General features: G+C 45.0%; 1 protein-coding gene across 1 annotated transcript; it reads left to right on the top strand.

Annotated features, from left to right (window-relative positions):
- Positions 1–294: 294 nt before the first annotated feature.
- Positions 295–60,963, top strand: LOC142591566 (glutathione hydrolase-like YwrD proenzyme). The gene is made up of 7 exons (XM_075703878.1): positions 295–417; positions 32,529–32,732; positions 34,529–34,784; positions 47,231–47,368; positions 48,675–48,787; positions 56,817–56,911; positions 60,723–60,963. Exons 1-7 carry the CDS (start codon positions 295–297, stop codon positions 60,961–60,963), a joined length of 1,170 nt encoding a protein of 389 aa, XP_075559993.1.
- Positions 60,964–121,896: the final 60,933 nt, after the last annotated feature.

The following is a 121,896-nucleotide window of genomic DNA, read 5'->3' as shown; positions in this document are numbered from 1 at the left end:
AGGTCAATCACGTTAGTAACAGCTTTTCCCGCTATCGCTGATTTTTGCCACTAAAGCAGGGCTCAGGCAGACATATATTGGAATGCCCCATAACCGAGTTAGAACTGCGACCTGGTTTACTCAGTCGCTAAAGCTGTCTGCAACCAGATTTTCATTAACGCTATATCAATTCCACCTTCCAGTCGACAGCGTTTGTGCGGTACTTTCTGCGCTTGAGAATGGTTGTCATGCTATGGTACATAACAGACGTACAAAACACGCAGCGGCAGGAGCCCAGCCGCGCTTACGCTGGAGATGGTGGAGTCCAAGAGCAGCTATGACTGGACAAGTGAGAGGTACATGTACGGCTTGCAGGCGACTGTTCCCGGTGCAGCAAAGGCCTGGTTCCACATCGCTACTCGTTTCGGCTCTGGAAAGGTGAGTCTCGCTGCGTGAGTGCTGTCAGCGTAGTCACACCTATAATGAAACTGGTTTTAAAATGCTGGAGTAGGGAGTGAATCAAATCATTTCCCGGTCCTCAGTGAAAGTACTCTAGAAGTTTGAGAAAACTACCAAAAGAATGAGGTATAACTCTATGCCAATTGTATTCGATTATTGAGGCAGTTCCTGAGAAATTTGCATCGAACAAGTGATAACAATATAGCCGCTGTTTGTTTTTGCTAAATCATTGGGAAAAAGGTCATATTTTTGATTCCCTGTGCGCAATTCAGTAGTAGAACAAATAGTTATCGTTTGTTGTGTGAATTACACTACACACTCATTACTAACCTGTAAACTTGCACTGCTAGGTGCCTACGTTGGCCATCTAAAACTACATGTGTGGCTGGTGAAAAAAGGGGCTAATTTTTGACCAATGTTTTATTTTCAGCTTCAATTTCCAATAATTGTGATAAGTTGTAATTAGAAGATCACTGTTTTTCGTCACAGCAGTAGAGGATGCATACGTCGAAGCTAGAAAAACCAGTATACCTGCTGACTGGATATCACTTCATTGCTGCTCACATTTCTAGTTCACAAGTGAGACACCTGGCTTAGAGGGAAGTGCAAAATTTATACTTACAGTTTGATAATATGTGGGATCAAAATTCGATTGCTCGTATAGGCAATATTCGACTGCACCACCTAATAATGTTGATTTTGGCAAAGTCGCGATATCTACAAAAGAAAATTTTTCATAAATGTATATTAACTCGTACACCCTTTCAAAGACCTAGCAAACAGCAAGTGATATTGCTGAAGCCAGTAATACCACCGATGGTTATTTGGTGATTGCATATTTTACATTGCGAGGAACACGCCCCTGAGCTCCAGTATAAATCGGATAACGCACATCAAAGGAGCTCTATTGAGATCAGAGTTTCCACAAAAATTAAAATTACTTGCACACTGATGCCAATGAGAAACATGGGCATCATCATCATCATCATTTTTCAGCCTTGTCACGCCCACTGCAAGGCAAAGGCCCCTCCCATACTTCTCCAACTACCCCGGTCATGTACTAATTGTGGCCATGTTGTCCCTCCAGACTTCGTAATTTAATCCGCCCACCTAACTTTCTGCCCCTCCCTGCTACGCTTCCCTTCCCTTGGAATCCAGTCCGTAACCCTTAATGACCATCGGTTATCTTCCCTCCTCATTACATGTCCTCCCGATGCCCATTTCTTTTTCTTGATTTCAACTAAGATGTCATTACCTCGCATTTGTTTTCTCAACCAATCGGCTCTCTTCTTATCCCCTCCCCCTTAACGTTACACCTATCATGCTTCTTTCCAAGGCTCGTTGCGTCGTCCTCAATTTAAGTAGAACCCTTTTCGCAAGCCTCCAGGTATCTGCCCCGTACGTGAGTTCTGGTAAGACACAGCTGTTTTAAACTTTTCTCTTGAGGGATAATGGTAACCTGCTGTTCATGATCTGAGAATGCCTGCCAAATGCGCCCCAGCCCATTCTTATTTTTCTGGTTATTTCAGTCTCATGATCCGGATACGCGATCACCACCTGCCCTATGTATTCCCTTACCCCTTCCATTGACTCGCTACTTATTGTAAACTGCGGTTCTCTTCCGAGACTGCTAAACATTATTTTAGTTCTCTGCAGATTAATTTTTAGACCCACCCTTCTGCTTTGCCTCTCCAGGTCAGTGAGGATGCATTGCAATTTGTCCCCTGAGTTACTAAGCAAGGCAATCTCATCAACGAATTGCAAGTTGCTAAGGTATTCTCCATTAACTCTTATCCGCAGTTCTTCCCAATACAGGCCTGTGAATACCTCCTGTAAACACGTTGTGAATAGCATTAGAGAGATCGTATCTCCGTGCCTGACGCCTTTGTTTATTGGGATTTTGTTGCTTTCTTTATGGAGATCTATGGTGGCTATGGTTTTCGCGAAATGCGAAAACACCCGTGTACTTAGAATTAGGTGCACGTTAAAGAACCTCAGGTGGTCGAAATTTTCGGAGTCCTCCACTACGGCGTGCATAATCAGAAAGTGGTTTTTGTCACGCAAAACACCATAATTCAATTTTTAATTTAACTCCTACGGGGACAGTAGAGTATCCGTCTCCAGTGCAAGAGGACCGTGATTCACATCCCGGTGCCGCGCAATTCTCCACCGAAAAAAAAACCATGTGTTGAGAAAATTGCACAAACAGGCCTGGAGTGCGGCCTGATCCCGGTGACCAGAACCGGTAACGCACTCTCTCACCAGAGCAGGATTGGCCACCCTGGTGCAGTACTTGGCCACAACCTCCTATATCAGTCCCCAGCAGCCGCGAAGCAACTGACCACGGCGGCGGTCAGATCTGTAACGCTGCAGAGGGTGCTAAGAATACCTGGTTCCGGACAGGCCACCATTGGAATCTGAACCTGGCAACGTTTAACCCTAGAACGCTATCTAGTGAGGCGAGTCTAGCAGTGTTATTGGAGGAATTAGACGGTAGTAAATGGAATATAATAGGGCTCAGTGAGGTTAGGAGGACAAAAGAAGCATATACAGTGCTAAATAGCGGGCATGTACTGTGTTACCGGGGCTTAGCGGAGAGACCAGAACTAGGAGTCGGATTCCTGATTAATAAGGAAATAGCTGGTAACATACAAGAATTCTATAGCATTAATGAGAGGGTGGCAGGTCTTGTTGTGAAACTTAATAAGAGGTACAAATTGAAGGTGGTACAAGTCTATGCCCCTACATGCAGTCATGATGATCATGAAGTCGAAAGCTTTTATGAAGACGTGGAATCGGCGATGGATAAAGTCAAAACAAAATACACTATACTGATGGGCGACTTCAATGCCAGGGTAGGCAAGAAGCAGGCTGGAGACAAGTCAGTGGGGGAATATGGCATAGGCTCTAGGAATAGCAGAGGAGAATTATTAGTAGAGTTTGCAGAACAGAATAATATGCGGATAATGAACACCTTTTTCCGCAAGCGGGTTAGTCGAAAGTGGACGTGGAGGGGCCCGAATGGTGAGACTAGAAATGAAATCGACTTCATACTCTGCGCGAACCCTGGCATCATACAAGATGTAGACGTGCTCGGCAAGGTACGCTGCAGTGACCATAGGATGGTAAGAACTCGAATTAGCCTAGACTTGAGGAGGGAACGGAAGAAACTGGTACACAAGAAGCCAATCAATGAGTTAGCGGTAAGAGGGAAACTAGAGGAATTCCGGATCAAGCTACAGAACAGGTATTCGGCTTTAACTCAGGAAGAGGACCTTAGTGTTGAAGCAATGAACGACTATCTCATGGGAACCATTAAGGAGTGCGCAATAGAAGTCGGTGGTAACTCCGTTAGACAGGAAACCAGTAAGCTATCGCAGGAGACGAAAGATCTGAACAAGAAACGCCAATGTATGAAAGCCTCTAACCCTACAGCTAGAATAGAACTGGCAGAACTTTCTAAGTTAATCAACAAGCGTAAGACAGCGGACATCAGGAACTATAATATGGATAGAATTGAACAGGCTCTCAGGAACGGAGGAAGCCTAAAAACAGTGAAGAAGAAACTAGGAATAGGCAAGAATCAGATGTGTGCGTTAAGAGAGAAAGCCGGCAATATCGTTACTAATATGGATGAGATAGTTCAAGTGGCTGAGGAGTTCTATAGAGATTTATACAGTACCAGTGGCACCCACGACGATAGTGGAAGAGAGAATAGCCTAGAGGAATTGGAAATCCCACAGGTAACGCCAGAAGAAGCAAAGAAAGCCTTCGGAGCTATGCAAAGGGGGAAGGCAGCTGGGGAGGATCAGGTAACAGCAGATTTGTTGAAGGATGGTGGTCAGATTGTTCTAGAGAAACTGGCCACCCTGTATACGCAATGCCTCATAACCTCGAGCGTACCGGAATCTTGGAAGAACGCTAACATAATCCTAATCCATAAGAAAGGGGACGCCAAAGACTTGAAAAATTACAGACCGATCAGCTTGCTGTCCGTTGCCTACAAAGTATTAACTAAGGTAATCGCAAATAGAATCAGGAACACCTTAGACTTCTGTCAAGCAAAGGACCAGGCAGGATTCCGTAAAGGCTACTCAACAATAGACCATATTCACACTATCAATCAAGTGGTAGAGAAATGTGCAGAATATAACCAACCCTTATATATAGCTTTCATTGATTACGAGAAAGCGTTTGATTCAGTCGAAACCTCAGCAGTCATGGAGGCATTACGGAATCAGGGTGTAGATGAGCCATATGTAAAGATACTGGAAGATATCTATAGCGGCTCCACAGCCACCGTAGTCCTCCACAAAGAAAGCAACAAAATCCCTATAAAGAAAGGCGTCAGACAGGGAGATACGATATCTCCAATGCTATTCACAGCATGTTTACAGGAGGTATTCAGAGGTCTGGAGTGGGAAGAATTGGGGATAAAAGTTGATGGAGATTACCTTAGCAACTTGCGATTCGCTGATGATATTGCCTTGCTTAGTAACTCAGGAGACCAATTGCAATGCATGCTCACTGACCTGCAGAGGCAAAGCAGAAGGGTGGGTCTGAAAATTAATCTGCAGAAAACTAAAGTAATGTTTAACAGGCTCGGAAGAGAACAGCAGTTTACGATAGGTAGCGAAGCACTGTAAGGGGTAAGGGAATACATCTACTTAGGGCAGGTAGTGACCACGGATCCGGATCATGAGACTGAAATAACCAGAAGAATAAGAATGGGCTGGGGTGCGTTTGGCAGGCATTCTCAAATCATGAACAGCAGGTTGCCACTATCCCTCAAAAGGAAAGTGGATAACAGCTGTGTGTTACCAGTACTCACATATGGGGCAGAAACCTGGAGGCTTACGAAAAGGGTTCTGCTGAAATTGAGGAAGACGCAACGAGCTATGGAAAGAAGAATGATGGGTGTGACGTTAAGGGATAAGAAAAGAGCAGATTGGGTGAGGCAACAAACGCGGGTAAACGACATCTTAGTTGAAATCAAGAAAAAGAAATGGGCATGGGCCGGACATGTAATGAGGAGGGAAGATAACCGATGGTCACTAAGGGTTACGGACTGGATTCCAAGGGAAGGGATGCGTAGCAGGGGGCGGCAGAAAGTTAGGTGGGCGGATGACATTAAGACGTTTGCAGGGACAACATGGCCACAATTAGTACATGACCGGGGTAGTTGGAGAAGTATGGGAGAGGCCTTTGCCCTGCAGTGGGCGTAACTAGGCTGATGATGATGATGATGATGATGATGATGGTGGCTGTGGAGGCGCTATATATACCTTTCATTATTTTTACATACGGCACGTCTACACCCTGATCTCACAATGCCTTCATGACTGCTGAGGTTTCGACTGAATAAAACGCTTTCTCGTAATCAATGAAAGCTATATATAAGGGTTGGTTATTTTCCGAACATTTCTCTATCACCTGATTGATAGTGTGAATATGGTCTATTGTTGAGTAGCCTTTATGGAATGCTGCCTGGTCCTTTGGTTGACAGAAGGACCATGCAGGATTCCGTAATGGCTACTGAACAATAGACAATAGACAAACATCGTAAATTCTATCCAGTTTGTCGCCGGACAGGAGCGGCGAGCTCCGTTTATGATTTGCATTACCAGCGCAAACGTAGCGAAAATGTCATAATTACACACAGATCCTGTCTTTTACTATGGTAATTACGAGTAGTACACATGTATGCTTGTTGAAATTGCTGAAACGGCTCGGGCAAATGCTATGACTCAGTAAATGTATTCCTGCAGTTGCTAATGTAGACACGTCTCAGCCGCTCTATTATTCAAGTCTACTGCAGGGGGCAGTGCTCAGTCTCCGAGACAATGAAATGTGCTCGGGACACGAATTATTTCTATTAAATGCGTTTATCACCGGCATTGTGTATAGCAGCAAGGATTTAGAATACACACATTGTCATCCCTCCTTGCTAGCAATGGCCTCGGCCGTTGGACACTCGTCATGGCATTCTGAAGATTGTTTTCGCGAGGTCGTCTGCCGTGAAACAGATTTTTGCACGTGCATTAAGGTAACTCTTTCTTTTTAGAAAATTGTATTGATCCAATGAAAAAAATTCACAAGGTACACTTGCACAATAATTTCAGTTCTTATCACCATAGCTGAGAGGTTGGGCAAAGGGGTATGTTCACTGTGCCGTTCTTTGGGGTGACCTGGCGCCCCGTTCCAGAAAAGCAAGCTAAATGCGCATAGCAAGATACGGCGGCAACACCGCTATGCTACCGCGTGTAAATATCGGTAGTAACAGGAGAGTAATACAGCTGGAACCGTGCTACTTGGAAACATCTCCGGGCAGAGGGGCAGATGAGGTAGTGGGGGCAACGGAGGTGGCATAGTATATCAATGTAGTCGTGGCCTGAAGCACTCGGTGTGAGGCTTAGTACAGAGAGAGGATATTTACTGATACCACAACATGACGGGACGAGACAACAGTACTACCAGAGTTCCTGGAAGAAAGAGGGCGTCCAGGTGTGGTTCATCTTGTGAACGTTTATCTCAAACGCGGTCAAGTAATTCCTGTTTTCAAAAAAGGTGATCGCAAGCTTCTACAGAATTAGAGACCCATTTGCGTTCTTCCATTTTTTAATAAAGTTATTGCAAAACATATAGAAAAGCCTCTAACAAAATATTTAGCCAGATTTACTATTCCTTTCCCTTCTCAGTATGGTTTTTTTTTGCTTTTCAACTTATCTAGCACTCATAAATCTTACTGATTACCTCAAAAATTGATTGATGAAGATACATTTGAAGCCTGGGTATTTATTGGCATATCCAAGGCCTTCTACACAATTAATCAGACAATTCTCTGTGCAAAAGTTGAAGCCATTGGAATAACGTGTGCGCCTCTACTTCTAATCCACCGTTACAACATAGAAAACAAGTCGGTAACATTTATGGGTACTACATTAAAGAAGCTACTACTAACATTGGCGAACCAGATAGGTCCATATTACGTCCCCTACTTTTCTTCATTTGTATTAACGATCTGCATAATTGTATTTCTTCATCGAAGGGCGTTCTGCACGCTTACCGCCCTACTGTATTTAGTGCTAGCAATTGTGTAACCACGAAGATGTCGCCTAAATTTCCACATGGTGCCAACTTAATAAGCTCCAGATTAACCATATTGAGACCAGTTTTGTCTTTGCCTCGCTTCAGCGGTCGCCTTAGCTCCTTCAGTCTATCTCCATCAACAATCACGTAACCACTACAATTGATCATTGCACATATTTACGCATGGAATTTGATCGCCACCTTCAATTTCACTTTCAGATAACTAATGTGAAAAAATATGGCATAAGGAATACGCGTTTTGATGACAGCACGAATAAATATTTTTTATTTTCTACTTTCACGTCGCTTTATTATGCCTTTGTTCATTCTCATATAACTACAACATTGAATCATGGGGCAACACTTACAACGGTTACATAACTTCGTTGCAAGTCGTTCACAATTGAGCTATTTGCCTAATAACATATCCACCTCGTAATATAAGGTCAAATCAGCTTTTACACGCGCATGTTTTGATTGTGACATGTCTTGTCAAATATCACCTGGCTATATTTATTTTTACGGCATTAAACAATGAAAGTCCTGTAATCATCATACCAAAACCATACCAATCCGCCCACATAACATTCGGCCGCCCCCTGCTACGCTTCTCTTCTCTTGAAATCCAGTCCGTAACACTTAAGAACCATTGGTTATCTTCCCTCCTCATTACATGCCCCGGCCCACGCCCGTTTCTTTTTCTTTATTTCAACTAAGATGTCGTTAACTCGCGTTCGTTTTCTCACCGAATCTGCTCTCTTATCCCCCCATCTTAAACCTTAGACGCAGCATTCTTCTTTCCATAGCTCGTTGCGTCGTCCTCAATTTAAGTAGAACCCTTTTCATAAGCCTCCAGGTTTCTGCCCCGTAGGTGAGTACTGGTAAGACACAGCTGTTATACATTTTTCTCTTGGGGGATAATGGCAACCTGCTGTTCATGATCTGAGAATGCCTGCCAAATGTGCCCCAGCCCCTTCTTATTGTTCCGATTATTTCAGCCTCATGATCCGAATCCGCCGTCACTACCTTCCCTAAATAGATGTATTTTGTTACCACTTCCAGTGCCTCGCTACCTATCGTGAACTGCTGTTCTCCTCCGAGACTATTAAACATTACTTTAGTTTTCTGCAGATTAATTTTTAGACCCACCCTACCGCTTTGCCTGTCCAGGTCAGTGAGCATGTACTGCAGTTGGTCCCCTGAGTTACTAAGCAAGGCAATATCATCAGCTAATCGCAAGTTACTAATGTATTCTCCATTAACTCTTATCCCCTATTCTTCCTGATCCAGGTCTCTGAATACTTCGTGGAAACACGTTGTGAATATCATTGGTGAGATCATATCTCCCTGCCGGACGCCTTTATGTATTGGAATTTTCTTGCTTTCTTTATGGAGGGCTACGGCGGCTGTGGAGACGCTTAGATATATTTCAGTATTTTTACATACGCCTCGTGTACACCCTGATTCCGTAATGCCTGCATGACTGCTGAGGAATCGACTGAATCAACCGCTTCCTCGTAATCATTGAAAGCTATACATAAAGGTTGGTTATATTCCGCACATTTCTCTATGACCCGATTGATAGTGCGAGTATCGTCTATTGTTGAGTAGCCTTTATGAAATCCTGCCTGGTCCTTTGGTTTACAGAAGTCTAGGGTGTTCCTGATTCTATTTGCGATTACTTTAGTAAATACTTTCTAGGCAACAGACTGTAAGCCGATCGGTATGTAATTTTTCAAGTCTCTGGCGTGCCCTTTCTCATGGATGTGATACCTGATAAGAAAAGTAGTTAATGTCAACCGGTAGGAAGTGTTGATGGTGTTTTTTGGCGTTGGAAGTACCTATAAGCAGCAAAGCATCTTCGGGTGGAGCGGACAAGAAGGGGCGCAGAGAAGTATCAGCGTATTCAGTTCAAATCTTCAGGGAACGGTTTCTTGATTCTCATGTTTTTTTCAAACATATCATATACACAACGTCTTTTCATGTACACTATTCTACAGCCCAACTTTCTTCGCCCACTTTGCAGGCTTTGGCCTGGGTACTGGATGGCTTGCTCAGTATGTCGAACGAAGTGTTCTTGTGTTTTCCTCTACAAAGGTAAATTTGCGCCTAATGTAAGTACGAGCGAATCGGCCCACATAAAGTTCAAGTTTGCGAACTTCGATAAGCTTCGCAGCAAATCTGTTTCTACATATGTTTATACATATAACGTAGCCTATCATTTAGCTATAAAACATGCATAACTATTAACAGAATGACGACTTATGTTGTCACTGTGCACAAAACATACGTGAAAAGGACACGTATTACAAAAAAAATCTGCAAGTCCGACGCGGAGGTTGGAATTGATGTGAAACGACGCTTGCGTGAAGCGGTTCCTCAATGGCTACCAAGTTTCCGCTTTAATTTTTGCATCTTTGGGGTAAAGGAAAATGGCGCACACATGTGCTCTTGCGTAGCCGTGCTAGACGATGTAACGCATGTTATATAGGCTTGTGTTTATTCAGTCCTTCCAACTTATTTTAAATCTGCGAGCGGCTTCTTGGTTGATCCCCTGTTGCGGGGACCTGCCATAGGGTTGAAATCAGAATCATCACCAACACGGGGCAATGATCGCAAAGCACAAGACGACCCTAGCATGATGCGCCATCCGTTTCTTGGCGAACCCCCGTTGTGCTTAGATAAGTGTCATAGTATGATAGTCATCCTCATGCTAACGAACGGACGCATTACTTGGCCAAATTCTCGCTTTGGGTATGTCCCATAGTATGCGAATCATAACTATAAACATGCAGCCGTCGTCGAAAAATGATAGCGTTGAGCACCCCAGAATTGCACATGCGGTTGTGGTACACAAAGCAGGCGAGCATAAGCATGGATTCAGAAACTCCACCTATTCTTGCTGTTGCTCAGCATTATAAGCGTCGTCGTCGTCGTCGGTGGTGGCGGCGGCGCCGCGCACTCACAGAGTGCAGAGATAGGGCAGCTTTGCGTGGGAGGGGGGAGGTCATCGCGTCTTCTTTTATCTAGGCTGCTAATGGCGATGGCGATGCCACAGGTGCAGGAAACGGCGGAGGACTCCGCGCATGGCGGGCCGCTACGGGCACCATCTGTCCGCCGCACCGTATAACGGTCATGCGCACGCTCTGCTCTACGCAGTCCCCTGAGGACGACGGGCACTTCTGGAATGGTCACCGTTCGATGGGACGTCGGGACGTTGCGTGATGGCCGCACCGTCGCTTGCTCCGCGTCTGCTGCATCATATAAATGCTTCCGCCGCGAAATTCACGATACCATTGGTGGTTCTGAACGCCGTTGGGTTAAACGTGGCAACGGGGATATAGATGCGTGCCTCTGTCTCGGCGGCGGCGGCGGCGGCAGCGGCAGCAGAATAACAAGCAGCGTAGAATAACAAGTGGCACAGCTCAAGACGACAAGTGTATAGTGCTTGTCCCAGTCGTGTGATCCATTATTTTCTGCTCTTTAAATCTACGTCCTATGCACTGCTAACTGGCCAGAAAGCCGACTTCGTTTATATTTCCATATATTCCCTATATATTCCCTTCTGTCAACTAGCGCACGAAGATCGTTTGTGCTGTGTACCTCGGTGAGCAAGCAACGATTTAATAGTGTTTATAAGAACGACGTGCATTTCTGCCTAAAGCCGAAAGCTGTACTAGTGGAAATATAAATTAGGGTTTCGACGTGTTCACAGCATTGATGGAAAAAAAGTTAAGTACAGCAACAGCCAGAACACAGGAAACTGCACTGTGTTCTGTTAACGTTCAAAGACGAGTAACGCAAATTTATAGGTGAAGTTCATTGCATTTCAAAAGTTGAGGAAAAATACAGACCTTTTTATCATAATTCATTACCATTTTCTGAAGCTAATGAGTTTTCCCAAATATGTTCACTCATTTTTTAACTCAATTTATTCTCACCCTAACATACAGGATGGCCTATTTTCTAGGTTGTTTTATAGTAACCAAAGGAGTTTCATCATCATCATAATCATCAGCCTGGTTACGCCCACTGCAGGGCAAAGGCCTCTCCCATACTTCTCCAGCAACCCCGGTCATGTACTAATTGTGGCCATGTCGTCCCTGCAAACTTCTTAATCTCATCCGCCCACCTAACTTTCTTCCGCCCCCTGCTACGCTTTCCTTACCTTGGAATCCAGTCCTTAACCCTTAATGACCGTCGATTATCTTCCCTCCTCATTGCATGTCCTGCCCATGCCCATTTCTTTTTCTTGATTTCAACTAAGATGTCATTAACTCGCGTTTGTTCCCTCACCCAATCTGCTCTTTTCTTATCCCTTAACGTTACACCTATCATTCTTCTTTGCATAGCTCGTTGCGTCGTCCCCGATTTGAGTAGAACCCTTTTCATAAGCCTCCAGGTTTCTGCCCCGTAGGTGAGTACTGCTAAGACACAGCTATTATACACTTTTCTCTTGAGGGATAATGGCAATCTGCTGTTCGTGATCTGAGAATGCCTGCCAAACGCATCCCAGCCCATTCTTATTCTTCTGATCATTTCCGTCTCATGATCCGGATCCGCCGTCACTACCTGCCCTAAGTAGATGTATTCCCTTACCACTTCCAGTGCCTCGCTACCTATTGTAAATTGCTGTTCTCTTCCGAGACTGTTGAACATTACTTAAGTTTTCTGGAGATTAATTTTTAGACCCACTCTTCTGCTTTGCCTCTCCACATCAGTGAGCATGCATTGCAAATGGTCCCCTGAGTTACAAACACGCAATATCATCAGGAAATCGCAAGTAACTAAGGTATTCTCCATTAACTTTTATCCCTAATTCTTCCCAATCCCATAGGAGTTTATCGACCCCAAATTCAACTACAGACAGCTACGGGTTACTCCAACACAGAGGCAATATGCTAAGGTAAATGAATTTATTTTGGAAAATTGTGCTCGCGCTATGTTTCTTCACCACTTTTCTTCCTCATCTTGTTGACTGTGTTTCTCTTGCATTTTGACGATATCTAATAATTTTTTATTTTAAGGAATAAAAGCTCTGGCTGAATGCATAAATGGTCACTTGAAGTACAGCGCCCTTCAGTATAAAAGATACACGTTCAGTTGCAGCAGGACAACCTTTTTTTAGAAGCGGTTCTTTGTCAGTTTTCAGAATAACAGAGTATACGTATACGTGCACAGGCTGTCATATCAAGCTATTACAGAGAGGAAGAGAAAGCGAGCAAAAGAAAGGCAGGCAGGTACCACAGAAAAAAAGATCCGTTTGATACCCGACACAGTAGGTGAGCAAAATGGCGAAAAATTTTCGTGTGCGCTTTCAGAGGACGCGTCCCCAGTCACTCCATAGCATTTAGTCAACAAAATTTATTCAGGATCACAAGTAAAAAAATGAATAGAAATGTGAAGATATGACGCACACACTAAAGTCAGCGTGAATCGTAGATTTAGTTGAGTGGTTATTTAGTGTTATACAAATGAATGTTGTCCATGAGGTTGCATACATTCTTTTATGTAAAGCGGAATGTTATGTAATGTTTATGTTTAGGTACCACAATGGTCACGACTTGTTCTCAATTTCTATGTTTATGCAATGCATGGTTAAGAAGTTGAGGCAAAATGCAAAGGCTAAATTACCAAATTATGTATTTAGGCTGCCGGTATATCAATGACATATTGTAGATGGCGGTAACGCTTTTAGAGAAATCGCGAGAACATTCAATTGTGCTTTCAAGACAATTTTTCACTTAGTTAATTATTAGAAGATATTGGGCTAACCACGCCATGCGGTTGTACAGGGGCGTTCAAGGGTCACTGAGCCGCATGCTCTAAGGCTTATGGCATTTTGGACGTCCTTCGACATTGATGGAGAATACTGCTGCCGCGAAGCTGTGCAGGAATGCTGTATAGGATGCTGTTATTCCTCGCTTGCCTAAGTTTGCTCGATGGCAGTCAGAGAACACAGCGCAAAAGGAGCAGGCAATAAAAACTGGAGGACGCTTAAGCTTCACCTTCAAGAGTGGAACGCGAAAGCGTTATCGCACCCCGTTCGCACTGCCTAATCAAACGCGCTACGCCAGCCAAACGTCGCGATCGGCACAGATATCCGGGCCCCGACGCGCCATGAAAGCGGGCGCGATCATGGGGCGAGTGGCGCGACACGTGTCGGGGCAGCGCCGTACATTGCGGGGAGGGGTTCTTCTGTGTTTGCCGCAAGATGGCTCTGCGTGTGCGCAGAGCGCAGAAGAAATGAAACGGAAACGTACTTCGCTACTCGTGAAACTGCGACTTCTGTAAGTTACATGGTCATAATTACCGATATACACGCAGTGTAACTTTCTACGGCCGTTTCTAAGGCAACACCGCATTCACTAGAGGCGATTTTGTCCCGTTTAGAAGGAACGAACTCATGGCTGAGTGGTAGCGTCTCGGTCTCGCACTCCGGAGACCCTGGTTCGACTCCAAGATGCAAGATATTCCTTTGTTTATGAAGTGCCTTCTGGGATTTATCGCTCATGGCCAACGCCGCTGACGCCGACACCGGCTTTTCTGCGACACGAGCTCCTTAACGCTGTCACGTTAAAATACCTACATAAAGCAACGTATTTCAACACGACCGCATCCTCCGCGTACCGCTTCCTCGTTTCAAACGCAGAGGGCTAGGCAATGTTCGGCGGCAGCGCCACCTGTTATTATCAGCGCAGCCTCGTATTGTCGCAGTATCGTGACTGTACCGTTGTATATCTACACCTTCAGCACAAATCACTTCCCACGCCCTACTGGAGTGCCTCACGGACGTGTCTCTTCTTTTGGAAATGATGTGTCTACCGTTGCCTCCCGCTACAGCGCTATATGTAATGAATTCCAGATTGTTTTAAAGTACAGCCTGTGCACGTCTTGCACATTTTATATGCCTATAGCCTATCCTAGAGCACGTAATACAATGCATTACAAAATATTTTCGGTCACAAATTACTTACAAGCTAATGCATTCGATGGAAAGATAAACAAATGAAGGAAGGGACCGACTGTCTGGCCACATGACGTTTTGTGTTTCGGCCGCCCGTGAAGTAACGCCCGGATAATGATAACCCAAGGGTAACTAGAGACCACCACCATCATCATCACCATCATCATCATCACCCTGTTTTATGCCCACTGTAGGACGAAGGCACAGGACAAACTAGCGCCCGCGAATTTCCTGGTTTCATCGATGCACCTAGTCTTCTGCAGTCCTCCACTGCATTTCTCTTCTCATGGTAGCCATTCTGTAACCCTAATAGTCCTACGGTTAAATAACCGACGCATTACATGATCTTCCCACCTCCATTTTTTTCTATTGATGTCAATTAGAATATTGTCTATACCCGTTTGCTCTCTGACCCAAACCACTCTCTTTCTGTCTCTTAAAGGCATGCCTAGCAATCTTCGTTCCATCGCTATTTATGCGGTAAGCAACTTGTTGTCAAGCTTCTTTGTCACTCTCTGTGATGCAAGGTTCTTGTACTCAATGGTTTTAACGGTTCTCTTAGGCGGAGCCTCCGAGAACCTAATTAAGGACAAAGCCATTGGTCTCGAAAACACATACAAACCTTTAATGGAGCTAGAAAGAGGCCTCAAATAAATAGAAGGAAATAAAAAAAACAACACAAACACTCAAACAGACATCCCGGCAGTAAGAAACACACTTGGGGCTAGTATGCCGGTAAATGGTGCGCGTGTCCGGGCTTGCCACGACGGCAGGGACACATAACAGTCTCGACGCCTAGACGCGGCGACAAGCTGACGAAAGGAGTTGCGCCGGTCTCACCAGAGGTCGGGGTATAGGATGGTTGACCGGACAACCAGAGCGTCCTTCCTCTGGCTTGCAGTTAGAAGGCAGGCGGCTTGGCGGCACGAGCACACGGCTTCGGCGTTCTGGCTGTGCAGCTAGGCATAGAACTCGGGCTTGTAGCCCGACTGCTCTCGTCCTGCGCACGGGCACAGAAGCTCCAACGCCGGCCTCGGGCTGCAGACGGTACGACAGACGGCGGCGGCGTTCTGGCCGGGCAGCTTCGCGTAGAACTCGGGCCCGTAACCCGACTGCTCTCGTCCTGCCCATGGGCGCAGAAGCTCGCCGGCCTTGAGCAGCTGGCGGCACGCTCGGGTAGACTGGCGACGCACAGGAACGGGTTGACAGGAGGCCGCGGTCGGGTCAAGCTTCCTGTAAGTCTTTCGCCGTCTCCACCCTTCTGCCAGCGCACCACGCTTTTTCGTCTGGTCTGGCCGATTAGTCATTTTCCGATTGACTGCCTGATGCCCCGTGGTCTTTTTTAATTGGTTGGCTTTTCTTCTTTTAGTTCCTTTTCTTGCGCCGCGCGTTCACGTGCCGGACGCTCTTCGGCGTTGTCGTTTTCTCCTTCCAGCACGGAATTCACCTCGGTGCGCGCACTCTTTGTCTGCTTCTGTCCGTCCCGATCACCGCACCATGTCGCGCACCACACACATCACATAATCCTCTTTTTCTAACAAGGTTTCGTGAAGAAAAACTGCCGCTCAGTGCGCGACATAGTTCACGTATGCTCGGAACACTACAGTGATGGTCCGTTCACGAGAACGCACTGTATGGTTCCATGGCACAGTTCACTGAGCACACTGATAAGAACATTAACGGAATATACTAATATAAAGAAAGCAAACGCGAAAAAAATGGTAGCATCAAACGCTATCACAACACACTATTGAAGAAGATAATCAAGAGGAAGGTCACCATGTCCGAGGTCAGAAGTCCGAGTAAAAGCCATAAGTGGAACATTACAGTTCCCTTAGGTTACCCTTTCCCACATCAACCGAACTAGACATTTATCTTCTCAGTCAGAGTACAATGGCCAGTCCGCGATAACATCGCTCCAAGCATTAATGTCTCTGCATGGTGTCGACCAAGTCACTGCTTGCGTTCTAAGGTAGTCGACGTTGTAATGTGTTATTGCATAATCAGTGTGAATGGTCGAACCACACACGAGTGCATGAGCACACAAAGGATGTTCTGAATCCTCAAAGTCATGTGTTGATTCGGTACACAGGCATGAGCCCTCCCAAGTGCACATAGCAGCTGCTTCTGTCGGATTCGAGGAACGCAGTAATGACAACTCAATACTCTGTAGAAACCAAACACAGTTTCTCAGAAGCCCTGATATGTTTAAGTTCATCTTGACCATGGTGCGAACCCGCCGACGTGCTATCTTTAGCCTGTAGGAGGTGCTCAGTTCTAACTTTCTCAACCAGGCCCATGCACGGCAGCTCTGAACCCTGCACGAGCTAGTCATCGCCTACACTGGGCTGGCGCCGCACTGGTTGAGGTACGGAAGCAATATCCTCTTTGCCTTGTGACCAAACATACCCTTTGAAAAAATAGTATCTTTGCCTACAATGGCATGATTACAAGTTGTTTTTCCTTGAGACACTTTTTGCTCGCCAAGGCCTGACGCCATGTCGGAGAGAGCCCTCGGTTCGCCCTTGCACTGCTGTGCTGCAGCCTCAACAGTGGAACTCGTCCTTTCGGAGCAAGCATCCGTGAGTGCCTTGATGCGAACTCACACCCTGCGAACCTCTTCCTCCAGGCATTCCCTCTCAGCTGCCTGCTTTGCCGCTCGCCTGTCGTGCTCCCTCCGAGATTTCCCGCATATGATCAACCATCTGTCTTGCAGCCAGCTGTTCAAGTCTGCCCCATGCAAAGTCAACCGCTGGGCCACGGTGACCAAGTCCATCAAACCAACCTCTGGCTGTTTCTTGTCCAAATATGCGCCCTCAGCCTCTGCTACTATTAGCTGCAATTGTAAATTTCTCTCCCCAAACGCAAGTTTCCTTCCTAGCATCGCGTTCGGCTGCGCGCTCTTCTCGCGCCCGCGCTTCCTGCTCATCTAACCATTCCCTCAACTCCGCAACTTCCAGCTCCATGCGTTCGACTAAGTCTAACAGGTCTCGAGGTCTCATGCGTTAGCCATAGTTCCTAGCAGTTAGAAAAAAAAGAAAATCCAAACGAACGGCTTTGTCCTGTCGCGGACGCCAATCTGTGATGCAAGGTTCTTGTACTCAAACGTTCTGACGGTTCTCTTAGCCAGAGTCTCCGAGAATCCCATTGAGGACAAAGCCGTTGGTTTCAAAAAACAAACAAACATTTAATAAAACTAGAATGAGGCTTTAAAATAAATACAAGGAAATAGAAATCATAAAATAAACACTCAAACAGACATCATGGTAGTAGGAAACACACTTGGGGCTAGTATGACGTTAACTATTTCGCGTGTCCGGGCTTGCCACGACGGCAGGTACACATAACAGTCTCGGCGCGGAGACTTGGCGACAAGCTGACGAAAGGAGTTGCGCCGGCCTCACCAAAGGTCGGGGCATAGGATGGTTGGCCGGACAACGGGAGCGCCCTTCCGCTGGCTTGCAGTTAGAAGGAAGGCGGCTTGGCGGCACGGGCAGCCCGGCTGCTCTCGCTCTGCCCACGGGCACAGAAGCTCGCCGGCCTTGAAGAGCTGGCAGGACGCTCGGATAGACTGGCGACGCGCAGGAACGGGTTGACAGGAGGCCTCGGTCGGGTGAAGTCCTGGTGGCTCGGGTCCGGAACCCGACGGCCCGTCTTGAACTTCCGGCCCGGTGGCTGACCTTCTCCTGGCGTCGCTTCCTGCAAGTCTCTCGGCGTCTCCCCCCTTCTGCCAGCGCACCACGCTTTTTCTTCTGCTCTGGCCGATTAGTCATTTTCCGATTGGTTGCCTGACGCCCCGTGGTCTTTCCTAATTGCTTGGCTTTCCTTCTTTTAGTTCCTTTTCTTGCGCCGCGCGTTCACGTGCCGGACGCTCTTCGACGTTGTCGTTTTCTCCTTCCAGCACGGAATTCTCCTGGGCGCGCGCACTCCTTGTCTGTACGTCCCGACCACCGCACCATGTCGCGCACCACACACACCACACCCTCCAAGTCTTTGCCCCGTATGTCAGCACTGGTAAAATCCACTGGCTGTACAAATTCCTTTTCAATGATAATGGTAAGCTTCCAGACAGGAGCTCACAATTTCTGCCGCATGCGACCAACCCATTTTTATTCTTCTATGAATTTCCTTCTCATAATCAGGGTTCCCTGTGAATAATTGGCTTAGGGAAACGTACTCCTTCACACCCTCTAGAGGCTGACTGTCGACCCTGAACTCTTGTTCCTTTGCCGGGCTATTCACTGTTTTTGTCTTCTGCATATTAATCTTCAATGCCACTCTTACACTCTCTCTGTTAAGGTCCTCAATCATTTGTTGTAACTCGTCTGGACTGTTGCTGAATAGAACAATCTCATCGGCAAACCGAGGGTTGCTGAGATACTTGCAGTCGATCATTACTCCTTAGCCTTCCCGGTTTATCAGGCTTGAATACTTCTTCCAAACATGCAGTGAATAACAGTGGAGAGATTGTGTCTGCCTGTCTGACCCCTTTGTTTGTTGGTATCTTCCTGCTTTTCTTGTGTAGAATTAGGGTAGCTGTAGAACCTCTGTAGATATTTTCCAAGGTATTTACGTAAGCGTTCTGTACTCATTAATTACGTAATATCTCTATGACGGCTGGTACGTCTACTGAATCAAATGTCTTTTCATTATCTATGAATGCCATATAGAGAGGCTTATTGTACTCTGAGGATTTCTCGATAACCTGATTAATTACACGGATGTGATTCATTGTAAAGCATCTCTTCCTGAAGCCAGCCTGCTCCCTTGGTGGACTAAAGCCCAGTGTTGCCCTTATTCTTTTGGAGATTATTTTGGTAAATATTTATATAATATCAGGAGTAAGCTAATGGGCCTATAATTTTTCTGTTATTTAACGTCAGCCTTTTTGTTGATTAGTGTAAACCTTGCATTATTCCAGTTTCTGGGACCCTTGCAGTCGATAGACAATTCGTATAAAGAGCCGCCACTTTTCCACGCATTATGTCTAGTCCATCTTTGATTAAATCGACTCTTAGTAAATCTTCTTCTGCTACTCTTCCTGTGTTTCATGTCTTGCAAGGCCCTTCTGACCACATCGGTAGTTATACGGCGAGTTTCTATGTCCTGTTCATTACTGTTTCTAATGGAGGTATCCTGACCCCTCTGCGTGGTGTACAGGTCAGAAGAGAATTCTTCCGCTGCTTTTATTGTATCTTCGATAGTCGCGATGATATTGCCCTGCTTATCTGTCAGTGCATACATCTATGCCTGTCTTGTGCCAAGTTTCCTTCTCACTGATTTTAGGCTGAGTCAATTTTTTACGGCTTCTTCAGTCTTTCGCGCGTTATAATTTCGAATATCACTTATTTTCGCTGTGTTCATCAGTTCTGACAGTTCCGCGAATTCTACCTTTTCTGTTGAGCTGCACACTTTCATTCTTTGTCGTTTCTTTATTAGCTCACTTGTTACTTACAGGTTGCCTTGGTGCCTTGCCACCCACTTTTATTGTTGCCTCTGAAGCCAGCCTAGTTAAGGTTTCATTCATTAGCTCTACGTCGTCATCATCTCGCTGTTCTAAGGCTGCATATATGTTTGCAAGTACCAGCCTGAATTTGTCTGTTCTCATCCTTACTACATGTAGGTTGACCTGTTTCTTCTTCACCAATTTTGTTCTTTCTCTCTTTAAATTGAGGCGGACCCTAGCCCTCATTAACCTGTGATCACTGCACTTTACCCTACCTGTCACTTCTGCAACCTGCACTATGCTGGGTAGAGCAGAAATGAAGAAGTCAATTTAATTTCTTGTTTCACCGTTAGGGCTTTTCCAGGTCCACTTTCTGTTGCTACGCTTCCTGAAAAAGGTGTTCATTATTCGAACCTTATACCTTTCTGCGAATTCTACCAGCATCTCTTTTTTAGCGTTCTTAGAATAGACACCGTAGTTGCGAATTGTTTGTTCATCAGCCTGCTTTTTCCTCCTTTTGCATTGGTGTCGCCCATTACTACAGCATACTGAGTTAAACTTTTCTCATCGCTAATTCAATATCTTCATAAAACTGATCTACTTCCTCATAATCGTGACTGCATGTTGAAGCATAGGCTTTTACTACCTTTAATCTATGCCTGCCATTAAGTTTGATTACAACTACAGTTATCCTCTCGTTAATGCTCTACAATTCGACAAGTTTACCCGCTATGTCCTTATGAATTAGGAATTAGGAACCCCTTATTGCTTCTTATCTAGGAGACCTATATAGCAGAAGACATGTCCGTTATGCAGCAGTGTATAAGCCTCACCAGTTCTTCTAAACACAATAAAGGGGATGATATCCCAAACAATGTCTGATAATTCCTCAAAGAGTCCTGCTAAGCTTGCCTTACTCGAGTTAGTTCGGATGTTAAACGTTGCAAGGCTCAGCTTCCATTCGCGGCCTGTCCGGATGCAGAAGTTCTTAGCACACTGTGTTGTGGTGCAGGTCTGACCACCGCCTTGCTCAGCTGCTCCGCAGCTGCTGGGGACTGATGACTATTGGGTAACTGAGTGAGACATTTGGGGGGGGGGGTGGCTGAATACTGCACCAGGCAGGCCGGTGTCTGTTCTGGTGAGGGAGTGTCTTGTTGAAGCTTTGTGGGTCTTCCTAATTTGGTTGTTCCTGAATTAGTATATCCCCAGTCGCTCTCGGCATCTTTTCCCCGTGACAGGCGTCACTCCAACGCTGCAGATGTTGGCTAGATAAGCCAATGAAAATGGAGGCTCAACCAGGGTTAAATTTTATGCCTTGATACCCTTACTTTATTCATCTGAGGGCGTTGCCGGAGCTCGTGGTGGTACTCAAGTTTGCCAAGCTCAGGCGCTCCTGCTTAAGAATCCAGGGGCTCATTTCACAAAGCTTTTCGTTCATAAGGGCTGTTTATCATTGGCTGGTCGTCTTTGCTAATAATAAGTGCCACATTCCTAATGGCTGGCGCGGACATTTTAGCGTAAGAACGTTTTGTGAATACTCGCCCTGAGCATTTTGTACGCTTGAGTAATCTGCTCCCTTTTTTGAAGATGATGGCGTCATGTAAAGAAGAGAGGGCTGTGAAAAAAAATTTCACATGTTGCTATTTAAAAATTTGTTGCAGCAAAGCGGACGCCTATAGTTACCAAGCTGACTTTCTTTAAATACAAAGAACACGTTTTGTCGCTACTGGTGAAACTTAAAGGAGCAGCATTTTCTATACAATATATTTGTCTCACGATTCTGCAGTACACAAAGAAGTTGACTGAACTCGCGAAAACTCATAACTCATATAAGACTTCAGCGGACAAGCTCTGTATTGACTCGTAAACGTACATTTACGATAGCTTCACTAGCGCCATCTTTGTGATAGAAAGGTGGTTATTCCGTGACAAATGTGCGAGTAATGACCTAAAAGAAAAGCCTGTTCGAAGGGGTCTTTCATTATTCCTGTCATTTCAATAATGAAAATTCACTAATCCAATTTTTAACTAAATACCCTATGACACATACTGCAATTTAGAATGTCGGCTGGGTGAAACGGGATGGAATATTTATTTGAAAAAAAATGTGTGGGTGATAGCATTTGCGAGGTATGCGCCGTCAAACATTCTTAAAAATGTACTGCCGTTCCCCTTACTTTCTTAAAAAATCGTCATTTTATGCACTGAAGCAGAAAGGTAACTGAAACGCCAATGAAGTTTCGCCAAAATTCGGGAAATGTTATCTCGGCACAGGTGTCATGCTCAGATTTTGATACAAGAGGATCCGCGTAGCAACCTTTCCCGCTAAAATTTGTAACTAGCGGCATGTGCCATCAACTTATTAGCTAAACGATCAATATAAATAAAGTTTGCAATGACTTGACTAGGCATTTCAATTTTTTGTATAAGTGATGTCTGCTTCATTTAGTGGTCTGGCACAAGCACTAGAATTGTGCCATCTTCCACAGGCAAGATCTCAAAAAAATTTGGAAGTTGTAGCTGAAACAACCGGCATACAGGTGAGTTCGAAATTGCAAGAGAGGAGGTGGTGTTTTGTTGGGCATTTAGAAAAATCTTAGGTCATTCCTTTTAAATGCCGGTGCCGATAATGAAATTGTTTAGGTTGCGAGAAAACTATTTTCCATGACGATACTGTTCGGGTGTTGTTTACGTCCTTCTGATCTGAGGGGTTTTTGTTATTAATGAAGCACGCATTAGCATAAGCAAGGTCTGCCAGCTTTTTCCAGATGAAATTGCTTGCCTGTTGGTGATCTGAATTTTCTGTATCCGAATGGGCCATGCTATCGTCTCCATATGTCGACAGAGTTCATCAACTTGACCTTTGACAGCGACATCTTTCAAACTGTATCTCACACAACCAGTAGCTTCAATACAATAGACGCTGTACTCACAACAGCTCACGAAACTGCAGGGTACTTGAAAGACTTGGGTGGATTTAACAGTTTACATCAACTCACCTTGTATATTTGGTCTATTATTACTCATGTGTGCAAGTAAATAAATCCGAAGCTATAATAAAAGACATACCACCAGTAATAAACATTGCCACACCGACCAACTGGAAGCTTTGTGTGAGAACGAACTATTACCATTTATTTTAGAACCAATCAGCTGAAGAAAAATGTATTTTATTTAAGAACAAGTATCCGTGTTAAGGGAAAAGTGCACTGCCTACATTAAAAATCATAATCATAAATATGATCATTAGTTTACAAAAGCTCTTCAGCTCATGAACAAAAAATGTGATTATGCAGGAACATTAGGTGCGTTAGGCACAAGTTCATCGTGGAATTAATGGAAATCTTCTCTGAAATCGTCTTCCATTCCCCCAAGTGCCGCAAAGGATAACTTTTTTTTAATGGCCTGCCACAGATAGGAGGAAGAATCCTACAAAGTTCGGTCAAACAATCAGACTTAGCCGCGAGAGTAACCGCGTTTTCTCGCATGAGGATAACGGAATCCCTCTTTCTGATAGCCTATCCTCAACAGTCTTTAACTAGTTTTTCACGTTCGTATTCACATAAATAGACAGCTAAAACATTCAATCTCTTCCAGATTTTGTCAACGAATAACATCACGGTCGGGAAAATTGAAATTATGATGTTTTAAGTGCCAAAACCACTTCCTGATTGTAAGTCGCGCCGTAGTTCATGACTCTGGAAATTTCGACCACCTGGGGATCTTTAACGTGCACCTACATCTAAGTACACGGGCGTTTTAGCATTTCGCCTCAATCGAAATTCGGTCGCCCTGGCCGGGATTCAATGCCGCGACCTCGTGCTCAGCAGCGCAACACCATAGCCACTGAGCAACCACGGCGGGTTCCAGTCGGGGGCATGCCTGCTGTAATAATCTTACAGTATTGTCTTGGGGCATTGCTGAAATCAACTCTAATACATTAAAAATACAACTTTTGTTTGAACAAATATTCTTTCTCATATATTGAGGCAATAAATATTGTCTGGTATGCTTGCCTACGACTGAAAAATAGAAAAAGTTGTTCTGGCCTACAAAAGTGGAAGTAAAAATTCATGTGAAGGTTAAAGGCCCATTTCCCTTGTACTTTCTGCAAGATTCTTGAACACGTTATCTCTTCATACATTTATAACCATATTGAAAATTAGTTTCTTTTGCCACATTGACCACGGTATCAGAGATGGATTTTGGTGTGAGACAATGTGCTGTTTTTACAACAGACGTGCAATTAGCATGTACTTCTATGAACAGGCGCACTGAACTGAACTAAAATTTATAAGGCATCCGACCGTATTGCTCGTTGTCACATGATATCTAAAACTTCTGTGCTGAAATTTTACTCCAGAACCTTGTTATGGCTGCGCAGCTTTCTTTTTATTCGTGAGCATTTTATTTCGGTTTATGACTTCAAGCCTTCCCCATCTGATGTTACTTCTGATGTGCCAAAAGGCAGCGTCCTCGGCCCTTTTCAATATACATTCTGGATTTAACACCTTTTGAACAACATATTCTCTCGCATACGAATGCTTTTGGAGAATTGCATTATATATCACGAGATAAATAACAGTGATGATGTTTTAGCCCTACAACGAGACCTCGAACTTGCGACTGAATGCTGTAAAACGTGGCTTATGACTCTATACACACCAAATAGTAAAAAAATGCCTTTCACTAGTAAACCTATCCTATCGCTCTTTTGCTGTCACATTGACAACAGCCTTGTATCGACATCTATAAAAGATAAGCATTAAGACGTTAACCACAGATCGAAATGAACACTGTCTTAGCAAATTACGCGCGTCTCTGCCAATGTGCCCAAATCTTTGGCGGGGGGGGGGAGAGGGAAGCGCAACTTGCACAGTGAACCTTCTTGCCTGGGTGATTTAACTTGCATACTTAACGTAGGGTGGACCCCGTTGAGTACTGCTCTCGAATCTTGTCAGCACATTATTTGCCGTATTGAAGTGCTTGAATTACATCAAAACAATCTTCAGTAATAAATACAATCCTTCGCATACAAAAGCCCTTTAGCGCACGAATAACGGGAAATATGGCTCTACTGGAAAGCGGTTAGCGTTTCTTCAGGGCCTGGAGTAGCATGTAAGGCGAACAACAAAGCTAACATATCCAGCATGTCTTTAAAGCATGTGTTTCTCTCTCTCTCTCTCTCTCTCTCTCAGAAAAGGGCAAGTCGTCTAGTTCTTGTAATTACAGTGCTCAGTCAAGCATAACTAAAGCAAAGATTAATGAATAGCTACAGACCTGAAACACTTGTTATGATCTCGCATTATTGCCATTATTACAGTAAATCATTCACTCTCATGATTCATCCCTACCATGCTCCATTTAGCAAGGTAAGGATACCACGTCTTCACAACACCCGGATTGCAAAATTACTTTGGCTGCGCCCGCATATACAGTGTGACACAGACACCCATTTTTCCACCACTGTCACGTGCTATCCGCCTAGGGACAAGCGTTCAGATGGCATTGCTTCGCATAATAATCATGACGCTTTCCGCAATAACCTAGCCAAACATTTTCCTGCTCACAAATAGTAGTTTCTTTTCTTTTGGTCTCCTGTTTTCTCTTCTTTGGACAAACTTTGTGCCTATATACTTGCTTGTAATTCTGATTACGCGTCCTTTTCACCTTTTCGAGTCTTTCCAATGTTGCGGCTGCTCTGTTATTAATATTTTTAAGAAGACTCTGCTAACATCTTTCGTTCTTTTTTCTATTGCCCGTGATGTGTCATTGCCGTCTTTGTGTTTATTGTTCTTTCCGTTACGTTAGTTTGCCAAAGTTCTTGAATATACCTTAGTAATACAAGCAGCGATAAACTTCCTTTTTTACACTTCTGTTTATTTGCGCTTTGTTGTTTTACTTTATCATTTTGCATGATTTGCCATCCTATATTTGTTTGAACAATCAAACCCCGGCTCTCAGTTCCCAGCGACTGCGAAAACATGACCGGCGTAGTTGGAGAAGTATGGGAGAGGCCTTTGCCCTGCAGTGGGCGTAACCAGCCTGATGATGGTGATGATTTGTTAGAGATTGCGTGATCGTTTGTATCTTTACAATGTTTTGTAGCAGAAATGTCCTCAAGCGTAATTCAACTGTACCGCGTGCTTACCTCACTCAATGCCTCTCTGGAGGACTGTGAGCTCTTTCCAAATAAGATAAAAAATAAGAGCTATATTTTTTCGCTGTCACATTGCACGGATTCTACATCGGTTCTGCTTTAAAGCTTGCTCTTTCTACATCAAGGATTGATGCGCATCTGTTCTAGGTCATCTTGCTCAAAGCACGAATGGTGTTCCCCTGTCACGGCCCCAGCTGCTGTTCGAAGCTTTCGTTCATTTTACGTTGCCATCATTCTTCACAAGCGTTTCCTGCTGTCGCGCTGCAGCTGCCAGAACTGCTGCTATTTCCTCTCCACGCTTCGATGGGCTCATGTTCGCCACAATGAAGTTATTGAAAACTGCGGCGTTCCAACTGCAGCCATAGAGCGTTTTGTTCAATGCAGCAAGTGTTTTTACATCTCATTTCCGGCGCTGTCATTGCAAAGCAAATCATTGTGTTGACTTTTGTTCTATTTACCTGGACGCGCACATGGTGAATCCTGGCCTACAAAAGCAAAAACGGATACAGCAGCGGCACTGCCTAACACAAGTCTGTGATCTACTGCAATCAGTTTTGCGAGAGTTGGTCATTCACAATGTAAAAAAGCATGCCAATTATACCAAGGAACACAAGGAGAAACCACCGTATGGTAGAAAGAACTTTATTTAGGTCCTGAAGGTTCAGTCTGGGACTGATTCGGGCCGCTCCCACGTTCGGAAAGAAAGGACGAGCGCCTCTAATGTCACACTGACTTTCTGGACAACCCTGAGTTGGTACGCCAACACTTCAATGTACAGAATTCACTGCCACCACTGTTCACCTCGAGAACTATCACCGGCCAACGCCAAGCAGCGCCAAAGCATGTGTTCTAAATTGAGCAAACCCCCACACTTACTACAATAGAGTGAAACGCCGCAGTACGGATTAATTTTATTCATGATGACCGGGTTAGGGTACGTACGTGTCTGCAGAAGCCTTAATGTAACCGCCTGTGGCCTACTTAAGTTAGAATGTGGCAGGCGCAGTGCCCTGCGCCTTAAGTAATACTGATTGGTAGATGTCCTTTGTTTTTTTATGCACGCTGCAGCTTTATCACGCACGACTTACCCAGTTTTCACTTCTTCCTCACCGTAGAGGGGTTGCAGAATAAGAGCAGCAACTGTCAAACACGCAAGACACCGTAACACTTTGAGAGATACATGCTAGAAAGATAATCTGGGAAGTGTAGGCAAGGGATATAAAACAAATTCTACGAGACTGATCAACAACTGACCAATTCTAGAATTATGCTCAAAACTTCGCGGTACCATTATTAGAATTTTCAAATACTACTGAAAGATCATTTTAAAGAAATTATTCAAACGAACAAGTCACTAGTCGGAGTTGTCAAATATTCCTCACTGTTGGTATGAACAAGAGAATACACGTGTAAAGATCAAATTATAGACAAAACTCCTGGCTCTTTCGAATGATACTACTGACCGGAACAGAAGGATCTGTTTTGATCAAACGTATGGAGCAGACCGAAAAATTTGTTCACATAATTCTGTTCATTTAAGCAGTACCCTTATCTTAATACAGCGGAGAAATGTGTACAGTCTTCTTAGACAATGTGACTTATTACTTCGACAATGTTTCCACTATTGCAAATAGTTCTTTCCATTTACTGTTTATACAATGTGGCTAGGTTTGCATTTCGTTGAAAAGATGATGCGGTGCTGCTTATTACATCTTCGTCTTTTAACGAATACTGCGTTTTACATGAGCATAGGGGGCTAACCGAAGAGCCCAATTTTATTATTCGTATCGGGAGAAGCTAACAAACAAACACACCAAAGAAAACATAGAGCAAACTACTTTTAGGCATTATTGGAAAAAAAGAAATGATAAAGTAACGGCAATGAGTCATTACCATTCAATCATCATTTCTTTAATTCAATTATTAACTATAAATAATTTGCTCTGTGCTTTCCCTGGTGTATTTGCGTTTTTCGTGTATCTTGAGATGTACTTTTCCAGTAGTTGATGACAGCCATTATCATGGTGCTCCCATTGATATAAAATATCAGTGCACGGTTTCTAATTTACAAGCTCCAGGGTTCACCGGGCGTCCTGTTCTAAAGAGAATTAGGGATACCAAAGAAAAAAATAACGGTTTTAAAATATTGACAAGCGCATGCCACGGAACTCTCGACTTTCATATTGTTTAAACAGAGGACGGTATTGGAGTTGATGTGAATTCTCACGGTCGCTTTTCTTGAAAATTCGGTTTCGAAACTATGCAAACACCGTACCAATAGTGTAAATTCTTCTTCGCACTGTAGATGAGCAGCGAAAGATCATTATTTGTACTTAATGACCTGCCACTATATTATATAGGAGAAAAAACATGATTTTTTGGGATATATACCAACGCTACGATGAAATAATAGGTAAGGGATGCAAGTATACCTCGGTTTTTTGTCTTTAACCCTGGGTAACCGTAACCTGCTTTCGCAATCCCAACTCCCTTTTATTTAACTTAATTGTGTTGTTTTTAGTTATGCTGCAACTTAGCTATTCGTAAGCTGTTTTACTTGAAATTATTTGGTTTACTTCATGTGGGAACCCTTGTTCATTGCGCCATAAATCTGTAATATATATTATTGTTCTATAAGTACTGCAAAGGCAGTGGTTTGCTGGTTGAATGCAATTAGGCTGAATACAATTAGGTATATCGCGATTACTGGAAGATAAACAAGCTCGTTCTGATAAAAATATTTTGAACTTAGTACATGCTGGTACATTTCGATTGTGGCCGCTTTATCTTTACCTTTTCTTTGGTACCATTATTAGACAATCTATATAAATTGTGAATGGACAGTATCGCTGGTGGCACGTGAACTGTTATTGATTTATGTCATTTATAGTCGGAAAACACCGTCGGGTCCCCGACTAATATAATAATGAAACATGCTGCTTCTACTAAAACATTTCTGTAGGAGCCATCTAACGGAGAGTTCGGATTTGAGCCTGGTCTTAGAAAGCAGCTGACCGGGTTCCGGGATATCCTTTCGTTTAGAGAGAAGCATTTTTTTGCCTGCTATCCCGTGGTTTTGCCTCGGTCGTTCATTCGTTCGTTTGGGTGCTCACTGAGTTGATTCCTTCTCCTTTGTAAAAGAAAGGACGTTCTGTGGCAGAATTGGGACCTGTACCCCCTAGCGCAGCAACGCAATATTCAAACTGTAAAGTGACACTCGCCCGCTCACTTTTTTCAGCAGTTCGCCACGTGTTGGTTATCAGGAATATAGCCATACTATGCCACATACCCAAAACGGAAGACTGTCCTAGAAGCGGGTGGTACATATCATTCCAACGCGAACAATATCTTTGATTTCATCGCCAGGCGTGCTGACAATAAGGATTTCTGTACTGTGACACATACCGAAAACAAGGAATTGGCCAAGCAGCTTGTCCACGTGTTTTGATAATGGCGATTTCAATATCTTGGCACATAATCACAAAGAGGGATCGGCCAAGGAGCGTGTCTTACATATCCTGCTACCAACTAGCTCTTTATGATCATGGCTTCTTGCTGAACATGACAATAATTTACGTACTGCGGCACACACTCACAACGGGGAAGTGGCTAAAGAGGGGCCTGTATATTTGGAAAAATAAAAAAAATGAAGAAATACAAGCTAATCAAGGATTTCGAGCATTTGCGCAGCACGGGTGCACGAAAGTACATGCGGGCTAGTTTACCGTACACGAAAGACGCGGGAGGTAAATGGGCAAATTAACAAGAGTTGATCAACACCTTCACTTCACTTGGACTACAGCATGCAAGTTCCATCTGCATCACGTTTTCTTTACGTTTGGTGACTCACTGACTGTTATCATATTGAAGCCGCTCCACACCAACCGTTTTAATGAACAATAATGATGGCGACCCATCGACAAAACATTAAAAAATCGCTAAAATATTTCTGGCATGCACAGCGCATACGATGTTCACCAACTCACCAACCTTCGAACAAAGATACTTATCCGGCCAAATATGGGTATGCATCGGTTTTCTGGGATTTAATTAGAAAACGCGGCAGTAACAAGTAACGAGCAGTACATAAAGAGCAGTGCGAATTATGTACTGTAGCCAAAACACTTGCAATGAGCTTACCATTCTTTCGAAACTTCATGCAGTTTGCGGTATGTCTGTCTGTTTGTTTATCGGTTTTTTTGCATACATTTCGGTCTGTCCTTGATTTATTACACTTAGTTAACTTGAAACAATCGCTAGTCAATGGTCGAATGTATTGAGTATGACAACCGTGTTCAAAACAAATAATCGGAACAACATGGGACAGTGGGTAATATACTGGTCATGGGGCACTCTTTAAAGCACTTCTTGTACACCAACTACGATCCCATGTTATGCAACGTAAGAGATGTGCCTCTCTTGAATGATGTAATGCACTACAGCTTGGGTGACTCGGTAAGAGCCGGCAGGAATGTACCACTCTTCAAAAATTTTTTTTTTATGTTCAGTTGTGTCACTGTGTATACCACTGGGTACAAGCAATTCCTCATATTACTCATTGTAAGATATAAGATAAATTGTGAATAAGTTACGCTGGAAGACACGCACAGCATAGGCAAGCCAGAGAGCGCGACAAGATGGCCCGTATGCTCTAAAGCCTGCCCCCCCTCCATCTTCAGTAACTATTTCTTTGTCTGCGCCCCAATATCTCAGAGCGGACACCCCAGTCTTGACGTCCTTTTTAGATCTGGTTAATGATACTCCGGGACAATATAACCACAAATTACACACCCATCATAAGTTAGATTACTAATTGCACTACCCCGCAGGGTCGCCTGCGTCAACAAGCGCTTGGTGTGTTGCGAGACCACGTACTCGAGCACACGAGGGTTGGACCCTCCCGAATGTAGCCGTGTCCGGGGAAATGGGGATCCTGGGGTTTGAGCCGATGCAGGGTGTTCGGACCTTTAAGGCCCCCGGCGGAGGCAACACACCTCTTTGGCCTTTGCTTCACGTAGATGGCTTCACGTCAAATAGCATAAGCAAGCTTGCGTTACGGACAGACTCCGCAGAGGTACAATGTTCAGTTTGTTTTTTTGGAAAACTCACAAATTTCAATATTCGAACCACTATTTTTAAATTTTTCTCTGCAATTTGCATTCGAAACAATATAAATATTTTTGTAGTTGAACATTCCATTGTCTTAACGCGTGCCATAGACTGCTTGGATAGATCGAACGGAAGTGCTCGATCAGTCACATTGAATGAGGTTTCAGCTGTCATCGAAGATTTTAGCGTTTGGAACTTCTATTGTTTCTTGCTACATCATTTGTTCCGGCTCTATGCCAGTATTTGACGTCAATTCGCATACGAACAAATGAAATAGAATATTCTTTATGTGGCTACAACGCATAACTTATGGCAGTGGTGTCTGTAGGAAAGCTGCCTTTCGGGCGTAGCTGTGACATGAGGAATGTTTTCGTCCTCTTTCTGGATCAGCGAAGTAATGCTTATAAGAAAAAAAATTTGGGATGTTTCTAGGTATTACGAATTAGAACAAACAAAAAAGCCCTGTGTACTATAACATATATTTCAAATCTATAAAATTTATGCAAATTCGTAGAGATGTGCCTTGTTCTTATGCGTAATAGTCTACCAAAAATTTCTGCATTTGGAAAAGTTCTTGAATGAATTGTTCTATTAAGAAACATACCTTACCTGACTTTGATGGAGTACTCTAACGGCCCTGTTTCAATGCCGGTCAATCTTTAAAAAATTTGTGGTGCCACGACAACGCCAACGTGAAGCTAGGATTCATTTTTGAAACCAACCGCAAACATTAGCCATTTATTCACCCTGCACAGAATTTAAAATAAAGTATATTGTGCATTCTTTGTGCATATTCAATCATGAATCAGATTCATTGCGGCTGAACCTAGCCGGCCTTATTGATGCAAATGGTTTTTGACACCAGCCTTTCTGATGCACAGGACGCAGAAAAAATGTAGAGAGAGATCAACAGGGATCCATGTGCCTCTAACGCGATACCAGTAATCACACACCACATTATATGACGAAAGCGTTTATGTATAACATGCTGTATTGTATGTCTCCATATTGATTGTGAGCTGTAATGGTTAAAAGGTTACCGATGTAGTTTGTATAACAAAACAATAAATAGGGCACATGAAGGCAAAATAACAAGGCGTCCATGATAGGGATACATTCATTGCAGTTATGATATTGAACAGTGATATTGACATGAGTCAACTACTAGCTGTGTGTCGCTGATGGCAAGCTCTTTTCAAACAAATTCTGTTCGTAGTGCTGCCAACTTTTAAACATGGACCTAGAAATTTTTACTTGTAGAAAGCATCGCGTTGTGATTCACAGCAATCGTACTTTTTGCTGGCACCTGCATCACGCAGCTTAGCATGAAGGACCTCTTAGCCCCGGCAATCAGCTACGCCGAGAACGGATACCCTATGGATGCCGTGAAGCAGGGCACCTGGCAGAGCATGCACAACCGTTTGAAACGATTACCTGGTGGCCGTTATTTCCTAAATGAGGACAACAATGTGCCCCCGCTTGGCCAAATATTGGTCAACAGGCCACTGGCAACGCTTTTGAAGGCAAGTACACAGAAATCAGCGCATCATTTTTTAAACTTCTTTATCTCCTCGATCAGCCACACAATATATAGTGGTCGTGGTGCTTGACTTTTGATCATTTATCATGTGTTCTGTGTAATATTTCCTTTTCGATCTGTGAATGCTACTCGTGTCGCTCCTATAAATCCTTACGGTGTTATCTTTTCCGAAATATCGCTTCATTGTATTCCTTAGTAGGCCTACGTTCCTTCTTTTTGGAGATTTTGAGTGATATTCTTGAGTATGTTTGTAGAAGCCTTCTTGAAGCTGCTGCAGCTTGATATTCCAGTGCTTCTACGTCTTGACATTCTGCGCTTCCCGCATTCATACAAAAAAAAATGGAAGTATGCGAACGTATTTGAGGTTCGTATTTCATGAACGTATTTGAGCCCTAAATATAAAAATTCATAACTAGTTAAGTAACGCATTTATTTCCGGCTATTACCGCGTGTCCACAGTGCTTGGTGAGCAGGACTTGTGGTTCAGTCAGGCGGCAATGTCTGCATTCGTCAGGGGACTGTGGTATCGCACTGTCTCCGTAAAGTCAGCAATAAATCTATCTACAACAGGTGGTGTAACTAAGTCGCATTATACCAAAGCAGCATATTATCCGTGAATGTACCAAGCTCATATGGTGTTTGATTTCACTACACATGAACAAGCAAATATTTTTCATGTGGAATATCAACCGAGCAGTGAATCAAGACGCAATAGTGTTGACGTATACACTCTGCAGTTTCATTTTGTTATAGGTGAACCCTCGCTGCAGACTGTATTAAAGAGTGCACATTGAGTGAGCTATGGAAAGCATATAAATCATCCTTGGAACTTATTCTTGATCTGCCAGGGTAAAATACTCCAGACGTAAGCAATAATCAATACAAGAAAAATAAATCAGCTGCTTATCTAACATTGGGCATGGATGAAAATGCACACACCGCCTGAAGTACATAATAAAAGCAGTCTCAAGAATCAAGGAAAACAAATATGCTGCTCGCGATTGCGTGCTCACAACTGAAAGATTGTACGAACTAGGCAAGAGAGAATGCTCACACAAAAGCTCCATCAGTTGAATTATGCTTAACATAGGCCGCCAACCTCATTTCCCGACGCGTACCTAGAACTGTCTGTGAATGCCTACTGATGTGGCCAAATACCTGTCGATGCGACATACAGGCTGCATGCAGTACATAAATATCAGATGTTCGTTTCGAAAAACGAAGCATAAATATGTGAAATCGAAGGAGAGTTGTGCAGTTGTTAGTTATGCGTTACAAGATCAACACAATGAATTGGATTCACTCAGGCTGAGGCCGGCCCAAGCATTGATAAAATGCTTTAGAAAACGGGTTAGAGATGCAATGTGCCAGAGCTCTTCCTGCATTGCAAGGTCTGTGGGAGTATTTAACAATGGGTTTCTCAAGCACCATGCATTTTATATCTCTGTCTGCATGCTAGTGCTAACTTGACATGCCTCGGAACTATACAGTATGGTGTCGCCTTCTCGTATTGTATAGAATCCGGTGGCTCTCTAGCCCGACCTTACGAACCTGCTGAAAAAGGTGCCGTCAAACTGATGAAACTAATCAATAGAAGCAGCATCAAACATGTGCTGAAGACTATCCTATTCAGAGGCTGTACATAATGTGGCAGTTTCGAAATTACGAGTGGCAGTCGTGTTGTTCTCTTTAGCAAAGCTGGGAGGGGAACATCATGCCCTGTGAACTCGCATCATGAATTATTGTTTCAGAAATCAATAGTACACCGGTTCTTCGCAGAGGCTAGGCCAGGAGGGCCCACAGGTGGTATACAAGGGATGTGTGGCTGAAGGAATCGTTGACGCTGTGCACCGGGCGGGTGGCGTCCTGTCCATTGACGACCTTTCTGATCACATGGAGTCTACTGAGCCGCTTGAGACAGAGCCCGCATCCACCACGTACCGAGGCGAGATCGCAGTGCATACGACGACGCTTCCGACACAGGGTGCCGTGCTTTTAGAGGCCCTTAACATACTCAACAGGTTTGATCTGAAAGGTAAGCTTTCGTAAATCTGAAGCAGCGACAGCGCAACCCCTTCCTCCTGTAGGCGAACGCTATGAAAAAATGAAGCAGAGCATATTGCCACCATTATCTTAGTTAGCGCAGGAGCATTTCGGAAAGCAACACTCACTATATTTATAGTAAAGCTTTTCTTGAGCTCTTTTTAGCGCATCTCGTTTGTATTCTACCTCTAACGATGAATGCTATTGCACTTTCCTGACTGCCTTAGCGCTTTGTGGCATCCGGGTCCATTCCACTGCACAATGTCAACGCTTCCATTCTTCAATCTGTTCTGCTCAGGGAATGACAGGGGATCTTCTTCTAGGACCCACCTCAACTGCTTCGGCACTCTCTGTGAGATTCGTAGCTTCGGACACACTCACAACACACAAAAACTCGTCACGTGCAACTTGTAACAGAAACGAGAAAGTGAAACAGCGAAATGGCAGGTTTAGGCAAGCAAATACTTTTGTATTAAACTCAGTCAGCTTCCCCTGAAGCGGAACGCTCTTTAAGGGATAACAACGTGTAGCCTTTAGTTAAGCATCTAGGAAGGTGCTGTAGCAAGTCCCTCATTCAAAATGCTGGCGCAATGCAGCACGCAAGGCAACTGAAGCTGAAAAGCAGAAAGGGCACCAAGGCAGCTGCTATGTGTCTCATGACGCTGGCGTGATGAGGAGTACATTGTAGGCGTCGAATATTGAATGTGCATGAGATGAGACACACAGAAAGGTCTGAGCGTTTGCAGCTTTGTACTAACTGCGTGTTCCTTTAGGGCCACTGTGTGCCCACTGCGTCTGAGTAGGAATACTAAGGCCTATACGCAAAACACTCAAGCCAGTTAAGCAAGACGGAACACTGCCCTGGCTCTGCTGCTGAGTCGGCAGCGCGAAGCCTTACAGTGCGTCACTGCGTTCACTTTGTTTCCTAGTTATTTCCCCAAAACGCACTAACTAAACCTCTCGCATGCCTACACAAACCCAACTCACCGCGAGCAGCATGTGCAAGCATCATTCATACCGCGACATAATGACGGAAACAACGGGAATAGCTAAGAGTCTATATAATTGGAATGTGTAGAATAACTAAGCAAATAAAACGAAATTGGTTGAATGTTATCCTCTTCTGAAAATATATATTGCATGTTTCCAGAAATAAAAGAATGGAGACGACTCGCTTTGATTACTAAATCGATGAATAAAACTCAGACTTTAGAAAGTGTCAGCATCTACCACCGTTACAATGTGAATAGCAATAATTAATTGCACATGCTTACACTTTCACTTCTGCCAGCGTCCATTTTATTCAGTACACGACAGAAAGAGCCTTCGCTGCGTTTCAACGCAGTTATGTGTGGCAAAATGTGGTAGGAAGGAAAGTTTGAAAATATGAAAAAGATTTTAAGTGTTCAACTGTATAATAGTGGGTTCGAGTTTTGGTTCCGAAGCACATCAGTCTCGCTCTCTAACAATAAAGCCACGGAATCCTTTCTGACGCGCGTCATCCACTAGGAAATACCAACCAAATATGTTAAGCACTAAGGTGAAAATGACACGCTCTCTAGCACAACCTTCTAAAAAACTTTGTGTGCGATTTCTCGGCAGCAACTTTCTTACCATTCCGGTGGACATTACATCGACTATTGTTTGAACAATGCAGCGGTACACCTTATAGCTAAGCACATCTTCATTTACATTCCCTGGCTGTTGCCCTCAGATTTATACTGTTAGGGTTCTTTACAAAGTGCGCATATCCCACGCATGTGTGAGACCTTTCTTTGATATTTGTACAAATGGTAAATGTAAATATCATGCAAAGCTAAACACTGCGGAAATAAAAACATCCAACCAGGCGCAGACACATGATTTAGTAAGAAGAAAAATATATTTAAGAAACACGGTGTTTAAGGCCTACGGTGTCGAAAACATCGAAAGTTCGACGGACCACCGCAGGTGTCGTAACTATATCTCGCGCCGTGTTTCTATATAATCTTCATTCTTTCGTTGAACAGTTTGGCTGACGTTACCTCGAACAAATTTATAACACATACGTGATTTCCATTTTGTGTCTTTGACATCACCCATGTATCCGAAAAATACATTCGTGATTGATCTAGTGTTCTTTAAGAAACCAAAATACCGGAATATAACGTTTTGAATGTTTTTGGTTGCACTAATTGCTTCGCTGTGAAAAATTTCGGACGGTTTGTACCAAAAAGCGAAGCAATCAAAGTGATAACCAGGTTACAGAGTGACGCACACCCTAGATGGTTCGTTCTCCGGTGAACGATGGGTTTCTCCTCGCCGCAGTTACACTAGTCACTGACTGCGGCGCCACTACTGTCGCCGAAAAACGCGTCAGTTGGGGAGGTATGCTGGCGGCACTCCGGCAATGTGGTTAGGCGTAAACTGGTTTGCTCGCTTTTGCCACTAGAGCACAGCAACTCTGTATACTCCGTTTCATACTTACGTTACAGCGCTTCGGAGGCTACAGACACGTTTAGGTGCAGAAGCGCTGAGCCATCCCCAAATGCCAGGTTGCCCACCCCCAAATTTAAATTCACCCAAGCCCAAAATTCCAGTTCTCCCCTACCCAAATTTGTTTTGACCGGCTCACCTACCCCTAAATCTCAGCTTGGCCCCCCGAAATTTCAGTTGGGCAACTACATTTCCAGTTGGCCCACCCCCAAATTTCAGTTTGCCCAACACTGCTATAGGCTTCCCCACGCATTTTCGACTGCGCTCTATGTACACTATGCGTATCCATAAATCTAATCATATGTGTATCTTCTATCATCAATATTTTTTTAGAGCGCAGCTCCTAGGCGCCCGTTCCTGTGGCGAGCGTCGTCGTTGTCCCTCGTAACCGGGCGAACGAGCACAGCGAAAGATAAAAGCGATCCCGGAGCGCAGCGGGGAATGAAAGCCACGGTGGAACTAAGCCATAAGGCGGTAAGCGGAGGGCATGTCGAAAGGATCAGAAGAAAAGTGCAGAGCGGCAACATGCGCTACGAGATGGGGCCAGAGTAGCGCGCATCATCTGCGAGGGGGTCACGCGGCGGCTGCTGTGAATAGCGCCTGTGCGTTACCCACGCGCTGTTCCTAGCAATCTCCTGATAATCGAGGCTCTGGCGCTACAGTTCGCTCCGTTTGCAACCTTCCACACAAGATGGATTGCCCGCTCCAGCCAATATTTTCCGAATTGAAAACTTTTGTTGTGACTTCAATGTGCCTTATAACCTATAAGGCTCAAATGATCTACATTTTCACAACATAGCGAGCTGCGTTTGTTCTCAATCACGCATTTTTATGTAAAGACAAGCTATTAGGCTTCTCGCGTGACAGACAGATTTTGGTATTGTACTCGCGAAATAATGCTTACGCATTGAAACGTTGGCGGGGGTAAGTTTCGAACCTACGACACCACGTTCAGAAGTCGAGTATTTTATCCTCTCGACGAAACACCCACGCTTACAGCAGGTGAATGCATCCAAACCATTTGTTACGGCAAGTTTTCGAGTATAGAAAGACTGTTTTTACAATAAATATACAGGATGACTCGGAGTAGTTAAGATGGCTGACCACCAACAACACGCAGCAGCCAGCGTCTCCGATCTTCTTCGAGCTCTCTCTTCTTTCAGCGTTCCGTAAAAGGACACCCGGGTGGCGAAGCGCCATCTCGGCACATGGCTGGCGAAGAACTGCGAGCAAAGTATGGCTTCAGCAGCGAAACGTGCACGACGGCAACAGGCGTCTGACTTGAGGATGCATCAAAGTGTCGGGGCGAAACCTCGTAATTTACTTCGTTAACTTGGCGTAGGACTTCATAAGGCCCTGTGTAGCGAAATAGAATCTTCTTGGAGAGACCAACACGACGACATGGTGACTAGAGGAACACTCTTGCAGCTGGCACGAATTTAACGTCGCGATGGCAGCGGTCGTAACGCTCTTTTTTGTATATGCTTCGAGGCTAATAATCGAGATTGGGCGACGTGACGAGCCATGTGAGCGCGTTCGATGACTTCACGCGTCTGCTTAATTGCAACACTCAGCACAGAAGGCAGTATGGTGTGAAACAGCAATGTGGGGTCGCGATCATACAAGAGATAAAAGGGCGGATATCCTGCGGTGTCATGTCGAGACGAGTTATACGAAAACGTCACGTAAGCTAGCGTGGCTTCCCAGTCGAGGTGATCGTTGGAGACGTACATCGGCACCATCTCTGCGATTGTTCGGTTGAGACGTTCAGTAATACCTTTTGTTCGTGGGTGGTAGGCGGTAGGCAGCTTGGGCTCAGGGCCCCAAGAGTGAAGGAGGTCATCGACAACTCTAGATAAGAACAAGTGGTCGGGGTCTGTAAGTAACTGTCGAAGTGCACCATTGTGGAGAATGACGTCGCGGAGGAGAAAATCGGGGACGTGTGTTGCGCAACTAGTCGACAACGCCTTTGTTATCGCGTAGCGTGTCGCATAATCAGTAGCGACTTTGATCCACTTATTCCCTCTAGCAGGTCAAGGCCTAGGTGTCCTCCAAGGTGTCCTGCCTTCGGTGCATCGTGAAGTTGTTCGAGAACGACGGATCGCCGATGACGAGGAAGGACAACGAGCAACTCAGGTTAGTCAGGGTTGATATTGCGGCGGTAGAGGATGCCGTCGTGCAGCACGAATCTGCGGCACGTGCCGTCGCTGCGGCCAGATTGCACTCCGGCAATGATGTACTGTAAGCATGCGTCGCGTTGCTGTTCAGCGAGCATGTCAGTCATGTTAGTAAAAGCCATCACGCAGACCACCGGATCGTGCGCAACATGATCTGGAGGATCCACGGCGTGACGCGAGAGGCAGTCAGCGTCCTTGGAGAGGCGCCCACTCTTGTAATGAACAATAAATGAAAATTCCTAGAACCGAAGAGCCAAGCGACTAAGCCGTCCAGTCGAGTACCGAAGGGAAGACAATCAGCAGAGGGCGTGATGGTCTGTGACGACCGAAAACGTGCGGCCGCACAAATATGACTGGATCCTGGCCACAGCCCAAACTAAAGCGAAGCGCGCCCACTCGGTGATGGAGAACTTTCTCTCGGTAGGTGACAGCAGGCGGCCGGCGCAAGCTATCACGCACTCGGTACCATTCTGTTGTTGGGCGAGAAAAGCGCCAATTCCATGGCGGCTGGCGTCAGTGTTGACTTTGGTCCATGCAGATGGACCAAAGTGGACAAGTATGGTAGGCGTGGCCAGAAACCCGATGAGAGCCTGCTCCGTGCCCCATGAGAATGTCGTGTTCTTCTTTAGAAGATCTGTCAAAGGCCGAGCAACGTCGGCGAAGTAGTTGACGAAATGGCGAGAGTAAGAACGCAGGCCGACGAAGCAGCGCACGTCAGAAGCAGAACGTGGTAAAGGGAAACTGCGGACGGCGCGAACTTTTTCCGAATCTGTTTGGACACCGGATGCTTCAACGGGGTTTGCCAACACGGTAACTTGACGGCGCCCGAACTGACACTTCGTGGAGTTCAGTCGAAGGCCGGCTTTTCGGAAGACCGCAAGAATTGCAGCGAGTCGGGTAAGATGGCTGCCGAACGTGGGAGAAAAAAAACAATAACGTAGTCAAGGCAACAGACTCAGGTGGTCCATTTGTAGCCTCGCAGAATAGAGTCCATTATACGTTCAAATGTCGCAGGAGCATTGCATAGGCCAAAGGGCCTGACATTGAACAGATATATTCCATGCGGCGTGGTGGAGGCCGTCTCCTGGCGGTACATTTCCTTAACTGAAATCCGCCAGCAGCTGGATCGAAGATCGATGGACGAGAAGTATTTAGCTCCGTGAAAGCAGTCCAAGGCGTCATCGATGCGTGGTAGTGGGTACACTTCTTTTCGCGTTCTCTTGTTTAAAAGGCGATAATCAACGCAAGAACGCCAGGTACCATCTTTCTTTTTCTCAAATACGACAGGCGATGGCCAAGGGCTGGCTGATGGCTCGATGACCCCTTTGCAGAGCATTTTGAAACCTTCTGATTGGATGACTCGACGTTCAACATGCAATACCCGATAAGGACGCCGACGAATAGGATTGGTGTCTCCAGTGTTTATACAGAGGTCAACAACAGATCTTTGGCCTAAAGACCCGTCGCCGAAATCGAAAATGCCACTGCACGATTCAAGCAGGCTACGTATGTCCGTGGACTGTGCAGAGGTGAGGTCGGCTGCAATAATTTTCGCGGAGTCATCCGTTAAGGAACCAGAGCTATGACCTACAATTGGCGCTAATGAGCCACTCTTGGCATTCAGGCTCTCAATGTCAAATTCGGTACCACTAGAAACGCTCGCCAAGAACATGCCGGCCGGAATCACTTGGGGGCGCAAGCTTAAATTCAGAAGCGGCAGAATGACATCGTCATTATTAGCCGCGACGAACGCATGCAGAACAAAAACGTTCCGGTTGAAAAACACTTCGATGATGCGGCGTAATATACAGTCACCGTCAGGAACCTGTAGCTGGGTGGTCAAAGTGACCTAAGTAACTGCCTCGGGTGACAGCGCACATCGTGAAGCGAGCACCAGTGCGGTGGGGCGGTGCTCGGAGCATCGGCGAATTGAGCCAGTTCCAACTGAAGAACGCCGGTCGCGCTGTCTATGAGAGCAGAATGACTGGATAAAAAGTTCAATCCAAGGATAATTTTGTAAGGGCAGTTTTTGATCACAGCAAAGATAACAGAAGTAGGGCGGCCGGCTGTAATTAAACGCGCAGTACACATTCCAAGAACAACCAGCGCGCCGCTGTCGGCCACACGAAGAACTCAGGCAGCAGCTTGGGTGAGGACATTCTTTAAACGTCTACGTAGGCTAGCACTCATCACAGATACGTAGGCTCCAGTGTAGACGAGTGCTTGGACAGGTATGTCGTCTATTTTAACGTCTGTTACACTTCTGCTTGTGGGCACAGACAAAGGATTTGCTGCGGTAGTCGGCAGTGCAGCGCCATCTCCGAGGGCTCCATTTCTTTGTTTTCCAAGGGTGCGGCCAAACGCCACAGAGGACGAAAGGCGACGTGGCTGCAGTCAACCGGAAGACGGACAACGTGTTTGTGGTGAACGAGACTGGTGTCCGCGCGGCGATGGTGAGCGACTGTACCATGTGTTCCTAGCAGAGTTGTCACTGCTATTAGACTGGGCTGTGGGAGAAACATTGCGGGTATTTCCATCAAAATGGCTCAGGTTGGTCCGCGTGCGAGGTGTTGAAGGCCACGAGTTGTGACAATACCAGGCGACATTACCAATGCGGCGACAGGTGAAAGAGACCGGCTGGTCATCCACAGTTCTCCACTCAGTCAGGTTGCGATAACGTGGGGAGAAGCGTCGGGGTGGAGCGAAAATAGTAGAAGAGCGTTCGTTAGTTCTGGGGTTGGCGGCAACACGCACTGAACGTAAACCGATCTTTGCAAGTTTCTGTCGAACGAGGGCTTGTACGAGAGGGACGGAAAAAGTGGTAGCATCAGGGCTACGCGAACAGAAAGCTGCGGGCGCCATCGCATACAGTTCACGTCTAACGATTCGCACCAGTTCAACAGATGGCGATGCATGCAGCTGTGCGGGTTGATCTTCACACGTCGAAGTTTCGGCAGTATTGAGAAGTCTTGCGAATAGGTGCGAGACGGGTGGGCTTTTGGCCTGTTTGGATTGTCGGCACTCTTTAATGATAGCATCAACTGTAAAGCAGCCTTTGCACATGCGCTTAATAAAGGCGTCGTCAGCATTGCCCCTAGGCACGTGCCCGACCTTCTCAGCTTGTGTCATGTCGTGATCGGCTTTACGACAAAGTTCCAGCATGTCCAGGAAGTACGATAGATAGGACTCCGTGGGGGATTGGGCACGGGAGGCCAGCTCCTGCATTGCGGTAATATTACGGCCCGCTGGTTTGCCTAACATTTTTGTCAACTTTTGTTTGCATTGGTCCCAGCTGGTTAGCTCCTCTTCGTGGTTTTCGTACCACACCTTTGCGGTGCCTCTTAGGTATAACAACAGGTTAGCTAGCATTAGCGTCGACTCCCATCTGTTGATTCCACTCACTGGTTCGTACATAGCCACCCTTTCTTCGACGTTGGTGCCATCGGTCCCAATGAAAGTTCCAGGATTCTTGGGTTGCACAAGCACAACCGAAGATGACAGCGATGTGGCTTGCGATGGTTACGTTGGACAACGACGTTGATCCCGTGAGCTCACCGTCATTCATGGTGCGGACGGTGATGCGACGTCCACCGCGGAGCTCCATTTCCTGCCGCGGTACCCCACACCTCCCACAAATGTTATGGCGATATTGCAAGTATAGAAAGACTATATTAACAATATATATACAGGCTGAGTCAGATTACTTAAGATGGCGGACCACCAACCACACCCACCTGTAGCGTTTGCGATCTTCTTCGGCCTCTGTCTTCTTTCAGCCTTCCGTAACAGTGTGAATGGATTGTACCAGCATTGCAAAACAAATGTCAAAAGAGAGCAGTTTCTATGATGACTGTAATAGTGTCGTTATTGTGCAATAAAAAAAGGCCTCTAGAACCTCTCAGTACAGCTGACTTGGAACGTTGTAGTCATTCGAAAAATTCCGATTTCGCGAAAATTCAAGTAATACATGCGAGATACCCTATGTGTTTCGGTGGGTGCGAGACTCTCTTTCCGTTTGGTTCTTCGCCCGCCGACGAAATGCCACCAATCTCTGAGGGCTCATGCGCCTCACGTCGCGCAACACAAGAAGATCAGCAGTCATGAGGGTTATATGGGTCACGGCATGGTTTATATTTGTTCAACGCGGATGGATAGGACGCCAATGAGCGATAAGGACCTAACTTATTGGAGCAATTATGAGAACTTTCCTAAGTACGGATGAAGTTGTTAAGCTTGGCAACAAGTCTGATAAGGACTTTAACCGTTGATGAAAGTCAGATCACGTCCGATAAAGTTGATAAGGACAGAAGATGGTTGATAAAGATTGCGTAGATTGCGATAAGGCTGATAACGCCCCATAAGGGGTGATAAGGATCGGATCAACTCCGGTAAGGGTTGCTACCGGAGTCTAATTCTTATAAGATTGCTAATGACTGATATGGATTTATAAAGATTGATAGCGGTCAGATCAAGTTCGATAAGGTTTATAATTTCGCAGGATTGCATGAGGACAAGCAAGTCCCTGAATGTTTACGCCAACTGAGACAACTCCAGTATAGTCTTTGCCATAATTTTTGCAGTGGTGCGTTCGCACTTTAGAGCAGTTCGCTGTTTTCTAATCGACTTTTGTGAAAATGTTCCTATAACCTCAGATCCTAATTAAGAAAGTAATTTAGCCTTAGAAACAAACTAGCCATTTACGTATATGCTGCTAACACGTTGTATTAGATCAACTTGCTTGTTATTATTTTTATTTGCAGCCTGTGGCGTGCAGCGAAGCATAGACGGAATGCGCAGAGCGGTAAATTTAGGTGACCTACTTTATGTGTAGATTCCACAGCGTTTCACCTAATGTATGAAGGAGAGTGAAATTACATTTCGGCTCTACACGTACTGGAGACTCATATACTTCTATAACGCGACAGCACGACAAAACTAAACTTCCGATGAATGGCGAAGGTAATACGTTAGCTTAGAATCAATAAAGCGACACAACGTATTGCCACGGTCGGAATGAGGCATGTATGAGGAGCGTACTTCAGCAGGACTCTTCTGTAGCGCTTTCATTAGAACACTCAGTGCCATCTAGTGCCGCCGCTGCGAAGCCGGCGGCGGGCGTCCAGAATTTGTGGCGCGCTCGTGCGCGGGAACGCCGGGAAACGCGCCATGCAGCAACCGGGCTTCTCTCTCATGTTTCTATTTGGGCATGCTGCGCTTTCTAGTAACACTGCCGAGAAGTCTGTTGCAGCTTCTGAAAAGAGAAGCTTGGCGCGCCACTGCGAGCTAATAGTGAGATCGTTTCTTCGCTTGCCGCAGACTCAGGGGCACATACTCAGTAACCGAAGTTGGCGAGTTCATTTAGAAGCGGCACATACCTAGTGCATTCGTGTCGCAGCCTACTAATGCCGCGGGTTGCTCTTCTTGAGGGTCTCTTGTGTGGTGGGTGTGATCACACACTATATTGGACAAATTTAAGCAATCTCTTTCGTGATTGCACAATGACACATTCAAAGTGTGGCATACGTAGTTACCTAAACTGAAGTCAAAGACGCTCAATGAAGAAAGCCACACACTTATTGGCACATGCCCAGTAACCCATGTTGGCATCAAAGATGTTCATTGTGGACTAGCGCAGACCGAGCTTCCATAGGGGAATACTGCAAGTCGGTCCAGAATAGTTTCTTCGGGCAGCGGCATCTACCCAGTCACGCGTCTACAGTGACCCATGTCGGCGGAAAATAGGTTAATTCAAAAGCACATTTACCTGCACGGCTAACGAGCCAAGGTGAACAAAAAAGAAAGAAGTAAGGCAAGCGCTGACTCAAGACTAACAATTTATTTCTTGCAGATACCGCATAAATGGGAATGCTCAGAAAATAAAGATGTAGTTTTAGGGACTCGTCTGCTAGCTATCGTACTTCGTTGAAGAGCAGGACGTATGTACACATTGCCACATATTCAGTGGTCTAAAATCATCTCATGGTTGGTTTCGTACCTCGTTACCTCCGTATAGCAGCCCGACGTACTGGAAAACAGACGACTGGAACAGTGACTGGAAAACAGTGAACAGACGACTGAAAGACAGTGAATGACATTTGAGTTACTCTATATGCGTAATGCGCATAAGGAAAATGCGAGAGATTTATAGATACTTGCGAACGTGTGTGGCAACACAGCGACAAATCAAGGCTTAAAGGAAGAAAAGAGTAATAGGGTGGTGTCAGCCCAAGATCAAGGCCTACCCAAAGTTTAGCAATATAATTACCTCGGCGTATGAATAAACGAAGGAAAGCCGTACTCAAGCACGCACCAAGATAATCTTTAAACAAAGGGGAAGCGGAACGCGGAAACAATGGACAAGACTGCACTTTGCAGCCACAGTACATATGAGGTGGTTTGTGTAATCTGGAAAGGAGTAAAACTGCCAACTCTAACGTTTGGAAATCTCCTACTGCGCTTAATATGGGACATCTCGTCAGTGCTAAAGTTAACAAAAGATCGGTTGGCCGGTAGGCTTTAGAAGCCCGCGTTAAAAGCCCGAATGAGACAGTGGAGGGTGACGTTGTTTCGGCCTCTTTTGAAGTCACAGATTACAGCCAAGTGCATGTCTATTGAAAGTATACATAGGCAACCAGGAGTCCTCAAAAACAAAGTGAGAGAAATAAAGACCATAACATGGATGACAATGAAATAGAAAATAAAAGATCATGAAAGTTTACATGAATGTGAAGAAAGAAATTAGAAGGAAAAATCTGTACCATAATACAAAAGGCACTTCATCCATATAGTATCATGAAGCAATAGGAGGTAAATTTAGCATCGCGCGGGCTGCTGGGAGGGCACTAGCTTTGCAGCAAGCTTGTCGATCCCGGTGGAAGTGGATTTGTTGGAAAGAGCTGATTTTGATCATAGAAGGAATAAATTATCGAAATCAAAACAGTGCTCACCAGGAGTTATGTGCCTACAAGTGCGCAATTTGATGTAGAAATTTAAACTTTACTCGAATTTTTCGCCTCAGCGTTATACACCTACGTACAATAAATTTCCTGCAAAACTTCGGGTAGCATGACAGAGGGATAGCCAACTCCATCAACCATGGGAAATCGTCTGTCTTATGGGGAGGCCAAGCACCGGAGATGGGGGAAATCGGATAAGTTCAAGCCATGTACGATCACGGTGGACTCGAGTGCCGCTGGGTAATTTTGGACGCCACCAGTAGACGAGTAATTTGTGTATACTAGTACCCAGGGTATCTTCTGCAGAGCAACAACGCCCAATACCTAGAGGGAGTGTGCACAAATGCAGAATTTGATAGTGCGGTGACACTAACTGTAACAGAAATTAAGCAGGTAAGTTTTCAGGTATGTTAAGCAGGTAAGGTACGTTTCAGGTAAGTTCAGGTAAGTTTAAGCAGGTAAGAAGAATACTACTTGTATTTTTGGTTACGTCATTTCTGTACCCTATTGCCCATGCCTCCTTTGCAGCATGCACAAGACTGCACATGTACCCCAGTGCAGCTGCGGCCCCCATTGAGCCTAACAGATTTTTTTCTTTCTACTTGTTCAAGCTGCTACCAATAAACTGAGAACGTTAGGAAATCATTGTAAGTTATCAATTCAACACTCAGTAGCCGTATCTGAGTCGAACCGTGAAGCTTCAACACTAACCTACGGTGAAAACGAAGAACATGTAGTTCGGAAGCATGCCCTAAAATGGTTTAGCACTTTTCTCTCCTTCCTTGACGTGGCCTATAAATGCTGCTCATTCTGTCCTGTTCTTCTTGCAGACTTGAAGCAAATCCCTGGTCAGTTCGAGCACGTTGTGATTGAGGCACTTCGCCACGCCATCGCTGATGGCTTACGATACGTGGGGGACCCTCGCACTGGTGGCTCGCTGGATGAGATGCTCTCACATCAGCGTGCACGTAACATTGCTACAATGGTGAAATTTGACAGGTACATACTTTTCAAGACATAGAAAGCTGATACGAAAGATCAGAAACTGTATGTGCTAGGGATGTAACATGTTTTCACGACTACCCCAACTAACAAAGTGAGCAGAACAGACAAGCGTCCTTATTACACTTATATCTGGTCAGTAAGGCTAGGACAATTCCAATAGAAACCGTTTTGAGAAGGGTACTTGTCTTTTTCATTTCAATACTCAGAGGGAGATGTATTATTTATTAGAAATTATGTAACTCTGTCTCTCTCTCTGAGTAAAGGAGTGCACCGAAGCTGTGAACAGCGGACCGACACTCATGCATCCCATGGCCCCGACACTTAATCAATATGCTACTTTGCATTACAGCGACACGTTTGGTTTATTTTACCGCTTCCCTATGTCCCGGGACACATCCAGTCGGACAAGTCTTTGACACAAATTGCGACTGAGCTACTCAAGCAACAGTTGCGAATGAACTATCTTCGTAGACTTTAATGCATCCTCAGTCTCACGTATCAAATGTTTTATAATCGACACACGACAAGGCCGCCTCGTCAGTGCTAGGTATCAACATATATTTTCTCAGAATACGACATGCAAATGTTAGAGTGCTGTTTTAAATTACATAAGTTGTTCGCCAAATTCTCTTCATTAGCTTTCCGAAAAAGGTATCGTAGCGTAACTAGTAAATCAGAGACGCTGTTAATACCATCTCGTTAACGGTAAGATATTCGCGGTGCAAGAGGTTGACGTGAAGGGAATTGCGCTAAAAAAGACAGGGACGAGTAAGGACATGGACGGGCGCAAACTCGCGACTGATTTTATTCAGAAATAACACAAATATATATATACCTAGATTCTTATTCAATCATTGCCTAAGCGCAAATGCCAAGAACGCTCCAAGAACATGCCAAGAGACACGTCCGTGTCTTTTTTAGCGCAATTCCCTTCTTTAAGTATGTACGACCGACTCGCCCAACAACGTGTTCTCCTCAAGAGGTTGACTTCTTATTGTGGAGCTTAGAGGAACCAACAGCTACTGCGCGATTAGTTAGAGGGAACCGTTTGTTGTATATGTTATGCAAATAGTTACGTATTATACAATGTTACTGAGCTAAACGATGATGCTGTTTGCACAGACTTCCACTAAGCGCTGCCTAACTTTTGTGTACAGCATCGATTTGCGCTGAGTATTTGCGCCAAGAGCAACGCGGAATTATTTATTTCTACTTGCAGAAGAACGGAAACCGTTTACCCGGAAGCTGCACTTCCTCTCGAAAATTTAGGTACCACGTTCGTGGCGGCTGCTGACGAGGCCGGAAACGTATGTGGACTGATCGGAAGCCTCTCACATTATTTTGGATGTGCTGTCGTCGAAGAGCACGGATTTGCCGTTCAGGTAGGAGGCAAATACCACGATTGAAGAACATCAAGCGAAGGTGCGCTTTCGCTGTGTCCGTTTTATGCCCGCAGGCCACGGATTGCTTTAAACACAGGAAATGTTTGGCTTTGAAGTTGTACTGAGAACGCTTTCAAAAACTTTTTGTTGCGTTTAGCAGAAAAAAAATATATTGCTTGCGGTTGCATTTGAATTGCACCTGGATTATTTATTCGCATGTGTACTTCGAAAGCGCGTTTTGCTTGCCGGCGGAAATTCATGGTGAAAATAGTCGAATCATTGAAGCTTCCCTATCTCGGTAAATTTTTCTATTGAAGAGTTGTTCATGCAGGCTTTCTTACAGAGACGGGGAGCCGCATTCAACCGTGTTCCCGGGCACCCGAATTGTTTCGGGCCCCGAAAAAAGCCCTACCACTCGCTCATGCCTGTTATGGTGACCGACGCATGCTCGCGAGATTGGCTATGCACGATGGGCAGTATGGGTGGACTCATACAGACAAGTGTCCTTGCCCAGGTAAGATCGTAATTGAAACCATATACCACAACTTGGCAACACAATCCAATTAATGTTTGGCTTGTAAATCCTATTTTGCAGAGGTGAATTTGATAAACAAATAAATGTTTTTAGGCAGCGTTCGTTAGTTGCAGTGAAGTTCTCTTATAATGGCGCTGAATTCCTCGTTATGAATGTATAATGACCTTTGGGGGAACAATGTTCGCCTCAGCCTCTACTCAATGTATTTTTCAAAGCAGCCTCGCCTTCTTTAGTGCAAGGCTTGGTTTATTTGGGACTGCTTTGTAGTGCAAGTTTTTATCAGGTGCGAAGAACGTCAGCAAGATACAAAAGTGTAATTCAACGGTTTGATGAGAAACTTGAAAAGGAGAAAAGAAGTCTTGTAGTGATATGAAGGGAGGGGGTGCGCTAGGTGATTTCATAATTGTTGGGCTCCTGGGAAAGGAAGAAAAGTAAATAAATCAGGCATTGCTCACATAGCGGGCCAAGGTTTTCTAGAAAACATAATTTAAGCACATATTATATGTGAAAAGTTGAAAACAAGAACTAAGAAAGAAAACGATAAGAAATCTTTCAGGAATAATAATAATTTAGTCATTTCAACAAGAATGTATTACATTCAGTGGTAAATATATAAATGGGAAACTCATTGAGTATAATAGAAGTTTGCTCTAAAATTATGAAAGTAAAGAAAGAGTAACTGTAGACAACTACAAATGAATAAATGAACAGTACAGCCTAGACAGAGAGATAAAAACATTCATTAACGAGAATGAGTGAGAAAGAGTTCTTTCTTCACTGAAGGTGGGTGGCCTCCTTAGTCCAGGCAGCCATTGGCCCTTGCTGCTTCCCTGGCCTGGTTCACCAGCTTTCGCTGGCCCTCGAAGTCTGGGGCCGTGGGCATGGCCCTGCAGCATTCTTGGCGGTCTTCTTCTGTGCTTTTGTTTTCAATTCTTGATTGAGCTGCATGGCTATTGGGTTCAGCAAGACTAGGACACCCCATCACCATGCGACAAAGGGCAGGATAGGCAAAGATATGAGAGTTGGGTCGGGTGAATTCTATGCATTATAATGCCGTGTACATAGGAGTTTGTTTGGAGACGCCACAGAGCAACTGTCTCTACTGACGTTAGACTGAGGTATGACCGCCTTGAAGAAATAAGATTACAGTGCTCAATTCTACTTCATATGGGACCAAGTAGTGAAGCTTTGCTGTTTATATTTATTTTTTCTATTATGCGTAATAATGGAAGCTCCTGCAGTACGCAGATCATTTCCGCCCACCCTACTCCCAAAGCGATTCCATGCTAGCTTGCTCTTCTTGAACGAGACTATGCAAACAAGAATTTACAAACTAAGCATTACCTGTACCTATATACTATGCCTGAATAGCATATACAACAGCCACAAGCCAATTTTGCAAATAGAAATAAAATGAACAGAGAACAGTGTGCGCTCCCATTTGATACCTTGTGCTAATCACGATTTCTATTTATATGCTGAATTAATATGTGCTATATTCTTCTGCTTATTATATGAAACGATTGATAGCGCTGGGTGGGTAGATGTTTGAATAATTCCTAAGGTTTGTGATTTACTCATTTCATATGCAGTTGTGCCTGAAAGGAAAATGCCCATGCTTATGAAAAGCCGGTGTATCATTGTATTATTTTTGCATGCCAATGAGTAGCTTTATCGGCCGTGGGACGACGACGAAGTGCCTTCTTCTTAGAACGCTTCTATCTGTGTTCTCTGGTTTTCGACGAATTCTTTGGAATTTCCTGGTGCCTCGGCTCCCGGTTTTGTGGCCATGGACGCGGAGCCTTCCAGAGGCCCTCCTGGCCAGCGGTCATCAAGGCCGTCCCTCACGAGGAAGGGAGGAAGCGTGCTCAGTGACACCGAAGACACTGAGCTATACTCGATGTCGGATGAAGACTCATCGGATGATAGCTTCATCACTGTCCGCAGAAAGAGGGCCAAAAGGAGGAGTGTCAACGCGAACCCATCAACGCAAGCGAGCACGGCGACGTTGAAGTCAAGGCCTGAACGCTGGCCTCAGGCCATCGTGTTCGTACCCGAAGAGCCCTCAAACAACCTCCGACTGCTAAACAGGCAAGAACTATCTGTTTTCTTGGAAGGGGTCGTGCCGAATGAAATTAAGGATATTCGGATAAATGCACGCAAAAATGTCCTCGCAATCGATGTTACCAACGGGAGTGCGCTCGAAAAACTGAAGCAAATCTCGGTGCTAGGGCGCATCAAAGTGCGTTCATATATCCCGATGGATGACGCATCCACAGCAGGTGTCATTTATGACATCGATGTCGCCATTCCCAACGCGGACTTGCCTATCCTCGTCAAACCAGCAAGTGAGGGTGTTGTTATCACGCGTGTGAGCCGCCTTGGAACATCGCGCTGCGTCAAACTGATCTTCAAAGGAGATTGCTTACCAACACACGTCAAAGTCGGTCACTTCCGACACCCTGTTCGGCCCTTCATACCAAAGCCTCTTCAATGCCATCAGTGCTTCAGGCTTGGACATGTCAAGGGTGTCTGCCCAAACTCGATACTATGTCCCCGTTGTGCTGAACCTCATGCGGAGGAGACGTGCCGGGCTACTGTCCTAAAGTGCGGCAACTGTAATGGTTCCCATGCTGCCTCGTCTAGGGACTGCCCTCGCATCAAGAAAGAGGTCGCTGTTCTCAAGCAAATGGTTCGGGACAATTCGACACACAAGGAGGCTGCTGCAACGATCCGGCGTCGGCGTCGGCGTCACCGAACCGCCTCAAAAAAGGCAGAGCCGCGAAAGGAGAGGGCCGCTTCCATTGTAGCACCCACTTTCTCCAATCAGGCCAAAAAGGGGCTGAACAGCACAAGGAAGTCGCCTGAAAGGAATTTGTCTCAAGAAGAATGGCCTGCGCTTCCAAGCCAGCAATCTGCCACAGAAATACAGATTGTCAAGCCCGCTCGGGAGCGTGCTCCTGCTGCTGATGCCACGCCTAAAGCAGATCGTCAAGTCCTTTCAATGCTGCGTCCCCTCATAGATGCCATTCGAGTGATTCTGTCGAACCTTGGAACTACGTCTGCTCAAAATGCACTGAAAGTACTGGACGCCTTAAACCCAGTGCTTGAGTGCCTCGAATAGAGACATGGCCAGCCATCGCCCATCGTTTCGAGAGGAAGTCAAGGCAGCGTCAATCATACAATGGAACGCAAGAGGACTAAAATCACGCCTTTCGGATTTTCGTCAGTATATATATACTCATTTGTTCCCAGTCATTGTCATATGTGAGCCTAATGTGTCAAAACCAGTCAGATTATCGGGATACGAAGCTGTTATATCCGCAACAACTAATGCATGCAGCAAAGTCATCGTTTTTCTTCGTCAAGAACTGAAATATGTTCGCCAGCCGATTCCGCCTTATGATAAAAATCAATACGTTTGCCTAACAATTAAAAAGGGCAAACTCATGTTTACACTTGTTGGCGTTTATGTATCGCCTTCAAGTGTTTTTGATCCCAAACGATTAAGGAACATCTTGTCTATGTGCCCTGCCCCATATGTCATCATCGGAGATTTTAATGCGCACCATATAGCATGGGGAAGCGCAAGAACAAATGCAAGAGGGCAAAGACTTGCAAACTTCGCCTGTAACCACGGCCTTTCATTCCTGAATGACGGCAGCCCAACGTTTATACGAGGCGTGAATTATGGCAGCTGTCTTGACCTAGCTTTCGTCTCCAGCAGTTTCACAAGATATGTTAAATGGTTTTCGGATATCGAGACACGGGAGTGATCATATTCCCACGTACCTTGTCAACAAAGGAATGTCCAGTCCCACCCCACGGAACACCATTCGAATAATTGACTGGACCACTTTTACTTCCACCATGGAGGATGCTTGTCGAGAGGGCCTGTCCTCTGGATTAGAGGAAGCAATCAAGTCTGCAATGCTCCACGCCGCGCGCACGGTCACGGTTTCGTCGAAGCACATGGAATTGGATATAGTGTTGGAGCGACTTCGTGCACTCCGTCGTCGTGCGGAGCGGCGTTACCGGCGTACAAAATCCATCGAAGACCTTAGGACAGCCAGACGACTACAAAAGAAACTTCAACGTCGCATGGATAGATTGGCATCTCGACGTTGGGCAAGATTTTGCCAGTCACTAGACCCCCGAAAGCCACTTTCCCACATCTGGAGAACCATACGTGGTCTACGTTCCTTCCCTGAACAACGCTTCCCATTCAAAGCGCTGGCGCTCTTCCAGGGGCGGCTAGAGGCTGATGTTGCAGAAGACTTTTGTGCAAGGATCGCTGGCCAAGCAACCGGTCCAGGCTTTCGAGCCCCCAGTCGCATCCCTGTTTCACGTGACGGCCGCATGGATCTTCCTTTCATAATGGAGGAACTAGAAGCGGCTCTTGCTCTATGCAGGCGTTCTTCATCCGCGGGACCAGATGGAATATCCTACCGCGCCTTGAACAACCTGAGTGATGGCGCACGGAGAGAACTGTTACATCTCTACAACTTATCTTGGCAGGATGGCATGGTTCCTGAAGAATGGAAGACAAGCCGCTTGGTCCCCCTCCTGAAGCAAGGCAAGTCCCCACTTGAACCCACCTCATACCGCCCAATAGCGCTGGCCAGCTGTGTGGGAAAGATAATGGAAAAGATGATCCTTGCCCGCTTGGAGTGGTACCTGGAGCACTACAACATGTTACCGAATTGCATGGCTGGTTTTCGTCGAGATCGCTCTTCAGTAGACAGTGTTGTTGATCTCGCTACGTACGTCCAGCTTCAAAAGTCACGCAAAAGATTATGTGCAGCTTTGTTCTTGGATGTCAAGGGGGCATACGATAACGTATCTCACGAGGCTATCCTCGATGCTCTTGAGATGGTTGGTCTAGGTGGTCGAGTTTTCCAATGGATCTCTCAATACCTTTTTATGAGATCTTTCTTTGTCTGTACCGGTGATGGTAAAACCGCACTACACTACACGTACCGAGGTGTTCCTCAAGGCGGTGTACTAAGCCCTACCCTATTCAACCTCACACTCATTGGTCTCGTTGATCATCTGCCAGTAGCGATCAAGATATCAATGTACGCCGACGACATATGTATATGGACCTCAGGTGTGACACGTCCTCAGATACGTGCAAGACTTCAAAAAGCAACTACTCTAATAGCTATATACCTCCGCAACCAAGGTCTTGAAATCTCGTCAGACAAATGTGCACTGATGGCGTTCACTCGCAAACCAATGGCACCCTACGCCATATCAATAAATGGCCAGTTAATTTCTTATGAGAAGACTCACAAATTTCTTGGCATAATCATTGATAGAGATCTCTCATGGAGCCCCCACGTGACCTACTTGAAGAAGCGTCTGACAGCAATCTCCCAACTTTTCAAGTTTCTGGGAGGAAAGACTTGGGGAATGTCAGTGCATGCAATGTTGGCATTGTACAGGGCTCTTTTTCTGGGCTTCTTGAGATACAGTTTGCCCGTACTGACCAACACCTGCCAGACAAATCTCCCTGCTCTACAGGCTATTCAAGCTCGGGCTCTCAGGGTTTGTCTTGGTTTGCCAAAATGCACATCGATAGCAGCGACTATTGCGATTGCTCGGGACCAACCTATACAAACACACATTGCGGTAGAAGTGTTGAGAGTGCACATTAGGCACGTTGCCCGTGCCTGTTCCCACCATCTGGCAACACTACCGTCAGAAAGGCCGCAGGCAGCATTTTGTACTACGATTTCGGAGAATTCCACCTGCCTCCCGTCAGGCTTCACCCCCGCAACTAAGCCATCGATTCCTCCATGGTGTTTGGCTCGACCCGCAGTGCACCTCACCGTACCAGGAATCAGGAAAAAATCTGAGCTGTCATCACCTGCTCTTAAACAACTAACTCTGCTCCTTTTGCACGAGAAGTACGCCGACCACGTACATATTTATACTGATGGATCGACAACTCTCCAGTGTTCCTCTGGAGCCGTGGTCTTCCCAGCGAAAGCCACCACCATCAGTTTCAAGACATGTCACCCAACGACACCGATGGCCGCGGAACTTGCAGCCCTTCGCGCTGCACTTCGTCTCGTCAGCCAAGAGCAACCTCGAAGGTGGTCAATATTCAGTGACTCGAAGGCTGCACTGCAATCTTTGCTATCGGCCCTGCGGCGCGGACCACACGAACAACTGGTATTTGAGATTAGAGAACTCATTCATACCTTAACTGAGAAAGGACACCACGTGACATTTCAGTGGCTTCCAAGTCACTGCGGAGTCATAGGGAATGAACACGCTGACAACGCTGCTCGGTCGGCTCTTCAAGGGGACGAAGAGGAGCCGATACCGTTATCAAGGACAGATACCGCTCGAAAACTTCGAATGATCAGCCGTGACATCACGTTCTCCTTGTGGAACGCTGGAAGTTTTCACGACTGCCGACTCCACAATCTTGACTACTCTCTACGCCTGTGTATTCCAGCTGGACTCTGCCGTCGCGAAGCTACCCTGCTTTGTCGACTATGGCTAGGGGTGGCTTTCACCAAGTCTTTCGCTTACCGAATTGGATGGGCCGACGACGCCACGTGTGAGGACTGTGGTAACGAGGAGACTTTTCAACACCTTCTTTGTGACTGTCCTCGATATAATTTACAGAGGCAATCACTCGCAACCGCGATAACGCGCTTTGACCAAAGACCTCTCACAGAGGAACTTATTTTACAATACCGCCATCACAAGCCATCGCAGCAGAGGGCGACGAGGGCACTGTTGCGGTTTTTGAGGGCGACAGGATTGGACAGGCGGCTGTAGCCTGAACAAATGTTGATAGTGTGGCAAGTGTCACTGTGCTGTGCAATGACAGTATTCGGTGCCGGTGACCGATGGTGACTGTGTGTCTAGGCTCTTTCCTTTCCTTATCTCTCCTTTGTTACCACTTTACCTCCCCCTCCCCTCTCTTCCCAGTGTAGGGTAGCCAACCGGATCTTTTTCTCTGGTTAACCTCCCTGCCTTTCCCCTTTCCTCTCTCTCTCTTGCATGCCAATATTTGAATTGAAACCAGTTTAAATAACTTATGTGTACTCACGCCTATGAAGACTGAAGGAAGCAACTAGTGCTTCCTGCTGACAATCATTGAATGCCACGGGTCTGAATCTTGGACATCGTCATAGAGATTGCCTATGGCAACCTTAACATACTTAAGACCAGCAAAGGATAGCAGGAGTGTGAACGCAGGATCTGTTTTGTTCGCGTCCCCACTTAATCTCCCGCAGTATCTCTACTTTTACTTCAAGGCAGCATTTATGTTTAGCTTTACTATTGTTCGATATAAGTGAGGTGCCACTGTTATGGCAAGAAACGTTCCTAAGTCACTGAAGAATCATTTAAGAAAATATTAACTATCCTTATAGAACTGATCCGCTGTTCAGTGTCGAGATATTTTGTTTGAGAAGTTATGCAATCACCTGCTACCATCTTTAAGAAAATGATCTCATTGTTCTCTTGCAGGTGCTCGTTAACATGGTCGAGCTTGGTCTAGACCCGCAACAGTCGCTATACAGACCACGCTTTCTAGTTGGGGGCGCCATGAGTGTGCACCCAGAGTAAGCATTTAGTTTAGACATCTTGTTTGTCGTAAAGCTAAAACGTCTTTTTTGCGAGAACATAACGCCTTACAGGCTGAACAACTTACAGGGTGAACACCTTACATACACCATACACCTTACGGGCTGAAGCTGCCACGGAAACACGGTTTTTCTATATACTTCGTCTTTCGAGAAAATAAAAGCAACACCCGCAAAGACTGTAATAAAAACACAAGACGATAACGTTTCGGGGTCTGCACTGGTCCCGTGTTCCCAATGACACCAAAGACAATGGCCGTTGTTGAAGTATGGGTGAGATAGCGCAGTGCACGTGCATAGATTTCAGGCAGATCACCGCGTGTCCTCTTCAAAGCCTGGCACGTCGTGCTGTATACGCAGTGATGCTAATAGTAATCGCGAAGGAAAAACGTTGTCCGTGGGGACAATGCACGCCATGTCTAAGTCTATGGAATGGCCTGTCTCATCATGGTGCTCAGATAATGCATCTGTATTCACATCTTTGGATACATAATTTGATTTCATGTCATCTATTGCACCTTTAGGGCCCGAAGCTAATACACATTGGGGGGGGGGGGGGGCGGGCGTACATCGAGTTTCTATATAGGATACAATTAAAAGCAACTGGTGACAAAATTAACAAAGGTGAAGCAAATCGAAGTAGCATACGGTAGTACTGAAACAAGGTAACAGCACGGTACGCTGGGTGTGTTTTGTCGGAGAGCCGGCGATCGGCTAGTTCGGGAAATTTTGCTCATTCTGAGTATGAAGCTAGGAAGCGTTGTACGCGAGGTTATTGTGCGCGAGAAGAACGAATTATTTATGGCCGATGTTCAGCCGCTTATGCATGAGTCGGGACCTGCGGGCTAATCTCGAGGATGATCTGAGTGTTGGGTTTAGGATTGCGTCCTTTGTACACGCCTTACCACAAAAGGAATGCAGCAGGCGAAGTCTAGCCATTATGCGACGTGATCAGGCTGTTTCACATGGCCCGATTTTCAGCCAGCGACAGAGCGAATTCTGTATCTCAGCCACCGCCGCGACTTTGTGGGCTCTCCGCGACTGCATTCCAAGAAGTTGGTCGCGCCGTCGCTGAGTCGCAGCGATCAGCGCGATGTGCGAGAGGCAATGTGTTACGAAACAAAGCAACGTCAAAATAGGCGCTTTCGTGTTTTACGGCGCGGTGGTAGCTCTGTGGAGCAATGTCGGGCGCCAGGTTTAGCTATGTTTTAATAGGGCATACCGACCAGCGTTTGTGGGTTGGGAGCTTCAAAAACATTTTTCTTTTCTTCCGCTTACACAATTCGTTTAAAAGGAGAAGTTGCACGCTATCCAGGTCGGGAGAAGGACGCCGCTTCAACATAAGGCACGTACCCACTCAATCGCCACCGTCGCCAGCGTCTTCACCGCTACAAATTGCGCCAGCTGCTTATGATGCAAACTTAATAGTAGCTTGTTCTTCTGTAAAAGCAAATACTCATCCAGGAAAGAAAGTTGCGGCTTCCATAGTAACAACGAAACTAAAGTGTACTAAACGGAACCACCCCACCGATGCGGCACAAGCCGCACGCTCATACTTGCGGTGTTGTGCAGCGGCTCACTCACCGTATCTGCAAGCTGTCGTAAAGTGTCAACACTTTTAAACGTTAAAAAACGCTGTACTTATTCTGTTATCATATAATAATAGGAAAATTTGAATATTTGACTAGTTTCCATGTTGTTTTCATTTAACGATGCAGGCATGGATACTTCGTGAGCAGGAGGCTACCTTGGGCATCGCTGCGACGGAAATCGCGCTGCCGCAAACGCATGTGAAAGCTTTCAGCGAAAATCGCTCTGCGGTGGGCGCGGCGGAACGATGTTTTGCCTTAATCGCGCCATGTGAAACAGCCTATTCAAAAGCTGTAAGGGAGGGAGTCTGTTTAACAGCGGTTGTACTGATGTACGCAGAATACAAAGATGTTATAAAACGTGCTGCACGGTTTCTTAGTGCTTTTATTTCATTGGCGAGATATGATTGTGGTTAATGCCATATCGATGACACGGGCTCGAACTGTGGTCGCACGTGCATAAAGAAGGCCACTTTCTTGAAATCAGTGAATGTGCACTTAAAATTGTGACATAGATATCCAAGTGGGAGATGCCTCATGGTATCTATATGCGATACCCATGATTGGTATGGCGCTAAATGCACTCCTTGGCACTTAAAGTTTTAGCTCAGCTGATAGGGGACGAAATAATGTGGAAAGGGTAGTTTATGAAAGGTGTTTGCACGAGAATGTTATCAATTTCCATTTCGACAAGTTTAACAGCATGAGCAATTGATTACATCATGCAGCGATATTATCTAAATCACGTTGCAGGGTAGTGATGTCTAAGTTATGTATAGGCTTCCAAATAACGCAACCATCGGCGAAAGGTCATGCTTTTCCGTTTATTTTAGCGGGAAGGTCGCTGATACAGATAAAAAATAATAGTGGTGATAAACCTGCACCTTGAGAAGCGTCTAATGTTGCGCTAACGAATTGAGAGTTACTGTTATTGGCAATGGCGAACTGAAATCGACATTTTAGAAAGTGTTTCAGCCAACGGATTAGTTTCTCAGTGATACCAAGGGAAGATAATTTAATCAGCAACTTATTATGAGGTTCTAGGTCGACTATTTTCGAAAAGTCCAGAAATATGGCATGTATCGCAAGTCGTTCATTCCCATAAAGCACTAAATTACGTGCTAATTCTGCCAGTTGAGTTTCGCGGGATCATTTCTTTCGCAAGCCCTGCTGTAGCAGGTAGAAGAAGCTAATCGATTCGACATAGGACATTAGGTTGGAAGCGATTATGTGTTGAAGCAGTTTGGATGTCATACCACTAAGAGAGATTGGTCTGTAATTGGTGCCACTTTCTGTGATTCCGGTTTTAACGATTTGGACAATTTTAGGTATTTTCCAATTTTTCCGAACGACCGAGATTTGCATGGATGGGTAAATATAAGGCACAAAATTTTACCATTTATTTTATAGGTTTCTTTAGTAGCCTATTGTTAATGTTGTCGCAGCCTGCTGATGACGGTATTTCAAGGCTGTCTATTAGTTTTGATATACCCTGCCGGTCTATCTGAGCATCAAGCATAGCTATGGAGTAGGAGTTCCAGGTCGTTCCAGGTCCAGGTCGAACTTAGGAGTGACAGTGAAGGCAGACGAGAAGTAATTATTATGGGCTGTTTTTCAATTGTGAGGTTTTGCTTTTAATTTCGTAAAAAGGGGGTTTGGTGGAAATAATACTCTAGAAGTTTTTAGGGTACGTACGCAGTATGGCGCGTAAATCAAAAGAGACAATATTGCTTTTGCTTCATCCAAATCTATGAGGCACTGTTTCGTCCACCGGCACTAAACACCCCATCATTTGGGCAGTTGTTTGTTTTAGCTGATCTGCAGAGGAGTTTTCTCCTGTTCAAGAGATTTTTAAGCATTTGTTAAACCAGGGCTTCTTTGATCGTTTTCACAAGGATTCCAGGTATATATTTGTTAAGTACTATCATAACGTTTCTGTTCTGCAGTGCGGTTTGCGTAGATCTTGTGCAGATTACCATGTGTATTTTTAACCACTTGGTGCATCTACTGAATACGCAGTCATACTAATGGCAATCGCGGCGACAATAGCCTGTGCGCAGCTATAACGGTCACTCAGTTCCAGTCTGTTTTACTTACTATTTTTAGCAACCATTACCCTAATAATTCTTCCCTAACATGCACGTGCAGTATTATGAGCATATTCGTTGTTCAAAACAATCAATGTTTCTCCTTTACCGCAGCTCTCCAGTGGTTTTGGAGCCGAGCTTTGCGCAGGAGGCGCAGATGACATTAAGACGCCGAGGGCACACACTTAGCATCAACCATGAGAATCTGCGCTATCACCACGCGGGCTACGCCAACATCCTGGCACGGGCAACACACTGGTGGTCCAAGGAACAAGCAAACCAGCAGCCAAATCCCGATGGTTTTATCTGGTGCGGAGCAGAGCCTCGCACCAACAGTGTTGCCCTTGGTTACTGACCAAGACCAAGAATACAACGGTGCAGAGGGCGGCAGTGGTAACACATTATCGCTTAAGAAAGTTAGCCAATTAAATATAATCTGATATGATAGTGGATAGCATGCAATAAATATTAAGGGAAAGTCAGGCGCAACCCTTCTAAAGATGACTGTGGACGTTTCAACGCAATAAGCATTCAAGTAATGTAGCGACAAAACCTATATACTTCCATTTAAACTTTTATTGGCGATTCTGAGATTTTCCTTCACTCACCGCAATTAGCTGAATTTGTTATGATACGCGCTTGCCAGAGTCTCGCAGTACCATGAAGGCCTGATGCTGAGCTACTGACGAGAATAGGATGACGTAGAAGGAATTACCTCGACAGAACGACTAAGGCAGTATGACGGCAACAGCATATCGATATTGACATGACGATTGTGAAACGATCTCATGAAGCGGATAACAGCGGGATGACGACGGCATCGACCAAGGATACAGCGGCTGCTGTATGACGATTATGGCATGATTACGATGGCATGACGAAAGTTTTGTGACGAAATAGAAATGACGATGATGGCACGACCATGACGGCATCACGGTCAGTGGCCCGAGATTGTAGAATGCTTGCGTCACTATATGCACATGAGAGGCTCTTTAGATCAATATAAGATAGACTCAAATGCATCAAGCAGGCAAAGAATGCTAACAGCAATAAAATAATAAAATACCATTGCTGCGACACCAGGGCGCAGAAAACACATTTGTAAGAGAACTATCTATGCATAAAAACTACTAAAATAAAAAGAAATCTAGCAGTTCTTATCTCACTATGATTGTCAATAGTATTGCGATAAGCATTTCATCAAGATAGCCACACACCTCATTACACGATGACGACGTAAAGACAACAAAGACATAACAGTAAGAGAACGATTGCAGGAAGACGAGTGTATCACGACGATGGCGTGGTGTCGACCGTATGACGACAGCTGTAGGCAATCTCATGACGAGATTTAGATGACGAAAATTCAATGGTGCCGATGGATCAACATTGACGGAATCCCAAAGGCAGTATGACAATGAACGCATATTGACTGTATGACGGCGTCAGCGTGAAGACAAGGCAATGCGAGGAATCGGTTGTGCAAGCTGCACTTGACGACCATGCAGACCACGATGTGATGACGATTCACCATGAGCCCATAACAATTGAACCAAGCCATTAGACGACTTCGTCCACTGCATCAGAGCAAAAGGAGGACGAAGACGGTATAATGAGACACGGATGAGCGACTATGAGGGAACGACAAAGGCAGCGTCATGGCCATGAGCGCATACCTAGTGACCCCAAGCTAGTAGGCAACTTTAGTCACTGGGGGGGGTGGCGTAAAGGCTAGTCATATAGATAGCTGGATAGGCAAATAGATAGATAGATAGATAGATAGATAGATAGATAGATAGATAGATAGATAGATAGATAGATAGATAGATAGATAGATAGATAGATAGATAGATAGATAGATAGATAGATAGATAGGCTTATCATGCCTAAAGTAGACAAAGAAGTATTCAAAGACAATCACGCTCTGAGTGCGTGCTCGATTTATTGTCCCTGCATTGTAGGTATTTAGAATAATCTGTAACGTAATTCAGAAAAACAAACACTGTCTGAGAGCATGCATACTTTCTAGTCCATCACTGCATGATCGTTTGTTTCGTCTAATGATATGTTCACAGAGGCTCCTTGACAATGTTCATCCTACTAGGAATATGATCCTTGTCTGCATTATAACTGATCTATGCACAATAACGCGGTTGCCTAATACAAGTGATCAGAAGAATGCAACATATGATATACATTTACCGATAAATTAAAGGTATTTGTTGCTGCAGCATCATATGTCCTATCGCTACCGTGTTTGAAAGTTTAAGCTCCTTAGCGTAGCCATGATGCTGAAACGGTTGGGTCAGTGTTGGCAGATGATGATCACCATGGAAAAAATTCGAAGGGGAGCCCATGTAGTGTCGGCGCATGTAAACACAAGTGCAACATTTTTCGTAGGACAACGAGGGCGTTTGGTTTGGAATTGTGTAGCGGTGAATATTTTTACGTTTCTCTAGGCCAGGTTAACCCCACCACAAGAAGCCACCACGGACATTGTTCTGCTGAATAAAATAGTAAATTTATTATGTGATTTAAAGATTGACGTTTTAAAAGTAGGGATAGTGTGGCGAGAAAGCTCTATCAGAAAGTTCGAAAATGTGCGATACGGTTTCCGTATCTCTCTCTCAAATATTTATTAAACTTATTTGCCAACTTATGATTGTTAATGACAGGCAAGCCTCGCCCCTGTGCTGGTAATTGAGTGGTGCCGATGCCAAAGGTTATTCCTTAATGGGTTGAACTAATTGTGGCGAAGAAATTCGTCGTTCAAGGGATTTCTCAGGCGTTGTGAAGCGAAATATTTTGAAGCGATTTCAAAATATGAACCTCAAAAGCACTAGTATCAAAAGCTAGAAAACGTCCGGTACGTTAAAAGTGGGTCTATAAAACTCCAGAACTTGAAGTGCTTGTTAATAAAACGCGGGCAGGGAGCTTTAAAAAATTTAGAACGTCAGTACAATCGGCAACAAAGGGTCCCGTGTATACGATCACTAACTTATCGTCCAAGAAAATCTACCAGCCATATTTTATTGATTTTGGTACCCAAAGACATTTTCATATTGTAATTGCATTGTGAAGGTTTTATGAATTGGTATGGTCACACGGTCATATTGAATATTGTACGTTCGTTTTGTTCATCCAGTACGCTGGTCCTTTGGGAGTGAAACACGAAAGCTTTGATAGATCTTGAAACATAGTTTCGAACTTGAAACATAATGGGTTGGTTTGGATGGTCAATGTAAACTTTGCATGAGCACGCGACTCCCTAATGGCAAAATTTGCATCTTACTGACCATCACTTGTTGTGTGGTGAGAGTTTTTACTAATCAAGGGTCAATAGGGAACCCATTTGCTGTTGTTACCTCTAAGGTGCACAATGCTAGTTTACTAATTCATAGTGACTTGTACGTGATATTGCACGCTCGACAGAGGCGTACAAGAGCAGAGCATTCATAAATTGTTTTAATGGTGTTTAAACGTTCAAGATAACAATGGTTTCTCTTGTGTCGATATTTGATTTTGCGTATTATAATGCTGTTGCAAAATTGTCTCGGTCATATTTTTGTTAGAAGATTGTGACCGATTATGAGAAGGGGGCCCTCCCATGGCTCTAGAATGCGGCGCGAGATATATTTATGCCGTAGTTTATATCGCCTACTGGGGCTACATACATCGTCTTTGTCACTTTCTATTTCTTCCCACTTTGTAATTTGCCATAATATTGTGCAGGAAAGATACATGTTTGTCTCAATCGCAATAAAGTATTTAAACTATTTTCATAAAATAAATCGACTCTCACATTGTTCAATATTTGCTGAAGGAAAACAAAAGAGCAATGTAATTATTGTCAGTGGCCAGAAAAGAACTGGAAGAAGAAGAAAAAAACAATGTTGATATAGTCGTTCGCGCCTGCTGGCATGGAACTGCCTGTGAATTTTTTTTTGGTCAGCAAAACCATTTTGTCAGAGTATCAGTAAAAAACGATGATGCATGCTTTCCCAAGTAACGCAATATATTGCATTAACGTTGCCTGGATGTGCGCAAATCTCGACACATAACGTTGGGCACATGGAGCTAATGTCTTCTTTTTTGATCACCAGGCAACTTCATGGCGCAAACTTATGGTAGTGTTGAGCTGCATACTGACTACGTTGACATAACATCAGTGCAACGTCTTGGCGACGTAACCTGGATGTTGCCTAATTTACCTTCAACTTTCAAGCAACATATGTTTTGTGACATTTAAGCAAGACTCAAATTACACTGCGAATATTTGTAGCAAAACATAACAGCAGTGCTGTCAGCGTGACACACAATCTTAAAAAAGTTCACACACTTGGGGTGGTATCTTGTCCCACAACACTAATCATCATCTGCTTTGCTTGCGTTTTCATTCCTGAAAATTCAGTGCTCGCTATTTTCCTGTCGAGAATGCTTTGTCACGCTGATAACGCACATACTGTTCGCGACTTGAAAGCACCGAGCTCGCAGTGTTAAAGAAAGGAAATGCGGGCAAGACAGACGACGATTATTGTTGTTTCACAAGATACAACTAAAAGATTGTAAACATTTTTAAGACTACAACTGACGGCACTGCGAACCCTTAATTTTATATTTGCTTTACAGTTTAAGCGTTGCACTAGTTTTCACTTTGCCACTTCATGTTACATATGCAGGAAAATGTGAAACAATAATTGGTTAAAACCAGCATTCTTTTGCGTATATTTCTTGTGTAGCTTCCATCTTCATGGAGAGCTGATGTATATTTTACTATGTAGTACGAACTCGCCCTAATCCAGTATATATTGTTTCAGGTGTTGGTTTGCCTGATTATTGCCTTGCTGTTGTCCATAACACAGCATATAGAAGCTGACTGCAATCACAAGTGCTTAATGCAAAGGCTACATAGGGGTTCATAGCAACACTTTTTATTATCGCTACAACAACAAGACAGCATCATGCACATCCACGGCACAGAGGTTCTCGTATACAGGTAACAAAAGTTGTAATTTTCTCATAGCAGGTAAAGTCTCAACTTGAAACAATGTTCATTTTCGTTGAAGTGACCATTTAGCCTTCGGCTACAAAAAAATTATTTCTATCCTTCTTACCTACTGCTATAAAATATCACGTGTCCGTAGTTGCATGTGCTGAAAAGAAAGTGCATGATAGCTAACGTCAGCTGATAATAACAAACGCCAGTATGTAGGAATATGTCGTGCAGGAGGAACTCGTTGTGGTTGAATGTGTACGCATGGATATGCTTTGGTCTAACGTAAATAACAGTGAATGTGCCCTAGCCAAAGCTAGTTGTAATGTCCGACCATGAATTTATTTAACGTCTGTTAACGTCATACTGCCAAATATTGACACTTAGATAACTGTGCCATTTTTTTAGAAAAAAAACATTGCGAACAACACTGATAACACACTTAAACAAATAATTTTTTTATTAAACATCGAGGTTTTGTGTTGCATATTAATACACTCTACTAACAGATTCAATCACAACATACGTTACCTTCCCGTTTATGTCAAACTCGAGATTTCTTGTTTTTGTCAAGTTCTCTTACTTCAATGGCAGAGCATAATTCATACTTCTTAATAACAGCACAAATACTATCTTACTTCACTTTGTAATGTGGAGAAAGGCGCCACAGCATGACTGAGGTTGGATACTATGTCCTCCCAAGCATTCGATTGGTCTTTTTGCCTCAGCTCGCTGACATGGCAGCAAGTCTGTGACAGATAGAGAGATAAAAGGAAAGCAGAGCTGTTAACTAGTCAAGAGCCCACTTGGCTACCCAGCGCTGGGGGAAGGGACAAGGGGCACAGAAAGAAGTGATAGAAAGTGAGAGATGGGAGTAGAGATACGTGCATGAACAGCACTACAGAGTGAAAGCCAGAAAGCACGAAGGCTCAGAACGCACAAAGGTGCCTTTTTTGCCTCATGAGCCGATGATCAGTTGGGCGGTTTTCAAGTATTGTCTCTTCACTCAGACGATCATCTATTTTCCTTAATGCGTTAATCATAGATTGTCTGTGCTTCAGCAAGTCTGAACTAGTCAACACAGCACAGCGAGTAGAGTAACAGGAAGTCATCGAAGCACTGACCGCCAGCCTTCACATTCGCAGAGGATGGCCAGCAGCACACATGCCTCCTGCGATAGCTTCACTAGTATGCGGAGGCGTCACTGGTTTGCAAGTGAATACGGTAACCTACAGAGACCTGACCAATTGCATGCAACTATGTAGTGCTTAAGAAAAACTGAAGTAAGCCCCGTTTACTTTAAAACAGGCTATAAAATGGCTTACAAAGCACTTGACCTTCGCATAACTGGGAAACATAAAAGCTAGTGACCTCACGCTGGAGAATGATGCATAAATCATGAAAGGTTCATTCTACGCCGACTGTCCCAACCGTGGCTCGCTCGACCAATATACATTTCTTTCAAAAAATGACAAAATAATTATTTGAACAGTATTTTCTGAAATTATTTTCAGTAGTAAAAACTTTTTGTCCTTGTGAGGGACAATTGAATTTCACAAAACGAATATCAGTTGTGAAAAGAATTTTGACAAAAATGAACCGTTTCGCACATTCTTTGAAACTGCGTTTTTCCGTTGTTTGACTATTGTGCTCTCATTATAGAACAGTTTCACAAAGTACTTCCATATTCTTGAACCCATAACACCGAATTAAGAAGCCCCAAATTATAGCGATATTGGGAAATTTTTCACAAAAGGTCATGGAAGACAACCTGGAATTAGTTTTATCATCATCATCATCATCATCAGCCTAGTTACGCCCACTGCAGGGCAAAGGCCTCTCCCATACTTCTCCAACTACCCCGGTCATGTACTAATTGTGGCCATGTTCTCCCTGCAAACATCTTGATTTCATCCGCCCACCTAACTTTCTGCCGCCCCCTGCTACGCTTCCCTTCCCTTGGAATCCAGTCCGTAACCCTTAATGACCATCGGTTGTCTTCCCTCCTCATTACATGTCCTGCCCATGCCCATTTCTTTTTCTTGATTTAAACTAAGATGTCGTTTACCCGCGTTTGTTGCCTCACCCAATCTGCTCTTTTCTTATCCCTTAACGTTACACCCATCATTCTTCTTTCCATAGCTCGTTGCGTCGACCTCAATTTCAGCAGAACCCTTTTCGTAAGCCTCCAGGTTTCTGCCCCATATGTGAGTACTGGTAACACACAGCTGTTATACACTTTCCTTTTGAGGGATAGTGGCAACCTGCTGTTCATGATTTGAGAATGCCTGCCAAATGCACCCCAGCCCATTCTTATTCTTCTGGTTATTTCAGTCTCATGATTCGGATCCGTGGTCACTACCTGCCCTAAGTAGATGTATTCCCTTACCACTTCCAGTGCTTCGCTACCTATCGTAAACTGCTGTTCTCTTCCGAGACTGTTAAACAATACTTTAGTTTTCTGCAAATTAATTTTCAGACCCACCCTTCTGCTTTGCCTCTCTAGGTCAGTGAGCATGCATTGCAATTGGTCTCCTGAATTACTAAGCAAGGCAATATCATCAGCGAATCGCAAGTTGCTAAGGTATTCTCCATCAACTTTTATCCCCTATTCTTCCCACTCCAGGCCTCTGAATACCTCCTGTAAACATGCTGTGAATAGCATTGGAGATATCGTATCTCCCTGTCTGACGCCTTTCTTTATATGGATTTTGTTACTTTCTTTGTGGAGGACTACGGTGGCTGTGGAGCTGCTATAGATATCTTCCAGTATTTCTACATATGGCTCATCTACACCCTGATTCCGTAATGCCTCCATGACTGCTGAGGTTTCGACTGAATCAAACGCTTTCTCGTAATCAATGAAAGCTATATATAAGAGTTGGTTATATTCTGCACATTTCTCTATCACTTGATTGACAGTGTGAATATGGTCTATTGTTGAGTAGCCTTTACGGAATCATGCCTGGTCCTTTGGTTGACAGAAGTCTAAGGTGTTCCTGATTCTATTTGCGATTACCTTAGTAAATACTTTGTAGGCAACGGACAGTAAGCTGATCGGTCTATAATTTTTCAAGTCTTTGGTGTCCCCTTTCTTATGGATTAGGATTATGTTAGCGTTCTTCCAAGATTCCGGTACGCTCGAGGTTATGAGGCATTGCGTATAGAGGGTGGCCAGTTTCTGTAGAACAATCTGACCACCATCCTTCAACAAATCTGCTGTTACCTGATCCTCCCCAGCTGCCTTCCCCCTTTGCATAGCTCCTAAGGCTTTCTTTACTTCTTCTGGCGTTACCTGTGGGATTTCGAATTCCTCTAGGCTATTCTCTCTTCCACTATCGTCGTGGGTACCACTGGTACTGTATACATCTCTATAGAACTCCTCAGCCACTTGAACTATCTCATCCATATTGGTAACGATAGTGCCGGCTTTGTCTCTTAACGCACACGTCTGATTCTTGCCTATTCCTAGTTTCTTCTTCACTGTTTTTAGGCTTCCTCCGTTCCTGAGAGCCTGTTCAATTCTATCCATATTATAGTTTCTGATGTCCGCTGTCTTACGCTTGTTGATTAACTTAGAAAGTTCTGCCAGTTCTATTCTAGCTGTAGGGTTAGAGGCTTTCATACATTGGCGTTTCTTGATCAGATCTTTCGTCTCCTGCGATAGCTTACTGGTTTCCTGTATAACGGCGTTACCACCGACGTCTATTGCGCACTCCTTAATGATGCCCATGAGATTGTCGTGCATTGCTGCAACACTAAGGTGCTCTTCCTGAGTTAAAGCCGAGTACCTGTTCTGTAGCTTGTTCCGGAATTCCTCTAGTTTCCCTCTTACCGCTAACTCATTGATTGGCTTCTTGTGTACCAGTTTCTTCCGTTCCCTCCTCAAGTCTAGGCTAATTCGAGTTCTTACCATTCTATGGTCACTGCAGCGTACCTTGCCGAGCACGTCTACATCTGGTATGATGCCAGGGTTCGCGCAGAGTATGAAGTCGATTTCATTTCTAGTCTCACCATTCGGGCTCCTCCACGTCCACTTTCGACTAACCCGCTTGCGGAAAAAGGTGTTCATTATCCGCATATTATTCTGTTCTGCAAACTCTACTAATAATTCTCCTCTGCTATTCCTAGAGCCTATGCCATATTCCCCCACTGACTTGTCTCCAGCCTGCTTCTTGCCTACCCTGGCATTGAAGTCGCGCATCAGTATAGTGTATTTTGTTTTGACTTTACCCATCGCCGATTCCACGTCTTCATAAAAGCTTTCGACTTCCTGGTCATCATGACTGCATGTAGGGGCATAGACTTGTACCACCCTCAATTTGTACCTCTTATTAAGCTTCACAACAAGACCTGCCACCCTCTCGTTAATGCTGTAGAATTCCTGTATGTTACCAGCTATTTCCTTATTAATGAGGAATTCGACTCCTAGTTCTCGTCTCTCTGCTAAGCCCCGGTAACACAGTAGATGCCCGCTTTTTAGCACTGTATATGCTTCTTTTGTCCTCCTAACCTCACTGAGCCCTATTATATCCCATTTACTACCCTCTAATTCCTCCAATAACACTGCTAGACTCGCCTCGCTAGATAGCGTTCTAACGTTAAACGTTGCCAGGGTTAGATTCCAATGGCGGCCTGTCCGGAGCCAGGTATTCTTAGCACCCTCTGCTGCGTCACAGATCTGACCGCCGCCGTGGTCAGTTGCTTCGCGGCTGCTGGAGACTGAGGGCCGGGGTTTGATTGTTGTATTCATATAGGAGGTTGTGGCCCAGTACTGCACCAGGGTGGCCAATCCTGCTCTGGTGAGAGAGTTTACAGTTTTATAGTCTGTCCCTAAGACATATTATCTTCTAAAATTTTACTTTTGCTGGTGTTCTGCATACACGCACCAACATAAAAGCCTGGCTTTGCCAAAAATGCTATTTAGCCAAAGTTTAGACCTTGCTAACATACTAAGGTGGTCCCTGAAGAAATACGCAAGAAAAATAGATATGAGCGAGAAATATAATAACTTTTCCCATAGAAATTTTTAACTTGTACTGTCACTCTTAAAAAAGGTAGTCTCATTTGACTCTTTTCGAGGTTTATCTGCTCGTCGCACATATGATGACCTTTGGATGGTAACCCTCTTGGAACTACAGTACCGGCGACTCCCTCACAGTACCGGTGACTCTCCCGCACAGAACTACTGAGGTGTATGTATTACTCCCAAAGCAGGAGTTGATGCGACTATTTTAGTGGTCCATGCAAGTACCCCTTGGTAGTCAGCGGAACCCCTTTCATATGGCAACAATGACCCTTCGTAGGGTAGTCATCTGAAGACTAACAATGGTGGCGTACGTGATGACCATCGCAAGAATTCGTGAAACTACCTCCTGGTACTTAACCAGACCCTTTGCAGCAACTGCAGTGACCTCTGCCTGGGTAGTCAATAGACTCACGCTAAGATGGAAGCTCACAACATAACAGATTTTAGTTTGGATGTGCAACAAACGGCTAGTTATTCAGCCACCATTATAAGTTATGATAAACTGCAATATTATAAACAACTAGAAGAACACTGAGCACATACCACAACAGTGAGTAAAACACCAAAAGCAGAAGTTTTACTGCTATCATGGTGTTTACCTCTAGTGCATCAATGCACTATACCTGGCAATAACAGAAGACAGCAGTCTGATTTGCTTAATTGGAATCAATGGCCAATCTTGACAAACACTACGCTTCAGTTTACAAGGCATACTAAACAGCTGCAATATTTCCCAGCTTATCAGGTAATGTAGGATTTCAGGCTTTTGAACGATGATTTAATTCTTTGCCACGACAAAGGGCTCATTTATTTCAATATGCCATGGAGGCATACGTGGACAGAATAAATAAATTTCTATATTAATATTAAACGACAAATTTACAATCTCACCAAATCAAAGAAATCATACAGCATCGATGTGAATGGAAGAAAAGAAATATGCCCAAAGCCCAGATAAATGCAAAACAGGGCACGGTAAATAGCGCCAGTTCAATTTTCCCGTACTGCCAGCATAATAAGTACATCTCATAATGTTTCAAAAGTGCAACTTCTTGGCCATCCTTTCATCCAATTTGCAAAAACGACTGTTGTCTCACCTCCTAATTGTTTCCACTAGCACTGCCTCTATGTTTGCCTCAAATTCTGCCTGCTCCGGTTAAGATCTGAGAGAACAGCCCTACTGTTGAAACTTTGTAAAAATTTCATTGAATAAAATGTGCACACATCACAGTAACCTTCAGCAAGAGCACATATAGTTATTACAAGGAACACTTAGTTCTTATAAGCAGAGCATTCAGCTTAAAGCAGGACAGGAAGAGATGAGCCTGAGAATAGCTACACTGCATCCGTTGATGTTCTCTTAGAACGAATCACAAGTGGCCTTGCCATCAGGGTATATCGCAAGCCCACACATGTGGATAAACAGCAGGCAGAACACACTTAAATTAGTATAAGTATGTATGTATAAGTTTATTTTCCAGGTTCAACTGGAGGTTTTCCTCGCTAAAAGCTGCCTGCCTAGCTTGACTGCGTCCACACAACCCCTACAAGCAATAGCACACGAGTGGTACGGGAAATCTTCAACAGACACACATAGACCGATCACATTCAATAAAGAGGAACATGGACCATTTATGCATAGAGAGTCTAATAATCTTTGAACAAAATTTGAACAATAACATCGAAACGCAGAAATGGTCGTACATATGTTCAGAAATAATAATAGTAATAACCAAGGGAACATGACGCACCTACTAGCGAAGACATAAAATCACATTTCAACAAAATATTTCTGCAGCTAAGCTTTGGTATATCCTTTTGTATGTTTATACGTGTTTAGAACATGGGGAAGGTTATAGGACAACATTTGTAATTAATAATTCGCGCGAAAACATTCTATATTTCATGTGTTAATAGTTCTTCTGTGTATGTTAGCACGACGGATGTCAAGAGAAGCCAGAGTAGAATAATATATGGCAGTGGATGCCGTGAAAAAATAAAATGTTGTAACTTAAAGTTATACAAATGATTGACGCGGAAAATGTTATGTGCTTGAAAAGCATACTTGGAGGTAGTTGTATTATCAACATTCGCGATTATTCGAACAATTTTCTTTTGTAATACGAGAAGTTTATTTATGTTTGTTTTGGTCAATATGGCCCATAACTAAACTGCAGTAGTTAAGGTGAGAATGTACATGGCTTCACTTTGCTGTCTCCCAATAATGGGGCTCACTGCTGTGAACTTATAGGATAATGCCCTCCAATGTCACATTTTCACATTAATGTGCAGAATGTTTCTATTATACATGAATCAAATGCAAGCTGTAATTCTATGGGGGAATAGCACTGAGCTAGTGCCTACTAAGCAATATGCGTAAGTGTGAATGACAGCATCATTAACAGGACTACGCTGCTGCTTTGCAAGTAGTCACTCCATCTCAGTAACAGCAAGTGTGGGTTGCGCGTCACAGAGATGAGACAAGGTTCCAAATAAGGGCCCCAGAATTATGTAGTATTCTTTATTGATCAAAGAATGCCCACTATGTTCTGTCAATTTAAGAACGTCACACAAAACAGCGAATTATAATGGCCACCGGCAACTCAGTGGTGTGACATACTACGTCTAGCGTCTGCCTCATAACACATGATCCTTACGTAATACTGTACTGGCACTTTCCTTTTACAGCAAGCAGTTAAAGTATTAAAGTACTGCAATGCACTTGCAAAGCAGAGTTATTTCCCCGTAGTAGGATCAAGACCAAATAATAAACAGACAGCACAGCTACAGCGTAGATAAAATGTATTCTGCAGTATTGTATAAGTGCTAAAGGTTCTTCCTTGGTACTGCTGAGCGGTTTTCATGCTACCTAGTTCCTGTTTTGTGGTCTCACAAAGATTGTGGTATGATCAACACATTCGGACAAGAGTCGCTAAAGTTATGCATTCAAATTCATTGGAATCACTTTACGTGTTTAACCCTTTTTTGACCGCACATATAAATACAAAAAAAAATTATTTTATACCTAAATGTGCAAAATACATCGAGGATAAGCATAATCAACTAAAAGAAAGACAATTTTGTATAAACTCCTTTTGTAATATGGGGGAATAAAACTAGAAGTGAGCTTCTCCCCAAGCCACATATGGCTGCGTTCGGAATTTGTACAGAGAGCTCTTTGCATATGTGTACAATAGGTGTACATTTCTTCGTATTGTGTGCCGGAGGTCACTACAGCAGGAGATCTCGCACCGGTCTGTCTCCTCCACGGTAAGTGAATTCTTAGGTGCACGTTCTGCGTATATTACATGCTATCGCCAGGAAGTCGTCGCGGCGTTTAGCCGACGCGATTGACAACGGACTAGGCAAGCGCGCTGTGTCTCTCGATGTCAATCAAAAAAGCCGGTCGTCGCGATAACTGCATGTGATTTTATCACTTTGCCGTTGCCCGTAAGAGCTTTGAAAATCGCAAACGCTGCCAGAACCATGGTATGTTCAATTATACCTGAGGCGAGAGGACGCTTAAAATGGTTTCTTCACCAGCCCATGATTTCGAGTCTATGCGGAGCGTGCTTAGCGTGCGTCTTGTGAGTTCGAATTCATTCAGTTTGGCAGTCTACTGTGTACGGAACGCTGTTGAAATAAGGAGTCACATAACAGAAGGGGTCATTTTGCTGGTGGCATGCTTTGCTGGTGGTATGCTTGGCGGTGTCTCGCCCATGGGTAATCTGCGACCACTGATGTTACGTGCAGCGCCAGTGCTAGATAGAAACTTTGCCGCAGGCTTTCAGCTGCATGCAGCAAGACCTCAATTGGGCGCGTTATCTTGAACTTACTGAAAATGCAGGAGGAATCCATTTTTTAAGCTGCATAAAGTATGAACCTTACATAAGCCATCTTGCGCGCGACAGCGTTCGATTGTCGCCTACAAGCCGTACTCCGTGCGAGCGACGAATTTGAGCGACGCCTCCCCGATGTTGTCGGTATGAGGGCTGATTACACGCGTAGAAACTAGTGTGACGCGTGCTTTAGTAACTTAAGTTGATGTATTTTACTGTAAAAAGTAGCAGAATATTTCCAAATATCTTGTAGCAGATTCTTATCTTGCACGTATAAAAATAAAATCGTTTGCTCGTTCTGCACGACAATCGGTAATATTTGACCGATGTACATCCAGTTCCGGCTTCGCGCTATTGGCTGGTGGCTCACTGCACTTCTGGGAGACGAGCGACGATTTCTAGATTTCCAGAACCGAGCGATCTGTTGAACCGACGGCCTTTTTTTGGATCAAAGCCGTCGCTCATCGCCGTCGCGCACTAAATTGCACTCATGGTGTTTAGCCCTAAGACTGAAGTGTTTTTCCTCTTGTATAAATATGGTGTGATTGTATGTCTGACTTAATGTCTCCTGTTGCGGTTTTAGAGCAAGGTGCAAATCTGAATGGGTGCTTATTTCTACGAACTCGGTGAATTATCAAGCAGCGAGTTATGCATCGGCATTAAATACAACGGCTGCTGTGTTGAATTACAATGAGAGGGGCGCTTTGTATGCCTCTATTGTTTTGGACATGCCTGTGCATTTGCTAACTTGAGTTGGCGTTTCAGAGTTATGTCATATGAACAGCTAAATCACCCTTCCTCTGGTGGTTACAAGCATAATGTGTTCATCTTGCTACTGCAATGCAGATCAAAATGTATATATCCCTTTAATATTTTTGTAGATAAATAAAGTATGAAAATAAAACCTTCCTTTAATTCCGTGTTACCAGTCGTTTGTCGTACACAAAACAAAGTTGGTCTAATGAACTAATAACTGCGGTGTAACCGCAACTTTTACGTGCCTTCAGGAATGCAAAATGCTAGATTTCAAACTGCAGCAGTAGTATAGTCTGTCAAAAATGAACTCTATTGCGCACCTCATAAATGAAAATATGTTCATGTCTATTAGTAAGCTGAGATGCAGGCCGCAGTGAAATTTCTTGTTGTTATTGAAATGTGGGTAAGCTTACCATAACAAGCCTTGTTGTCCTTTTTTATAGGCACACCCAGTAATATTCATTGAACTGGAGGACCACATTTTCATCCATTCTAAGCACCATGTTTGCAGATATGATCCTCAAATTATGGCTTGAGCAGTGGCACAACCAGAGATGGCGCGGGCGCACACTGGGCACCTGCTTAGGATGCGTCACAAGTGGTGTTTGCGACACACCAGACTAGTGACATCTGACAATGACCAATATTCTATTTATTAGCGGGGAGTATATTAAGGTTGATGCCGAACGAGGATGAACTGTCGGTTATTTCTTTTTCGTTTAAATCTAAAAATTGAAGTTAGTTTTGCAGTTCACTGTTGCTGTTATTTAGATGTTTCGCATGCATTTCAGTAAGAAGGCTAAATGCTAAGACTTTCAAATATTGCCATGACCTTGACTGTCTTGATGTTGATTTGCACCATGTCCTCTGTGCTGCACCATGCACTCTGTTCTGAAGGAGTAGAAACACTCGAATTGGAGGAGTAGAAGTACTCGGTTTGGAAGAGTAGAAGCACTCTGTCTGGGGCAGTACTATTGTCCCCGTGAGGAGAATATTAGCACGCTACAGAAGAGTACTAGCACTCCCTTGTGGTGGGGTAACAAAACTCTGTCGGGAGGAGTTGACCTACTCTCTCTCAAAGAGGGTTGATCAACTCTCTAAAAGAAAGTGAAATATGCGACAAGCAGTTACTCCATCAAAACAGTGTCCGGAAATCTCTTTGTTTTTAGACTGAAGTGTTTAAAAGGTTGGGCTACGACGATGACGTGCTCCCAAATATGGAACAACTGTGCCAACTAACAACGTCGTAATCGTATAGCAGTAACGGGAATATCTTTACAGGAAGCTCCAACGCTAAGATTTAACCGTGGTGTAGTATCTTGCTACCGACAAGTTGAATACTGAAATAAATATTTGTATGCCTACATATACCATTAGTATGGACACACCACAGAATTTTTTGCCGTCACCGTGATCTGTCCGACGCATATATATATATATATATATATATATATATATATATATATATATATATATATATATACTGTACGCATTAACAAATACGCATTGTCTGTTCATGTGTATATACCCGTCATCACCATCTTGGTCCTGAGTCGGGGGCTCCGTTGACGGAACTTCTATGTCGGTGACTTTCGAACTGATGACCTGAAGTGGTGGAGTGGGCTTTCCGTTTTGTCGGGGACCGGGCCCGTCTTTCGCCTGGTTCCTGGATTTCTGCACTGGATACGCTTCTACCAACTGCACGCGACCTTGACGGTGCAGTTTGCACCGTCATCGCCCGCACCGCGCGGGCGAATCTACCTTGCGATGACGGTGCAAACTGCACCACGCGCACCGCTATTCGCGCTGACAGCACTTGTGGCTTCGGCGATCTGTGCGACAAGACTCGCCGTAAACTGCAATATTTTAGCTTCGTTTTTATTTTTTATTTCCTTCCTTTCAAATGTAAGAACCAGGACAGAAGCGAAATTATCTCACTAGAGGGGGATCGCGCAGTGCGGCCAAATCGGATGTGCGCGCTTGTCAATGGTGATGACTGCAAGGCGCGCACTATATCTTCACTTATGCTTGGGCCACGCGCTCCGCTGTTCAACTTTCATTTGACGCCGACAGTACCTAATCGACAGAAGTCAGGAGCGCTGTATGAGTGACATTTTTGCAATAAATGAAAACGGGAACTTGTCCAGGCTTTGCGTCCTCCAAATGAAGGAACATAATCAGACGGTCCACTGAAAGGCAATAAAAATATCCCTGTCAATAAACTCTGACAAGTTCATAATGAAAACGTCACAGGAGTGAAATTTATTTGTTTAGCTGCGTACGTGAGTTATAGATGCATGTCACGTCAAAAAGTAATATACGTGCTACTGTAATTGCAAACTTCATTTCAAATCTTCGACCAAACAATTGCTATGAATGGTTCAAAGCGCGAAAAAAATTATTCCAAATGCTAAAGCTGATTAAATCATTCGCAGTTCTTTGACGTCGCTATCTAGTGGTCTGTATAGCAAGTCGGCAGGCCTTTTCAATATATGCCTTGTTTCCCGATCGGAGTGTTAAATATCATATTTTTGTCGGCGGATCTCATAAGCACGGTATATTTTTTCAATATTGCCTATGCCACTTTAGACTCCCGTGGCGCTCTCCTGCTTACGTTATTCTTTGTGCGTGTCAAATACAGTAACGCGAATGAAGCAAGGAATTTTAGTTCATAACTGATTGGACTGCAGTAGATTTTCGACCATCCCGACCCCGCCTATTCCATGGGATGAATAATGAACAAACCATCCTGGAATAGTTAACACTCTCACATATTCAAAATGGATGTTTCCATTAATATAACAACCGATGCACAACCGAAGTAACACACACCCACACACACACACACACACACACACACACACATATATATATATATATATATATATATATATATATATATATATAATGTACTTTTAATAATTTTGGTATACTGTCAATCCTTTCTTGGGATTTTTACAGGAAAGGGCAAAACATACACATACAGTTTCAGTGCTCACATATATATTTTTCAAGCGTAGAAAATAAGGGCGAAACATGCAATACACGTGACAATAATAAATAAAACTGAGGATGGCACTTGAATACAATAATTACACTGAGGTCAACACTGTAATATAAGATTATAAACAAGGTTATGCTGCGAGGAATGTAAGCAGAGCTCTCAGCGAGGGTAATAAATTTGTCTATGGTGCACTGGGCCGTGACTGATGGACGCAAGCGATTCTAACTTGTGGAAAACTTGTGGAAAAAAAGAATATCGGAAAGAAACACTGTGAAAGGAATATTCTTCAAGGGTGAGTGCATGCTTGTTACGCGTTAGTCTTGTAGTGTTTATACGAACAAAATCTGTGGGAGACATCTTTAATTCATTATTAAGCAGTAAAAAAAAAAAACTTTAGATGGTGTAATTTAGCACGCCTAGACAACGTGTGAAGCCCAGCCGTGCGTAAAAGATCTGTGGGTGAATGCATGCGTCCATAGCAGTTGAAGATAAAGCGCACGGCTTTGCTTTGAACCATGTGGAGTGTTTTAACGTTCTTTTTAGTATGGGGGAACCAAGCTATGTTAGCGTATCCTAAGACCGGACGGATAAGATGACGTAAGGTAGAAGTTTTGTATCAGATGTAGAATGACGAAGGGCCCTTTTAAGAAAAAAATAACTTGTTTATTGCTTTGCTAGCTATGCTTTGAACATGCGTAGTCGAGTTTAAGTCACAACTGATGACTACACCCCAGTACCGAGATTCACTCACACTACTGATATTCACGTTATTGCAAGAGTATACATAATCTAATCTACACTTTTTCCTTGTAATTGACATAGAGACCGTTATTTCGAAATTAATTACCATCTGCCATTTATTACACCAAGCTGTAATTTTTCTAGAGCGTTGTTAAGTTTTTCCCGCTCATTAGAGTCTTTTATTTCTTAGTATAACACGCAGACATCCGCGAATAGGCGCATTTTTACATCAGTTCCATTTGATATGTCGTTAAGAAAAAGTAGAAACAACAGCGGGGCAAAAACTTCGACAAATTCATCCCTAAATTTAGTTTTCGTGCCTACTCTCGAAAACCATGGTTTACTAAAGCACTTATAAGACTAGAAAACAGAAAAAACGCCTCTTCCGCTCCGCCAAGCTGCGGGATAATGAAAACGCTTCGCTGAAATATTATACAGCTGAAAAAGCATACCTAACGGCAATTCGCAACGCTAAGCATTCTTTTTTCCACGATGACTTGCCGAAAATACTGACTACCAATCCAAGAAAATTCTGGCAGATTATAAACCCAAACCACGCATCCACTATCGCTCTTACGAAAGAATCGGGTGAAGTGGCCACCGACTTTGAATGTGCTAATATGTTCAACACCGCCTTTTCATCCGTATTTAGTAAAGAAACCGACATGGCATCACCTGTACAATCCAATGTCTACGGAACTGTTATGCCGCCAATTTTCTTTGTCGCATCTGGAATTTCTGCCATAATTGACAAACTTAAACTATCTTCATCAGCCGGGATCGATAACATTAACTCAAAATTTCTATGGAACACTTAAAACATTTGTGCATCATTTTTGTGTTTACTGTACTCACAGTCACTTTCCACGGGCCATCTTCCTGCCGATTGGAAATACGGAAAGGTCATTCCAGTCTTCAAGTCAGGTATCAGAGAATCACTGCTAAACTACCGACCCATTTCTTTAACCAGTATCCAGTGCAAAATCATGGAGCATGTCATTTACACACATATCATGGACTTTCTCGATTCGAATAACTTCTTGAATCCTGCGCAGCATATATTTCGCAGAGGTTTTTCGTGCGAAACTCAACTGGCCATGTTTGCGCCCGACTTACATGCAAACTTAGATTGCAATTTTCAGACTGACGCCACTTTTCTGGACTTCGCGAAAGCGTTTGACAAAGTACCCCATAAGCGCCTTCTGCTCAAACTTTCACTGGTAAATCTTCACCGCGACATCATAAATTGCTTCGTTGAATTTCTAAATAACCGCTCTCAGGCTGTTTTTGTGAACAATACTACCTCTGCTTCCCTTCCAGTAACATCAGGGGTTCCGCAAGGGTCCGTAGTTGGCCCGCTTTTATTCCTTATATACATTAACGACCTACCAACGCATGTATCTTGTAATATCCGAATGTTTGCCGATGACTGTGTTATTTATCGCACTGTTGCCAACGCCTCTGATCAATTAACCCTTCAAAGTGGTCTTAACTATGTAAAGCAATGGTGCGATGATTGGCTAATGGAACTTAACCCTCACAAATGCAAAACCTTATCTTTCAACCGCCGCCGCTTTCCACTAGTTTTTTTCATATGCGATTAGCAGCGTTCCTGTCGAAGCAGTTCAATCGTTTAACTTTCTGGGAGTCGGAGGGAGTCACTTTCCAGGCACGTACCCAGAATTTTTTTTCGGGGTGTGCCCCAACCCAAGGTAGCTTTTCTATGCAAATGAGGGAGGGGGGTACCTTTACTAGTACAAATGTTATTAACGCCCGCCGTTCGCTGTAAAGACGCGTAAACCCGCAAAAGAGAAATGAAATAAGGTGTATCTCACAGGTACGCCTGTGAGATACACCTCTCCTTTACTAGGCAAGCAAGAAACCACATCAAATGAACTCGCGCAGGAAAGAAGCGCAGGAAGAACATTGCCAAGAACAATAAAGAAAGGCGAAAGTGTAACATAAAGATTTCTATGGTAGCATACAACTTTAAAAAAAAAACAGCAGTTGACAAGCAAGGCACACGGCCCACGCGGGGTTGTGTTACTCTGCCAGCCAATCACAGAAAGAAACAAAGTCGTCGTCATGAGGCCTTTTCAAAATGGCGTCGTACTTGATACCTCCAGAGCGTCTGCTGTTCTTGAGCCTTTTCATCGACGGTAGCAGTGAGGTGTGCAACAGACATGGACAATGTGTATGGAGTTTTAGCATTTCACTCTTCAAAAGTCTACCTGTCATGGTTGCTTAGTGGCTATGATGTTGGGCTGCGAAGAACGAGATCGCGGGATCGAATCCCGGCCACGGTGGCCGCATTTTCAATTGGGGCGAAATGCGAAAACGCGCATGTACTTAGATTTAGATGCACGTTAAAAAACCTCAAGTAGTATGAATTGCCGGAGTCTCCCACTACGACATGCCTCATGGTTTCGGCCCCCGTAAAACTCCATAATTAATTAAATATTCAAAAGCGTGCGGCACACTTCCCTACTGAGCCCGTTTTACTCATGAAATTTCACTGCCAACGGCAGTGCAACTTGAGAATATACTGCGTAATTGCAGCGAAGCAAGGATTTTATTTCAGTTCAATAAAGAATTCGGCATTCGTCATTCCACCATAATAGGCGAAGGAAAATGTGTAAATTTACGCGCTAATAAATTTATTTTTGTGGTTACCGCCTGATTTGGGTAACAGGCAATATTTCAAGTACGAATTATTTGCAGCCTCGCGGAGGAACAGTGGCTGACGGTTATGATGACGTGTGCAGGGCTTCAGTGCAGACTTGAGTTGTATCGGATTAAAACAGCGTTTTTTTAATTAGCTCTGGAAGAATTATAGAGGAATATACATTTGTCGAACAATCACAGTTCTTTTGGATCCCTCGTTTATATATCTACCAAGTGCCACAACCGACTCGTATTGTTATTTAACAAGTTACGTAACAATGCGTGGCCGCCAGTCCCGTACAACCGTGTAGAGCGCAGAACGCTGCGGTTGTATACGTATTGAGCCCACCGCGGGAGGTTACAAAAACACATTTACATAAGCACATCAGAGAAGTGGCTAGGTCAGGCGGCTCGACTGATAACTGCACAGGCGTCATTCAAAACACACGGAATTGTTCTCCACTTCCGGCGGCGTTTTCTCTACTTCCTATTTAAATAAAAAGATGTTTATCCATAAAGATTTTCATAAACAACGGTTAAATTTGTTAATATTCGCTTTTTCTTCCTGTTTCGCTGTTGCCTTGGCTCTCTCCCTTAGTAGGTCGCTTAACTTCTCAACTCCTTGCGGCTCTTGTTTCCAGTTGCCAAGTTTGCACGAAAAGTTCTGTACAATTAGGGAAAAACCAGACGAGGTAACGGGTGACAGTCATATTGCTTATGGTTTTAAGAGGAAACCTTAGCTCGGGTGCTCCTATCTAAACACATGTAAAAGGAGAATTCGTATTTCTTGGCAACCACTGCACCAAATTTCACGAGGTTTGTTCCATTTAAAAGAGAAATTAAAAATCTAGTGAATGCTGGTTTCCAATACTTGGAAACCAGCAAAACTGAAAAATTGGCACAGTAGCAAAAATTTTCAGAAACTCAAACTATCACGTTTACAACTCTCTAATTCAGCAAGGAAAAAAAATATGACAATTCTGTGAATTGCACCTGATCTTTCATCTAAAGGGGACAACATCGATATGTTACACATGAATCTAAAAAAGATCAGTAATATAGAAATACAGCTTTTGCAGAACCCTTCTACACAATGTAAGAAACCAACCTAATATATAAATTGACGTATCGAGTTTGTCCGCTTTGAATGATCTAATGGATGCCGTTTACAGAACCGTGGAATCTCTTTCTGATGCAGAAGTTCTAATTCATAAACGTCGTGCGTCTATTCTTTTAGAATTTCTGAAAAGCATTTCACAAAATTCACCCCATAAATCAAAATTCCGCGTCCAGCAGTCACTAGAATTTGCCTTCTCTCTCTAATGCAACAAATTTCATTAAAATCGGTCCAGGGGTTACCTCAGAAACGCGTTTTTGCGTTTTACATCCGTTTGAATAGGCCACATCGGAGTTGGGCCCGAGCTAAAGCTTCCTCTTAAGGGTTGTTGCAGGGTTTGTTGATAGGCGCTATTTCGCATTGTTTTATTTTTTACCTTATCTAACCCATATCGCGGGTATATGGTTCAGAGGATCTGCCACCGTCGCGGCGAGCCAATACTCGAGGAAATAATGAAGCAAAAGGACAACTTAAACGCAACTGGCGTTTTGTCAGGCCGCAACTTGTTTCTCGCGCTTACAGGCCAGCTGACTACGAACGGAATCTCTTTCCTGGTCCCTGGATCCGTCTAAACAAAAAAGGTTGAACTAACGAAGCAACTGCAATGCGCGTGGCCGTTGAATATGTGGTGACTGCTGAACGCATCTCGAGTTAATCGCGCTGGCGCCGAATCTGTGAGAAAACTGGCATCCACACCCCAAGAGATGCCGATAACTACCGCCATCCAAAAGGAGTTAAAAAGACAGGAAAATGTTGACCGCGAAATAGCTGTGAAATCTCAACATTGATTTGACGGCGCTTAGGAATGTGTGTGAGGATTGGTGGCGTGGGCGGGGGGGCGGGGGGTATGCCGCTTAATTTCGGGGGGAGGGCCGGGCCCCCCCGGCCCCCCCTTGGGTACGTGCCTGCTTTCTGCCATGACCTTGCTTGGGTTTTGCACGTCACTAACGTCATATCATCCGGAAATAAAACACTTGGATTTTTGCGACGTCATCTACATAACGCAACTAAGAACGTAAAATTGTTAGCTTATAAAGCTCTCGTGCGAACCAAATTGGAATATGCTTCACCAATTTGGAACCCGCGGCAAGCTTATATTCAAGACGCCCTTGAGTCACTTCAAAACCGTGCCACTAGATTCATTCATCGTTCGTATTCTTATAATGTGAGCGTGTCATCACTAAAATTAGTATCTAGTTTACCCCTTCTCTCATGTCGCCGCCATATCGCGAGTCTTTCTTTATTCTATAAACTTTTTCATAGCTCGCTGGGTATCCCGCCATACAATGCTCCACCAACACGCATATCTAGTCGCACTGGTCATCCTCTTCAAGTCGCGCGCCCACGTGCACGCACTGTTACCTTTTCTACGTCATTTTTTCCTCGTACAGCTGCTGACTGGAATGGCCTTCCGGGCGACACCGCTGTCATCCCTTGTCCATCCACCTTCATAGCAAGCGTCACCAATCACCTTTCCCCACAGATTAACACATGGTTTCTGCTTATTTCTGTATAACCCACCCCTTATGTAATACCCCGTTACGGGGTCTTTAAGGAATAAAAATGAAATGAAATGAAATGAAAACTGCACCTTGAGGTACTCCTGAAAGAACAGGTACTAACTTGGAGGCATGATGGTCGTACTGCACAAACTGATAACGACCAGAGACGTAATTATAAATCCATCGTACCAGTGGTCCATCGCCAAATATCGTTTTAATTTTAAAGTGGAGTTTAGTATGAGAGACTTGGTCAAAAGCCTTCGATAGATAGATAGGGCATGGATTTGCGACTGATTGTCGAGGCTTTGTGCAAAATTGTGCATAATTTCTAGTAGTTGCGTAGCGGTTGACAAGCCACTACAAAATCCATGTTGGCTTCTGTGGAGTATGTTGTTGACTTCGACAAAATTTGTCATAAATTTCCAAATGATGTGCTCCAGTAATTAGAAGCATGTACATGTCAGCGATATTGGTCGATAATTAGCTGCCGATAAAACATTGCCAGATTTAGGCACCTGAATTATGTTCGCTAGTTTCCACTCAGCAGGAAGTCTACACACATTGAGTGATTTTTGATATATCAGGCAGACGTATTTACTTACAGGCTCGGCATACCGCTTGAGAAATTTGTTCAGGATTCCATCTGGTCCATCACATTTCTTATCATCCATGTTTACCAGCATCATGAGCCCTCCCGCCTCGGATATTAGCGTGGTCTTACATTCGAATTCGAGGGCAAGGTCAGAGCAGTCGTTGTCATGTGTGAACACTGACTGAAAGTGAGTGTTAAAGGTGTCAGCGTCAATTCCTTCGGTATATTTTGTCTTGCTGTTTGTGCGTTGGGAATTTAGGTATCTCCAGAATTTGCTGGGTGCTGATTTAATGAAACCATTAAGTGTAATGAAGTAAGTAAGTGTAATGAAACCATTACAAAAAGTCAGTTTAGCAGTCCTAATTGTACTTTTTGATAGGCTAGTAAGGGAGTGAAGGCGAGTAAGGTAGTTGGGAATCGGGCGTATTTTATTTGATTTTCTGAGTCTTTTGATTTTACTCTTAAGGTGAACAGCATCTCGTGTTATTCATGCATTCTTTTTCTTTGTGGATTTTGTTAAAGTGGCAATGAAATTGTCAATGCACTGCCTGACATTAACCTTAAAACATGCCCATACCCGATCAATGGTTAACGGATGAGCCATACACAGTTCAAGAAAATCGGCGTATTCATGAACAAGATATGTTATAATGGCTGCGTCATTTGCCTTTCCAAATGCTAATATTGACGAAATATCTTTTTTGACAGCCATAGAAACAGGGAAAGGCAGAGTACACAACACAAGCTTATGGTCTGACAAACCTTCTAATATTTAAGCGTCTATTGGTGTGAATGAAAAATAATCCCTAACGAAAACCAAATCGAGTATCGAGCTGGAGGACCCTTGAATGCGAGTAGGTGTGTGGACAAGTTGATTCAAGTTAAATGCAAATATTATGTCAGAGAGAACATTATTATAAAGTGATCTCGGGATTCGAGAGCTCCAGTCCGATTGCGAAATATTAAAGTCCCCAGCCAAAATAGTTTTGTCACCTGATATGTGCTGGTGCATGTAATCGAGTAAGGGAACCCGGTACTCTGGATCACTGTTTGGTGGCCTATGACAGCGCCTACGTGCAGGACGTATCCTTCTGTGTTTAGTTTGCACCAAATAGTTTCGAAGTTCGGTACATCAGGCATAGGCATGAAATATAAATGACCCCTCAAGATAATAGCCACATCTCCGCCTCTCGATGCTCTATCTTTGCGCAGAACCTGGCGGAACAACTTCACTATCTGAGACGTCAGAGTGAAGCCACGTTTCGGATATAGTAACCACAACCGGACTCAGTGCTATCAATAAAGCTTCCAGACTTTCCACTTTGTTAACAAGACTTCGCGCGTTTAAGTTCAGAAGGGTTACTTTTGGTAACATCCGGTTGTTCTGCGGTCTGAGCTGGATTTTTCGTCGTTTTTTGGCTTTATCTCAACCATATCGTCGCTATCTGCGTCCCATGTAAAAACGCGGCCAGCTATGCGAACTTTAACGGAAGGTAACATTACCTTCTCTTTGGGGTCTCGATTTTCTTTACTTTTATTCCAAAGCTTTATCCTTATGTCGCGAACATTGCGTGAAATATCTTCACCAATAGAATACCTGGTATTTTTCACCTTATTGCAATTTTGAAGGATTTTCGCTTTGTCTTGGTAGTCGCTCCACTTAAAAATGACCGGTCTAATATAAGTTCCGTCATTTGGTTTTGGTCTACCAAATCGATGAATTCCATATATTCCCGCAATTTCAACATCAAGGATGTCTTTCTGAATTCTATTTATATATACACCACGCAAATGGTTTTATACTCGTCACATTTTGGTGGAGGTGCGGTGTACGCGTCTTCGCCACGGAGCTCCGCATCGGTATTCTCACCCAGCCTGGGACCATGCTTCCAGCGGAAGGCACAGCGTCTGCACCTGCAATGCCGATTACGCATACCCAGTACGTTGCTCTACCTCAGCTGCAAGACGCCGGCAAGTTCACCGGCCTCGATACTTTGACATAGAAGAATGGTTTAAGATCTATGAGCTTATCAGCAAGGTAAGCAGGTGGGATCCGACCATAATGCTGGCCAATGTCGTATTCTACCTCAACGTAACACAACGAACGTGGCTTTACACACACGAGGAAGAGCTAATCAGCTGGGACTTGTTCAAAGAAAAGCTGTGCGACATCTTTGGCATTCCAAATGGTCGACGACTAGCCGCTAAGCAACAACTTGCCACGCGTGCCAAAACTGCAACCGAGTCGTATGTATCTTACATTCAGGACGTCCAAGCCCTCTGTCCTAAAATCGACACGTCCATGCCTGAGGCAGACAAGGTTGGCCACCTTATCAATGGCATCGTGGACGACGCATTCAATCTTCTGGTCTTCAGAAACTTATCAACTGTCGACGCCACAATGAAGGAATGCCGCCGCTTCGAGTATGCGAAGAGTCGCCGTATATACAATCAGTTTACACGTCTTCCAAATACTGCAGCAACCTCTTCCTGCCCCCACCACACCAACCAATCTAGCTCATTCCCACCAAGCAAAACATGACCCGAATTCTACGCCGCGAACTCGAAGCAAAATTTCCTGTCTCGCCTCGCCAGACGTCTTGGAACAACACTGCTCAGACGATATCGCTGATCCAGTCCGTGGTTCGCCAGGAAATCACTAATGTGGGTCTTCCCAACGCCTGCTCCTTCAGTCACCCTAACATCCATCCGGCTCCTATGCCTCACTCCTATCGCAGTCCACCTCACAGTGTCCGTTATTTCTACACTATCAGGAATCCATTGGACTGGTGTACACCTAACAACAGGCCGATCTGTTTCTGCTGCGGCCGAATCGGTCACGTTTTCGATCACTGCCGTAGCCGTTGGACGTTCCCAACGCGAAACACCTTCCGGAATTCAAGTTCGCCTCGAGGTTCTTCACCCCGTCGCTTCTACAACACTAACGATGCCACTACCTCGACTCGCCGATATGCTCGCTCGCACTCGCCTCAGCGTCGCCAGCCATGTCCGCCCCAGAATCACCATTCGCGTCACTTACCTACCCAGGACCGCTAAAGCAGGAAAACTAGGCAATGCTGCGCCTCGAAGTGGTGCTGCAATCTCAGATTCGCCGCAAAATCCTCCTCTGACGCTGTTACAAGACATAACCTTCTTGACGTCCAAGTTGATGGCACACGTGTCACAGCACTCATAGATACCGGAGTACACATATCGATTATGACCAGCCGCCTAAGCGGCCATTGAAAGGAAAGTGTTAAGCCTGCCGTTACAAGGTTCGTACGAATCGCCGACGGTAGCATGGTGACCATGGTCGGAATGTGTACTGCAAGTGTGAGCATCTCCGGTCGCACTACTGTCGCCCTTTTCACTGCGATTGCCCAATGCCCCCATGACCTCAAACTAGGCCTAGATTTCCTCTCCACCCATTCAGCACTCATCGATTGTTTCTCAGGTACTGTGCGTCTTGACCTGGCCTTCACTGGACGTTCCTCAGAGGGCTTCGTTATAGACCCTCGTCTGACTTAAGTAGATCCAATATGGTGATGTATAGTTGTTTCCTTGGAGGCACCGCCAAATGCGAGTGTCCTCCAGAGAGAGAGACCGATGCGGAGGCGGAAAGATTCTTCATTCGGCTTTGTAATGATCTACGATTTCCCTGTACGTGATGATGTAATCTTTGATCCCTGAACTGGCTGCTCTAGAGTTGCCCGGTGATAGACTGCTTGGACGTGTTCGTGAGCGATTTCGTTACCTGGGACGTCTTCATGAGCCGGAATCCAAATAAAGGTTACGTCCTTCTTAGGAGCGTTTTTCAGTAGAATTTGTAGGGCCGCTTCCGAGATTCCCCTTTTGCTAATATTTCGGATAGATAATTTGCTATCTCCCGCTCCCGCACAATTGCTAACTCCCGCTTTTGTACCCGCACAAGTAAGCGCTACTGCATTCTCCTCGGCTGTACAGACGTCCTTAGTGCATGTGGAGCACGAAGGAGCCCACAGTTCTTCGAATGTGTTGTTTACTCCTAAGGCTAGCAGGATCTCTGCGGGCATCCCCTTAGGTATTGCCAGGGCCGCTTTGTGCTGATCTTATTATGATGTCGACCTGCCTCTCCTCCTCGCGACTTAGGAAGTGGTAGGGCACGCCGTACGTGATTCGGCTTACCACTAGTGCGTGGACGAGCCTCAGCGTGTCGTGTTCTTGCATGCCCGCTTTCCGACAAGTTACGCGACGGATCATTTGCGCAATGTTATTTGCGGTGATTTTCAATGTTGTATGGTGTGCGATGCTGTTCTGCTACTTTGGAGCCAGAAACCCATGAACCGCATCGCCTTAACTTCTTGGACCGTGGGTCCTTCCACAACGATGTTGACAGGTCCGTTGGATTTGTAGACCCTCGAGTGTACCCGAATGACCTGCGATTTTTCAGGGGCACATTTATGGCCACTACTCCTCAAGAATTTGTCTCCTGCCTCGGCTGCTTGTTGTAGTACTTGTTCTTTGTGTCCCAGAGAGCCCCTTGCTGCTCACAGCGTTGTGTCATCCGCGTACAGTGTGTAACCCAAATCGGGGATTTGGTCAGTTGTCGCTCCAGGCGACACATCGCTATATTGAAAAACAAAGGTGAGAATATTGCTCATAGGGGTGTTCCCCTAGTGGGCATCTTGAGCTTTTGGAACGCGCTTTTACCGACTCCTATTGTGTCGGTGCGGTTGGCGAGAAAAGCCTCCACGTAGTTGTACGTTCGTCCTCGGCATCTCGTCAATTCGAGTTCCTCCAATATTGTTTTGTGTGAAATGTTATCAAATGCTCCTTTGAGGTATAGTGCGAGCACTAGTCTTTCCTCTCCGCGGGTGATGTTAGCTATAACTTATTATCTGATCAGTAAGAATGCGTCTTGAGAGGATAGCCCCGTACGGAACCCTATCATGGTGTGTGGAAACCATCTTATTTCTTCAAGGTACCGCTGCAGTCCTATTGGTACTACTAGTTTGTACGGTTTACCCAGGCCGGACGTGGGAAAAATGGGCCTCAGACGGTTTATTGAGGGGGTCTTTTTTGGTTTGGGGATCATGATAATTTAACGTGTTTCCACTCCGGGGGCAATTGGCCTTTGAACCAGCTCTCGCCATTGAACAGTTCTGTGATTTTAGTCAGGACTCTAGCGTCCAGGTTCCGAAGCATCGCGTTCGTGATGACATCAGGGCCAGGAGCCGAGTTTTTTGCTGCTGCTTGAGCTGCCTTAAAGACTTCTGCATATGCGAAAGGTTCGTCTAATTTGGAATTCGCCTTTCCAAGGTATGGTCGCGTCTTGTTTGGGGAATCTGTGTTTAGTGGTGGTACTAAGTATCGTTCTTTCAGTTTCTCTAGTAATTCCGCGTCTGTGCCTGGGAAACTGTTCGATATGATTTCGAGTCGTTTGTTGTTTTCCGTACGTGTGCTATCCGGGTCAAGCAACCCACGAAGGATGCGCCACGTGCCAGCCATTCCCAAGGTCCCCGAGAGGGACCCGCAGAACGTAGCCCACTCGTTTTTCGCTGATTCGTCTGCGTGTCGTTGCGCTTCCTCCGACATATGTGTTTGCGGGCACGTATCTGTGCGTTGAGGCGTTGTTTTTTCCAACGCCTAACTAATCTGTGTCTTTCGTCCCACAAGTGTACTAGGTGGGAGTCTACCACGGGGCCGTCCGACGAGCGCTCTATGGTTTTGGTAGTGTCCTTGTGTGTTGACTGGATGAGTTTTGTCCATTCTTTGGGCAAAACTTTGGGGGTCTTTGCTGTGTTGAGGTTCCGTTGGAGCTCCCTGTATTTTGACCAGTCGGTCAATTTCGTTGAGCCAATCTTTCTACGTAATTTGCGGGTGGAGAGTGAAATACGAATCAGATCATGATCACTGCCCATGTTTTTATTTAGTGATGCCCCCTGTGCGTCTTTGATGTTTAGCGTGTACGCGCGATCGCGTGTTGTGTCCGTGCTCACGCTGTTACCTGTGTGTGTGGGCGTGCCTATGTGATTTGCTGTCTGCATGCCGAGGTTCTCAACTAGCCCACCAGCTCTTTCTTGCTGTCTTTGTTCTGCAGTGCTATTATATTTTGCCCCCGTTTTAAGCTTACTCTAGTGAGTCCAAACCCGCACTAAATTTCCAATACACAAATATATTGTGTATTGACAATACACTATAGATTGTATATTAAATAACTATTGACAATAGCCTGAGGACTTGAAATTAGTCTAAAAAACTTCGAAATTTCAGCTTCGTCCTGCGGATTAGGAAACTTCTCAGTCGCGTAGTATTTCCCTTTGTTCCAGTGACGCACGCTTATGGCAGTCTTTGGTGCGTGCGTAATATAATCCGTCAGATTACCGAGTCGACACAGCGTCCAATTTCCTTGTACTCCAGCTCAAGTCGACATCAATTTCGTAGTGTAATCCTAGGATTTTTTTCTTGGGTGCGAAGTATTGTTGGAAAACATCATTATGAATCCTTATTGTTGCAATAGCAAATATATGCACACTCCAGGCCCATTTCTGTCGTCGTCGTTGGCGTCGCCGTGAGGCTGCAGCGCGTAGCATGCTGTACGTGCGAGTGAAATCGAGCGAGGGTGAGCCGGCGATCGCGGCTCACCCTTTTACTCCTGATGACCCAGGCTGCCCCGCGCGCCCGCCTGGCCACTGTATGTTGTAAGACATCAGCGACGGGTACAGAGTCTGCGCTGCGCTGGGTTCTCAAGGCATAGTTCACGTTGATGCGAGCGACTGCGCGAAGGTGGACACGCTCGCTGCTGCTGCAGCGTTTCCTCACTGCGGCGTTTTGACAGAGAGTTTCCACGTTCATCGATTGATGTGTGCTCATGTTGGCTTGCGCGCGCGTGACACCATGCTTGTTAATTTAGTCACACTGGCGCACAACTTTTTCTGGCTATGAAAGGAAAGCTGCGGAGGCAAAGCAGGAACAAGGGAGCGCACTTCTGATAAGAGTGGCACGTTCTATTCCACGTTAGTTTCGGCTGGGCGAAGACAAAGCATGAACACGTTATTAGCAACAGTTGCATTAAACAGAACACGCCGCTGAGTGTAAAGGTTTCGTTATTTCGGGGCTTTTCCCTTCCGCATCTGTGGAAACACGAAGCCCTCTCACGGCGAAGCTGCGTCGATTCCGCGTCTGCTCCGAGCTATCAAATACCACTGTCAAACGCTGTCAGACTTCTTCGCGCAGTAACACATGTGCAGCAGCCTCGCGCCCGTAGCTGTCCCTTCAATCCCACAGAAAGTTGTCCACTAGCGTAGTATGTATATGTTTACAAACTTACAGGGCTGATAAAACAACTATCATTACTTCGTATAAACGGACACTAATTTTATATCGCAATCGATGCTTCGCCTTTCGGACGAAACTGCAACTTTCTTGATTGCTTCATACCACATGCAATTCTATGATCAGCGCTACGTGCGTTATATTTATGGATCAATTAATGGTGCCCTTTTATGGAAATTGGCAAAGCTCACGTTCCTACGGTGCGCAGTTGTTATAAGTGGTACACCATCATTTATATTAAAATATTAAAGGAAAACCTCACAAAAATAAACATCTTGCTCTCAATATTTTTGATAAGCTCCGAGAAAATATATTTACATGTAATCCGTGCACAAGCGCTGTAGCACATGTAACTCACCTGCTGGACACTATGATGCAGGATTTTTCAGAAAAGAGCAGACTGAGGACAATGGGAGCAGCGTCGGCGGTGGGGCGAATATTGTTTTCTTTTGACCGAAAATGTTTAGGGGGGGGGGGGTAAAATGTCTCTGTAGAAAGGAATAAACCGTCTATATGCGAGACCCAGCTCAGATTTCGTGGAAAAAAAGAGTTATTCACTACAAGTGGAAAAGGCGATTTTCCACTCTCGCTAATGTTTGAATTACGAAAAGCTATCACTAAAAGACTAAAAGATTATTCACTGCCAAGCATAGCTTCCTAACTTCATACTAATAGTTCTGCCTCAATTAAATTTAGACCTATATGTGGCTCAGAGAAGTTTTGCGAAATTGCCGAACTATGGTTATCGAGCAAGCGCCTCTCACTGATACTGAGATCGTTGCCTTGATTGGGCCATTTACCTAAGGAGACAAAATTGGAAAATTTTCGAATAAACATTCCAAGAGCTTCTAGCAAACAGAACATTAAAGCAGAAACTCCTCTGATAAGTATGATACATTGCGTAAGCGATGTGCCATGACAAAATTCTTACGCTTACTTATCATACTTATCTGCCTTGTCTTGTGCAATAGCGGACATGATGATCATCATCATCTTCGCCATCAGCCTATCTGTCCACTGCAGGACGAAGTCTCTCCCTGGGATCTCCAATTACCCCTGTCCTGCGCCAACCGATTCTAGGTAGCACCCGCAAATATCCTAATTTCGTCACACCATCAAGGCTTCTGCCGTACATTACTGCGCTTCTCTTCTCTTGATATCCATTCTGTAAACCTAATGTTCGTACGCTTATCTAATCTGCCCAATACATGACCTGCCCACCGCCATTTTTCTCTTAATATCTATTAGAATATCATCTATACACGTTCGCTCTCCGATCCCAACCGCTCTCTTTCTGTCTCTTAAACTTATGCCTAGCATTCTTCTTTCCATCGCTCTTTGCGCGGTTCTTAACTTGTTCTCAAGCTTCTTTGTCAGTCTCCAAGTCTCTGCGCCGTATGTCAGCACCGGTAAATTGCACTGATCGTATACTTTCCTTTTATGCGATCCGTATGCGACCTAACCCATTTTTTTATTCTGCGAACTTCCGTATCATGGTCAGGTTTCCCTGTGATTAGATGACCTAGATAAACGTACTCCTCCACATACTCCAGAGGTTGACTTGCGATCTTGAAGTGTTGTTCCCTCTCCCTGTTAAGGTCCTCAATCATTTGTTGTAATTCGTCCGCAGTAGTGCTGAATAGAACAATGTCATCGGCAAACCGAAAGTTGTTGAGGTATTCGCCTCGATCCTTACTCCTAATCCTTCCTACTTTAATAGCTTGAATAGTCCTTCCAAGCACGCAGTGAATTGCATTGGAGCGATTGTGTCTCCTTGCCTGACCCCTTTCTTTATAGGTATCTTCCTACTTTTGTTCTGTAGAATTATGGTGGCTGTGGAATGTCTGTAGAAATTTTCCATGGTATTTACGTAAGCGGTCTGTACTCCTGATTACGCAATGCATCTATGACTGCTGGTATCTTTACTGAATCAAATGCTTTTTTCGTAATCTGTGGAAGCCATATAGAGAGGCTTATTGTACTCCGCAGATTTCTCACTAACCTGATCAATGACATAGATACGATCTATTGTAGAGCAACATTTCCTGAAGCCAGCCTGCTCCCTTGGGTGACTGAAGTTCAATGTTGCCCTTGTTCTATTGGATATTATTTTGGTAAATAATTTATATAATACTGGGAGTCAGCTAATGGGCCTATAAATTTCTTTTTCTTTAACGTCGCCCTTTTTGTCCATTAGTATAATGGTTGCATTGTTCCAGTTTTCTGAGACCCTTGCAGTCGATAGACACTTCGCTTAGAGAGCCGCCAGTTTTCCTAGCATTATCTTTTTCTCCATCTTAGATTAAATAGACTGTTATTCCATCAACTGCTGCCGCTTTTCCCCGTTTCATGCCTTGCAAGGCCTTAATGACCTCATCTCTAGTTATAGGAGGAGTTTCTGTATACAGTTCATTATTGTATGGAATAGAGTGCTCCTTAGTCCTCTGGGTACTGTACAGGTAAGTATAGAATTCTTCCCTTGCTTTTATTATAGCTTCTGCATTTCTGGTGATATTACCCTGCTTATCTTCCAGTGCATTTATTTTGGTTTGTCCTATGCCAAGTTTCCTTCTCACTGATTTCAGGCTGCGTCCGTTTTTAACAGCTTGTTCAGTCTTTCTCACGTTATAACTTCTAATATCACTTATTTTTGCTTTGTTGATCAGTTAGGACAGTTACGCGAATTCTATATTTCTATCTTTCTATCTATCTATTTCGATCGTAGTTGGACACTTTCATTCTTTGTCGTTTCTTTATTAGGTTCTTTCTTCCTTGGGAGAGCTTGCTTACTGGTTGCCTTGGTGCCTTGCCTCATACTTCAATTGCTGCCTCTCACGCTAGCCTCGTTATGGTTTCATTCATTACCTCTATGTCATCATCTTGATCTCTGTGTTCTAAGGCTGCATATTTGTTTACAAGCACCAGCCTACATTTCTCTGCTTTTATCCTTACTGCCTATAAGTTGACCTATTTTTCTTGACCAATTTTACTCTTTCTCTGTTCATATTGAGGTGAATCCTTGCCCTCACTAACCTGTGATCACTACCACTTTACGCTACCTATCCCTTCTACATCCTGCACTATGCTGGGATCGGCAGAAAGTGTGACATCAATTTCATTTCTTGTTTCACCATTTAGACTTTTCCAGGTCCCATTTGCTGTTGCTACGTTTCCTGAAAAAGGTGTTCATTATTCTCGGCTTATTCCTGCCTGCGAATCCTACCACCATCTCTCCTCTAGCGTTTCTAAAATCGACACCGTAGTTGCCAATTGCCTGTTCAACCTCCTGCTTTTTCCCGACTTTTGCGTTGAAGTCCCCCATTACTGCTGTATGCCACGTTTGCACTTTTCTCATCGCTAATTCAGCATCTTCATAAAACTGACCTATTTCCTCGTCCTCGTGACTGGACGTTGGAGCGTAGGTTTGTCCTACCCGCTATATCCTTATAGATAGGAATCCTACGCCGTATTGCTTCTTATCCCGGAGAACTCTATAGCAGAGGACATGGCCATTATTCAGCAATGTGTAAGCCTCACCAGTTCTTATAATCTCACTAAGGCCGATAATATCCCAAACAATGTCTGATAGTTCCTCGAAGAATCCTGCTGAGCTAGCCTCACTCGAGAGGGTTCGGGTGTTAAACGTTGCAAGGGTCAGTTTCCATTGTAGGCCTGTCCGGACCCATAGATTCTTAGCACCCTCTGCAGCGTTGCAAGTCTGACCGCCGCCTTGGTCGGGTGCTCCGCAGCCGCTGGGGACTGAGGGCCATTGGTTCATTGAAAAGATCATAAGAAGGCTGTGGCCGAATAGTGCCCCAAGGCGGCCAACTGCTGCTGTGGGGAGGCAATGAGTAAGGCAATAAAATTCTCGGACTTTGGTGGGTGTCGAACCCACAACCTTTCGTGTATATTAAGGTAATTAAAAGGTTAATTTGGCGAAGCCCTTGCAAAAGCACCACTACATTTCTTGAAGTGGTTATGCAGTGTTCTTTGTAGCGTGAGAAATCTGTGCGTTGTTCCCTGTGACGCAGGGTATTGCGCGTCGGTATTTCCAGCGCTTGTACGGCGCCACAGTCACTGCCTGCCGTGGCGCGTTATGCTGCTGAGTTCTGTTCAGCCAGAAACACGGAAGCTAAGGTGATCAAAGGGGAATGGAAGCGTCACGTGACAGCCAATGTTATGACACAGTCAACTAGTTGGTGTAGCTGCCAGGGTTCTATTTAAATACTTGATGCTTGATCGACATGGAAGCAGGGCAGGGAAATCACATGCCGGAAGCATAAAGGCGTAACCAGTGCATAGGTTGGAGATGGCTCAAGGCATGCACAGATAACGGACGCCAAAACGGCTGCAAGAAAGTCGCACCAAGAACAAAAGCTTTATTAGCGACATGACCACAGCTGTTTTACCGTCGCGTCCTCGGCACGAAAGAGGTGATACAAAATCATCTTATTTGTGCCGCTATGAATGCGGGCCGCAATTAAATAAATTGCCCTTTGTATGGCAGACAGTCGAGGTCCACCAAATTCGAATGTTCAGCCGAGCGCCTTAGTAATAGAGTGCTGGAAGAGAAAGCATGTCAGGAGTGTTTCTGTTGCAGACAGACATGACATTTCGACAACGATCACACACGCATTACTGTCTCCGCGTCAGACACCGCACCAACAATAAAGGTTACCGCAACTGCGCAACCAGAACTCGCTGAATCTTGGTGGCGCTCCCGTCAATTGGTTTCTAGCCTTCCCTCCACCGAAACCAAAATTCAGTTTTCCGAGGCGGTATCGGACGTGGATAACCACCTCCTCCAACTCTGGGAAGCGCGGCATTGCTTCGTCCGCCGGTGGCGCCGACAAAAGCATAACCGCAAACTTAAGGCTCGAATTGCCGAGCTCACTCAGCGGGCGGCCGAGTATGCGGCCCAGCTCGCAGACGCCAACTGGGTGGATCGTTGCAACACGGTGGCGCGGCAGATGTCCAGCAGGAATACCTGCCGGCTCTTCCGCGCCCTTATCGACCCAACGCAGACACGCACAGAAACTCATAAACATCTACAACGTGCCATACACAGTTTTCACGGCAATACAACTCAGCTAGCGCACAAGTTACGGGACCAATACTTGTGCACTACCCAGGACCCCTGCGGATCGGCGTACTCTTATGCAGGTTCGGAGAACGCTGAGCTGGATCAGCCGTTCCAGCTCCACGATTTGCGGGCAGCCCTGGCGAAAATGAAACGTGGCACAGCCCCGGGTCGGGACAAAATTACAGTCAAATTACTCGCTAACTTATCCGACCCGGCCTACCAGTCCTTATTGGATTACACAATTCAATCTGGCTCGGGGACGCGCCTCTCCCCAACGATTGGAAAACCGCTCTGGTCACTTTCATTCCCAAACCTGGCAAGGCCATCAACGCGGACAACCTTCGCCCCATCTCTCTCACCTCGTGTGTGGGCAAACTAATGGAGACGATGGTGCGTGACAGCTTGTCCGAGTTCATGGAAAATCAACACATCTTCGCAGACTCCATGTTCGGATTTCGCCCGCACAGGTCCACACAGGATGTTTTGCTACAACTCAGTCGGGACATCCTTGACCCGGTCGAATGCCCCCACAACGATAAGGTCGTACTCGCCTTAGACTTGAAGGGGGCCTTCGACAACGTTACTCACGAGGTAATACTCACCCATCTTTCACAAACCGGCTGCGGACGCAACGCGTTCAGATACATTCGGCAATTTTTGGCAGATCGTGACTCCTACATTAAAATCCAGGACACTGAACACGGTCCCTTCCGACTTGGAACCAGAGGAACACCACAGGGTGCAGTGGACCGTTATGCTTGCCACTGTGGCCTGCAATGCTCCCCTCAAAAGTCTGAATTTGTACACATACGCCCCTCACCAAAGTGTACAGCCAAAATTGAGCTCTTTCTGGAGACAGGACCAATTCCTGAACACACAGAAGTTCGGGTACTGGGGCTTTTCATTGATCAACATAGACGGTCAAGTACTACCCTGGCCCAGCTCCGTAAGGGGAGGGGGAACAGGTGGGCCGCATGGTCCGCCGGGTTTCCAACAAACGCGGGGGGTTGCGGTTGCAGAGACGCCTTGCGGCTGGCGCATGCATTCATGACCAGTCGAATCTTATATTCGACTCCATACCTCCACCTTCGGAAAAAAAACGAGGATGCACTCGAAGTCACTCTCCGCAAAATTATTAAGAAAGCTCTCGATCTCCCCGTGAACATCTCCAACCAGCGACTCCTGGGTCTAGGCATGGTGAACACGTTCCGGGAGCTCCGAGAGGCCCACTTAACTAACCAATACACACGCCTCTCTAAGACACTGTCGGGTCGCCGCCTCTTGCCCGACTATACATCCAACACACCACCCTTATGGAAGAGCGAGTGCGATTCCCTTTCGAGTTGAGATGCGCCCTCCACGTACGCCCTCTTCCTAACAACATGACACGTGAGGACCATAATGGTCGGCGCCTGGCGGGGGCGGAAGCCGTGGGCTGCCATTATGGGTCGAAACCCGGCACTTATTACGTGGACGCCTCCGGGCCCCAACAAGGAGGATGGTACACGGCCGCAGTCGTCCACCAGTCCAAAACAGTTAACGGGCTTACATTTTGCGCCCGCGACATAACTCATGCGGAGGAGGTCGCCATTTCACTGGCTGCTACCCACTCTCATTCCAAAACAATTATCTCCGACTCGCGAGGGGCCTGTCGGAACGTCGAGCAAGGCAGGGCTCCATACTTGGCCTACCGACTACTTCAAAGTTGCACCTACACCGGGGACCCCGCTCACCGGAACAAAGTATGGGCTCCTGCTGATATGGGTCTCGAGGGGAATGAGGCTGCCGATGCCACCGCCCGCGCGCTCTCTCTCCGGGCTTCGTTTCTCGACCCCCTAGATCAGGATCTTGAATTAACTCCCACGTATTTTTTTAAAGACATTGTCCTGCATTATCAATCTGGCCATAGCCTTTACCCTCACCCGAGTAAAGGGCTATCTAAGATGGAGGAGCGGCTTCTACTCCGTCGGTATACCAACACTCTGCTGTGCGCGGCAGCACTCAAACATTTTCATTGTTCTTTCACGGGCAGTTGTCCGCACTGTGCGGAGAAGTCTTCGGACATCTACCACATGGTGTGGGCCTGCCCATCTAACCCAGCTATTGGCCCTCAGCCCAACCCCACTCGGGAGGACTGGGAGGTGACCCTGCTCGGCTGCTATGACCTGCAGGCCCAAAGGGCCTTGGTCGAGCGCGCCCGGGCAGCGGCCGACGCCACTGGGGTCCCGTACTAGGGATACCACCCAGTATTTTAAGTGCCGGGCCCTTAAGGACCAGCCCATGTGCGTGCCTCCATGTGCTTCTCCTCTGAGAGCAATAAAAGTTTTTCACCACCACCACCCGTCGCTCAAGCTGGAGTACGCCGCTCTGGATAAACCAGGACAATATGCTTCGAGCACTCGATATTTACCAGCCGAAATGTAAAGCATTTTCCTTTAGGCTGTTTGTTTGTTGTGGTGAGTATTTTATCATGTGCGGTTCCATGACAACGAACACCGAGGCTAAATTACAGCATCTGACAGAGTGCACAGAAGGAGCCCTTGTTCGTTGCAGTGATGACTTTTCCGAGTCCTTACAGCGCTCCAGCAAATCATCTATTTGAAAGAAACATTATTGTATTGTACCAAATACACTGACCATCAAATAATGTAGATGCAGTTCTTTATTTTTCAAAAGCTTTTTGGGCGAAAGGAAAAGCAGGACATCAGTAGCGACATAGGTTCCTTTCGTGTTCCTCGGGACGGTGCTGTGTAAGACTAGCTGCGCAAGGTTCTTGAAACCCGCAAGTTAAATTCAATTGGTAGATGGGGCACGTCACTTGCAAAGCTGATTATGACTTTCTGAGCATCGGCGCTTGTGATCCGCTCACACTACCTAAAGGCTTTTGCGGGAGCAATATATAAGTTGAATAACGCCTCATTTGGAATACATATACAGGACTAATCAAGAAAAATACCATAGTCAATGTATTCGGACCTTGATCCGTGCCATATATTTTAAACCAATATTTCATCCGGAGCTTCAGGACAGCGCACATCTCTTCAAATGTGGTGCGGGTATTCCTCGAATGATTTCAGCGAAAAGCCCGTCTTTTCCCATTAGGATTCAAAAACCTAAGGCAGGCCTGTGCTGGTGTCCTCGCAAGAAGATTCTGAGATGAATGCCTGTTTTTTATCTCTAAATGGCAAGAGATACTAAAGATACTAATTACAAAGGCTCGTAAGGCTGTATTAGTAGAGTTTGAGGTAGCAACTTCGGTTAAGCCGCGTTTGATCGCTGGACGCCAAAAAGTGATAAGGAAATGTATGGCCATTTTCTATTCACCCCAAAGCCGCAACCGTAACTTTGCTCACTCTTAGAGTATACGGCGGCTTAGTCGAAGGCAAGATCAGTGTCGCATTGGATATCTAGAATATACATTGTTATGATGTGCCGTTAAAGAGCTTTAGTTTCAGACTTCAGGCTACTGCTAGTCCTGAAGGCATGAATACGTGTTATATACACATGACTCAATTCGCTACAGGCACACTGGCAGCAGGTCTTATTAGAAGTGATAAATACAAATGCTCTCTGGTGGTTCACTTACAGGTAACCACCAGCTTCGAACTGTCAGCGGCGGTATCGGTCATGGACCACATCGTAGCCCTCTACAGCACGATTGACAGCCCACTCGAACATTGCTTGAGTGCTCACCGCACCGCACTTCGGCCTGAAGACCATCTGTCCCCCTACGTTTTTCAGTTACAGAGCCCTCTTGGTTACATCGAGTGCGTAAGCTCGTTTCCTGCTGCGATTCTAATTTCATAAAATTAAAATTAGGTCATTTAGAGTCCATATGCACAGCACACGAAAACTGGTCGCCGCCTACTTGAGACGCAGAAGCAAGCGCTAAAATCATTGTTAAGCAGAGCAAAGAGGATATTCATAGTAGCGAACAAACGCCGCCAGGCTGCGCACGAGTATTGTGAGGACGGGTAGAGACGAATGTACGCATTCTAGAGCCAAGGCTATCCTTCACATGTCACGCACGTTCTCGTATGAGGAACCACGCTGTGTTCCATCTGCTTCTCCTATCTGTAAAGCTATCTACTCTTGAGATAAATGAAAACCTAACAGTTTTGTGTACTGCCTACAGCAACGTGGGTAATTGAGTGAACGCCCGCAAAGCCTAAATTCACAGCTGGGGCTTCCAGCACGGCAAACCGTGAGTCTCCCCAGTACGAGGTCTTAACTGCATCAATGTTCATAATCAGCTAGCGCCCGCGTGCTCTGCAATGCCCTTGGCCGTGTTTAATCTAGGAAAAATGCAGAAAGTGAGTGAGTCCCCGCACGCCTTTCACTCTAGTTGCCCCAGTTAGCCACTTCCCTTACATGACAGAGTTCCCATTCATCCCCTAAACTTCTGTCGACAGCCCCAGTGGTATGCATTTTCAAAGTCGATGTACCTTCACACTATCAGCAATCATGTGGTCATGAATCGGATAAAACAAAAATTCGTGCAGGAGTGAAAACAACAGACCCTAACCGCAAACAAGACGCGAAAAAGCAATCTTCCTAACTTGAAACACATTCCTTTTTATCATCTTTTTTCCGTATCCATCCTTTGATATGGTGATATGATTTCTCTTCTCTCTGGTCCACTTTTTGCAAGTGCATGGAGTAGTAGCGCAAGCCAATTCGCAGGTCGTCGAAACGTTTTATGCTAATAATAAGGTAAAGTGCATGTGAGTGACGCCTGGTGAATAACTTCAACCCACGTCGCAATGAATACGTTCTAGCTGTGGTTTACAGCTTCACTGTCAAAACACTGTTACAGAATGGAATGGAGACCATTTTTTGTGCGCAATCAGGATTGCCAACCCGGGCACGACGTTTAAAGCTTGCATTAGCCTCACAAGCTTTCTTCACAGCCAGCGCAAGCCGTCACATAACATAACCTCATGTAATCAGATAAAAGAAACCACTTCAGGTGCTTTAGTGCGAACGCGTGCTTTTCTTTAAACTTCAGCGTCAAGTAAGCGAAGGTTTTCGTTTGTACAACCTATCGGTGGTTGGCCGTTTCTTTACGCCACATATATCTCCGCCATAGCCATTAATCGGCCCATGTTTTTGCCGACAGTCATAGTGGGGAACGTGTTTATAAAGACGGGGACTGCGACCGATTCAATTAAGATGTTTGCAGCCTTTTTTAATAGAGTATACTTTTGCAGAAATGCAGTATACTTTTGCAGAAATTGGTGCACATTACGAATGTGCACCAATTCAGTCAGCTCTCTGCTCCTTTGTGGGACATCCCATTGCGATCCAAAACGTTACAAGATGCGAACAAAGAACATATCCCAATAAAGTATTGTACAATACAAAAGCATTGTGGCAGATTTGGCGCACTTTTTGTAGACATTATACTATACTTCGGCCAGTGTTCTTAGAATAGAAACTCGTTTTCCTTCTATTACGAAATTCAACGTCTTGTAAAAACCTACAAGGTATTGCAGAATACGAAAGCATTGTGGCAGATATGGCGCGCTTTTACTCGACATTATATTATAATGCGACCAAGGCTCTTAGAATAGAAGCTCGTTGTCCTTCAATACGACAATTCAACGTCTTAAAGAAATGTGCGACTCCATAAAAACACCTGAACCATTACATTCAACATATACGATGTACTGAAGAACTCAAACACATAAAAAAAATGAACGCTTAATACTAACCGTAACATAATTTATTTAATTAAAAATTTCGCTCATCGTTAGAAAGGGTTATGAATATTTTTTCTCAAATAGAATACCAACTTTTTTTATCTGTTGCAACCCGAATAAATTTGGTGGACAATCCGACCAGACAATTCGTATACGTCAGTAGACTTAGTATTTAGTAATTAGTATACGTCAGTATACTCACTCATAAGTGCAGTTACCCATACTGATTCCTAATACGTGAGTAGGAGTGACAAAATGTATGTGAGTGCGAACCTAAGTGTCGACAACTGAATCGACATGACTATGTGAACGTGAGTGCGAAGTGTAAAAAAAATTGCGGATTATTATATTTCTGAACCAAGCAGGCTACCGCAGAATCTGTGGCCACTTCGTGGTATAGGTACAGTCGAAATGGTTACACATATAGGCGGCAATTATGAAGTTTTCCAATATGTATTTCCAAAAGACGCGGAGTATATTACGGCACATCTCGACTACAGTTCGCCGCGAATTTCAGCTAAAGGCGCGGCCTGATACATTTAGCGCCGGCGGCGGAGAAACGCGACAACGCGCGACCACCAAATACCGCATTTTCTTTTTTGTCTTTCTTTCCCCTTCCCTACGTGTAGGGTAGCCGTGTAGAGCAGCCGTGTAGGGCAGCAACAAGTTAAGCTTCCTGCTTTACGTGTTGCTACGTATATATATATATATATATATATATATATATATATATATATATATATATATATATATATATATATATATATATACACGCACGAAAGAGATGACGAACTTTTTGGGAGACTTCATTTACTTAACGTTTTCGGCTGGTGGACCAGCCTTCGTCAGAGTACAGTCCCAGAGTCTGTACTCTGACGAAGGCTGGTCCACCAGCCGAAAACGTTAAGTAAAAGAAGTCTCCCAAAAAGTTCGTCGTCTCTTTCCTGCGTATGTTACGTTTGGGTCCTGCGTGCTGAACTGTGAAGAAAACCCCTATATATATATATATATATATATATATATATATATATATATATATATATATATATATACATATATATAAGTTTTATCAATAGGGCCTGTAGCTTACTTAACGAAAGCGCTGTCTTATCCCAATTTACCATGCTGCCATTTAGAATATTACCCCAAAGATCAGCGTTCTGCTGCGCTTGCGCAAACATATTTGTATGCGCGAGCTGCATGAAATTTTCGGTCACTGCTGAGTCGCCTCATTCTTTATGAGGATACCTCCTTACTGCATCAACCTCACCACATCGGCCTCAGGTGAATTCCTGTTGGGTCCTTGCGGAGGTAAGATTGCATTGAAGTATGATTTCTTGACGAAATCACAAGCCTTCAGCGAGAGAACCATGAAAGAATTACAGCGCTTTAGCACGTGCAGGGCTTATCGTAGGGCTACTGGCGTCGATACATAGATTTAGCACAAGAATTCAAAGGGTAACTTAAAAATAATGAGCACAGAAGACAACAAACTCAAACACCTGATCTTTCTTTGCTTCTGCCCTTTTTCTCTTGTTGTCTGCCAGTTCAATTGCCGAGCTAAAAATTGTGCATCGACCGCGCCTTACATTACTCTTGCTTATAGGACAACCGACACCGTTTATGTGTTTCATGTATACTCGCTGCTTTTTAATGCTCTTGATGTTGTCTCCAAAGTTACTTAGTTACTTTTTCTTATTCTACACTAAATGTGCTTCCCCTTCCCTTTCTTATGTCGAGGCCAAAGCCAGCGAAGTTTTCATTGTGTGTGTATGTCGACAAATTGTGTCAAAATGTGTCTCCTACGGCGCGCCAAGCTATTGCAGGTAAGTACGAACCACGCGTCTACTGACCAGCCGTCCCTTTCCGCATTTCAGAACTCATCCCAGACTATCCGGCCAAAGTGTTTTACTTTGACGGCGAAGGGCCTTACATCACTCTTGCTTATAGTACGACCGACACCGTTTATGTGTATTATGTATAATCGCTGCTTTTTAATGCTCTTGATGTTGTCTCCAAAGATACTTAGTTACTTTTATCTTATGCTACACTAAATGTGCTTCCCCTTCCCTTTCTTATGTCGAGGCGAAAACCAGCGAAGTTTTCAGTGTGTGAGTGTGTCGACAAATTGTGTGAAAATGTGTCTCCTACGGCGCGCCAAGCTATTGCAGGTAAGGACGAACCACGCGTCTACAGACCAGCCATCTCTTCCCGCATTTCAGAACTCTTCCCAGACTATCCGGCCAAAGTGTTTTACTTTGACGGCGAAGGGCCTTACATCACTCTTGCTTATAGTACAACCGACACCCTTTATGTGTTTTATGTATACTCGCTGTTTTTAATGCTCTTGATGTTGTCTCCAAAGTTACCTATAGTTACTTTTTCTTATGCTACACTAAATGTGCTTCCCCTTCCCTTTCTTATGTCGAGGCGAAAACCAGCGAAGTTTTCAGTGTGTGAGTGTGTCGACAAATTGTGTCAAAATTTGTCTCCTACGGTGCGCCAAGCTATTGCAGGTAAGTACGAACCACGCGTCTACAGACCAGCCGTCTCTTTCCGCATTTCAGAACTCTTCCCAGACTATCCGGCCAAAGTGTTTTACTTTGACGGCGAAGGTTGTATCATTTCCAGCTTTGTTCTCTTCGGATATCAGCGTAAGTAAATCACGTCCTGCTAACCGCCGCAGCAATGCGAAATCGTTCAAGTTACTGACTTGGCAGCTGCATTCCTGCAAAAATATACTCTATTAAAAAAGGCTGCAAACATCTTAATTGAATCGGTCGCAGTCCCCGTCTTTATAAACACGTTCCCCACTATGACTGTCGGCAAAAACATGGGCCGATTAATGGCTATGGCGGAGATATATGTGGCGTAAAGAAACGGCCAACCACCGATAGGTTGTACAAACGAAAACCTTCGCTTACTTGACGCTGAAGTTTAAAGAAAAGCACGCGTTCGCACTAAAGCACCTGAAGTGGTTTCTTTTATCTGATTACATGAGGTTATGTTATGTGACGGCTTGCGCTGGCTGTGAAGAAAGCTTGTGAGGCTAATGCAAGCTTTAAACGTCGTGCCCGGGTTGGCAATCCTGATTGCGCACAAAAAATGGTCTCCATTCCATTCTGTAAAAGTGCTTTGACAGTGAAGCTGTAAACCACAGCTAGAACGTATTCATTGCGACGTGGGTTGAAGTTATTCACCAGGCGTCACTCACATGCACTTTACCTTATTATTAGCATAAAACGTTTCGACGACCTGCGAATTGGCTTGCGCTACTACTCCATGCACTTGCAAAAAGTGGACCAGAGAGAAGAGAAATTTGCCGAGTCTCGCATGCACACTGGTCTTCGGGAGGCCTCACTATACTGATCTTTCCATAGCACTATCACAAACAAATGTCAATTGCTATGTGGCCTCTTCCTTTAGGTAGGAAAGTGTTAATACATAACTCCTTGCTCCGTATGCTACAGTCAAGCTGCCGTCACCACGGCAGCTTACGCAACAGTAATCTCTACCTCGAAACGCATACTGGGAGCGCTACGTGTTTCACATTGCGTGTAAGCACATGAGCATCTTATTATCAATTATATAGTTCTGATGCTTGTTTTGAGCTTGTTCTTGATGAAAACGTACAGGGTTCTGTGTGTTGTATGCGCGATTTGAAAGAATATATGGAGTATTCGCTTCATTTTGCTGAATAATTCGAGCCTGTGCCTTACGGGTATTTGATCCATTGCATTCGGCGGCGTGATCCATAAATTAGTTTTGCGCCGTCTTTAGGACACGAAGAAATCCCGGGATGCTAGCCATAAACAGCATCATTGTTTAATACTTGCGTAATACCCAGTGATTTCACACCTAGAAGTTTGCTATTGTGTGGCTGCCCATACGAGTATTGCTGAAGTACTAGTGGCAATATATAAGCGACAACAAAGCAACTTGTATGGCTAGTTGGTAACATGTCCTACGTAATTGCTTCCAGCCTATTTATTAGGGCGATAGCCTTAAGTGGCTCGTTGCAATTGATCATACCTAAGAAACGTAGTGTCTGGCCGAGAAAACTATCCTCATCAGCAATGGCTCATACCCTCATAGGCAAGCAATAATGCAATGGCTCACACCCGCGTAAGCCATGTTTCATACCCCTTGGCAAGAGAAAGGTGCTATGGTTCATACGCTAATAAAGCAGAAGCTACATACGCTCAGCAAAGTGAAGCGCAAAAGGCATAGATTCATTTAAATCACCCATACAAACCGCAGAACCACATACGTTTCAATAAAATACAAGCTCAATACAAGCATGGGAACCATCAATAAAGCATTCCATACACCCTTCGGAAATGTGATAGTCCCGATGATGCCCGCCAAGCGAGAAAGGAAGTGCGACGTGTGAAGCGATGGGAGCAACGCGTTCGGCGGCGAGGGCTGCCTTCTCGTGCAGAGAGAATGCAAGTTAAAGTCGAAGAGAAACAGCGTTGGCGCGAGTGTGTTGGCACGTACGTGCAAAGTCACAGTTAAGCGTCGAAAATAAGCTGAAGAAGTCGAACTGCGAATGCAGCAACCTGGCGCTGCGAGGCAGCAACATAGAGAAGACACCAAAGCTCGCAGGCAACGCCTTGCTATACGTTCTCTCCACACTGCGGCTCGTTATATCTTGCAAGAAGTCCGTCCCCTCCGATCGTATAAGTTAATGCATTTCCGATTGTGCAGCACGCTTTTGCCTTCACGTGTTACAGTAGTGCAACATACTGCCTAACTTTTGCTCTGTGTAAGTCTACGTTTATTCAGAAGGTTAAGCACGTGCGATTGAAGCCACGGCATTGAAGCCACTCTAGGAAAGGGAGAATATGTAGCTCGCAGCATTGATTCCAAAAGCGACGCTTCCACAGGAAAGAAAACGCTGTGGGTGGTGGACGTATCTAGTGTGTCGGTGCGTCCGTGGTTGCGAGTGCGCTTATTGGCGCTCTTATAGTTATCTAGGATGAGCAACAACGCAGGCGGGCACTTAGTTAACCAAATAAAAAAAATGAAATTCTACGGTTTCACGTGCGAAATCCAGAATCTGATTGTGAGGCGCGCCCCATTAATTTTAACCACCGGGGGTTAAAACGTGCTCGCAATGCACAGAACACGGGCGTTTCTGCATTTCGCCCCCATCGAAATGAAGCCGCCCACGTCGCATTTGATATCGTGACCTCGGGCTTAGCACCACAATGCCATAGCCGCTACGTCACTATGGTGGGTCGGCCACTTATTCCTTTAGGCAGGTTCCCCTAGCTTTACATTTTGCCCTATCAGAACTGCCAATCTGAACGCTCACGCTAGTAAGCATTTTAAAGAGAGGTATACCTTTATTTCGCGAGAGCTAGGTGGAAATCTTTTATTGTACTAGTTATATCGATCTTCACAAAAGGTTTTAACCTTTCGCTAACTATTACAGGTGGCCCCAAATGATGCTCGCTTTGCGCCTGTATGTCTGACAGAAAGTATAGAGCGTGCAAGACCGTTGCCTACTTCGCGCGCGAAACTACCGCCACAAGGAAGGAAAGGCACAGAGCAGTGCCTGTCTGGACTCCTCAGCGTTCCGTCCCGTCGTATGGAGCCTCAGAGCCTATAATGAATCGATGACTGCTATGGCAGGCCACCTTGTCGCCAAACATAGCTGCAGTTTTATTAGTAGTAGTCGGTTCCCGCTTCTCTTGACGCTCTTGGAAGCTGAACTACTAGTTAAATGCAAGTGCTATCTCTAGCAGAATAACTTTTATAAAGTAGCATGGAGCCGAATGAAAGAGCGCAGTTCTCTGCTGTTCACCTCGAAGCCGTGGGATTTTGTGATGTGAAACCTGCTGACCTGCTCCTGGCCTTCGGGTTGGGCGCGTGGACGCGCGATTCAGCTTCTCACCATTCAAACAAACGCGCCGGTTCACGGACGTTCGGCATAATCAATAAACTCGTTTTTTCGAACAAACCCACGAATTTACGATTATGCCTGTATCATGCCAGCGCACGCTACCTTACAACTACTATTTCCCAATTTCATTACAGCAACTACTTAGCTACCATCCCCTATTACGCTTCCGTACTCTTGGCACCCGCTAATAAAAACTGGAGAGAAGGAAAAGGAAGAGAGAGCCCGATGCGAAGACTTGCGCTAGCGCCATTTTAACAGTTGGATCCATAATGCGCATACGGATGACGTCAGCCGGTGTCTTCAAAATAGCTTTTGGTGCCGCGAATCCCAGGAGAAGACTGGCGTCCTGCACCGACGATGGATCGACTGCGACGCCGCAGTGGTACACGTCGAGCCGATGATGCAAGGCTCATCTGGTAGGTTACCAAAGCACTGCAAGCCGGGAATCCTTCGCCGTCCAACCTGCAAGTATTTTGGATGAACTAGAGGGCAACGACACGGCGCTTACAGCATACAACAAGAAGACTGCCGACCTCACCAATGACGGGGAAGACCATGAGACGGAACGCACCGTAGCTCTGGAATATCACGTCAAGATGCGCACCACCTTGAGCTTGGTCAGCTTCCTTTTAAATTCTGCTGCAAGGCCCGGAGACACCGCCGTCTAGAGAATTGTGAACGAACCCGCCACGCAAGACGTCTCCACACAAGCAACGGGTAGCGAACACTTTGTTATAAATATCAGTGCTTCGCCTATTGGGCGCCACTACCACTTTTTGTCGTGCCCCACGCTGCGGATTGTAGCATTCTTTATAGAACGACAAAACCAAAAGTGGTTTGTTACGGGTGAGCTTAGGGCCTCAAAGTGAGGTTGAAACGCTTCTCTTCGCAAAGCATCTCTTCGCTGAAGACGTTGTCATCTCCCGAAGTTCAAGAGACACGCTATAAATTCTCAATGAACGAGGTGACCACGCGCGTCTGACCACACGCGTTGTCCCAGAATCCACGAGAGGGAACCAAAGGACCATATGGCCTCTCGTATAACTACATTGCGATAGCTGAAACATGTTTTTAAACGTTTTCTGGACTTGATACAATGCAGTCGCTTGTGTCTTATGACGATGTTACAGGTTCGATTTTTCTTCGTCTATTTCAGAATGCATAATGGGAGTGAAGACAGAAATAAGGATTCTGTTCCCGAAGAATGTGTGCAGCAGTTTGGTAATAACTGTGGTCCAGTAGGGTATATCCTTTACAGCAAAGAGGAATGCGCCTAAGAAGTTTGTATGCTCCCTCATGCATTCTATACTCCTCTCGGGAAGTCGCGTATGCAGTGGCTCTGAAACTGTACGATGCTAAATAAAGCGCAATTGCGGCTACTTCCTCGCGGTTTTCATGAAATTACTAAAGAGACATTGACAAAAGCACAGCTGTTTATTATACCCAAACCTAAAAATAAATGCACTTTGCGGTCATGGCAGTTTTTGGTGCTGTTACTCACGCGATTCCTTTGCAATATGTAGATTCGCGTTACCTTTGTAGTGTTTCTTCATTTATTCATATTTAATAAATCAACTATTTTTTTTACATCTTCCTTCGACTTTACCGCTGCTGCTGCTGCTGCTGCTGCTGCTGTTTTGCCGAACAACTGTGATCCAATAGGTCGGTCATACTAAAGGTAACGTTGTCATCACGCTGTCGTTGTCCTACTATTGCCATTATTGCTGGCGATTCGTTAATTGGCGAATTAACTCGTGCCTGACACTGTGCAAAGAAATCCTGGATAAGGAGCGAAAAGAGATGAGTCGTGTCTAATGCGTGTTTCATGCCGGAATCGATGTCGTCATCACTCCGCCGACATTTTATTATTGTCACCCCTGCTGCCTCCTCACTACAGTCTTCGATCACTGGGTGGTAGTGGACGCGGTGAAAACATCATATATACGGTGAATCGAGGCAAGCAGGGGTGGTATGTTAACATCTCCACGTAAGCACAGATATGAGATCTATGGACAACACATTGTTGTTGTCACGTCGTCATCGTTATTAAGTTTACGTCATTCCATCGTCATAGAATCATCGTCGTCATGCCATTGTCGCTGTTAGGTCGTCGTCATAGTTCCCATCATATCATCGGGATCGTTCCATTGTTTTAATCATGCCGTCATCGTCATACCGTTATCATTCTTGCTGGCTCCTGGCCACAGTCTTGGACGATTGGCTGGCATTGATCATTCTGCTAAGAAACACTGGATGTACTGAAAATTGAGGCGGCCCGTAGTTTCAGGTGATTCATGTAAGCGCATATGTCAGCTGTAGTACACGATCATGGTTCTGTCTGTGTCATAATTTTTGTCCTTCACATTGCAGTATCATTATGCCATTGTCACACTTCGAATGTCGTAACTTTTTCATAATATTTCAATTGTACTCAACCTATTGTTCGTCATCTTGGCGTCGTGGTCGCTCCATTGTCCTGGAATTAGCATCCTCGTGCCTTTAGCGAGGCTATCCTATCACCGAGATGCACTCATCGTTATTTGAGCGGCTCATTATTTGTTCGGCACACCGTGGTCGTCATGATGACCATGAAAATGATTTTGGCACGAGGGTCGGATGTGGCCTAAAAGCGCCAAGGCCATGGTAATGGGTCAATGGTAGGTGAATTACGAATTGCCAAGAGCGATTAAGCCAGGGTCAACAAGGCCGAAAAGATGTGCTAAAACGAGCGTAAACTGTGCGCATATGAAAACTGTAACAATGAGACATTAATTCTATAATCATTACATATACTTTAAAGAAATTATACACTTACCTACGTATCCGAAGGCAGTACAGTTGCCACACCAGGGTCCTTGCGCATAATGACATGGAGGCATGTACCATACAAGGCACTCCTATCGCAGGAGAAGCCTCTAGTCGGACGATGTGTTACGAATCTCGCGGACTTATAACGTGCAATAAATCAATATCACGTAAAAACTTTAAACGTAAGTTACGGTCGAACAATGGGGGAGGGGGGTCCCAGCTCCAATGAACAATGCCGGGTGAAGGAGAATGTGGCATCGGTACGCCAAAGAGAGTACATTTTTCGTTCAACTTCACCTCCCTGATACTGAAACAGCACGTGGAGGGCGATGAGTGCCTCCCCGCATTTAGGACATTTAGAATGCGGCTTCATGCACGGGTGTAGATTTCCAAACGGAAGTATTTCAACTCAACTTCAAGAAAATGCATTCAGAAGTGTGCCGCCAGAGCATCCTATGTCACTTCAATAACTGATGTGTCACAGTCTACAAGGTTCCACTGCCGTGACGGTAACTGTTTTGCTGGACCTAATAGAGGATGGTAAAAAAGTGCAACACCTATTTCTTCGTCAAATTTTCTCACTGGCATGGAAAATTAGTTCTTTAGAGCAGGTTTGCTTTGAAGTGATGAGATTCTTGTCAGTTTGTTCACCTTTGGGTAAGAATGTTATCGTGAGTTGGCATGTACCTTTCGAAAGTATATAAAACTAGCATGTCATTTGTAGAAGGGATCAACTATTAGATTCCACTGAAGAACTGTGAACCGGACCACTCATGAAGACAGCTGGCGCCAGCCGATTACCCAAATGGTAAAGAGGATGAAGAAGCTTTGAGGCGTCTAGTGTTGCAGTATTGCACACCTTAGCCATATGGTGTACACTTGTACGTATGAGGTATTTCTGTCACACACCACACGTGTGTGACAGAAATGAAGGCATGTTCACTGGTTTTGAAGATTTCTACTTATTTAGATATACTAAGAAGGAACGTAATTTTCGAGTCTAATATGTGGTTCATTATTTGTATTCTATTTTAACAGATTATTGTTGTTAAAAATAAATTACCGGGTTTTAATTCCGAAAACCATGATCTGCTTATGAGGCATGCCATAGCGGGGGACTCCCAAAATTTGGACCACCTAGGGTTTTGGTAACGTCCACATAATCAAAGCACACAGATGCTTTCACCCCCAATCGATATGCATGCGCCGTCGCCGGTACTCGATCTCGCAACATTGCTCTCAGCAGCCCAACACCATAGCCACTATGCAACCATGGCAAGTTAGATTACTGTTTTCTATGGGTTATACATTAGGATCGGGGACAAAACTTTTCTCCTCGTAAAAAACGCAGGAGCTCTTATTCGAATTTAGTTCAAATCCGTTGTCATTAGCCCATGTCGATATGGTGATGGGGGCAAGCTGAACCTGTGTTTATATTTTTTGAAAGACAGTGATGTAGCCAATTACAAATGATTTCTAAAGGTATAGATAGCCTATGCCTAGAGAATGAATACGTTTCAGTATGTTTACCTCGCTTCAAATTGCTTTCCGTACTTTTTGACTATGGATAAACCTACAAATGTTAATGATCTACACGGCAAAGCCTTTTATCAGTGGTGTGTGAAATGCAAGTGAATGATGGGTTTCTGAGTATTGCTTATACTTCCAGGGAGCAATGTTAATTACTCATGAAAAACATTTGTAATAATTCATAACATTTATTCGGGATGGTCCCCGCAGGGGCGTCTGCGTCAGCAGCCGTTTGGTGTGTTGCGACACCACGTACCCGAGCACAAGAGGGCTGGACCCTCCCGCGCGTAGCCGTGCGCGGCTTAGCCGTGTCCGGGGAAAAGGGGATCCTAGTGTTTGAGCCAATGCCGGGTGCTTGGACCTTTACGGCCCCCCAGCGGCGGCAACACACCTCTTTGGCCTCGGCTTCACGTAGACGGCATCCCTGGACTGACCCACCCGGGGGAAATCGGTAGTTGCCTTTTCCTGTCTCTCTCTCCCTCCAGCCTTCGTCTTTCTCTGACTTTTCATCTTTCCTGTCTTCTCCTAGCTTCCGCTTACTTCCAATTTTTCCAGGCAGCAAGGGTTAACCTTGTGTGAATAGCCAACCTAGGTTATCTCATATTTGGTTATAGTGATAACGTACAGCTGGCGCTTACAAGACCTGTTTTTTACAGTCCCTGTAGCGTCCCCTTGTAGGGCTCCACGGTGGGTGGCTGGCGTTATTGCCGAAAATTACATTATTCTATGGCTAGTTCCTTCCCTCCCCTCCCAGATCGCCCTCAGAAAAGAGGGTGCACCGAAGATGTATTTCAGTTCTTTGGACGCCAAAGACCCAACTTCCCACGATTTCACGTCATTCACTCGGAAAAGTCAGATACGCAAGTACGCGCAATCTCCCCATTTCTAGTATCAAAGTCTTTAACTGAGGCCTTTGGTCCAGGTTACAAGGCGACACGGATGGCTAGTGGAGATCTCCACTTGGAGCTCCAGGATCTGAAAGAATTTGAAAAGTTATCCAGTCTCGTGTCATTTGGGGACGATCAAGTGACAGTGACTCCGCACCGAACTATGAACACTACCCGCGGCGTTGTCTCAGACGATGGCTTGCTTCACCTGGCAGACGTAGAGCACTTGGAGGGCTTTAGTGAGCAGAATGTTGTCAATGTGAGAAGAATAAAGATGAGGCGGGACGGTAAAGAGATTGCAACCAAACACCTAATACTCACCTTCAATTGAAGTGTCCTACCCGAGTCAATGGAGGCCGGGTACATAAAGCTCCCTGTTAGGCCGTAGGTGCCAAATCCACTGCGATGTTTCAAATGCTAGCGCTTCGGCCGCAGTTCGCGGAGCTGCTGCGGCCGCCAAACATGTGCGAAATACATTGCCCACGAATACGCCACTGAAGCTTGTGCGAACGCTCTCCACTGTGTAAACTGTGATGGGAAGCACGCCGCGTACTCGCGGTCGTGCCCTTCCTGGAAAAAAGAAAAGGAAATTGTTACAATCAAACTCAAGGAAAACATAACTATCAAGGAGGCACGCAGGTGGGTATCATACCTGCCCAAGAAAACCTTTGCCGATGTGGCGCGTCAGGGGGCAGCGTCACAACGGCCTCCGGCGCCTGTGCGACCCACAAGCAGTGAGTCGGCAGTTACGCCATCTGCCCCCGCGGCGGTTGCAGCCAGCGCTGCTCCGTCAACCGAGGAGAAGGGACCATCGACCCCGAAGGTGGGCGCAGCCGAGGCTGCCTCAACCTCCCAGGTCCCTTCCAGCGCTGGCAACGGCCGGCGAGCCAAATCCCCCAGGGAGCCCCACAGACCTCCGGGATGGTGGGCGCAGGGGTCTTGCCCTCGAAGGCGGGACTCTCCCTGGTAACTTCTCGCTCGCAAGAACACGTGTCCGGCTCCTCGCAAGAGGCAATGGACACTACACCTATCCTCAAGGGGCGCCAAGCGCCTAAGGAGCGGCGAGGCTCCCTCGAACGCTGCAGAAAGGGCAGAACCCCCGTTACAAGGCCTCGAAAGAGCTCTGTAACCTAAGGCATCACCTCCGTTTCCATACACACAGCACTTATTTACTTTCAATATCGATACACAAATTATTCAATGGAACGTTAGAGGTCTTCTTAGGAACCTTGATGACGTGCAAGAGCTTATCCAAAAACACAATACAAAAGTGCTGTGTCTACAGGAAACACACTTAAAACCACAACACACAAACTTTCTCCGACCATATGTCAAGTTCCGCAAAGATCGCGATGATGCTGTCGTATCATCAGGCGGTGTTGCCATTTTTATTCATAAAAGTATTTCCTGTCAGCGTTCACAGCTACAAACGCCCCTTGATGCAGTCGCGGTTCGTGCTGTTCTCCTAAACAAACTTATCACTGTGTGCTCCCTCTACATACCCCCACATTACAAATTAGCTAAACATGAATTTCAGTCCTTCATAGATGCATTTCCCAAACATTATATTGTTCTTGGCGATTTCAATGCACACAACTACCTGTGGGGCGACCCTCGTATAGATGCGCGAGGACGACTTGGTAAACAATTCCTCTTCTCTTCTGGTGCGTGCATTCTGAATAAGAAAGAACCCACATATTACTGTGTTGCCAAGAAAACCTTTTCTTCAATAGATCTCAGTATAGTTTCCCCGTCTATACTGGCCGAACTCGAATGGGAAGTTGCGAGCAATGCTTACGGGAGCGACCACTTCCCCATACTGATAAGAACGCCTAAAGAAAACGAATATCTACCACAGGCTCCTAAGTGGAAGATTGATACAGCTGACTGGAAGAAATTCCGAACTCTCAGTAGTATTTCATGGGATGACATGTCCTCGTTAGGAATTGATGCTGCTGTGGAATATTTTGCAGCCTTCATAATAGATGCCGCACCTAAATGTGTATCACAAGTAAATGGATTGGCATGCAAACGGCGTGTTCCGTGGTGGAACAACGATTGTAGGATCGCTCGTAAGAAACAAAACAAAGCGTGGGGGTTGCTACGCGCCTCCCCCACTGCGGAGAATCTTATCAATTTTAAAAAGCGAAATCCGAAGGCAGGCGAACCCACAGACAGGCCAGAAGAGAGAGTTCGCAAAAGTTTTTATCCGGTACCAACTCCTATACAGATGAGGTCAAAGCCTCGAACAGGGTTAATAGGATTAGAGGGCGGCAAACATATTCACTCCCTCTGGTAAACACACAGGGCGATACACTGCAAGACCAGGCTGGCTCACTTGGGGAGTATTTTGAGAACCTGTCAAGTTCAACAAATTATTCGCAATCCTTCCTGAAATATAAACAAATAGAAGAATGCAAGCCACTCATCAGAAAATGTCGACAGAATTAGCCTTACAACCGTCCTTTTAGTATTGCCGAATTGAGAGCTGCCTTGAGAGCATGCAAGAGCTCCGCACCAGGATCTGATCGAATCATGTATGAAATCCTTAAAAACTTACACAGTGATACGCAAGTTACACTACTCACACTTTTCAACACCATCTGGGATGATGGGTACCTTCCAACGGCATGGAAGGAAGCCATTGTGGTCCCTGTTTTGAAACAAGGCAAAGACCCTTCCTCAGTGGCAAGTTACCGCCCCATAGCCCTCACAAGTTGCATTTGTAAGGTGTTCGAAAAAATGATAAATCGGCGACTCATTCATTTCCTTGAACAGAGCAAAATGCTTGATCGTTATCACTGCGGCTTCCGAGAAGGGCGCTTCACAACCGATCATCTCGCACGTGTTGAAGGAAATATCCGGGATGCAATTATACATAAACAGTTCTTCCTATCGATATTTCTCGATATGGAAAAGGCGTACGACACAATGTGGCGTTACGGTATCTTAAGAGACTTGTTAGAAATGGGCATCCATGGTAATATGCTTAACCTACCACTCGTACCTTCGGGGTAAAAGTCGGCAATGTACTTTCACGTCCTTTTACTCAAGAAAAGGGTGTACCCCAAGGAGGCATGCTCAGCTGCACGTTCTTTATCGTGAAGATGAACACGCTTCGTGCTTCAATACTACCAACCATCTTTTACTCTGTCCACGTGGACGACATTCAAATAGCTTTCAAATCTTGTAACCTCGCAGTATGCGAGAGACAGGTACAGCATGGCCTGAACAAAGTGTCAATGTGGGCAGACAAAAATGGATTTAAGATCAATCCTAACAAAAGTTCTTGTGTTCTTTTTACAAGAAAGAGAGGCCTGATCCCAGATCCTTGCTTAGAACTATGTGGACAACAGGTACGTGTAAAAAAAGAACACACATTTCTAGGTGTCATACTTGACTATAGACTCGCTTTCGTCCCCCACATTAAACACCTTAAAGAAAACTGTCTGAAAACAATGAACCTAATGAAACTTCTATCCCAGACTACGTGGGGTAGTGACAGGAAGTGTCTAATGAACATTTATAAGAGCCTCATACGATCACGACTAGACTATGGTGCCGTGATCTATCATTCTGCAGCCCCGAGCGCGCTAAAGATGCTAGATCCGGTCCACCATCTAGGAATCCGACTGGCCACTGGCGCTTTCAGAACGAGTCCCATACAAAGTTTATATGTAGAATCAAATGAATGGTCGCTTAATCTGCAGAGAACATACATCAGCCAAACATATTTTCTAAAAGTCCGCTCTAATCCTCAACATCCGTGTTTTAATACCGTTAACGAGAATACATATGCTACACTCTTTCGTAATTGTCCCTCCGTAAGAAAACCTTTTTCGCTGCGTGTGAGGGAGCTTAGTCATGAAATGCATGTCCCACTCCTCGAGCTTCACCTAATGCATCCAGCCAAGCTGCTACCTCCTTGGAAGTGGAAGCTGATACAATGGGATATATCGTTCATGCAAGTTACAAAACACGCTTCAGACATTGAAATCCAAATGCATTTTCGGGAACTATAGCATAAACACTCCTGCACGGAGATCTACACAGACGCATCGAAATCACACGACGAGGTGTCCTATGCAGCCGTCGGTCCATCCTTCTCAGAATCCGACGTACTGCACCCGGAAACTAGTATCTTTAAGGCTGAGGCCTACGCAATATTGCTGACCGTGAAGCACATAAGTAAATCAAAACTAAAAAAAATCAGTTATATATAAGGACTCCCTAAGTGTTGTAAAGGCTTTAATATCGTTCTGTAAGCACAAAAATCCTGTTTTAATTGAACTCTATTCCGTCTTATGTAAAGCATATGTATCTAACCAGCCTGTGATTATATGCTGGGTGCCTGGCCATAGGGGCATCCACGGTAACGGTCTAGTGGACCAGATGGCCACATCAATTTCAATGCATACAGTTAATCCTTCTGCTTCGGTCCCTGTTGCAGACCTGAAGCCTTTCTTAAGAAGGAAACTGCGAAACCACTGGCAACGTATATGGGACGCAGAAATAAGTAACAAACTGCACGTGATAAAGCCACAGTTAGGTTCTTGACCCTCCGTAACAAAATCACGGCGAACATATGTCCTATTCTGTCGCTTCAGAATAGGACACACATTTGGCACGCATAACTATTTACTCACTGAAAATGGTCCTCCAACCTGCGGTATATGCGGGGAGAGGCTGACCATCCTCCACGTCCTCCTGGAGTGTCGGGAAGCCGAATATGAAAGAAAGAAACATTTTCCCTTAGCATACCGGCAGCACATCCCCTTAATCCTGTTATGTTACTCGGCCCAGAACCTTTATTGGACACCAACTCAGTCCTAAGTTTTCTGAAAGATGTCGTCTTGCATGTTGTTAGCCCCACATGTTCGCAGCGGGTCCTCTCTTCAGAGGATGCCGCTGTGATAGCTTTTTCGTATAGCACGTGCCTCTAGGCCCTTGTGTTTCAAGGGCTCTGGCGACGCAGCAGTGCTCCAAGTAATTTTACCATCCTATATTTTTCTATTTTGCATCAGTCTTCTACGATGGTTTTTAATGTTCATAGTATTCGTAATTAGTCATCGTCATAATAATATAGCACGTAGATTTTACGCACTTTACAGCGACAATTTTTAGGCCAGTTTACAGCCAAGTCACATCTCCATAATACATCATCAACATCACCACTTGTCATGGCGCTCTTTGGCCAAACCTGGCCCTTGCGCCATAAAACACCACACATCATCATCATCATTATTCGGGATGGAACATCGTAATTTGCATGCAGAGGTCATAAATGTATACAAAGCCTTCCAAATAACTATCATGCACCAAGAGAAGAAGTATTTTAATGATTGGAAAATGTAGAGAGGTCGGCCGGATAATGGAGCATCTGGCCTGCTACTCTACGTAAGGGAAGGGGAAGAGGGGAAGAAAAAGGGTCACAATGGGGGATGATAATGGGAGGAACGAGGTGAAGGACACATTACACAACTGGTATCACAGGCGTGAGTCCAGGCCCGTGTCACCTAAGAAACGTGAAAGTGCACGCATTGTCTCTGTCGTCTGCCAACTCTGTGGCCATGCGCAAAGCAAGAGGTCCTCCGACAGTGGTCCATTGTGTAAATGTCACAATGTATCTGCCATTGTCAGTCTTTCGCGCGCATACTCAGGGCACACCACGAGCACATGTTCTATAGTCTCTACAGCGCCACACACTGAACAGTCCGGGGAGTCTGTCCGTCTAATAATGTGCAAATATTTGCGCGTGAAGGCGACGCCTAATCGCAGTCTGTGTATCAGGCATGTATGAGGGCGTGGAATTCCACGCAGAATAGGAAATTTCCTATCGGGATCCAGCCTTTTAAGGTGGACGTGACGAGCGTCTGGCTGGGCCCAGTATCTTCTCGTCCCACTCCTCATTAATTCCGACAGGAGGCATGTGATGTCCTGTCTGGAGAATGGCACTACAGTTCGCAGGCCATTGCTGAGGGCGCGCCTTGCTGCAGCATCGGCCATCTCATTACCGCTGAGCCCACATTGTCCCGGCATCCATTGGAACACTATGCGGTGGTGTTTTTCTTGAGCGCATGAAAGTAGCTCGGTGATTTGCAGTGCCAGAACCTGATATGCGGTGTGGCGCAGGAAGCATCCCAAAATTTGCAGTGCGGGTTTTGAGTCCGTGCAAATGCACCACTCTTGAGGTCTTTCCCCGCAGATGTGGCGAATCGCTTCCCGAATAGCCACAAACTCTGCAGCGGTTGATGTAGAATTATGGTCTAGTATGAAACCTCGAGTCATCTGTTGGGCTGGTATCACCACAGGTGCTGTCGATGCCTGAGGTGACGCGGAGCCGTCTGTGTAAACATGAACATATGTCTGGTATGTACACGAGAGCAAGTTGTTGTATTCCACTGACGGGAACCAATGATTTCTTTAGTATGCCGGGGACATGTACCACATACGGAAGGATTAGCCATCACCCATGGTGTTTGACGGGGTGATATGGAAGGGCATAGCCTGATGTTATGTGGGGTAGATGGCAGCGGAGTGCACTTGTGAAACTGCTGTCTGGCCGCTCATGTAGAACCGACGTCAATGGATGGCAATGGTGTCGTGTCAGTAAGCGTAAATACACACGAAGTGGTTCGTGGGACAGGTAAATCGGTAATGGGCATACGTGGGCTTCCTCAATTGTGCCTTTGTTGGAGGCACGCCGTGGCAACCCGAAGCATATTTTGAGTGCCTGCGCTTGGATGCTCTTTGATGTGCGTAAGCAGGAAATGCTCAAGTTTGAGAGTATCGGAAGGCTGTATCGAATGTAGCCTACGAAAAGAGACTGATAAAGTCTTAGTAATGAGCCTTCCGTGGGGCCCCATTTCATGCCTGTTGCGAAGCGAAGAACATGGCAAAACAGATTAAGTTTTTGCTTCAACATATTAACATGCCTCGTCCATGACAAACCGTGGTCGATGATAACGCCCAAGAATTTGTGGTGGGAGACATAAGGTATTATGCCACCATTAATGGAGATCGGTAGCGGGAGACGAATTTGCGCGTGAATGCAACCACAGCACATTTTTCGGCAGCTAAGCGCAAACCCTGACGCCGTATGTATCGTGAAGTAGATGACACAGCCGGTTGTAATTTCGCACGTAGTTGTGGGCGTATTGTACTAGAAGCCCAGATGCAGATGTCATCTGCATATGCACTGATGTGGATGTGAGACGGAAGCTCGCTCACCAGGCCAATCAGTGTCACATTAAATAATGTTGAGCTGAGAACTCCTCCCTGAGGAACTCCACGGCATACCTGATGACGGTTAGTCTCTCCATCAGGCGTGGACATGTAAACGAAACGGCCGCTGAGGTAGCTCACAATCCACAGGTAGAGCCGGCCTCCAATACCCAAGTCATCTAGGGCATCGAGAATGGCTTCATGAAGGATGTTGTCGTAGGCCCCTTTGATATCTAAGAAAACAGCGGCGACGAGTCTGCGTTGACGTTTTTCATGTTCCACTGTCGTAACGAGGTCAATGACGCTGTCAATTGAAGAACGACCCCGCCGAAAACCATTCGAGCCTCGGCAGGACCATTCGTTCCATAACTTTTCCAACACAGCTGGCTAATGCAACTTCGCGGTATGAGGTAAGCTCATAAGGAGTTTTTCCAGGCTTCAAGAGAGCAACCAGGCGGCTGTTCTTCCACTGCTGCGGAACAATACCGGAGACCCATGTGTCGTTGTAATAATTGAGCAGTGCAGTGCGACCAGCCCTGCCAAGGTGAGACAGAGACGAGTACGAGATCCCGTCAGGGCCAGGAGCAGATAA

Source organism: Dermacentor variabilis, chromosome 8 (genome assembly GCF_050947875.1).
Source record: "Dermacentor variabilis isolate Ectoservices chromosome 8, ASM5094787v1, whole genome shotgun sequence".
Classification (NCBI taxonomy): Eukaryota; Metazoa; Arthropoda; class Arachnida; order Ixodida; family Ixodidae; genus Dermacentor; species Dermacentor variabilis.
Note: the sequence above shows the minus strand (reverse complement) of the source record. Positions and strands in the feature narration are given on the sequence as shown.

Bases quoted from the DNA above. Each gene is read 5' to 3' on its own strand.
- LOC142591566 (XM_075703878.1), top strand. From the start codon at position 295: ATGGTGGAGTCCAAGAGCAGCTATGACTGGACAAGTGAGAGGTACATG. The intron at 32,733-34,528 runs GCAAGTACACAG...GGTTCTTCGCAG, and splicing joins CACTGGCAACGCTTTTGAAG to AGGCTAGGCCAGGAGGGCCC. The intron at 34,785-47,230 runs GTAAGCTTTCGT...TTCTTCTTGCAG, and splicing joins CAACAGGTTTGATCTGAAAG to ACTTGAAGCAAATCCCTGGT.